This window comes from Macrotis lagotis, chromosome 1, assembly GCF_037893015.1.
Source record: "Macrotis lagotis isolate mMagLag1 chromosome 1, bilby.v1.9.chrom.fasta, whole genome shotgun sequence".
Taxonomy (NCBI): Eukaryota; Metazoa; Chordata; class Mammalia; order Peramelemorphia; family Peramelidae; genus Macrotis; species Macrotis lagotis.
Genome location: NC_133658.1, coordinates 223,137,862 through 223,282,040, shown reverse-complemented (window position 1 = coordinate 223,282,040; position 144,179 = coordinate 223,137,862). Strand labels below are relative to the sequence as shown.

The 144,179-nt window shown below is 35.1% G+C and overlaps 2 long non-coding RNA genes and 1 pseudogene across 3 annotated transcripts; 1 reads left to right on the top strand and 2 right to left on the bottom strand.

The window, feature by feature from the left end:
• Positions 1-27,418: 27,418 nt before the first annotated feature.
• Positions 27,419-56,543, bottom strand: LOC141515269 (uncharacterized). Of its 2 annotated transcripts, none has more exons than XR_012476291.1 (4): positions 56,477-56,543; positions 29,393-29,429; positions 28,031-28,141; positions 27,419-27,577 (listed from the first exon to the last, which is right to left on the bottom strand). It is a non-coding gene; the product is annotated as an uncharacterized LOC141515269 (long non-coding RNA). The 2 variants fall into 2 exon arrangements; XR_012476290.1 differs by having other exon boundaries at positions 29,393-29,432; positions 56,477-56,530.
• Positions 56,544-86,427: 29,884 nt separating this feature from the next.
• LOC141515263 (uncharacterized) lies at positions 86,428-110,526 on the bottom strand. Its single transcript, XR_012476288.1, has 3 exons — positions 110,468-110,526; positions 95,482-95,589; positions 86,428-86,481 (listed from the first exon to the last, which is right to left on the bottom strand). It is a non-coding gene; the product is annotated as an uncharacterized LOC141515263 (long non-coding RNA).
• On the top strand, positions 98,710-101,933 carry LOC141504450 (biogenesis of lysosome-related organelles complex 1 subunit 4-like; annotated as a pseudogene).
• Positions 110,527-144,179: the final 33,653 nt, after the last annotated feature.

The following is a 144,179-nucleotide window of genomic DNA, read 5'->3' as shown; positions in this document are numbered from 1 at the left end:
TCATTTCCACTTAAATTTTTTGGGAAAGACTCTGAAAGTCACCTGGTAAGATAAATTCCATACACTGAGGTCCTTTCTTGAGCTGCACTGCCAAGAGTTCAAACCCTATTATATATAGTGCAATTCCAATAAGCTGACAACATTGCTCAAATGCCAAACATGCTTGTTCTATTTTACTAAGAACTCACATAAGGCAAATGTTCACACAGATTACAAATAAAGCATTACAAAGACACTATCATGGTCTCTAAAGAACTTTAGAATTCATGTAAGAAAAGGGAGAAACTGGCAATTACTGCCCAGCATGATGTGCTCACATCAAAGAAGATGGTATGCTCAGTTAACAAAGCAGAACTGCAATAGAGCAAAAGAAATGTGAGATATATAAGTTTAGAGAGACATCTCTATCCCAAGCATTCATATGGACTATTTGCATCCAAACTGTGGTAGAGCCTTTTGAATTCATATTGGTCTGATCAGGCAGAATCAGAAACACTACATTTTGACCTCAACATTGTAATGTAATTTTGGTGCATTCAAGTACAAAGGACAACAGTTAATTTATTGAGGGTAATCAAAATAAATATGTAAGTTTATAAGAATGAATATAGACAAATGCAAATAAATACAGCATTTAACATTGTAAAATACAAACCAGTTCAAAAGGGTAGGCACCAGCAATTGAGGAATAATAAAAGATTTCAAATAGAATCTGGAGCTTAAGCTTCTTTAAGGAAGATGTACATTCTCTGAAGGGGAGATAATAAATATCAAATTAAAAATTTGATCACAATGGGTTTTTTAGAATTTTATGAATTTAATATTTTATTTGTACCCGTTTGCATGTAAAAACAATTTTCAACATTTATTTTTAAAATTGAGTTCCAAATTCTCTCTCTCCCTTCAATAAGAAGGCAATCATTTTGATATAGGTTATATATATGGGTAATAATGCAAAACTTATTTCCATAATAGTCATGTTGTAAAAGAAAACATAGGCCAAAATAAAACTCAAGAAAAATAAAGAAAATTTTAAAACAAAGTATGTTTCAATTTGTACTGATTCTATCTGTTCTTTCTCTGTGAAAGATTAGAATTTTTCATAATAAGTCCTTTAAATCTGTCTTACAAGTGAATTCTACCAAACATTTAAGGAACAATTAATTCCTATTCTACAATAACTATTTTTAAAAATAGGAGGAGTTCTACTAAATTCCTTTTTTGACATCAATAGAGTGCTAATACCTAAACCAGGAAGAATCAAAATAGACAAAATTATAAACCAATCTCCCCTATGAACATTGAGGCAAAAATTTTAAATAAAATTTTAGCAAAGAGATTACAGCAAGTTATTATCAGGATAACATACCATGATCAGGTAGTATTTATATGAGGTAGGCAGAGATGGTTCAATAATAGGAAAACACTCAACATAAGTGAACATAGCAATAGGATCATTTGATTATCTCAATAGATGCTGAAAAATCCTTTGATAAAATACAACATCCATTCTTATTAAAAATATTAGAAAGTATAGGGATAAATATAGTTTTCCTTAAAATAATAAGTAATATCTATCTAAAATCATCAAGAAATATATGTAAAGGGGATAAACTAGGACCATTTCCAATAACATCAGGGGTGAAGCAAGGATTCCCATTATCATCAATACTTTTCAATATCGTATTAGAAATGTTAACTTTAGCAATAAGAAAAGAAAAAGAAATTTAAGGTATCATAATTGGCAATGAGGAAGAAAAGTTTTCACTCTTTGCACATGATATGATGGTATTCTTAGAGAACCCAAGAAAATCATCTAAAAAACTCCTTGAAACAATTAATAAATTTAGCAAAATAGCAAATATAAAATAAACCCACAAAAATCATCAACATTTCTCTATATGAACAAGAAAATCCAAGAGTAAGAGATAGAAAAAGAAATTCCATTTAAAGTAATTGCAGACAATATTAAATACTTGGGAATCTAACTCCCAAGCCAAACCCAGAAACTGTTCAACACAATTATGAAGTATTTCTCACACAAATAAAGTCAGATCTAAACATTTGAGAGAATGTCAATTGTTCATGGCTAGGTCAAGCTAATATAATAAAAATGACAATTCTTCTCAGATTGAATTAATTATTCAATGTCATACCAATCAAAGTACCAAATAACTATTCTAACAAGCCAGAAAAAAATAAGTAAAAAAATTCATCTGGAGCAACAAAAGTTCAAGAATATCAAGGAAACTGATGAAAAAAAAATGTTAAGGAAGGTTGTCCAGCTCTATCAGATGAAAAACTCTGCTCTAAAGTGGCAGTCAGGGCAGCTAGGTGGTGCAGTGGATAGAGCACTGGCCTTGGAGTCAGGAGTACCTGAGTTCAAATCCGGCCTCAGACACTTAATAATTACCTAGTCATGTGGCCTTGGGCAAGCCACTTAACCCTATTGCCTTGCAAAAACTAAAAAAAAAAGTGTCAGTTATCAAAACTGCCTGTTACTGGTTAAGAAATAGAGTAATGGATCAGTGGATTAAGATAGGTTCAAAAGAAACAGTCATAACTCACTACAGTAATCTACCATTTGACAATATCAAAGACATTAGCTTCTGGGATAAGAACTCACAATTTGACAAAAGTTTTTGGGAAAATGGAAAATTGTATGGCAAAAATTAGGCATAGATCTACCCACATCTCAAAACCTATACCAAACTAAGGTAAAAATGGGTATAGGATTTAGACATAAAGAGCAACACCACAGATAAATTAATAGACCAAGAAATACTCTAATCTATCAGATCTAAGGAAAGGGGACAAATTTATGACCAAACAAGAAACAGAGTAATTATAAATCATAAAATGGATGATTCTGATAATATTAAATTTAAAAAGGTTTTGCACTAATAAAACTAATGCTGCAAAAATTAGAAGGAAAATAGAAATCTGGGAAAAAAATTTCACTGCAAGGGGCTCTGATAAAGGGTTCATTTCTAAAATATATAGAGAATTGCATTAAATTTATAAGGTTACAAGTCATTCCCCAATTGATAAATGTCAAAGGATATTACCAGAAAGTTTTCAATTAAGACATTAAAGCTATATATAATCATATGAAAAAAAATGCTCCAAATCATTACTGATTAGAGAAATTTAAATTAAAACAACTGAGATTCTACCTCATACTTATCAGATTGGCTAAGATGGTAAAAAGAGAGATCAATTTTGGAGAGGTTGTGGGGGGATTGGGACATTAAAGCATTGTTGGTGGAACTGGGAACTGATCTAACCATTCTGTAGAGCAATATGTAATAGGCCCAAAGGGCAATAAAACTGATCATACCTTTTGACCCAGAAATTCCAACACCAGCCCTCTATCCAGAAGAAATCATAAAAAAAATGGTAAAAGTTTCACAGGCTCCAAAACATTCATAGTAGCTTTTTTGTAGAGGCAAAGAATTGGAAATTGAGGGGATACCCATCAATTGGGGAATAGCTGAACAAGTTATGGTATATGAGTGTTATAGAATACTATTGTTTTATAAAATTCCTGAGTGATCAGACTCTAAAGAAGCCTGAAATGAATTACAGGAAGTAATGCTTAATGAAGGAAGCAGAACCAAGAGAATACTGTACACACTAACAACAAACAGCATTGTGAGTTCATCAACCTTGAGGGATTCCTATATGGTAAAGAGTTTAATCTTAAATTCCTTATTATTTGTCTTTTCTATTTCCCTTTGTGTCCTTTTCTTGGGTCTTGTATTTGGAAGTCAAATTTTCTTTTTTAGTCTGGTCTTTTCATCAGGAATGTTTAAAAGTTCTCAATTTCATTTATTTCCCCTGAAGGATTATACTATTTTTCTAGGTAGGTGATCCTTGGTTGAAATCCTACCCTCTTTGCCATTTGTAATATCATATTCCAAGCTCTTTGATTCATTACTATAAAACCTGCTGAAAGCGGCTTGATGATATTTGAAATGTTTCTTTCTAGTAACTTTACAATAATTCTCCTTAATATGGGAACTCTAGAATTTGACAGTAATATCCCTGGGAATTTTCATTTTGGGATCTCTTTAAGGAGGTGATGGGTAATTTTTTCAATTTCTATTTTACCCTTAATCTCTAGAATATCAAGACAATTTTCCGTGTTAAGTTCTTGAATGATACTATTTAGGGTCTTTTTTTTAATCATGGTTTTCAAAAACTCCAATAATTTAAAAATATCTTACCTGGATCGGTTTTCCAGATCAATTGTTTTTCCAGGTCATCTTCTTTTGGTTTTGTTTCACTCTTTCTTGATGTGTCATAGATTCTTTAGCTTCCACTTGTTTAATTCTAATTCTTGAAGAATCAGTTTCTTCAATAAGCTTTTGTAACTCCTTTTCCATTTGAGCAATTCTACTATTTCAAGATATTCTTATCCTCACTAAATTTTGGTACCTCTTTTACAATTTGACCCATTCTGCTTTTAAGGTATTATTGTCTTCAGTAATTTTTGTGCCTCCTTTACCAAGCTACTGACACTTTTTTATGATGTTCTTGAATCACTCTCATTTCTCTTCCCAATTCTTTCTCTAACTTACTAGATTTTTTTTAGGTTTTTTTTTTTCTGCAAGGCAAATGGGGTTAAGTGGTTTGCCCAAAGCCACACAGCTAGGTAATTATTAAGTGTCTGAGACCGGATTTGAACCCAGGTACTTCTGACTCCAAGGCCAGTGCTTTATCCACTATGCCACCTAACCGCCCGACTTACTAGATTTTAAAAAATCCTTTGTGATCTCTTCCATGGCCTGAAACAATTTATATTTTTTTCTTGGATGCTTTGATAGTAGGAATTTTGACTTTGTGGTCTTCTCAGTGTGTGTCTGGATTTTCCTAGTCACCAGGATAACTTTTTATGGTCAGAATTTTTTCTGTTCTTTGCTCATTTCTTGACTTTTGACTCTTTGCTAAAGTAGGACCCTTCTTCCAGGATAGAAGTCCTACTGACCTAACATTTAGGGGTTTTGTGAAGTTCTTTTCAGAAATACTTCTTATTGTCTCTAAGTTTTTACTTTTTCCAAGGTGGTATGATCTAAGGAGAGATGTGTTTGCTGCTCTATGGGCCCATCCTCTGCTCTTGGAGTGATCGCAAAGATTTTTTCTGCCCTGAAACTCTGATAAGGACCCTTACTCCACTGCAGCTTAAAGCCTCTAATGCTCCTCCATGTCCTGGGAATGTTTCCTAGGAGAGAAACTTGGGTCTTAATATGGACAAAGCAATAGAGTCTGCCTCAATAATAGCCAAAAGACCTCTGTTATCTCCTTCTGGCCAGTTGTTTGACTTTTTTATCATCTGTGGGCTCAGAACTCCAGAAGCAGCCATTGCAGCTGATTCATTCACTCCCAAGGTATCTTCCTAGTTTTCTGGAGGCTTGGTCCGTGCTGTCATGGTCTACACTGGACAGTGTTCCACTATCCACAGACCTTTCCTGTCAAACTTTTAAGGTATCTTGGACTAGAAAATTGTTTTACCCCTTCCATTTGTGGTTCTGTCACCCCAAGATCTGTTTTAGGGCATTATTGAAAGGTCTTTCAGGTTTGAGAGTGAATCCAGGTGAGTCCCTGCCTCCTCTCTGCCATCTTGGCTTCAAATTGAGCAACATACCTTTGTACTCCCCTTGTTATGTTTTCCCTGAACTCAGGTATTTCCTATTTTATTTTCATACTATGTGCATTATAATCTGAAGGTAACATAACTTTTAGATTTATCTTCATTGACTTTCAGCCAATCTTCTCCATTCATCTGGAGTACAAGTACTAAAAAAAAAATCTTAATGATCTATCCAGCCAACTACAACTCTGTATAGCAACCATCTTTCATCCATTTGCTTTTCACTGTTTTAGATGGCTAAATGGATCTCTTTCGAATTGCCATGAAGAATTTGCAGTGGTCTATAGTCTGATGCAATCAGCAATATGGCTTTTGTAAAAAGGAACATCTGAAAGACCTCATCATCTATAAAGAATCCCTTACCATATGTAACTTGTATAGGAAGTCCTGTAACAAATTTTGTAAATGTGATTCCCTGTTTAGTGTCTCAATATTATTGACCTGAGATGAAACAAAGCTTGATGTTAATAGAGAATTACTATAATATATACTAATATATTATACTATAAATATATAATATATAAAATAACTATATACTATAATATATATTAAATATATATTTAGTAGTCAGTATAGCAAATATGAGTTTAAATATCATAAAAAATTCATTTGAATACAAAGCAATGCTATAACATGCTTAAATAGTTCATTCTCAAAGACACCTTAGAATCTTGTCTTACCTTCCAGTTATCATTAGAAATGTAATTTCTCTTTGAACATTTGTTGCAAAGAAAGTGAGTACTCCATATAAAATCACAGAATATTAAAGCCAAGATTGCTAAGGGTTTCCATTCATAGTAAAAACACTCAAAACAAGATTTAATTTACTAAAAAAGATACCCTGTTGTCATAGCCCAGGATATAAATGTGGTCCATATAAGGAGATAAAAACAACATAAAGAAAATTAAAATAAGAAAAAAAGTTGATCTGGAACATAAGGGATGTCCACTGATGTCAAGGCAAGATTTAACCAATTTTAAACCATAGTAGGTCAGAAGATGATGACTTTGAGATTTCTATACCCCTGTTGATTTTTGTTCATGCCTATTCAGGCCTTTAGTGCTTCATTGGTAACTTTTACATTTTCATTTTACATTTTCATTCACAGCAACATTTCAAGAAACCAGGCTTTTATAACCTCAAAACACAATTAAGGATTTATTCCATTCACCTAAAGTATGGGCAGCAAAAGTGATCTGTCAGTGGCTAGTAAGGAACACATTGAAAGGAAAATTTGCTCGATCTTTCCCCTGGAAGGAGTCTTATTTTCCATGTAAGACTCACTCCATACTATTAGAGTAAAATTTCACTTGGGACAGGAACCATGCCATCTTCTCCCTTTGCAATATCTCACAGTACAGAACAGTATGTATCAGACAAAAGATAAAAATACATGTCAAACTAAGTTAAGGGACAAATAGTCAAATTTCCTTTCTTGTCTTGTAGAAGATCTTCCTCAGATTTTTCCCATCCTTTTCAAGAGATTTTAATTCCCAATTGCTTCTCTTTCTTCAACCATTGATCCACTTTTGCTATTCCAAAGAGAATCAACTCTAAGCTTTATATGAATTTCAAGCAGTATAGAATTTAAAATTATATAACAAAATATTATCACATTTTTAGAAATATCCTGTCAGCAAATTTAAAGGATTAAATATAAGAGCAGTGTTGAGACTAAAATAAATGAGGATGATTTTCTTGAGTCACTGATTCGCATCAGCAAGGTACAAGGAAAAAAATACGAGAGAAGGAAAAAGGCCTGTACAATAAAAATTATGCAGGATTTGGAATTAGAGTTGTTGAATTTTGAATCACAACTCTGCACCTTTATATATATAATTTTGCCCAATTCAAATCATTCATTCAGGTCTCAGTTTTTCTCTTCAGTAAAATAATAGGTTTGGACTAGATAGCTAGTAAGGTCTCTTCTATCATTAAATCTTTCATTCTCTGGTGTTTTCATAAAGCAGAGTGCTCCAAGTTTTAATGTCTAAATGCAGTGATGTGATAAATTCAGGGCTGATTTGGAAATAGCACAAAATGGCTCCTAAAAGTCAGTTGTTAAATTCATAGTGTAAGCATTTAGACTTCTGAAAGCAACAAATGCTACAAATAAGATCTTGAATTATTTTTTATTTAAATTAATTTTTGATTGTTCTAATCTCAATAAAGTGATGAAGAAAATGTGAATAATATAGATTAAATTTAAAAATATTTTCAGAGAATAGGTAGGTAAACATTTATAAGCAACTGTTAGAGAAAACCCTTCACAAAGGGTGATGGGTTGAGAATGTGGAAAATGAGTGCTAAAGATATATTTTTGCAGCAATTGTGAAATGGGTAATCTAGATATTGTAAAAAGATACAGGGAGAATAGGAAAGGTTGGTCAAAAATGTTTTCTGGGAAAGCTTAAAGAACAAGTTTTTCATACAAGAGTATAGAACTTGAGGGATTTTTAAGTTATGGTTTTATGATGCATTTGAATTAAATGGATGGTATTCACATCATCTTGGAGGATTTTCAGCCAAAAGAATGCCTTAGTATTTGCTTCCAGAAACCATTTCAATGCTCTTAATTACATATTGTCAGATAAACTTTAAGAGGATTGTCAGATTAGTTCCATAAATTAAAATAAGCTGACTTGCTCAGTTACATTTCCGATGTGTTTTGGTGATAATGTAGGTGGTTTTGTTTGGGCTTTCATCATTTTTTTCTAAAGTTGAATATAATTGATATTTCTGCCTGCAAACAGGTTCTTTTCTGTGTTACTTTCTCAAGACTGTAGTTAATTCTTATAACATAGGTTTTTTAAAAAAAAAATTATTTCTAACAAAAGATCACAAAATCATAGAATGCTGGAATTGAAAGTCTGACCCTCCCAACAATTTATTTTTCTTCTTCTTTATTGAAAATGATCATTCCTGGCTCTTTTGTCTTACCTCTCTTACCTAACTTTAATGGGTGAATGGGTATTGCCTCAGTCAATCTATGACATTGCAAAGACCTATCTTTAAAAAGCCAAGGTCTCCCGCTGAATCCAGAGTCATCTCCATTTGTCCTGATTCATATCTGATCACTGGACCCAGATGACTGTGGAGGAGAAAGTGAGATTGGTAACTTGACACAGCACCCACTCACTTTAAATACAACTCAGTTACATACCATGGAATCACTTCACTGATATCACAGTCTTCTTAGGGAACAAAGGTCATCAACAACAGGTCTTAGAAATCATCCTGGTCAAATTCTTATTTTACCAGTAATATAAGCCTAAAGAAGGAAAAAAAAATCTTTCCTCATCATATTATGCCTAACATAGTTCATGATAAAACCAAGATTAGATCTAGTCTCCTTTATTCTTCCTACTGTATAACCTATTGTCTCCTTTTCAATATTGGTTAATAAATTCTGTTGACCTAGTTTTTCCTCCCCCACACATGATGCTATGTCATCTTTTCAAGTTCATAATAAAAGATTGTTCAGAAGCAGTAAAGAGAGAGAAAGAAAAACAAAGGAATTAAATAATCTCAAAACTGAAGCATAAATTGCCTATATTTTAGTTGGAATTTTTTTCTCACCACAAATACAGTCCCAGCAGGTCCTCCCTTTGTCTTCTCACTATTAATCTGTCATGTAATACATTATATGGAAACTTTATCTAAAATTGATATGTCATAGAGGAAAGTTCATTTTCTAGGACATTTTTAAAAACCATGATAGATTGATATGTAGGACAGGAATTAAGCAGTAGCTGGAGAAGTCAGGGACTGTTTGACCCTACATTTAAGCTGCTTAAGAGTAAAGATTTTTTTGTATTTGTTTTACCAATATCTGGTACACAATGGGTGATAAATAATGCTTGTTGGTTGATTGATGGATGTAATGCTGCAACAGGAGCAGACTTGTCTTCACTTAAGACAACACAGCAGAGAGAACTACTACATCAATGCAAGGGAAGGACTCTGGTGGGAAATCATGTGTTCATAAACCAGTGGTAGTTCAGACAGCTAGCTGGAATGAGCTGCTTCCAATATCCTTTCTACAAAGAGGAGAGTAAATAGTCCTGTGTGAGACAATGTCAGAATATCTTATGATGTGAATAATATTAAGATCATGCATCTAGGTTCTGGAGAAGCTAGAACCAGCAGATAATTCCTCTGGGGCTGAAAATTTACTAGAGGATTTAGACAAGGTCACAAAGTATAGGTCCTGTACTCTTGGTTTGGGATTTCTCTTCCTATACATCCCTCTGTCTGAATTCATGAATTTTCTTGAGTTTTTTTCATCATATCAAACTTCATAAATAGAAAAAGGGATGGGGTCCTGTCTATTTGTATTTAAAGAAATCAAAACCTCTTCATTTTCTTGTTTATGAACCATGAGAACAGATTAAAAATAAGATCTGTACTTTCCATGTCACAATTAAAATCAACACAACTGAGTGGAATTATAGGCTCCCTACTTGCCTCTAATGCTCTTGAGAGGTATTATTTTAGGGCCTTTCATCTCAATTTAATAGAGAGAAGTAGCAAATAGAGAATATATATAGTACCTTAAAAATTAATTTTCCAAGAAGAGAAATGTAATTTAGTGGAAACAACCTTGGATTTGGCCATTAAATAATAATGTTGTAGACCTACCATCATTTCCTAGCTATGAACTTGATAAAATTATTCAAATTCTTTAAACTTCAGTTCCTTCCTCAGTAAGACTGTGATAATATTTAGTGGGCTATGTTGCAGGGATAGTGTGAAGATAAAATGGAATATTGGATTAAAGCACTTAGTACTTGATGAGTAAGTACTTAAATATACCAGTTGCTGATGTGTTAACAGACCATTTGGAACAGTAAAAACTGAGTCTAGAAGATCTATGTTCAACTTCTATTTTTGATACCTACTAGCTGTGTGAGTGTGGCAAATCACTTAACTTCTGTGAACTTTGGGCAAATCTTTTAGACTATAAAATCATTTGATACTAGAGCATATTCTCACACTAATGAAATCATGAGTCCTTCAGCATTGACATGTCTATATTGATGCTATTGATGTTTGTCCTTCATTCTCGAAGACCATGACATCAGGGAGGTGATGTTATGACAAGCTCATGAATTGGATTTGAATGAGGGAGTGCTGGGCTGAGTCACTTTCTCTTCCAAAATATTCTAGATCTAGTGATTAGATATGAATCAGGATGACTGGAGATGGTCCTGATTGCAAGGCAATAAGGGTTTAAATGACTTGTCAAGGTCACATACCTAGTAAATGTCATGTGTCTGAGGCTGGATTTGAACTCCCATCCTACTGACCCCAAGGTCAGTGCTCTCTATTGTTGTACCCAAAGAGATGAGACCAGAATTTGATAAGGTTGGAGATCTTTATTCCTGGGGACTGTCTGGGATTGAGTACCCAAATCAGACAGTACCTGAGTGTTCAGGGGATAAAGTTTTTATAGTGTTGGGGGGGGGGGGACTGAGAGTAAGCAAGATACAGAGAAGCAAAGACAGCAGTTAAATATATTACCTTGACATAAAAATACATAAACATAGGGTTCCATATAGATAGGGATGAGAAGGGGTCAGGGTCTTTGTGTAATGTTTGAACATATTTTCTGAGATGGGGGGAGTCCAGAATTTACTATCTTATATTTCCAGCCGCATCTGGGGAAGAGGAGGCAGTCCTGGAATTTAACAGATACAGCAAGATAACTAGGCCAACAAGGATGCTTTGTAAATCTTTAGACAACTTTATAGTATATCCATGATCCCTTGGGTCCTATCAGACTATTTCCAGACCCAAAGGTGCCTAGCCAAAATTATATTTCCAAGGAATTTCTCTGGGCCCAAAAGGATGTCAGGGACCCCTTGCTATACAGGAATTTCACAAACATTGATATTGTACTTCATTATCCACTCTGTCACCAAGCTTCCCAATAATGATGCTATTATCATTTATAATAATAATATGCTGTTAGTTCATCTAATAAAGTAACTGGCCACTTCTTGGATACTGAGGCATACAAGTACTTATCTTTAAGATTTACCTTGAACAATGACATTGTAGGAGCCTAGTTCAGACAAGTGAATATTTACTCAAACATTCAATGTTTTCACAGCTGACAATTTAGTTGACTTTGAATCCCCTGAGTCAATTACATACTGGAATTAATCCCTCAAAGGAGATGCTTATTGACCTATCAGTATTCTAGAACAAAAGCATATAGAAAGAAGTAGTCTAAATTCAGGAATGCATCTAGTTTTGTATCAGCCACCAACACTCTCCTTTTGATCCTTAGCCCAACAGCACAGCTTTTCTGTTACTGGTCAATCTCTATGTCTCACCTACTGATTTTTCAATAAGAACATTGTTACCACCCAACTATTGACTGCCTTGTAGTTGGAAATATTCTGCCATTTGCTGTGAAACATGGTGAGTAAGTGGTATGGAAAGTTTTACAAGCTGGTAATAGGTCAAGTTCTCACATTCATGGAGAAGATTGGACATCACTTCTGCTTGGGAGTCTCATTTGAGTCTGAGGCTGGATTTATCATTAACTGACAGATTACCAGAAGATAAATTGGCTTTTTGAATATGGTTTTTCTCCTGTCTTAATACTGCATCATCTTGTGAACTTCTGAATTGGAAAAATTTAGTCACAATAATTATTCTCCAAGTTTGGAGATCCAAATTGGAATTGAATATTTGAAACAGGTTGGTTGAAAACCTCTGTCTTTTTCTGGCTTATTTATAACTAGCACTGTCACTTTTTAAAAGTTTCCAACTGGATTGACACTTCTAAAACAACATCATGAGTGTAAATGGGTCCACAGTGATATTATCCAAGGCTTGTATGTGTGGAAGTAGAAGTAAAACAGATTTAAGTTTAAGTAAGGAGAAATCTTCCTAACAATTAGAGTTATGCAAAAGTAGAATGAGCTCTCTCTTTTAAAAAAAATTACTTTTTTCCAATTATATGCAAAAGTAGTTTTTAACATTCCTTTATTTGCAAGTTTATGATTTCCATATTTTTCTAGCAAACTCCCTTCCCCCCACCATGGCAGTGACCAATCTATACATATTGAATAGTTCCATATTAGTCATGTTGTTAAAGAGGAATAAGTACTAAGAGGGGGAAAAAACATGAGAAAAAAGAAAAACCATAAGAGAAATTTCTTTTGTTTTTTTAGGCTTTTGCCAGGCAAATGGGGTTAATTGGCTTGCCCAAGGCCACAAAGCTAGGTAATTATTAAGTGTCTGAGACCGGATTTGAACCCAGGTACTCCTGACTCTAGGGCTGGTGCTCTATCCACTGCACTACCTAACTGCCCCAAGAGAAATTTCTAAAAGTGAATATAGTATGCTTTGCTTTTGCAGAATGAGCTCTCTTAAGAAGTAAATGGATTACCCCTCAATTAAATTTTTAAGAAAAGGATAGGTGATTATTTTGTTATATGTTATAGAGTGATTATGGTCAGGTATAACATCTGAGAGTTCTTCCAATACAGAGAATCTGTGATCTATTGTGCATGTAGTTGTAATTTCCCCCAAAGAATGTAACCTATTTGAAAGTGGAAGTTATTTGTTTACATCTTTATTCTTATTCTTATTCTTCTTATTATTATTATTATTATTATTTACTAGGATCTACAACAATATATGAATTACACCAGAATGGCAAAAACATTGACATGGTTTCATTTTGTAGTAACAATGATCTTTTCATATATATGTATACATATGCATGTGTTTATGTATATGTGTATACATGTGTTGCACAAATATGAACTGGAATCTAAATTTGACATACACAATTTATATACATGTATACATATATATGTACACACATACTTATATGTGTGCATGCTTTTGCATGTGTATATGTATGTGTATATGCATACGTGTATATATATATATATATATATATATATATATGTATGTATATGAAAAAGTTGGACTCTAGTCTTTCTAATGTTTGATCCAAATCTTAACCACTATGCCACCAAGCTGCCTGCTCATGCAGAAAGGGTTAAGAGGGAAAGATAACAAGTTTGGTTTTAGATGCATTAAGCTTGTGGTGACAATTCAGGTAAAGATATCACAGAAGCAGCTGAAAAAATCCACATATGGATCAAAGGAGAAAAGCCAGAATGGCAAAATTAGATCTGAGAGTCAACTGGATTATGATGTCTAGTGAAGCTATAGAAGTGAATAAGTTGGCAAAAGAGTACTTAGTGAGGGGTAGCTAGGTGGCACAGAGGATAAGGCACCGGCCCTGGAGTCAGGAGTACCTGGGTTCAAATCCGGTCTCAGACACTTAATAATTACCTAGCTGTGTGGCCTTGGGCAAGCCACTTAACCCCATTTGCCTTGCAAAAAAACCCTAAAAAAAAAAGAGTACTTAGTGAGAAAAAAAGGGCTCCACCCAGATCCCTTCTGTCAACCACATTAAAGGATTAGGAAAAGAATTAAGACTTAGTGGATGAAATAAAATAGGAATATACCCACAAATGGGAGAAAATCAGACTTCACTCTGAAGTCATGAAAAAAAATTGGAAACAAAGAGTAAGTGGGGAAATAGCAGCATCATTAGTACAAAAAAATTACAGAGGACTATTTTTTTTAAGTTTTTGCAAGGAAATGGGGTTAAGTGGCTTGCCCAAGGCCACACAGCTAGGTAATTATTAAATGCCTGAGGTCAGATTTGAACTCAGGGACTCCTGACTCCAGGGCCAGTGCTCTATCCACTGCCCCACCTAGCTGCCCCGATTAATGACTATTGAGAAAACGAATTTCAATATAGTGATGGGTGATTGAAGAGGTTGAAGAGAAAATTGATAATGAGATTGTAGATACAACAGATGTAATAAGTTTTTTTCCATAAATTTATCACTGAAGAAGACAGCAGTCCCACAGTAGGTTGGTGGAGTAAAAAGTCCATCATATCTTTTATATTATTTCACCATTGTAAATCTCTCTCATATTCTGCATCTTATTTATGCCTATTGTGCATCTCTCTATAGTTCTTTTGGTGGCCTATAATGCTTTGAGTCAAAAAATAAATATTTCAATTCCTGAAGATGATACCACTAATAGAGTAGAATGAATGAATGACTATGAACCAGTTACTTAATACATTGGGGGAAAAAAAGTTGGAAGAATGACAAAAAGCGCTTTAGATCATTACAAGAATGAAAGGAGTCTAGAATACATGGATTGATCATATCCTGAAAAAAGAAAGAAAAGGTGGGAAAGGATTGATCTGGGAGAGACAATGGGGAAAAAGGAACATGAAAACCCCCTCTGAGTACTGTTAGCCAAGGGGATCGGGAAGAGCATTGCCCATTAAGGGAGATATTTACAAGGAATTGGGTTTTCTCAGGAAAGATCCTAGTTTCTTTTTTAAATTAAGAGATATTATACATTTCTCCTTGAACCCTGTCCCCACCTGTAACATCTCTATTTCTGTGGAAAGCAATACCATCCTCCCAGTGCCTCAGGTCACAATCTAAGTATCATCTGTACTACTCATTATCTCTCCCATCCCATATCTAATCTATTTTCATTTCAATGCAAATCTAGGATTGGAACTCAGAAAGAATTTATTTTTAGTCTCTTGATGACAGAGATGTAGCCATTGGAGGACAAAATGTTTGTGATTGTCTTAGGTCAAATAGCTATGTCAATAGAAATATAACCTGTCTATTCTATCTATAATGTCAATACATAATACCATACTGCTACTGCAGGTTGGCATATGCCTACCATATATGGAATGGACTACACAAACATTAAATAGACAGGAGATTCTTCAGAAACTGAATCACATGCAGATATTATAATTTTTGTTGCAACTTTGGAGGACTGTTCTGGAGAGGTTTTCTTTGAAGAACCATTAACAGTTTTAGTTCTTCACTAAGAGCACAATGTTCTTATCATGGCCCAACCTGCATAGTAACTTGCCCCAGGTGTATGGGGGAACAAATAAATTTAAGTTTTCTCCTCCACCATGGAATCACAAAGTCACAGTGACCATCTGGTCCAGTAAATAGCTGTTGTCCATTATGCTTAAAGAGGACCAAAATGACATCATTATATCAGGGTCAAAACACAGTGTGTCTGATTATGGCTAATCAGATAACCATGAGCTCAGAGGACTCTTCCACCAACCAGGCATATAGTCCACATGAATATTTTGAATGTAGAAGTCTCTAGATTTCTGTATCTTACATTTCTTTTTGAGCTATTTCAGTTTTTCTTTACTCATAGAGCACATACCTTTTTTGATGCAAGCATGGAATGCTGGTTGCTTCTGTGCCAGTATCTCCCATATCTCACAATTAATTGTGAAGTTCTATAGAAAAACTATGAGAGTGGCCTAGTATCATAGTATCACTTATTCTGACCTTTATATGAGAGCTTATCTTGTGTGAGTTCTCCATCTTTTATGCAAATATATATTTGGTCAGCCATCACAGTTGCATTCTCTTCACTAGAGTTTGAAAGTTTGACAGTTCATCTTAGGAAAGGACTTCAGAATCTGGTTCTTTATCTTGCCAGGTAATCTTCAGAATCTAACCACACTTTTCTTCTGAATCTCCCAAATAATAAACTAACTTAGACAACATATGAATCAATCTTATCGTCTATGTGGATATGCCTAGAAGGTAAGTGAACTTATCCATAGGATTCAAAACCTCTCCATTTGCTATAACTGATAGCTTCATGTATGGATGCTGTAATACTATTTGGTGAGAACCTCTGATGTTCTTGATGTTAATTATCAGATCAAAATTAACACAAGTAAGAGAGAATCAGTTTATAATCTGTTGCATCTCAGCCTCTCAGCCTCAGTGACTACATTGAGTGTACAATCATCTGCAAACAAAAAAAAGTCATACACCATTCTCCTTTCATTTTAGTCTTGGCTTGTAGCCTTTTCAAATTAAATAATATACCATCACTGCAGTTGCTGATCTTGATACCCTTTTCATCCTTGATGAAGGCATCAAACAATTGTGAAAGAACATGCTAAAATGCATGAGAACAAGCATACAGTCATGTTTCACTCCACTGGTGACTGAGAAAGTCTGAGAGCATTGTCCATTATCCAAAACCCATGCAAACATGCTAATATGAAACAGCTGAACAATACGGATGAACTCTATGTCCTCTGATTTTCCATGATCTTCCACAAGCCCTTACGAGTGACAGTATCAAATGACTGAGTTAAATCAACAAATGCTGTGTATAGACTCCTATTCTACTCCTGCATTTCTCTTGGAGTTATCAGGCAGCAAATAAATTATCAACTGTTCTTTGGTCCTTTCTGATGTCACATTGGTTCTCGGGTATATATAATCATGTTCCAAGAGAAGAATCAGTCTATTAAGGAGGATTGCAAGAATGTTGCCAGATATGACTGAGAGAAAGAACTCCCTTTGACTGTCACAAGACAACCTGTTTCCTTTTAGAGATGGAAAATAGAGGCATCTCTAAGCTCCTAGGGGTTAAATTCCTTTTACCATACAACCTGAAAGATTTCAGTAAATTTTTGCATGAGCAGTGGACCCCTCTGTATTGTACCATATGAGGAGAGCCTAATAGTATTTGAAACCTCTTCAGTTGGAAGTTTGGCTGGAGAGAAATTGATTGCAACCTAAAATATTTGGTCGATGACTTCAGCATTGGTTGATGAAGATCCATTGAGAATCTATAGAATTATTCAATCCTCTTTGGATCAGCACTGAGTGACTGAACTATCCCACAGATCTTTGGTCCATAAATGGCCTTCAGGACATCATAAAACCAAATTGGATTATTGCTATCAGTGCAAAGCTGAACTTCATCTGCCTGCTTACTGATCCAGGGATCCTGAATCTCTCTAAACAGTGTTTGAACTTTACTTTTGATAGAGTCAAAAGCTGCCCACTTAGAGACAGATGAACTATTGTGCTGGTAAATCCTATAGAGCTCTCATTTTTCATTTACCAGATTCTTAATTTCCCCATCATTTTTGCCAAACCAATCTTGATAGTTATGAATATTCTGGCCCAGATAAGTAAGCATTATGAAATACACAAATCTTTGAAAGTTGCCTTCTCCTTTCCTTCTCTACTCTTGCCAATCATGTGTTGGCTCAGTTTCCCCCTAAGTTAGTAATAAACTGTTCATACATAAAGATGTACTCTAATATGTTAACATTAAGTCTTCTGCCTTGGAGTAGCTGCTTTTGCTGAATATGAATGTTTAGTTTGGACAAGATAAGTGTATGATTGGTCCAGCACTCTGTAATAAATGTCAGTGTTTTCTGTGAAGGTACATTCATGAAATTTGATTGCATTTAGATAAATGAATGACAGTATTGGTAAAGAGAAAGTGACATGATATGCAAATTTTCAGTTGTAAATGATTATTGCTTTCATTATTTCTGATACCATTCCTCCCAAGAACTTTCTGCCATAATCTTATAATCAGTTCCCACTCTGGCATTAAAGTCAACCAGAATTACAAGATTATCATCTTGGTACATTGCTAATGAGGATCTCCAGATCCTCATTAAATTTTTTCTTTGACTTATCATGGTGGGAGTACACACACTAATGATGGTGGCTTGATAGGCTTTCATGTAAGTGGCAATTGCTTTGTTATGACCCTGCCAGTCACTTTTTTTAGGAGGTATACAAACTTATTGATTAGATTAGTTTTGATTATAAAACATTCATCAACTTCATGGTATTCCCCATCACTTCATCCACTCCAGAAAAATGTGTTTCCAAATCAAACTTCATCAAGCTGACCTCCATTGACCAACCTTACTTCACTCAGGGCTATTATTTGTTCTTAATACCTATTGAGTTCTCTCACAAAAAAAGCTATTTATCTTTCAATTCTACTGGTTTTCATGTAGTCCATAAGCATGTGCATATCCCACATACCAGTGGTAAGTGGACTAATCTTCCCACAGGTTTTTATACTTTTTTATGTGTTTTGATTGCAGTGTAGAAACCCTGTCTGCCATGGTAAATAGGACTAGGTTAGATTGAAGCAGATGATTTTTAGAATACCTTTCCTAGCTGCTTTCTCATCCCAGGAGGTAAGCTGATCAGACATGCAGGGGGCTGCTGGATCTGAGATGACCCTGTGGCTGGGATTGCCTGTGTGCAGGGATGTGACTATAGCCCCCAGTGTTGACACGTTATTTCCCTGTGCCACAGAACTTTGAGGTAGATAAAAAAATGTAAAAAAATGACATGAGTGACTTTGACTCAGATAAATTAAAGAGAGGTAATTTTGCAAATTTGTAGTCCACACTCTCCCTTTCAGACTTATGAAACTTGAATCATAACACAAAAGTCAAGAAGACTGGAAAAGGCTTGGAATGAAGTGGATAACCTTGGCATCTTTGATGTCTATCCAAGTTCCAAGTGTTCCACAGCACCTAGTTCAACTGCTGTCATGGCCAATGAAAGAAATTGTACCCATCTGCCCAATATGCTTGGGGTCAACAGCCCTATAACTCACCCACAGACGTGAGGTCCCTTTTCTATTACAACAGTTTATTGGGGAGTAGGTATTATGCAAGCTATAGCTTTGTGGAGCCACAGGTGAGAGTTTGGTGATTGAATGAAAACCAAAGGTTGAAAGAAGCCCTAAAAAAGACTTGGCAATTTTCAAACCAGAGGTAATTGTCTTCTCTCAACACTAATACACCCCCCTTCCCTAATCAATAATTGAATAAGAGCTTGCTATATACTTGGCAAATGACTTTACAAGCTTTTCTTTTTAAGAACCCCAGTGAATAAGAATCCACTACTTATCAAGGCAGTTCATTTTAGTTCTAGATAGTTTTGAATGCCAGCAAAGATATTATAACTTCAAATTCTTACCTTTGGTCTACACTACCTCACTTCAAGTCCTTTCCCCATGACCCTATTTCCTTTTTTAAGGCAAGGCAAATAAATCTAACCACATAAATCCTTTCAAATTTATGAAAATAGCTACCATATCCACCCTAAGGATTAAGTACCTTCTCTGGGTTAAGAACCTCCAGTTCCTTAGCTGATCCTTGAACCATATAATCTTTCCTTTCACCATTCAAGACACTCCCCTCACTAAGTCTGTCAATATTTTTCCCCAAATGTTTTCCCAGAACTAAATGCAACATTATAGAAGTGGGCTCCTGAGACAGATTTCAATGGATCAACTACTGCTATCATTCTAGATGATGCACCTTTCCTAATGAAGCCTAACAAAGATTGTAACATTGATTTTGCTGGTCATCACACTGTTGTCATATTTTCACAAACAGAAAAAGTAACTAAACCCTCAAAATTATTTCATATCTAAGTTGGATAATTGACCCTTTCAACCTCTCATTTCAACCTTTAATATAAAAGATGTAAAAAAAAAACCTTCCTTAACCCAATATGTCTTCCCAACTCTCTTTGAAAACAAAGGACAAACTTTGACTCCACTCTTTTTCACCTCCTTGGATTAATAGATAGGTGTCTCCAGTTAAAAGATAACATTAGGGAAAGGTAAAAATAAGAGAATGAAGTTACTAGCACTTTAGATGATATCAGTTTATTGGATGCACAATTGAAATTATTGAAGAAATGAGCACTGGATTTACAATTAGAAGACCTGTATTGAGGTAATTCTGAGCAATTCTATTCATTTCTATGGATTTTAGTTTTGAGCAAGTCAATTCTGATCTTTAGTTTTTTCATCTGTAAAATGAGAAGGTGAGACTAGAAAGTTCTGATATCTCTTTTAACTCTAATATTGAAATTTTCCAAATTTCTAAGTCAGGGACTATATAGTTTTCCCTTCCACATCATGACTTCCCTCATTATGATTTCTATATATCATGAGTCAGTATAAGAAATTAAATGGGAATGGGGGGGGGGGGTTGTAGAAGTCACAGATTGATGTGTGAAGACCAGCAGAATTTAAAAAACAGTTTAGAAACTCAGAAATGCATAAAATATGTACATGTTATAATATAAATTCAACATATTTAATCTTTTTATACCATAACATTTCAAATTTCTTCTCTGATATAAAGAGATAGCCAAAACATGTTACATGGATTTTCCAGATTGCTGTACATGCCCATAATTCCAGCAATGTGGAAAAAATAATTCTAATTCATTTCTGCTAAGGAAATATTTATGTAACAAATTTCAGAAACATTGCACTAACCTATAAGACTTAGATTCCATGGGGATGAAGTAGGATTCTAATTTAAAATATGAAAGCAAGTTAGTAAATGCAAAGTGTATGCAAAGTAACACAAAAGGTAAAAGGAAAGTAAATGAATACAAAAAAAGTCCCATACAGACAGGGCACTTGCTATTGCTCTTATACATTTAAAGTTAGCATCTTCAGTCTTCTAGAAGAAGTGGGGCAGGGCGGGGGGGAATCCTTTAAATGTGCCCATTATAGAATTGCAAGTGAGGCATAAGATCATTAAAGAAAAAAATCAAAACCTCTTTTTTAGTTTCAGCTGACTAGAATCCTGCCAAGGTGTCATTACAGCTTGTCTAAAATGACAAGAACTATTAATTTTGTTTCTTTTCTTTCAATACATTTTGAAAGAAGATACATCTGACTGCCAATTGTTTGATATAATCATATTTCCCTTTGCTGGAAATGTCAGTCATGCTTATAAATCCAAAATGTTAGGAAATGTCTGGGTAAAGAATAGTTAGATATCAATATATCAAAAGGAAGGCAAATAGAAGCAAAACAGACAACAAAGAAATTCCCAAAGTTAAAGGCTTCCTTGTCCTTGGTGAGTACCCCCCAGATAACCACTAAAAACAATGTATTGCCACTTGTCCAGATTTATGACCAAATTTTATTTTATTTGCTATCAACATGCTTTCTCTTTCTTCTGTGGGGTTTCTTTAGGTTCAATTTCATTATTTTCCTACTACATCATGAATGAAAGGCATTTCCCTGTTATTTAGTAGCACTTTCAAAGGAGTGATGAATCTGACAGTGAATACAGCTGGCAGAAGTATGAGAAAGAAAAGAAATTCCTAAGTTTTGAAGTCAAGCCATTATGGTTCTAAGTCTTACTTATATGTCCTAAGGATAGATGTTTAAATGGTATATATATGAGAGAAGAGGACAAAAATAAATGGGCCAATATATTTTTTAAGATTTAGAGTTGCAGAGGACTTTTAACAATAACATAATTCAGTGCTATTAATATACAAAGGGGGTCACTGAGGCCTGTAGAAGTACAGTGACCTGTCTGTAGAAGGGCAGTGACCTGTCCAAAATACAGAAATACAAATGGGTTGATAAAGCATATATTCAAATCCTTCCTACTATTCCTCACATGTGACATGCTATTGTTGGCATATGTGCCTTTGCACATCCTGTCTCCAAAGTCTGTAAGTACTCCCTGCTCTTAGAATATCTAGAATCCTTCAGATTTCAATCCAAAAGATGAGTACCACCTTCAAGTACTGCTCCATCAGCATTTCTTGATTCCAAGTGATAGCACCTCATCCTAAAATAGCCTCTCCTTACTTTGTCTTTATCTATTTATTCCTGTATTTATTTTTAAATTTTATTTATATGTAAATATGTTGTTGAAGGGAAAGACTGCTTTTATTTTGCCTATGAAATTTTCCCCATAAAGAAAAACAGTATCTAGTGTACAAACCAAGTACTTAATAAAAGTCTGGTTATAGATTATTTCCTGACTCCATATAGCACACTCTCTTGTTTTAAAATAAAATTTTATTGAAATCTTTGTTTAATATGGGCTAGATTTTCCTTAGTATTCTTCCCAGAGAGTCATTCCACTTTTCTAGCTTATTGGTGCCTTCATACTTTCAACCTTAGGGTTAGGTAATCAATTAGATCTACCAGAAAAAGATCTTCCCCTCTCTCTATATCAACTGAGCTGCTCTGATTACTGAACTGCCATGCTGAGTCATTGACCCTGAAATGTGGGACCAAGATTCCAACAAGACCTTGCTCTAGTTGCCTAGCCATGGAGCTTTGTCTTGCATTAGATCAAGGATTCTTAATCTTTTTGGTGTCATGGATCTCATTGGTAATCTTGGGAAACCCATGAAGCCCTTACTTAGAATACTGTTATCAAAGATATAAACTACATAGGATCAAAAAAATTAATTTTTAAGGGGCGGCTAGGTGGTATAGTGGACAAAGCACAGGCCTTGGAGTCAGGAGTACCTGGGTTCAAATCTGGTCTCAGACACTTAAAAATTACCTAGCTGTGTGGCCTTGGGCAAGCCACTTAACCCTATTTGCCTTGCAAAAACCTAAAAAGAAAATTTAATTTTAGTGTAGTAAAAAACTTTATATATAAAAAATATATATCACATATACATATATATGTACATACATATATGCACATACATATGTATATAAATATAGATATATTGCATACATAAAACTGTTTTATGTAGTATATTATGTTGTATAAATTACATATAATACCTTTATTATCTGATCTATTATATATCAAATATATGTTAAAACATATATTAATCTGAATATTGAAATATATTAAACAATGAAATATATAAACACAATAAAAATATAATATAAATTTTATATTTTATCATATATGATTATATTACAGCATATCTGCATGTGTGTATATATATATGTGTGTGTTGTGTGTGTGTGTGTGTGTGCGCACATACAGATATATGCACAAGCATTTGTGCACACATTTCTTCTGATCTAAGTTCTTGGACCTTGTGAAACCTATCCACAGTCCCCACACTCCAAGTTAAGAACTCCTATACAAGACTGTCCTTATCTACTACTTCATGTCTTAAAGTGAATGTCATTTCTCAGTCTTGGAAGTATAGGAAGTATTGTCAGACCTAATAGAAAAAGAAGGGTCTACTGACTAACCTATTATGCTTCTCTTACTCATACAGCTCACTCCTCTGGGTTATTTGTTGTTCTTGTTCTTGTTTGTGACCCCATTTGGAATTTTCTTAGCAAAGATACTGAGTGGTTTATCATTTCCTTCTCTATCTCCTTTTATAAGATGAGAAAACTGAGACAAACAGAATTATTAAGTGACTTGTTTAAGATCACATAGTATCTGAAGCCAGAATTGATCTAGACTTCTTGATTCTAGATCCCCTGCTCAACCCAGTGTGCTGTCTAGCCACTTAGCAAGGATGGCTTCTTTTGATTCTGGAAAGAAGACTAAAAGTAAGCTGTAAAATTTTAAATAGGTTCAACACTTCAATTTAAATAACACAGGTGTACAGTAGTATCACTTAAGAATCAGCATCTGGATTAATGGATAGATAAGCAGGAGGGCTTTCAGGATAGAGTAATAAATGCCCTGCTTTTCAACAAAAGGATTTGGTGTCAGGTCCAATGGAATGATCCCTATAAATCTTCACTTTTGAGAATGTTGGGGAAAAGTTTGTGAAACCTTATGTTTGAAAGAGAGCAAGATTAAGAATTGTTGAAGAATTAATAGACTGATGAACAGACATATTAGATATAATTGAAACAACCACAAACACCTGACCAGGAATAAGAGAGGGAACATAAAAAGCAGAACCACATTGAAAAAAATAACCAATTCCTTCCAAGGACAAGGAAAAGGGCATAAAAAGTTTAATTATCTTACAGGGAAGTAGGGTTGGTAATGCTATACATATTCCTTGGAAAATAAAATTTACCCACATGGAGATGCAGGGAACATCATGGGAGATATTTGGCAAGCCATGTTATCAGAAATTTATATCAAGTGGTCAGAGAAGGCACTGATGGTACCAGTAATGGAAGGTCCATCAAAGGAGCAATTATAACTTGAATTTAAATTAACAGTCAGACAAGCTATTGAGGACAAGGGAGTTTCTACTGATAGCTATGCAGGATATCAGATGCATAACAAGGGCATATGGAAAGCTAATAGAGGAATAATAAGGGACTACATAGGGGTCTTTTTTTTGGCAATAAAAAGAGACTCTATCCCCCTTTGGATGGCAAGGAGGTAAAGTAAGCCTATAAGCTGTATTATAGGTGCTGAAGCTTGCAAATTCAAAATACGATTTTCTTTTTTGGTTTTATCCTCTATTTTTTAATTCATTCTTTGGATACTATGATCTGACATCATCTGGCTGGGACTAACAAAATCAGAGGTTGGATAGCTGCCAATCCAAATTTCCTTTTTACTAAATCAATTAGTCTCTGGAGTCTAGCTTCATACAGAGAGATAAAGGTGATCAGAGTTTTGTGGTCTTTGGAATCTAAACCAGAGTTAGTTGAAAAAATCTATTATAAATTTCAGAAACTGATTCTTCAGTATTTTGTTAGTAGGCACAAATCTGACTCCTAACTACTGCTTTAGGAGAGTCATTAGGAATGACCTCCAGGCAGGTTTTCTTCAATTTCTGTGCCTGTTTTAGATGTTTGTTTTGTTTTTGATTGTTTCTGCATTCTACTATGATGGAGAGGTATTCTAGCAAGTCAACCCTCCAAGTTGTCTTAAACTATTGATAGGCCTCCATGTGATTGACAAGGACCTGTACCAATTGATATAAATCAGGAAAGATGGGAAAACATGTGGAAAGAACCAATTGAAATTCATGAGAAAAACCTCATGGGTGTTCCTACCTTTTGGGAATTCCTTAGTTAGAGATCATAATTCTGTTTTTGTGCAAAGTGTAAAAATCTGTCTGTGGGGTTCTCTTACCCATTATCCTATTTGATATTAAAAATGGAATTGAAAGATGAGCATTAGTAGGGAGAGAAAGGGAAAGATAAGATTATTTCTCAAGGATTGGAAAATATTTGCTAAAACCTTGTGAAGGGCCCCTTTAAAATCCTGTTATTTAACAACATCCAAGTTGAAAAATCTTAATTTCACATTCTACCCTTTCTGGCTAGAGTTGCATAAGCCCTTCTTGGAAGACAAAGTTTTGAGACAGTCTTCTCTGTTTCTATGCTTACCTTTTGAACTTTTTCCTGGAGAAATAAAAGCTGAGACACCATTTCTTTCTTAGTGGTTTCAAGTAATCTTTAAGAGAAAGCATCCTACACAAACTTTTGGTGTTTTGTTCCAGTTTTATTTAGTTTATTTCTAAGATAATTAATTTTGTAATAATTAAAGGAATCCATTGTGGTCCACAATGTTGGTGGCAGCTTCAATCAAAAATTGTCCATTTTCCAAAAACTTACAAGTTTCAGAATCATATTGAGGGACCCAGACTGGCCCCTTTTGGGCCAAGAGTGGTAAGACAAATCAGCTCTGAAGTTCACATGCCCTCAGTACTCCTTACCCTTTAGAGCCCACCCTCTCTTTGATTGGAAAAGGTATCCATTAGAGAGCTTCTCTAGAGCCCACATTGCCCATGTATCCTGAACCAAGCATCAATTAAGCAGCAACTCAACAGAAATAGGAGTCCTGGGATTGCACCAGAATTAGGAAACTCATTACTCTATACTAGACTCAATGAACTGGAAGGTTAACAAAGCAAGGAAACATTGGTCTAGGAAAATATAATGTCTTTAATGGAATTGAACAGTTTTGAACTGGAACATAGCACAGCACCAATATACCAGAGTGCCCACTCTTTATAAAAAGGGGAAGAGTGTTTATAGTAGAAAGAAGGAAAGAGTGTTACCCCCTGGTGGTAAATTAAGCCTTGAAGATATTTTTAATTTTTCAAAACCTCTTGAAACTCATGCAGGAAAATGAGATTGTGAAGGGATCTGGTTCAAATCAGCTGAGATTAATTCAGGCTTTTCTTATGGAGAGAGTTCACAATAGCTAATGAATCAAAAGCTTCTGGAAGAGAGCAAAACTTTCATCCAGTTATTCTATTTCAGCATTGAAAAAGGTAAAGACTGACATTAAGTCTGGGTCATCTTGACAGATATCAATGACCTAAATTATTTTTAAATTTCATATTCTAGTTCACTGAACCACAAATTCATCACCTTTCCTTATTTATTTGCATCTTTTCTTTTTCTTGCAAACCCCACAATTCTTGCAAATCCCAACCAACCCCCTCACAATTCCAGCTGCTGGTCACTATTTTTTAAATGTAGTCGGCTTTTTGTTCTAGTCCTCCATCTTGATCCTTCCAAAATCTTTCTTGGCCTTTCATTTTCATCTTCCTTCCCTCTGAATTCTTCTCTTTATTATAAGAGGAAAGGGGGCAAGTGGGGACAAAACTAACAAAGTACAATTTAACAGGTATGAAGAAAATAGCTTAGATTCAAAGGAATCACTTTTCATAAGCAAAAACTGAAAAGACCATTTTTAATAGAAGACAAGATTTTTAAAAGTTCAGTACAAGCTAACAGTGGGCAATAGTAATTTTATAAAAGTATCATGACGAAAATGGAAAAATCCTTAACCCATGCTATTCTACAAATTACAATAATTCTAGTATTGTGCATCTTATTCTAGCTTAAACTTCAAAAGAAATATATTCTCATCATTCTCATCATCATTCAATAGTAAAAGTTTATTAATAACTTACTATATTCCAGTCACTGTGTTAAACATTGTATATAATTTTTTTTAAAAAGCATTATCTCTGCCCTCAGAATTTAGCGACTTTTTAGTGACAGGTAAAGAAAAAAATAATATGTATATTTATAAGTTTATATACACTTCTAAAAAAGGAGATGAAAAACAACTTTAGATAGGAAAGCTATAGCAGTTGCGGTAGCATCTAAAAAGAAAGTGGCATTTGAATTCATTCTTTTTTAAAATTTTATTTAAGGCAATGGAGTTAACAGTGATTTAACCAAGGTCATACAGCTAGGCAATGATTAAATGAATGATTCTGAATTTGAATCCAGGTCTTCCTGACTCCAGGGCCATTGCCCAATTCATGGTGCCACCTAGCTGCCCCATTGGAACTCATTCTTGACAGAAGGTAGGGTTTCTAAGAAGGAAAGGACAGTAGAGAAAAATGTTCTAGATATGTAAGTCAGTTTCCAAAGTGATTTTTCTAAAAGATACGTCTGATCATATCATCCTTCTACCCAATAATCCCCAATTGTTACCTAATATCTACACAATCAAATATAAAGTTCATTATTTTTCATTAGAAACCCTTCACAACTGTCAACTTACTACTTTTGCTTATTTTTTCCAATTTGGTATAAAGTTTTTCACCTAGTTCCTCCATTAGACATCTTTTTCTCCAGATACTCACCTTCCTGAAAGATCAAATCAATTCTGAAGTTCAAACCTCGTCAGTATTTCTACCCCTGGGAACTCCCCCCCCCAAACTTCTCTTTAATTAGAAAGGGTGGCCATCAGAGAACTTCTCCCAAATCAGCTATTCAAGGAAGTAAATATCTCATAATTTCCCATAGGATTCCATTATACTCACATGCCAAGTATCCTCTATCCCTCCTCTAGATTGTGAGAAATTTCTCCATAGTTTTGTTTGTAGAAATCAAGAAATGTTAAGTCTACTTCCTCTTCAACATCCTCTCTATTGCTTCATCATTCCACAAAAGTTTGGGAAAAGAAAAGAAGTCATCTAATATAGTTTGTGACTGAATAGAAGTCCCCTCTGCAATATTTCCAGTAAGAAGCCATCTAATTCTCTGTTGGAAGACCTTCTGATTTCACATGATGACTCATTCCATTTGCTGACAGATCTATGTGATAAACACTTTATTCTTATATCAATCCAAAATATAGCTCTCTCCAGTTTCTACTGAATATTATTAGTTTTATCCTCTGTCATGGTTTTCCCAAGCATTCCTTTTTTTAAGCTATGTATGATCAGTTCTTAGCCATTTATCCTATTTGGAATGACCTCCTCTTCTGCTCACCTCACCCTTTTACTCCAGGCTTATCAAAATCCCTCCTAAAATATGACACCCAGAACTAAACACATTTCAGATGAATACTTATCAAGATAGTATGTAGGGACTACTGTACCATTTCCATAAGTTACTTTTTGTTGAAGCTGGAGATTTAATTTACTTTTTGTGGTTGGCACATTGATGAGGTATCTTGCAGTCCAAGATGCTTATTTGGTTCCTTATTATTCAACTATTCCCATACCTTTGTTATGTAGCTAAAACTAACCTCAAATTTTTTTAAATCTAGAAATCCAATTAACTAACCCCAATTGAGGTGACTAGAAAGAGGATGGCAGTGAAAACATTCTAGTCTTTTTGGTGAAAACATAGAGCATTGAGCAAATGACTGGCTCTAATTATAAGAGAGATCCAGGGCCTCTCCTGAAATCTCCTTAAATCCCCCCTCAGGGTCCATTGGAAGAGGTGGTGAATTAGGAGTTTCCCAGGTCCCCCTTGGGAGTTTGTCTTTTGGGGAGGGATCCGGGGTCTCTGATGGTCTTTCCAGTGTTGTTTCAGCATGCATGTGTAACCTAGCTTTCCTTACCAATGAGAACATGGCCAAGGTCAGAATGGAAGTCAAGATGGAGTGTTTTAACAGAGTGAAGGTTTTTAATAGTGGGAACAAAAGATTTAAAAAAATGTGTTTCCATATTTCAATATTCCATGTTTCAATATTCCCCATGACTATGGTTTTCTACATCAGTATGAGGGGCAATGGTATCTGTAAAGTAGACAATGGAATGTAAATATGGGCAGGTTTCAAGTAGTTTTCCTAGTTTAGACTATGGGGTGGGAATATGAGTGTCAAGTAATTTGGATAACTCAAGAACAATGGGATGGGAGTAGGGGTATATAGATGTAGTAGTAGTTTCAATTACCTTGACCTGTGGGATGGAAGTCATTAAGATGTAAGATCTGCTGAGAAAGAAAAAAGATTAGATAGTTGATTATTTGACTTGCTTAGCAATGAAGGAACAGATTATAGAGCATATTTCTTTCTACAATATTTCCTCTACTATGATGCTATGCAAGTTTTCTGAGTAATATATATTACTTTGGAGTAGCTTATTGATAGAGTATATCTTAGAAAATTATGTTGGGACAGATAGGCGGCTCAGTGGATAGAGTACAGGTCCTGGAGTCAGAAGGACCTGAGTTCAAATACAGCCTCAGATGCTTAATATTTACTTAACTGTGTGAACTTGAGCAAGTCACTTAATCCCCTTACCTAGCAAGCAGGCAAATTTTGAGGTGTCTGTGACAGAGAATGCTATCTGTATCCTGAGGAAGAATTGTGGAGTTTGAACAAAGACCAAGGACTATTACTTTTAATTTAAAAAAATGTCTTATTATATAATTCTGCTATATCGTATATTATGTTTCTCTTCCTTAAGGATATTCTCTCTCATCACATTCAAAGCAGATCAATCCATACTATGGGAATGATGTAAAGACTAGCAAACTGCCTTCTGTGGAGGGGAGAGAGAATAAAACCTTTCTAAAATTTAAAAAACAAAAACAAAAAGAAAAAAAATTATGTACACAAAAATAGATTAAAAAATCATTATAGGGGAGGCTAGGTGGTGCAGTGGATAAAGCACCAGCCCTGGAGTCAGGAGTACCTGGGTTCAAATCCTGTCTCAGACATTTAATAATTACCTAGCTGTGTGGCCTCGGGCAAGCCACTTAACTCCATTTGCCCTGCAAAAAAACCTAAAAAAAATCATTATAATGAAAATATTTGTGGTTTGAATGTGAATGTTACTTGTTTTTTTTAATAAATCTTATTAAGCTATTAATGAATTTTTAAGTCTATGAAACCCACATTTCCCAAAATACTTTTGTTCCACTCCCTCCCAGAGACATCACTTAATGAAGTGGGGGAAATATTTGATAAAGAAGTATGTTTTATAGTTAATAGTCTTTATATAGACCATATTTACCCCTTCCCCTTCATCCCCATCCCATTATTCAAGCTTTGAGAGAAGTACTTTTAGTAAAGTACCTTGCCTCTCCAGGGCAAAAGATGACACCCTATCAATAAAACAAAGGATCTCTGCCTTAGCCTGAAGGGATTAAGTCTTTGAGTAACCACTCTCAACTGCATACCTCTCAATATCTCATCTTTCCTTTTTAAGCAAAATCTCTCCCAGCCCCACTTAAATCCTCCTTAAAAACTCAGTTTACCCCTCCCCTCTGGTGATCTGCTTATCTTCATTTTGAGGTCAGCCCACTCTGGGGGAACCTCATTCTCCAACTCTCTTACTCCTTTGCTGTTCTCTTCTACTTATCTTGCTACTTGTCTTGTGTAGCCAGCCTGCTCTGGAAATGGTTGATTCTCCTAAATCTCCCACCCTCTTCATACTTCTACTGAAACTCACTATCTTGCTGTTTCTTTAAAGAATCTAACCTGAGCTTTTTGTAGTGACTTATAAACTGTGCAACTTGTAAATTAAGATTTAAGACTTTTCTTGAATCTGATGGTGATTTCTTCACCAAAGGAATCCTTGTAGATCCTTAAGCCCCACTCCCCAAAGCCCATTTTCTCCCATCTTCATTAAATAAAGAAAAAGGAAAGAAATAGATTAGCAAAACCAACTAAAACATTGAAAATATTTGACATTTCATGAAGTGTTCTGCCCACATACTCTACATTTGTGCAAGGAAAGGAGGAGAACGGTATGGTTTGCATCTTTTCTTTGAGGCCAAAATGAGTCATTATAATTTCAGTCTTCAGCTTGAGTTCTTTTGGCTTTCTTTGTTCATATTAATCATTACCATGCTTCCTGGTATTCATTGAACTCATTTCTTTTCTTAGAATAGATATGTTCTTGTTAAGTTTTCTCCAGTAACTAGACATCTTTTTTGTTATGAGTATTTTACTACTACAAAAAAAAGTTGCCATTTTAATTTTTGGTGTATATGGGGCTTGTTTTACAAATGACCTCTTAGGAATAGGTGCCTATATGAATCTTCAAATAATATTATCATTTTAGTTAATAACAGCATAATGTCAAATCACTTTTCAGAATGGTGGGAACAATTTGAAGCTCTACTCAGTTTGCTAATTTGCCAGTCTTTCCACAATCCCACCAACACTGATTCTTCTCATCTTTTGTCTTCCTAGTGGAAAGCTCAGAATTATCTTGATTTGCATTTCTATTATCATTAGTGATTCAAAATATTGTTTCATATGGTTAATAGTTTGCAATTCTTCCTTTGAGGACTGTTTCCTCAGATCCTTTGAACACTAGGTTTAATTCTAAAATCTACTGATGGTTCCTTTATTTATGCTAATTTGAATAGTGTTTCCTTTTCATTGCTGGCAGTAAAAATTCTGTTTTGGGAGTTCTAGATAACAAAGTGATTTTTATGCCCTGGAGGTTACAACAAATTCTCTAAAGCAAGTCTTTTTAAACAACATATGCTTTCTTTGATCATTTTCAATGTCATAGTCCCTCTTCTTTAGAAAAATGTCAGAGATTATGCTATTTCCATTTTTAAAAAGTTTTGGATAGACTGAAGAGTGTTAAGTAGGAAAAGGAAAACTGAACTGAACAGTTAAGTTCTCAGTTTTGTTTCAAGTAGCAATTACTTTTTGGTTTACTTCCTCCTTTGCTACTGAAGTAAGACTATAAACTCTCAAACCTATTAAAGATCTATTAAAAATGCACAAGTGGACACACGCACACACACACACACACACACCATGAATTTTGGGAACATTAGAGAAAAAGATGAAAATAATTGATAGAGAAAATGTAGTATCTAATATCTAGAATATCTAATTCTTAATCAACATATTTAGTTATATTCATAATTGTATGAGAATAGATATGAAGAAAAAGGAAAGGAGAAAAAATGATTTCTTTTCCAAGAAAATTGAAGCATATACATTAGACATATTAACTAGTCTAAGCACCAACAAGATAATAACCTATTCAATCTATTAAATATTCTATTCTGCAAAAATTTAAGTGTCTACCAAGTGCAAAGGATTGTACTAGGTAGATAAAGCAGAGGACTCTCCAACCATTATTCTCTCACCTTATGGATGAAGGATAAAACTCACTTCTCCACCTACCCATTTTAACAGTTCTATAAAACAATTTTACTTCCCTCATTTTCTTCTGGTGGTAGGTAGGTGGTATAGTACATAGAATAATAGGCATTGAGTTTTGAAGACAAAAGTTCAAATTGGATTTCAGATGCTTACAAGCTGTGTGACTCTGGACAATACACTTAACCCTGTTTGCCTCAGTCTACTTATTTATAAAATGAACTAGAGACAGAAATGACAAACCACTCCAGTACCTATGCCATGAAAATTTCAAATGGGATAACAGAGACTCAGACAGGACTGAAATGACTATATAACAACAAACATTTCTTCTCCACTTACTTATTGTTGCCTATGTTCAAGAGACTGTGCTTGAAGGACAGAATAAAAACTATAGCTTGAGACAGACCTTGGATTAAAGCCAGATTAAATTTTTCTTCATGTAAAATAATAGTATTGCCTACATTTCCAAATCTTCTAGCTTGGTTCATTTGCTAAAGTTCTTGAGATATATTGGATCATGAATATTTTGCCCTCAATTATCCTCCGAGTTGTTGATTATTTAAAAATGAAATTCATTTTGTCTTTCTCATTTTCATCCAGAAACCAGAAACTGACTGCATTAGACCACAATATGAGGAGGCTAGAGAAATGATGTTTAAATCTATAGGAAATCATGCCATAGATTATATTAAAGAGAGCTAGCTTGTTGTGATGAGCTTTAGGGACTCACCAATTATTAAAAACAGAAATTGAGGGTTACTGAAAAACAAAGGAATTTGCATGATCCCTGGGATTTTAATACTGCTCAGAATTTATTGTAAAATATGCAAAGTAAACAGGTTAAAACTTTTCTCCTCTGAGAGTGAGTCAACAAGCACTTTAACACAATGTGAATAACAAAAGGCTAGGGGAGATTGCTAGGGATACAGAGGCAGCCAGACAGACAGAGATAAAAAAGTGTAGTAGAGCTGATGGGGCCAGAAGGCAAACCAGGCCCAAGTAAAGGTCCAACTCAGGTTTTTATAGCCTTGCCCATTATCTGGGAACTAAGGGCAAAAATGGAAATCCCTCTCTGCTTTTGGGACCAAAACCAGGTAAAAGACTGAAATCTGGGGTTTGGGATTGAGGAGACAGTATACAGTTTCTACATTTAACAATGAAATAATAGCAGTCAATTTGCATCTCAGGAGTAAAGAGCCTTCCACAATTTAGCAAGATTTAACAGCTTTAAGTATAACAGAATTTTTAACAGCATTAAAGATAACAGAATTTGTTTCTGATTATAAATTTTCCACATTCATAATTCTCTCATCAAATTGAGACCTCAAATTTGAAGCCTCTATTCCCATTTCTTAATTTTCCACATAAATTGTTTTACTAAATTTAACAAAATTCTTCCTATTTTTTGTTCCATCACCAAATAACAATCAACTTGATATTGGAAGGAAGATGCAATGTAGAATAGTAATGGAGACAGTAATGGATTTGCAGTAAGAAGATCCAGAGAAAGCTCTGACATTTTGCCAGGGGCCAAGAAGCCCCATAAGATAAAAAGAGCAAACAAAATTCCAGACATACCAGGAGCCAAAAAGCCCCATGGCAGATAAGATAAAATGAGCAAACAAAATTCAAGGCATACCAAGGGCCAAGATAAAGGAAAGAGGCCTCACCCTCCTTATCAAGAACAAACTGACCACAGACTATCCCTTCTCTCAGGCCAAGGCATATCAACTCCACCCCTAAGCTAACTCCCTTGTTCCTTCTCTACAATATATAAGCATGTACTTTTTTCAAATAAACTCAGACCTTATCCACCATCCTTGGGTCTCACTCTCCTTATTCTCACCCATTCCTTTTCAGGCTGGGTCCTCCTCGACACCCCACTTTTCTGTCCCGCGGGTCGGGGCACATAGCGCCCAACGTGCGGCTCAAGGCCCGGACTCTCGCCAGGCAGACCCCGTAAAGAAGAATCGTTGCGACCCCCTCTGATCGCTCCAGAGAGCCCCACGAACAGGTAAGTGACGTCTGCCTCATTCTTTTCTCATGGGTTCCAAGCTGTCTAAAGAACAGGTCTTTATACGGGACCTCAAACTGGCACTTAAAGACAGGGGAGTTAAAGTAAAGAAAAAGGATCTTGTTAGATTCTTCCTTTTTATAGATGAAGTATGCCCGTGGTTTCTGGTAACAGGACCTGAGATCCACCCAGGCAAATGGCAGAAAGTAGGAAGAGATCTTAATCAGAAATTGAAAATAGAAGGACCCGATGCCGTCCCTGTTTCAGCCCTTTCTTACTGGGGTCTTATAAGAGACATAGTGGAAAGCGCCACCAGGGACCCCACAAAACAACAGCTTCTTTCAGTTGCGGAGTCCTGCCTTCGCCCTCTTTCGCGTACAGCCTCTATAAAGTCTTTGAAAGAAGAGGAAGCGAAACCCCCTAAAACTCCAGCTAGATCTCCCTCAGCAGCTATTGAAATCCCCCCAAGCAAATCCCTCTATCCTCTCCCTTCTGAGATAACACCAGCAGAGGAGCCCATAACCTGCCCAGTGTTTACAAGAAATAAGAATCTCCGGTCCAGTCCAGAAACGGACCCAGATTCAGAGCCTCCAGACCCAGGCGATGAGGCAGAACTTGAGGAAGAGGCCGCTAGATATAATAACCCAGACTGGCCCCTAGCCTCCGCTCCCCCTCCATACCTAACCGCCCCTGCCTTCCTGCCCCTGGGGCCTAACATGACCACACTCAATAAGGCAGGAGCTGCCATGAATTATAAAAAACAGATGGCATTCCCTGTCATGACAAGATCCCGCCAAGATGATAGTGACCCCGATGCAGGAGAGGCTGAGCCCCCCAATTCTTCCCATAGCGAAGGAGAAGAGGAAGAGGAGAATAGGAACAGGGAAGATGAAAGGGAAGTGGCAGATAGTCTAGGGGAACAAAAATCACTAAATTATAGAAAAATCCACTTCAAAAGTTTGAAAGACTTACATACAGCTGTTAAGACCTATGGGCCTAATGCCCCCTTTACTCTCTCCGCACTAAAAGCCATCTCCCGTAGGGGATATCTTCTCCCCTCCGAGTGGCTCAGGGTTGTCCAGGCAGTACTTACACGAGGACAGTTCCTCACCTGGAAGGCTGATTTTTTTGATTGTTGACAAACCATTGCTTCAACTACCTATAAAACTTCTAAGGGAGCTTATGAAAAACCCTCAAGGACAGGGCATTGTAGAAAGAGCCCACCAAACGCTCAAAAACATGATTACTAAATTACAGAAAGGGTCAGAGACACTCTACCCCAAGATTAACAATGCTAAAACTATTCTTAACCATGCCCTCGTTGTCCTCAATTTCTTCTCCCTTGATGCTAATGCCAAATCTGCAGCAGATCGCCTTTGGCATCCCACTACTGAACACAATTATGCACAGGCTATGTGGAGAGATCCCATCTCCAACAAATGGCAAGGACCTGACCCAGTCCTTATCTGGGGTAAAGGACATGCCTGTATTTATGATTCATCAGCTCAAAATGCTAGATGGCTACCTGAGCGTCTAGTAAAATTACATAATCCACCCAGGGAACCCCCTGAGGAATCTCCCTCTGTGCTCTCTTGTAGATAAAAGATCCAGCATGAAGGCACTCATCCTGTGCCTGCTCCTTCCGCTGTCCTGCTCATACCAACTACTTAACTACACTTGGTCAGTAGAAGACGCTCAAGGATTCCGCATCTGGAGTACCTCGAAAGTTGACTCCATGACACCCTGGCTTCCCCTGTACCCAGATCTTTGTCGATTATCCAAATGGAACAGTGGATGGGATGCAGTATGGGGGTCCGATGATCGCATGACAGGCTGTGGCTCTCAAGATAGAAAAGAGAGGCTTGGGACCCTCTCCTTTTATGTTTGCCCGGGATACCATCGCTCATCAGCCCCACAATGCGGTAGAACGGGGGACTTCTATTGTAAAAACGGGATTGTGAGATGACAGGAACTGGGTACTGGATCACCTCATTAATGCCTCTGTACAAGCTTTGACCCAGATACAGAATTCTTCATTGGAAGAATGCTGGATCTGCTATTCCTCTTCCCCTCCCTTCTATGAAGGTGTTGCTCAATTCAGGAACATCACACACTCCAACAGAACAGATGATCTCAGATGGGGCACTGGGGAATCCCAAGGCCTCACTCTTACAAAAATCTCTGGTCAGGGACATTGTCTTCTTGGCCCACAAATGCTCCCCCCTCTTCAGCTAGACACAGTATATAACCAAAGTACCCTTATTAATACTTCCTATAGATATGCTGTAGCCCCTCCTCATACCTATCTTGCCTGCTCGTCAGGACTAACCACCTTTGTGGACACCAAACAATTCCTTGAGAAAAAGGACTATTGTGTCCTTGTCTCCCTTTTTCCTCACCTAACTGTCCACTACCCGGAGGAATTCCTCCAATTTTGGGAACATGGAAGGGGTACCCTTATCAGAGACAAAAGAGAACCCCTGACAGCAGTTACACTCGTGGTCCTGATTGGACTTGGGTTTGTTGGCTCTGGTACAGGTATTGCCTCCTTAGTCTCCTCCAATGCACAGTACACCCAGCTTAGCGCCGCTATTGATAAGGATCTCTCAGAACTTCAAGCAGGGTTAGAACACCTAAAAGATTCTGTTGCCTCTTTAGCTGAAGTAGCATTACAAAATAGATGTGGTCTTGATTTGTTATTTTTACAACAGGGGGGACTCTGCATGGCACTAAAGGAAGAATGCTGTTTTTTTAAGGATAAACTTGGCCTGGTAGAAGACAGTCTGCAAAGGGTTAAGGATAGCCTGGAAAAAAGAAAAAGGGAGAGAGAGAAAGGTGAGGCATGGTATAAAAATTGATTTTCCACATCCCCCTGGCTCTCTACTCTGCTCCCAAGCCTTCTAGGCCCGTTAATTGGCTTCCTAATTCTAATTTCTTTTGGACCATGGGCCTTCAGGAGACTGACCAACTTTATCAAATCCCAAATTGACTCAGCCCTTGGAAAACCAGTTTCGGTCTTATACCACCAATTGAAAAGCCAAGGGTCCTGTGAGGACCTCCAAATGGAACCCTTGAGGTTCGCTGCTCTTACACCTCGCCCACCTTGGTATGCGCGCATCTGCTCAAGGAAAGGCACCCCCTAAGGGCTGCAGTGATACCCAATGACGGGATTTAGTGCGACTCCATGACTTGGGAACATTAGATCCTACAGGAGATAACAAGGACCTCGCTAAGGTCCCCTCCTGGTCACGGATACCAAGCATGAAAAACAAGTTGCACAGCCTAAGACAGGGATCCTGCCCATAAATTTAATACAAAAAAGGGGGACATGCCAGGGGCCAAGAAGCCCCATAAGATAAAAAGAGCAAACAAAATTCCAGACATACCAGGAGCCAAGAAGCCCCATGGCAGATAAGATAAAATGAGCAAACAAAATTCCAGGCATACCAAGGGCCAAGATAAAGGAAAGAGGTCTCACCCTCCGTTATCAAGAACAAACTGACCACAGACTATCCCTTCTCTCAGGCCAAGGCATACCAACTCCACCCCTAAGCTAACTCCCTTGTTCCTTCTCTACAATATATAAGCATGTACTTTTTTCAAATAAACTCAGACCTTATCCACCATCCTTGGGTCTCACTCTCCTTATTCTCACCCATTCCTTTTCAGGCTGGGTCCTCCTCGACACCCCACTTTTCTGTCCCGTGGGTCGGGGCAACATTTATTACCTCTGGGATGTAGGAAAAATTGATCAACTTTTCTGGAACTCAGTTTCAAAGAAAAAGAAAGAGGAAAAAGAAGAAGTAAAAGAAAGAGAGGAGGTGAAAGAGCAAGAGATAGAAAGAGAAGGGAGGAGAAAATGAGAAGGAAAAGAAAGAGGAGAAAATACTCATTCAAATATATGAGATATTGTTTATAATAGGACCCAAATTCATTGTGTGATTCTATACTTAGGATCCAGAGCAAATTCTCTCTTCTCTCTCCCTCAGATTTCACTTAGATGTTTTCTGCCACTGTCTCCTTTTTTACTCATTTTACATGATGAAAAAAATCTTTTTTTTGCAAGGTAATGGGGTTAAGTGACTTGCCCAAGGCCACACAACTAGGTAATTATTAAGTGGATTTGAACTCAGGTACTCCTGACTCCAGGGCTGGTGCTCTATCCACTTTGCCATCTAGCTGTCCTATGATGGAAAAAAATCTTACTCTTTACTGAAGTTTACCTCTCTGCTTCTTCAAATGATCCCACTCCATATCATCCCTTTTAATAGACAGCCTCTTCAGTTCAAAGTAGAATTCTAAACATCACCTCTTAGCCTCCTCCCTTCCTAATTATTATAAAAAACAATAATATCCTTCTAACTCTTCAGACCACAATCTAGGAGTCATCCTGAATTCATTATTTCTTACTCCTCATATCCAATATTTTGCCAAGGTCTATTGTTTTCATCTTTGTAATACCTGTTACATATATCCTCATCTCTTTATTGTCATCACTTTAGAGTAGCCTCCTCACCTCATGCATGGATTATTGCAATAGACTGCTATTGTGTCTTCCTGCTTCAAGTTTCTTCCCATTTCAATCTATCCTCCATTCAGCCATTAAAATAATTTCCCCAAAATTCAGGTCTGATCACATCACCCTTTCTCACTAAATTCCCGTGACTTACTATTGCATGAAGGCTCAAGTAGAAAATGATGTTTGATATTCAAAACCTTTCTTAATCTAGCTTTCTTCTATCTTTTCAATTTTCTGAATGAAATTTGTCTAGCCTTTCCTGTAATATTAAGAAACTATTACATATGCTTGTCTGACATTTTCTGTGGATCTCTTGACTTCCTCCCCATTGTTCAATCTAACCCTCTTCTCAAATGTAAATTTGAGATAAATGTAAATATATATATTATATTTATATATACTATGTTAATTTTATAATAAAACTATGGATATATATTTATGAATGTAAATTTAAGATAAACTAAACTAAAAAAAACAACTTTAGCTCTTTCTCCACTGGTCTGGCTCTTAGCCTTCTAAGGTATATATCTGACTCCCTGGCACATCTAGGTGGATCACTCCTTGATCCCCTCCCCTTGACTCCTCCCTGTACAGGAGGTAGGATCCCTATAAAGGTTCAGCACCCCTCTTCTCCATGTTGTTGGATCTATGTGATTCCAGTCCATATGCCTGTCTTATGGCTATTTACATTCCCTATCCTTTTTTCCTTTCTTTATTGTTTTTGCTGTTCTTACCAGATGTGCTAGTAACTATTTCTTTTGTTTAAACTTACTATCTTCTTAAAAACTCACTTTCTTCAACTTGCTAAAGAACTCTCTGAATTAAACTGAACTTTTTTGCAGAAACAATTAAAATTTAAGCCTTTTCTTACCCTCCTGAGTCAGAGTCTTAAATGATTTCTTCACCCAAAATGAATTCACATCAATCCTCAAGCTCCCTCCCCCAAACCCATTCTGCCAGCTTCATTCTTACACCTTGCAACCTAACACATATCCTTCATTTGCATGATACTGGCCTCCTGTTTGTTCCTTTCATGAGATACTCCATCTTTCTGCTCTTGATATTTTCACTGGCTGTCCCCTAGGCCCAGAACAATCTCCTTTCTCCCCCTATGATTATTGACGTCCTGGATTAAAAAGTTCCTCCTAAAATCTAATCTGCAAGAAACTTTCTCACTCCCCTCTTCATTATAGTACCTTTCTTCTGGTAATTAATACTTACTTTTCCTGTACATAATTTAGTATATATATATATATATATATTAGTTTCCATATTATTTCTCTATTAGATTTATAAACTCCTTGAGGGTAGTGACTGTCTTTTGCCTTTTTCTTAAACTCTCTACAGTTTAGCACAATGTACAGAAAACAGTTGCTTAATAAATGCATATTGATTGGTTGATTATGACCCTAGTAAGACAGAAAATTTTTTGCCAGTAATTTGAAGTAAAGCGACCATATCTGTTTTAGGAAAGATTATTCTTTCCTGTGTGACTCCTACTGTACCCTTATGCTATAAAGAAGCAACCAAAAACATCAGGATAATTCCAAGGATGTTGTATTAGAAATGATATTAAATCTAGCAAATGTATTTTTAATCAGAATAAATTTAACAAACACAATCAAAAAGAAGGATGGGACAGAATAGAGCCCCATAGGCTTTTTTTCCTCTACATGTTACTGCTTCCGGCTAAGCAAATTCCTGTGATTAAACGCTCATGGTCACATGTACCAACAAACTTGTGTATTCAGACACAAATCATCTCTTACAGAATTATAAGAGGGAATGGAAAATGGAACAGGCACCAGCCACTGACTTAGGAAAAATATCACCTTCTTCAAAAGAGGAAGAAAAGGAGAGAGAATGGAAGGAAGGAATGAGTTTCATTAAATGATTTCTGGGATTACTTCAAGCTCTGAATGATCTAATTGCCACTGGGATCTTTTGGGGTCACCAATTAAAGATAGAATTTTGGGACAACCAAGAAATGAGGTTCACTGAAAGATGAATGAATTCATACTCTCTGATATTTTAAAGCTGCTATATTATAAAATATAGCAAAGTAAATTGATTAAAAAACCTTTTCCTCCCAAAGGGTCAACAAGCACTTTAGGGCAGGATGAATAACAAAAGGCTAGGTATGGTTGCTTGGTAGACAGCAATTGAGATGGGGGGGAGAAAAGGAGAGGTAGGGATAAAGACAGTCAGAGAGAGTTGACTGGGCCAGAGAGAGAGGACCATCACTGAGCGGAGATCCAGTCCAGGTTTTATAGCCTTGTCCCTTATCTGGGTACTGAGGGCCAAAGGGGAAATTCCTCCCCCTTACCACTGAAACCAAGTAGAGGGTTGAAGTCTGGGGGTTGGAAATGAAGAGGCAGAATACAAATATTACATTAAACAATGAAGCGATAGGAGTCAATTTACATCTCAAGAGCAAAGATCCTTCCTCACCCTTAACAAGATTCTCAGATATAACAGTATTAAAAGATTATAGAATTAGTTTCTGATAATAATTTTTCTACATTCATAATTCTCTGCATCAATCTCGTTTTTATAATCAAAAGACTAGTGAACAAATCTATTTCTCTATTTATATCAATAGCCCACATTTGCATAAAATTGTAAAGATCATTGGGAAAAACTGTACAAAAACTGTGGGCTATGTGTTTAAGGGAAACAACTCCCCAGGAGTAGCCACATTAAAGGTCAAATAAATATAGCCTACTGAGTTGTATATTATTAAATAAAAATAGACTGTTCAGCTGAGTCTTTCTAAAAGGAACCCCCCCCCCCCATTTTAAACCTCCAGTCCTTTCTAGATATTCAGAGACCTTAGGTTTCACTGAAATGATCTGATAAGATTAACTACAGGAAAACCTCCGTACAGGAATATATCTAATTGTGGGTGACACCAAGTTTACTCTAAAGTTAAATGATTTTTCCCTCCAAAATCATTTGATATCCTGTCATTATTATTCAATTTCTCAACCTCCCAAATAAGGGAAGCTATAGAGCAGATTCACTTACAGGCTCTTTTAGTAGTGTAAAACCTTATTAAGATGCATGTGTATTTCCTAGTTGACTGGGAATTCCATGAGATAATATTAATTAAACTTTTTGTTATAAATGACTCATAATTATAAATATTTAGTCCAGAGTGATTAAAATATCTTTTTTTATTAATTAAATAACTTTTTCTGCAGAAAAGGACCATTTTCCCTAGTGGAAAAGGTCCCAAATTGCAACAATGTCTAGCCTTATATGCATTATGAAAGTTTTTTCTTCTCTACTGAGTCAGTCACTAGTCATCAGGGTTATAATCTAATCCATATGCTCACCTCATAAACATTTTCTAATATGTTTTTCCTACTTTGGTCATTATAGCAATGAGCACAGAAAGTGTATTATAATAATATGTATGAATTTCATTAAGCAGGTACACTTGTAGAGGACAGGGAGTTGGAGCTAGTTTTTGACCTCTCCCCTCTCTCCACCCAAAAATGCTTAATGTCTGGTGAGGGGACTTCACTCAGCTCAGTGATTGGTCAGGGTCATTTTTTGGGGGTCTTACATTGATATACCTGCATGGAGGTATAATAGTCATAGGCAGACTCCAGTCTTTATAATGCATGCATATACATATATATATATATATATATATATATATATATATATATATATATATATATCTATACATACATATTTACTATAAATATATAGATATTTGCATATATAGTATATACATACACACACACACAAACATATATATATATATATATATATATATATATATATATATATATATATATTAAATGAACAATTTATTACATTCCATGGAAACCAAATGCCCTTACATTCCTCACATTTTTAAAAATTTTTCTGACTTTGCCTTTTGATTTATTGATTATTGGTCAATTGAATCTAAGTGGGAGGAATTACTTTCCAGGAAACTCCTAGGATCTTTAGGTTGAAATGTCCCCTAATAGTCACAAAACACTTTTCATATCATTATGTCACTTGATCTTCACCACAACTATAAACTGACTGCTATCCCAATTTTTACAGATGTGAAAACTGAGGATTAGAGTAGTTAGTGATAACCATGAGGTCTTACAACTAATGAATACCTGAGGCATGATTCAAATCCAACTCTACCAATTCAAATGCTTTGTAAAAAAAATAGACAACAATCAATACAGGATTGTCCTCTGTATCTCTCAAATAATCATGTGTCTAAGAAGGCTTTGTTACAATTAGCAAATTTTTTTTGCAAAAGTCTTCCTAATTCCTTCTCCAGTTCTTATACTCTCAATGTATGTATAGATAGTTTTCTTACATTTTAAATAAAGATGAGAAATACAGTTTAAATAGAGAGACCTGTGAGTTAGTAGCTCACTTCAAAAAACATTTTCTTAGTCAAGACACTGCTAGTTGCTGAAATATTCTACAACTTTATTTTAGCAATAAAACTGTCTAAAAATTCTACCTTTCTTTTTACACATTCTCTTTGAAATAGTTTGAAAATTGTTCTCTTTGTGGCCTTAAATTATATTGCCTTCAGTAAAGAATTTTGAGACAATTAAAAGCACAGAATGATAAGATCCTGATTCTTTTAGACAACCAAAAAAAAGTAATGTTTTCATAACTTTAAAGCATATCTTTATAAAAATAAGTGAGGTGATAATTTGGGGGCATGACAGTTCGGGGGATGACCAGGAAACTTCTAGACAGGGCATCAAACATGCTTCTACTATCTCTATTTACATAATAATATTCAAAATATAGTCAGAAAAGAGTTAATAGTCAATTTAACACCTTTTTGGAATGCTAATGAAAACTATGCTTAGGCTCATTTAATTCTGTAACCAGGTATGGTTGATTTTCTCCCTAAGGGTAGGAAAGAGTGTGTGTGGGGGGGGGGGAACTGACATACAATAAGATAACTTTAACTCTATAGTCATTATCACAATTTCATCTTTAATATAAAACAGATATTTTCTAGGTGATACTCAAACACTTAGATTATTTGCAAATGCAAACAATTCAGAAGGACCAGAACTCTAATGAGTGCTATAACTGATGATTCCAAAGGACTGAAGATGAAACATAGTATCCACATCTTAACAGAGAGATGAAGACTAAGTGATATTTCTTGGACATAGTCAATGTGAAAATTTGTTTCACTTGAATATACATATTTATTATAAGGCTTTCTTTTTCTTTTTCTTTTCCAATGGGTAGAAATAGAACAGAAACAAAAAGACAGACAATGCAAAGAAGAAAACAAAAAGAAATCCAGAAACACAGAAACATAGCTTTGAGAAGTACAGATGGAGTTTAAAAAGAAAAACAAGTTACACATCAATCAATCATCATCCATTAAGTACCCAACTATGTGTAAGGCACTATGTTAAGAACTAGGGTTAGTTAATAAAAGAGGAAAAACACAGTCCATAATCTAAAATGACTCTCAACTAATGGAGAAGATGTCAGGGAAATCATTTAAGAAGAAAAAGTATTTCAGATAAAGAGGAAAGCCAGAGAAAAGAACCTGGAGCAATGTTCATTGAACATCTAGGATATCACTTAGGATTGAGGAGTACATTTGGGAGATGGTGGGTATACAATATAGAAGACTGAAAAGAAAGGGTGGTACTAGGATATGAAGGACTTTATGTGCCAAACAGAAAATTTACTCCTGGATTCTAAAGGGAGGCACTGAAAATTTTTGAATACCGGGGTAACATGATTAGACTAATCACTTTGTTGGTAGAATTGAGAATGAATTGGAGTGGGGAAAGAATGTTAGCAGTCAGATCTACCTGCAGGCAAATTCTATGCTCCAGGTATAAGGTACCTGTTGAGAGCTTTAAAGAGGGTGATGGCAAAATCAGAGGAGAGATGAGGGCATAATGAGAGATGCTACAAAATTGAAATCAAGAGATCTTAGCAAGAGATTGGATATAAAGAGTGAGAGATTATGAGAAGTTGAAGATGACAGTTAAATTGTAGGGGCTTAGAAAATGGTAGTTCCTTGACATTTAATAGGGAAAGATAATGTATACAGTTTTGGAAATGTTGAGTTTGTATTGTTGTTCAGTCATTCAATTGTGTCTGACTCTCCATGAACATAGTCTAGAAGATACAGACCTTTGTTGGCAAAATGCTATCTTTGCTTCTTAGTATGCTGTTCAAATTTCCCATAACTTTACTACCAATGAACAAGTGTCTTAATTTAATTGACATAGAAACCATCTGCAATGATCTTTGAACCTAAGAATATAAAATTTTATACTGCTTCCATTCCTTCTCCTTCTTTTTGTCAGAAAGGGTAGCTAGGTAGTATAGTGAAAAGAACCTTGAATCTGGAGTCAGGAAAACCTAAGATATTTACTAGTTGTGTGACCCTAGGCAAGTCAATTAACCCTGTTTCCCTCAATTTCTCATCTGTAAAATGAGCTGGATAAGTAAATGGCAAACCACAACAGTATCTTCGCCAGGAAATACCCAATGGGGTCACAAAGAGTTGGACACAATTGAAATGACTGAACAACAACAATTTGCTAAGAACTAATGGGACCAACTGCATGTCAGTTAGACTCCAATCTTTTATACTGTTTTCTTTTAGTCTCCTCATGAGGCTTCTTAATTTTAAATGAGATTATTGATGTTTTTCCTGGAAACCTTAATGCTTGGCTTTTGATTTGTTCTGCCTAGAAGTTTGCATGGTATACTCTCAAGATAAGTCAAATGAATAAGGTGACAATATACAGTCTTGTCAAAGTCCTATTCTAACCTTGAACTAATCATTTGAATCATTTTCAGTTTTATTATTTCCTGACACAAATGCAGATGATTTCTTAAGAGACAAGTAAGATAATTTGGAGTTTACATCTCTTTGAGGACTTGCCACAAGTTTTAGTGTCAATGAAAAGATTTCATTTTTTCAGGAACTCTCTAGCTTTCTCCATAATCCAGCTTATGTTAGCAATTTGGTCTCTAATTTTCTGCCTCTTCAAAAGTCAGCTTGCTCTTTTGGTAATTCTTGATTTACACATTGTTAGTTTGTAGAATCTTAAGTATAACAATATTGGTGTGTGAAATAGTACAATTGTTTAGTAATTTGAACATTCCTTGGTACTGTCTTTTTTTAGCTTGTGTTTAAAATGTTTACTAAATAGTTTGAAAGGTTTGAAAGGCAACTGGAGATGTGCAACTAGCTATCAGCAAACAGGACAGTGTGGACAAGTAGATTCAAGAATCATCAATATAAGAGTTGATCATTAAATCCATGGAATCTAGTGAGGTTACCAAATGAAGTAGCATAAAGGGAAAAGAGGAGAGACTCTAGGAGAGAATTCTGTGATTAGAAGATGTAATCTGGATGAGTATCCAGCAAAGGAGATTGAGAAGGAGTTTTCAGGTAAATAGGAGAACCAGGAGAGAGCACTGTCCCGAAAACCTAGAAAAAGAGAACTTCAAAAATAGAATGATCAAGAGTGTCAAAAGCTATAGGAAGTCAAGAAGAATAAGGACTGAGAAAAGTCAGTTGGATTTGTCAATTAAGAGAACTTTGAGGGAAAAATAAAAAATGATCACTGGTAACTTTGAAGACAGCAGTTTCTGTTGATTGATGAAGTTGGAAGGTAGAGTGTTGAGCTTTAAGAAGAGAGAGAGAGAGAGAGAGAGAGAGAGAGAGAGAGAGAGAGAGAGAGAGAGAGAGAGAGAGAGAAGGGAAGGGAAGAGAAGAGAAGAGAAGAGGAGGGGAGGGGAGGGGAGGGGAGGGGAGGGGAGGGAAGGGAAGGGAAGGGAAGGGAAGGGAAGGGAAGGGAAGGGAAGGGAAGGGAAGGGAAGGGAAGGGAAGGGAAGGGAAGAGAAGAGAGAAAAAGCAACTATGGTTAAACTTTTCTAGGAATTTAACTACAAAGGGCAGAAAAAACAAACAACAATAGTAAATAAGGATGGCAGAATCAAGTATTTTTTTTCTGAGGATAGCAAGGCTGGATTTGAACTCAGGTACTCCTGACTCCAAGACCAGTGCTCTATCCACTGTGCCACCTAGTCACCCCCTAAATTATGAGAAGCAATGAAACAGTTAGGAAGAGCTTTTGTGAAAAGGAGGACAGTAAGTTGATAAGGAAAGTATGGAAGTATTTCCTAGCATCAGTAAGGACACAGGTGAGGCTGTTTTATACAAATTTGTAGTCATAAGAAAGTCATAAGATTTTATCTTTATTCTTCTACAAGTCTGTAAGAAGAAAGAAAGCAGATATTGGGAGTGACTCAAGTCTGTGGCTTGGCAATATGATAATAGGACTAAAAACTCAAGAGAAGTTGACAAGTGTAGAGTTGAACTGGTTCACCAAAGGGTCAAGATGGAAAATGAGGAAGAAAGGGACTAGTGCAAGATTGATGACTTGAAAGAGAAATGAGGCGTCAAGGCATTAGAGGTCATTTTATAGACAAAGTAAGTTTTGATGTGGGAAGGCAGAAGGAAAAATATAATAGATTGTGATCTGACAAATGAATTTCACAGCTCTTGAACATGGATAGATTGTAGTGGGTAAGGATAAGATCAAGCAAATGACCATTTTTATGACTCAGATGGGTTGGAGGAAAAAGTCATGGTGTTTGAAAGGGTGTCAATATTTATAATGATGTCTACTAATATGAGAGCAGAAACTGGGGAAAAGAGAAAGATTGAGAGTGAGGTACTGAACTCAGAGAAATGGAAATTTCTGAAGGTTGTAGACAATAGAGACAAGGAATTTGATTGGATAATTCATGAATAATGTAAGCCTAAAAGAAAGATTGTTGAGTAATGGAGGAAGAGGGAAAACTTGGAAGTGGCAATGGAGAGAAAGTAATATTTCACCTTCCCTCCCTGAGCTGAGGGAAATTAGTAAATATAATAGTATTTAATACATAGGGTAGTCATGGAGACTGCCATCAAGGTACGGTTGTCAGAATATAGAATGAGTGAGAGAGTAAAAGATTTGAGATAAAGGCAAGTTTGTTGCCTATGAAGCAGGCTTTGCAGAGAAAGGGAATGTTTCAATCAATCAATACACATTATTTATCACCTACTATGTTAAACCCTGGAAATGAAAACAAACAAACAAAAAAGGGCAAAAGACAATTCCTTCCCCCAAGGAGTTTACAATCTGATAGGGGTGGCAAGGTACAACCAACAAAGACAAAGCAAGCTATATACTGTAAACTCCATATCATGGCATTTGATATTTTCCCACATTTTGACTCTGATACTTACCTTCTCCCAATCTTATTTCACATCACTTCTACCATGAATTCTATATTCCAAACAAACAGAATTAATAGCCATCCTTCTATTTGATACTACATCTTCTGTATCCATGCATTCATACAGATTTTACCTCACAGCTAGAATGACCTTCCTATGCTTTTCTACCTTTCAGAACACTTTTCCCTCAAATAAATTTACTGAAAGAATCTGTTTAATAAAAGAGCACTGGGGTGGCTAGGTGGCGCAGTGGATAAAGCACCAGCTCTGGAGTCAGGAGTACCTGGGTTCAAATCCGGTCTCAAACACTTAATAATGACCTAGCTGTGTGGCCTTGGGCAAGCCATTTAACCCCATTTGCCTTGCAAAAACTAAAACTAAAACTAAAAATAAAATAAAAGAGCACTGTACTTTAAAGATGGCTGCTTCACATTGTAGTCCATGATGAGCTCATTGATACATAAATTCTTAGTGTTGAAGGATGTGTGAAATTATATATCAAATAACTGCTAAAGTACTGGTAGACAATTATAGAAGAACTATTGTGGTCATAATTGACTTCATGCTAAGAACATCAAATCAATGTCTTCAATATGCCTATAACTTTTCTACCCCTGAACTTCTGATCATCCTACTTCTTATTGTGGAATTTGGGCCCACTTTTCTGCCTTATAGTCTTAGCCTTTCTTTTAGAGGTTATCCTTAAATATTGTTGCTTTCATGAAGCTCTCTCTTATCTTTCCATCTTGATGAGATCTTTAAAATTGCCATTCTTTGACCCTCTCTTCTGATACTTAGCATTTGCTTCACAGTATTGTAGTTATTTGTGTTCCTATTATTTTCCTCATCTAAATTATAAATTCTAGAAGGGAAATCATCAAATTTTAATAATTTCTGTATCCTTCCTTGAGCTTTGTATATGGTAGGTGCTCAACAAATGTGTGAAGTGATTGAATGAAACTGGCATCATGTATAGGAAGAAATAGATCTTTTGTCTATTTTAGTTCAAACATGCAAATATACTATCTGTGGAGTATTTTGGTTTGCTTGTTTAAACTTCATGTTTTTAAATTAGTCACTTCTGTCCCCTGCATCACTTTGTAAGGTGATAACTAAGTTCCTAATTCTGAGATCCTATCACATGTAAATTCTATTTTTTCAGTGGGATAGGTTTAATTTATTTTAATAATTTCTTTTGAACAAGCTAATCTGGAAAGGAAAATTATAAAGCCTATTTGGCTCTCAGATATTAGATGATGCTATCTGCTAAGGTTTAAGGATCTATTTCTTCCTCACCAATTTCACAGGATAACTTTCCATTAGTACCTATCAGTTTAGGGTAGAAAGGACACATTGCCGTTTTAATCTTGAGTATAACTGATTCAGACTTTTTACAAAAGCAATGTCTCAGTGTTTTGATAATGCAGAAATTGGTGGTTTTGTTTGGGTGGTTGATACAGAGCTTAACCCCTTTGTATTATTAGTCTGTAAGGTTTTGTGGCATGGAAAATTCACCACCTTACAGAAAACCCAGAGATGAATTTCTCTAAACACCCATCTGACACATAGCCTATAGTTGACTTATACTATTTTCTACAGATAAGTAATATGAAATAAATGAATTGGGCAGCTAGTTGGCACAGTGTCAAGTCAGGAGGACAGGAGTCTGAATCCAGCCTCACACACTTGACTCTTACTACTAGCTGTGTAACCTTGGGCAATTCACTTAATCCTGATTGCCTGATATCCAGGACCATTTCCAGTTGTCCAGAATTCATATCTGGTCACTGGATCCAGATGCCTCTGGAAGAGAAAGTGAGGCTGTTGATGTACCATAGCACCCCCTCATTCAAATCCAATTCATGTACTTGTCATAGTATCACCTCCCTGATGTCTGTGTTCTTCAAGAATGAAGGGCAAAACATCAAACAGAAAAAGTAGTGTGAAATAAAAAAAATAAGTGGTTTTATAATTCAAAACAAATATGGTCACTAAAGGCATACCAATATTTCAGTATCTTTCATCTTATTTTTCCCCATATCTTGGAAAGAGGGACTATTAAATGAGATTACCCTGGAAGTTCTTCTATACTTCACATTCACCACATTTCTCTACCCTTATCTGGTTTTCTTTTCTCAGTCACTATGCTTTAGTCAGATCCAAATACAGAATATATATTAATGTCAAGACCTGGACCCAGATCAAATGTAAATATTTGTTCCTTCTTTAAAATCTGTCCATAATCATTCTCCAGTTTGGAGATTGATTTTAGAAAAACAAGAACAAGTTCTTTAAGGAAACTAATCTCCTGATCCTCCTTGATGCTTCATTTCTGATTCATACCTATACCCTGATTGTTGAATCCCACCTAAAAAGTCTGCTACAGTGAGATGTATTGAGGGATCCCTAGTAGCCACAGGATTCTAAAAACAAGTAACATGAACTTCACAGGACTTTCCACTCTTCTCCTGAATTTTGTACCATATTATGAAGACTAGAGGAGATATAGATCCAGACTTCCTGAATTCTTTGTCTAAAGATTGGTCTTACAGATATGTGAATTGAAAATAACTTGGAAAATTCACTTTGTTCCTTATAATTATCTGTTCCTAGAAAAAGATGACTAAGCTGTCCTAGAATTCTTATTTTTGGAGTGACCCAAGTACTATTTAGGACTAATTTAGGATTATAAAATATGAACATACAACCATATGGCACATGTTCTACCATGCATTATTTATTTATTTACATTGACCAAATACAAATAATAAAATGCTAATTATGGTCTCAAAGCATTCTTCTTGATTTTCAAGGGGATATAATTTCATTATGCCAAAGTCATATGAATAGAATTTATTGAAATATGACATGTTCAAAGAGGAAAACAATTTTCCACAAAAGAAAATTTGGATTGGGTAAATCTTTCCTAGCCACATATGCCTAGACTAAAAAATGATAAGGCCACTCAGAGATAAATAAAGCCGAGCAACCTTGAACTGTCCCCTCAATTCTCTGAAACCAATAGAGAATAGGCATGAGGACAAGGAAAGTGACTCTCAATATCATTAAACAGTTAAATTATTTCATTTGATCCTCAAACAACTCTTTCAAATATACAAAAAAATTATTAGGTAAATTTCTTTGTTTTTCTTTTTTCTTCCCTTCCACCTGCCCTAGATAAATATGTGTTTATGTTTGCATGTATGCACCCATGTATATACATACATGTATGTGTACATATAGTTTACATATATAAACATGTATATGTATTTATGCATATATAATTATATATATTTATCAATCCTTCTCTGGATGCAGATAGTATAATTCTTTATATGTTCTTTACAGTTCATTTGGGTATTTATATTAGGAAAATAATTTTTCAACTAAAGTCATTCTTAAAATGATATTGTTGGAAACTCACATGAGCTCTTCTCTAAACCCCTCAAAATACCTTAAATAATGACTAAACAAATTGCATAGTGGTAGAACTAAGAAAAAGACAGAGCAAAACATATTCCAGTCCAAGAGAATTTTGAAGATCTGTGGGAAAAGTCTGTTTCCCTGGGGTGAGAAAGGAGCCTAGTGCAACACAGATTGTGACAACATGGGACTAGACTGAACAATCTAGAAACAGATAATGGGGCAATTGGGTGAGTGGCAACTGTGGTGGTTTTCTGGTCTCTCAGTCTAGAGACCACCAAGGACAATGTGGAAGGTCAACAGGAAAAGTCTGTCTCACCACAGGGTGAGAGTCAAGTACAGTCCAGTGCAGGTCACAACTGCAAAGACTCAGTCCCAGTGAACTAGGAGCAATACTGGAGCTGCTGAATCAACCACAGCAAGCTGCTGCTCCCGAAACTCTTGGCCCACAGATGGTAAGGGGGCCAGAAGGAGATTACAAGGTAGGACTCTGTTGTTTTGCCCAAATTCAGTTCTGGGACACAGTCCTGGATCCCAGACCTCAGGAAAAGAGGAAGCAGTACTACAACAGAACTTACTGCCACAATGCAGTGGGAACCCTCCTCAAAATTCTAAGGAAAAAAGGAGGGCGGGTGGTCACCCACAGACAGGAACAAAGACCAGAATAGTAAAAAAAATCTCTCTTTAAAACATACCACCTTGGAAAGACTGAAAACTTTCCAGTCCCTAGAAGTATCTTTGCAAACAACTACAAAAACCCCCAGGAACTTGGAACCATATACTCTCCATCCAGAAAGCATAACCTAAACAAAGAATTAAAATCAAATGGGAGGGGGAGTGACCAAACAACAGAAGGAAAAAACATCTGAGCATGAAAAGTAACTATGTTGATAAGGAAAATCAAAACACATCAGAAGAAGATAACAAATTCAAATCTCCTACATCCAAAGCCTTCAGGAAAAATATAAATTGATCTCAGGACATGAAAGAGTGCAAAAAGAATTTTGAAAATCAAGTGGTAGAGGAAAAACTGGGAAGAGAAATGAGATTGAGGTGGGAAAATCAAGAAAAATGAGTCAGCAGCTTGGTGTTAGAGCTAAAAAAAATACTGAAGGAAGTATCTTAACAGTCTGACCCAATGGAAAAAAGAGACTCAAAAAGCCAATGAGGAGGAGAATGCCTTAAAAAAGTAGTATTGGTCAAATGAGAAAGGAGGCACAAGAACTCACTGAAGAAAATTATTCCTTAAAATTTAGAATTGAGCAAAGGGAAGCTGATGACTTTGTGAAAAATCCAAAAAAAAGAGAACCAAGAGAATGAAAAACTGGAAAAAAAAATGAAAATCTCAAACAAAAAATAAGTGACCAGAAAACTAAATTGAGGAGAGATAACTCAGACTATCTGAAAACCATGATCTTTCAAGAAATTATCAGGGGGGTGGAGCCAAGATGGCGACAAGAGTGGAGGGTGTCCTAGGAGCTCTCTCATAAATCTTTGAAACTAAGGACTTTAACTAAATTTTTGAGAGACAGAACCCACAGAGGGACCCAATGAGGCAGTTCTCCTACTCAAGGTAACCTGGAACAGAGCAGAAAGGGTCTGCTCTCCAGGGTTGGAGGGGCAGCCTGCCAGAGGGGTGGCCTGCCAGAACAAAAGAAATTCAGCCTCCTGGAGGCAGCCCCAGGGCACTGGGAGCAGCACGGGACTTTCCTGACCTGCACCCTGGGGAGCACCGGGCGCGGGGACCAGCGGGGGACCTCTGCCAGAGTGAGCACTTGAAGCCCAGCCCTCAGGGCACACAGCAAGCTTCTTGGCCACTGCATTCCAGATACAGGAAACAGAAGCAGGCGGAGCTGGTAAGCAGGAGCCCCCAGGGCATGAGCCCATTGAACCTAGGGAGGGGAATGAAGAGAGAAAAACTGCTGAGCTCTGTCCTCTGTTCCTGGAACAGGACTCTGGGGTTCTGACCACATTCATATCCTGATCACAGTCCAGGCCCCCCCACAGAGCAGCAGGGCCACCCCACACCTGAGCCCCATGGCAGAAGAGGGGATCTTGTGGTCATTTACAGGCCAGGAGGGAGGAAAGAGCCTCACACACTGAGACTCTTGTGGGAGTGTCCCAAAAGTTCAGGAAGCACCCCCAAAACAAGCTTAGACTGGGAAAATAAGCAAGCAGAGAAACAAGAGAAACACCATTGAGAAATACATTATCTATGAACCCAAGAAAGATCAATCTACACAGTCTGAAGATGAGGAAGCACAAGCTCCTGCATCTAAAGACTCCAAGAAAAATAGAAATTGGACTCAGGCTATAACAGAGCTCAAAAAAGACTTTGAAAATCAAATGAGGGAGTTAGAAGAAAACCTGGGAAAAGAAAGGAGAGAGATGCAGGAAAAACATGAAAATGAAGTCAGCAGCCTAGTCAAGGAAATCCAGAAAAATGCTGAAGAAAATAGCATGCTAAAAACCAGCTTAGGTAAAATGGATAAAACAGTTCAAAAAAAGTTATTGAGGAGAAGAATGCTTTAAAAAAGCAAAACTGGCCAGATGGAAAAAGATAAGAAAACTCTCTGAGGAGAACAAATCCTTCAGACAAAGAAAGAATTCAGGGAGATGAATTTACCAGAAATCAGGAATCAATACTTCAAAACCAAAAAAATGAAAATTAGAAGAAAATGTGAAATATCTCATTGAAAAAACAACTGATGTGGAAAACAGACTTAGGAAAGATAATTTAAAAATTATTGGAATACCTGAAAGTCATGATCAGGAAAAGAGCCTTGACATCATTTTCAAAGAATTACTACACGAAAATTGCCCTGATATTCTAGAAGCAGAGGGCAAAATAGAAATGGAGAGAATCCACTGATCCCCCAGAGAAAGAGATCCCAAAAAACCAACCCCTAGGACTATTATAGCCAAGTTCCAGAACTCCCAAGTCAAAGAGAAAATATTACAAGCAGCCAGAAGGACACAGTTCAAATATCGTGGAGCTGCAGTCAGGATCACACAGGATTTAGCAGCAGCTACATTGGAAGCTCATAGGGCTTGGAATATAATATACCAGAAGGCAAAAGAGCTTAGAATGCAACCGAGAATCAACTACCCAGCAAAAATGAATGTTCTCTTCCAGGGGAAAAGATGGACTTTCAATGAACCAGGGGAATTTCAAATGTTCCTGTTGGAACGGCCAGAATTGAACAGAAGGTTTGATCTTCAGATACAGGACTCAGGTGAAGCATGGAGATTGGAGGAGAGGGGGAAAATATGAGGGACTTAATGATGATGAACTGCATATATTCCTGCATAGAAAAATGACACTGATAATACTCATATGAACCTTCTCAGTTAATAGAGCAGGTAGAAATAGCTTTTATAGTTGAAGCACAGGAGAAAGCTGAATTTGAAGATAAAATATGGAGTAAAAATGGAGTCAATAGAAAAAAGGGAAATGTAATGGGAGAAAGAAAAAGGAGAGGGGATATAGGTCAAGATATTTCACATAATAAAATTTTTCTTTATTACAATGAGCTACTGCAATGATACAGAAGGGGGTAAGGCAAGGGGGAATGAGGGAATCTTCGCTCTCATCAGAGGTGGCTAGGAGAGGAAACAGCATATATACTCAATGGGGTATAGGCATCTGGAGTAAGAAGGAGGGGGACAGGGGGAAGGGGGAGTGATGTGAGTGATGGAGGAGAGGATGGACCACACGAGGAGAGTGGTCAGATATAACACATTTTCTTTTTTACTTCTTGTAAGGGGCTGGGATTGGATGGCCTGTTGGGGACCATAGAGTCAGGTGGATGCTGGACCTAAGGGGTGGTATGGGGGCTCAGGGCCTCTTGGCCCCAGGGCCAGGGATCTGTCTGCTGCACCACTCAGATATGCTACAGCAGAGTCAGAATGAAAGGAGAGAGAAAAATGTAGTACATGGTAGTGGAGAAAATGAAAGGCAACAGTGGAAAATTATGGAAGTAACTTTTGCCATGGACTTATAAAGAATGTGACCCACTCGCGATAGAGTTGTTGGTGTTGGAACAAAGACTCAAGCACATTTTTTATTATTATTATTTTTGGGGGGAGAGCAGGGCAAATGGGGCTGGGTGGCCCACCTGGGGTCGCATAGCAGGGTGATCGTTGGGTGTCTGAGGCCGGATTTGGACCTAGGTGCTCCTGGCTCAAGGGCCAATGCTCTGTCTGCCACCTAGCCACCCCTACTATTATTACTATTTTATTTTATTTTGTTTTTTGTTTTTTGCAGGGCAGTGGGGTTCAGGTGGCTTGCCTGTCACACAGCTAGGTGATTGTTAGGTGTACGGGGCAGGATGTGGGCTTGGGTGCGCATGACTCCAGGGCTGGTGTTCCATCCACTGCGCCACCTGGCCATACCTACAATTATTACTATTTTTTTATTTTAATTTTTTTTCTCTCCCCTTTATCGCTCAAGTGAATCTATATTTTTTGGGGGGAGGGGGCATTTTGTTTACTCTTAAACAAGAATATTTTATTAATGTATAAAAAATTTGTACAAAATGATAATAAATAAATATTAAAAATTGAAAATAAAAAACACACACACAAAAATAAATAAATCTTTCTTCTGTTAAAAAAAAGAAATTATCAAGGAAAATTGATTTTGATAGCAGAAGGTAAAATAGAATTCAAAAGAATTTACCAATCACTTCCTGGAGATGCCAAAATGAAGACTTTCAGGGATATTATAATCAAATTTCAGTACTCCTAGGTGAAGAAAAAATATTTCAAGCAGTCAGAAAAAACAATTCAATTTTCATGGAGTTACAGAATAACAAAAGATCTATTAACTACTATATTAAAGGATTGTAAAACTTGGAATATGATACACCAGAAGGCAAAAAGAGCTTGGATTACAACCAAGAATCAACTATCCAGTAAAATTTAACACATTCTTTCATGCAAAATGATGCACATTCAATGAAATAGGAGACTTTCAAACTTTCCTGATGAAAACTCCAGAGCTAAACAAAAAATTTCTTCAAATAAGATATTCAAGGGAAGCATAAAAAGGGAAACAGGAAAGGGAAATCATAAGGAATTTTATGATGTTGAACTGTTTATACTCCTTCATGGGAAGATAATACTGATAACTCATATGAATTTTCTTATTTATTGTGCAGTTAGAAGGGTCATAGACAAGACCCAGGTGGAACTGAATGTGAACAGATACTCTATTAAAAAGATGGAGTTAAGGAGAGAAAGAGAGAGGAATGTATTGGGAGAATGAGAGAGGGGGAGGTAGAATGGAATAAATTATTCCACATAAAAGAGGCTAGTAGAAGCTTTTGCAAAGAATGCAAAGAAGTAGGAGAGGAGATAAGCGGGGGTGGGGGGGGAGCAAATGAGACAATTCTCATCACAATTAGCTCAGAGAGGGAATAACATACTGTTAAATCTGATATTCTTTAAATTTGAATTAATACTTGTGATCTATATAATTCTGATCATAGTCTCATAACTAATAGTTTTAAAATGTCAATCTGCTATGTAAGGCCTGTCTCCTACAATGTTGACTTGGTCTGTGTCACTGTTATCTGTTCATCTCAATGACAATAAATTCCTTACCTGCTCAACAGACCTCAAGGTAAAAAAAAATCTTGGATAAGGAGAGAAAATCCTATTGTTATTTGTAAAATATTTACTCTTCAGCATAAATGGAATTCTTGTCAATAGGAATTTTAAGCAAAATTTGAGAGAATCATATTGTAAAACCATGTCATATATTTGAAATCTCATTGATTACTTAACTCAGTTTTTATGATTCTTTGCTCTTTCTGTATAAAATGCCCCCCAAATTTTTAAATCAGAGTTGTCATTCATAAGAATGCCATCCACTCATGGGTTTTGGTAAGATCCTAGAGGATGAAAGTTCATTTATAAAACTAACTTTGTTATTTTATTTTAGCCTAAGAAAATTATGGTCTACAGTAAGCACTCTGGTGTAGTGGATAAAGCACCAGCCGGGGAGTCAGGAGTGCCTGGGTTCAAATCCCATCTCAGACACTTAATAATTACCTAGCTATGTGGCCTTGGGCAAGCCACTTAACTCCATTTGCCTTGCAAAACCTAAAACAAACAAACAAAAAAACAGTAAGCACTCAATTGAGTATAGAAATCTATTTTACCCAACAGCATAGTAACAGGGGGAAGCAGATGGGAGTAAGGGGAGTAAGAGAAGTAAAGGGAGTAAGGGTAATAGAAGAAAGGGACAATTGTAGGAGGAGTTAGGAAGATGCAAAACATTTCTGAGGAGGGACAGGGTTAAAGGAGAGAAAGAGAATAGACTAAATGGGGCTTGGGTTATAGAATGGAGGGAAATACAGTTAATAATAGTAACTGTATATAAGTGGGATAACATTGAAAAAAGTTTCTCTAATAAAAACCTCATTTCTCAAACATAGAGAACTGAGTCATTTATTAAAAATAAGAGCCATTGATAAATGATTAAAAATGATCGTTTTTCGAGATAAGGTTATCAATGCTATCTATGATCATATTTTAAAAAGGGTTAACTTACTATCCATTGGAGAAATGCAAATTAGAACAATTCTGAGGTATAGCATTATACCTATCGAATTGACTAATAGGTCAGAAAGAAAAGATGACAGATATTGAATGGAATGTATGGAAAATTAAACTTTAATGAACTGTGGAGAAATTGTGAAAAGATTCAACCATTCTGTAGAGTAACATGGAACCTTGGTGGAATGCTATTCTGCTATAAGAAATGATGATCAGTGTTCTCCCAGTAAAACCTGGAAAGTCTTACAAAAGTAGATACATTGTGAAGTGCATTATATACAAAGTAATAGCAATATTGTAGGATGATCAGCTGGGAATGACAGCCTTTTTCAGCAGTGCTGTGACCCAAGATAACTCTGAAGGACCTATGATTCAATGCATTGAGAGAGAGAGAGAGAGAGAGAGAGAGAGAGAGAGAGAGAGCGAGAGCTGATGGTTTCTGAATACAGATTGAAGTATACTTTTTTTTAACTTTTTTTTGAGGGGGTGGGGGACTGTTTTCTTTCACAACATGACTGCTATGGAAATTTTTTGCATGACTACACATTTTTAACCTATGTTAAATAACTTGCTATCTCAATAAGGGGCATGGGATGGGAAAAAGGGAGAGAATTCGGAAATCAAAATTTTACAAATGAAAGTAAAACTTTATTTTTACATATACCCAAGGAAAAAGAAAAGAAAAGAAAAAGAAAAAAAGCCACCATAATATTGCTGTAACTGTAAACAGTGTTTTCTTGGTTCTGGTTCTTGGTTCTCTCTTCAGTCTTTTCATAGTTTTTTTTTCCCCTAAAATTAATGATTTCATCATTTCTTATAGCACAGTAGTATTCCATCACAATCATATACCACAACTTGTTCAGTCATTGCCTAATTAGTAGGTATCCTTGAAATTTCCAGTTCTTTGCCTCCACAGAGATACGCTTTAAGCATTCTAGATTATATAGTTTCTTTTCTTTTTTCCCCCACTAATGATCACTGGAAATATATGATGGAGTGGTATTACTGGTTCAGATGGTGTAGATAGTTTAATAACTATGGGCATAATTCCAGATTATTCTCCAAAATGACTGGACCATTTTCCAATTCTACCAATAATGAATGTGTCCCAATTTCTCCACATTTTTTTCAAACTTTTGTCACTTTATCCTTTTATCATTTTAGCCCATCTGGTAGTTGTAAAATGATATCTCAAGGTTGTTTTTTTTCTTTTTTCTTTTTTTAGCAACTTTTTAATTTATTTTTTTATTTTCATTTTGTACAAATTTTTTTTACATTAATAAAATATTCTTCTTTACAAGTAAACAAAATACCCCTCCTCCTACCCCATGAATATAGATAGACTTGTTTGGGCGAAAAAAGTAAAGGGGAGAGGAAAAAAATTAAAATAAAAAAATAATAATAGTAATAATTGTAGGTATGGCCAGGTGGCGCAATGGACGAAGCAACAGCCCTGGAGCCACAAGCACCCAAGTCCACATCCAGCCTCGTAAACCCAACAATCACCCAGCCGTGTGACATGCAAGCCACCCGATCCCCACTGCCCTGCAAAAACCAAAAAAAAAAAAAAAAAAGAAAGAAAGACCCAAAATAAAATAAAATAATAATAATAGTAGGGGTGGCTGGGTGACAGACAGAGCATTGGCCCTTGAGCCAGGAGCACCTGGGTCCAAATCTGGCCCCAGACACCCAAAGATCACCCTGCTATGTGGCCCCAGGCAGGCCACCTAGCCCCACTTGCCCTGCACCCTCCCCCCAAACAATAATAACAAAAAATGTGCTTCAGTCTTTGTTCCAACACCATCAGCTCTGTCATGGGTGGATCACATTCTTTATGATAAGTCCATCACAAAAGTTACTTCCATATTTTTCCAACGTTGCCATTGCTGATCGCAACTCCCTCCTTTCTTATTTCTCCACTACCATGTACTATATTTTCTCTCTCCTTTCACTCTGACTCTGCTGTAGGGTCGCTGAGTGGCACAGCAGACAGATCCCTGGTCCCTAGGGCCAAGAAGCCCTGAGCTTAGGACCAGAATCCACCTGGCCCTGTGGTCCTGGGCAGGCCTTCCATTCCCAGCCCCTTGCAAGAAGTAAGAAAGAAAATGTGTTATATCTGACCACTCTCCCCCCATGGTCCATCCTCTCCTCCTTTATTCACATCCCCACCCCTTCCCCCTGCTCCCCCCTCCTTCTTACTCCAGATGTCTATACCCCATTGAGTATATTTGCTGTTTCCTCTCCTAGCCATCTCTGATTAGAGCAAAGTTTTCCTCATTCCTCCTTGCCTCCCCCCTTCCATATCATTGCAATAGCTCATTGTAATAAAAAAAAATCTTATGTGAAATATCTTAGACTATTCCCCCTCTCCTTTTTCTTTCTCCCATTCCATTTCCCTTTTTTCTATTGACTCCATTTTTACACCATATTTTATCTTCGAATTCAGCTTTCTCCTGTGCTTCAACTATAAAACTCCCTCTACCTGCTCTATTAACTGAGAAGGTTCATATGAGTATTATCAGTGTCATTTTTCTATGCAGGAATACATACAGTTCATCCTCATTAAGTCCCTCATATTTCCCCCCTCTCCTCCAATCTCCATGCTTCACTTGAGTCCTGTATCTGAAGATCAAACCTTCTGCTCAGCTCTGGCCATTCCAAAAGGAACCTTTGAAATTCCCCTGCTTCATTGAAAGTCCATCTTTTTCCCTGGAAAAGGACATTCAGCCTTTCTGGGTAGTTCATTCTTGGCTGCATTCTAAGCTCTCTTGGCTTCCGGTATATTGTATTCCAAGCCCTACGAGCTTCCAATGTAGCTGCTGCCAAGTCCTGTGTGATCCTGACTGCAGCTCCACGATATTTGAACTGTGTCCTTCTGGCTGCTTGTAATATTTTCTCTTTGACTTGGGAGTTCTGGAACTTGGCTATAATATTCCTAGGGGTTGGATTTTTGGGATCTCTTTCTCTGGGGGATTGGTGGATTCTCTCCATTTCTATTTTACCCTCTGCTTCTAGAATATCAGGGCAATTTTCCTGTAGTAATTCTTTGAAAATGATGTCAAGGCTCTTTTCCTGATCATGACTTTCAGATATTCCAATCATTTTTAAATTATCTTTCCTAAGTCTGTTTTCCATATCAGTTGTTTTTTCAATGAGATATTTCACATTTTCTTCTAATTTTCATTTTTTTGGTTTTGAAGTATTGATTCCTGATTTCTGGTAAATTCATCAATCTCCCTGAATCCTATTCTTTGTCTGAAGGATTTGTTCTCAGAGAGTTTTCTTATCTCTTTTTCCATCTGGCCAATTTTGCTTTTTAAAGCATTCTTCTCCCCAACAACTTTTTGAACTGTTCTATCCATTTGACCTAAGCTGGTTTTTAGCATGCTATTTTCTTCAGCATTTTTTTGGATTTCCTTTACTAAGCTGCTGACTTCATTTTCATGTTTTTCCTGCATCTCTCTCCTTGCTTTTCCCAGTTTTTCTTCCAACTCCCTCATTTGATTTTCAAAGTCTTTTTTGAGCTCTATCATAGCCTGAGCCCAATTTCTGTTTTTCTTGGAGTCTTTAGATGCAGGAGCTTGTGCTTCCTCATCTTCAGACTGAGTATTTTGGTCCTTCTTGGGCTCATTTGCAAAATATTTCTCAATAGTCTTCTTTTTGTTTCTCTGCTTGCTCATTTTCCCAGCCTGGGCCTGGTTTGGGGTGTTTCTTGAGCTTTTGGGACACTCCCACAAGGGTCTCGGTGTGTGAGGTTCTGTCCTCCCTCCTGGTCTGTGAATGACCATAAGCGCCCCCCTCTGCCAAGGGGCTGATGTGGGGGGGGGGGGGCTGCTGTTCTATGGGGGGGCCTAGACTGTGGTCAGGATCTGAATGTGGTCAGAGCCCCAGAGTCCTGTTTAAGGGGCAGAGGACAGAGCTAGGCAGTCTCTCTTCACTACCCTCCCTCAGCTCAATGGGCTCATGCCCTGGGGGCTCCTGCTTACGGGCTCCGCCTGCTTCTATTTCCTGGATCTGGGCTGGGGAAAGAAGATGCTGCTTGCTGTGTGCCCTGAGGGCTGGGCTCCATGTGCTCACTCTGGCAGAGGTCCCCCGCTGTTCCCCCACTTTGTGCCTGGTGTTCCTCAGGGTGCAGCTGAGTAAGCTGAGACCCCCAGCACCCTGGGGCTGCCTCCGGGAAGCTGAGGTTCTTTGGCTCTGGTGGGCCGCCTCTCCAACCCCGGGAAGCAGAGCCTTTCTGCTCTTTTCCAGGTTACCTTGAGTAGAACTGCCTCACTGGGTCCCTTTGTGGGTTCTGTCTCTCGAAAGTTTAGTTAGAGTCCTTAGCTGATGAATTTTATCAGAGAGCTCCTAAGACTCCATCCCTTCTTGTTGCCATCTTGACTCCGCCCCTCCTCAAGGTTGTTTTAATCTGCATTTCTCAAATCAATAATGATTTAGAGCATTTTATATGATAATAAATTATTTATATTGACTATAAATTGTTTTTATTTCTTCATTGGAAAACCACCTATTTACATCTTTTAACCATTTATCAACTGAGGAATGACACATATTCTTATATATTTGAAATATTTTGCATATTGCTTCAAATATATAATATGTATTATTAATGCAGATATGTATTAATTTCATTTTTCTGTGGTACCTTTTATCAAAATTTAGTTGCCTATTTATATCTTTAATTATATACCTTTTTAACTATAACTGCCTAAGATAATAACTGCTACCCTTGCTTTATTTTCGTCAGCTGAATCATAATAAATTCTACTCTCAATCTTCAATTTTAACTGTATTTATCTCTTATTGTTAAATGTCTTTCTTATAACCAATATAATGTTGGATTCTGAGTTTTCATCCATTCTGTTATCCATTTCCATTATATGAATGACTTATAATTGGTATTTTTGAATTTCCCCTCCATCCTTATTTTCACTCATGATTTTTCTTCTCAGCCTCTTTTCACCATTTCTCTGTTACCATATCTTTTCCCCTTAACCTCTTATTCTTTGCTTTATCTTTCCCTCTAAGAGCTCTTCCCCAATATATTTACCCCAACCTCCTAATCTTAATCAATGCCACCCTCTCCCAACCTCCCCCCTCAAAATTTTCTCATCTCTTTAGAAGTTCGGAAGACTTCTAAACCTCTTCAGATATATATACATTGTTTCCTTTTCAACCTAGATGAAAGTAAGGTTACAATATTATCAGCCTTCCATCCCAACTGCTTCCTCTGGATTAATACTTCTTTTCACATCACATTTTCATGGGAAAACTTTTCCTTTAGCCTTTAACTACTCAATTTCATTTTTTAAGAATCACTCTATCATACACAACACAACCCCAATCTTTCTTTCAACCAACTTTAATAATGATAATAAAGAATACTCTTAATAATAATTAATAGCATTTTCATTTATCACAAGTAAATAGTTTAACCTTAATCAGTGTCTTATAATTAGTCTTTAATGACCTCCTTATATTTCTTCTTGATCTTTTATGTCAAATTTTATTTGACATAACAATTTCCATTGTTAATGATTTTTTTTTTGTTAAAACCTAAATGTCTTTCTGTTCATCAAATGCCCATCTTTTTTCATTCAGGATTATACTCAACTTTCTAAATAAGTTGTTTTTGTCTACAACCTCAGCTCCTTAACTCTGCAAAATATATTACAAGACCTATTGCATTTTAACGGAAAACTGCTAGGTCTTGTAAAATTCTGATTGTTTTCTGCTATGTTTACATTTTTTCTTCTTGTTATTTGCAATATCTTCTCTTTAACCTGGAAATTTTGAAAGTTAGCTATGACATCCTATAAGTCTTCTCTTTAGGATTTCTTTCATGACTGATGTATTCTTTCTATTTCTACTTTATCTTCTTATTCTAGTAGAACTTCAAGGCAATTTTCCTTAATAATTTCTTCTCCTTTTGATCATAACTTTCAGGTTCAAGAATTCTCTTATTATCTCTTCTGGATCTGTTTTCTAGAGTAGTTGTTTTTTCTAATGAAATTTTTTTCCTGCTTATTATATCTTGGTGTCTTATAACATCATTTGATTCCACTTGCACTAATTTTCAAAAGATTATTTTCTTCCTTAAAAATTTTTTCTTTGATTTCTAATTAACAATCTTTTCATAATTTTCTTGAATTGTTTTTTCCGTAATTTTTCCTTGTTCTCTCTTTTATTTTTAAGCTTTGATTTCCTTTTTAAGTTCTTCCAAGGTTTCTTTTGGGGGCTTGTAGTGGCTTTTTTTTAACCCCTCCCCCATCTTCTTCTGGATGTGAATCCATATCTTCTTTTACACCAAAGTAGTTTTCAAGGTTAGGGTCTTTTTTTCTTTCTTACTTATTTTTATTTTTAATTTATCTTATTTTATTGTTTGCAGCATTATATTATTTTTTATCAAGTTTTAATCCCAAATTATGATTAATGTTGTCCTAGCCCTTAATTCCTTCTGGGTATTGTTTTCTAAATTCTGCCCAAAGGCTTTTATGTTTGTTCTTCCTAGCACCCATTGCCACAGTCTGTTCAGCACTGCTAGGTTTGACTTCTTGATACAGGAAGGGCTCTTTTCATCTTTCCCGACTCAGCTGTCGGTTATTCCTTAAAGTCTGTGAGATAAAAGTACAAGAGGAGAAAGTTCCTGAGGTGAAATTTCTTGAAGCTTACTCTATATCCCTCAGGACCCACTGTTTGTTGACTTAGTGGAGTCGTCCTGAAAGTGTTTACACTTCTCTCAGACCAAACCTCAGCCTCTGGAGTCTTTTCTGAGATCATTTCAAGATGTGTTAGGAAGACAATTGCTTTACCCCTTTATTTTTGCTTCTTTATTTTCATTTTGTGGTGATTTTCAGTCTGTGGAGGAAATTTGGAGAACCTGGAAATTTCTGATTTTCTCTTCCATCTTAGGTAAAGAGAATCAGGTTTATCCAATTGAACACAACTAGGAAGTGAAAGATGTAAGTGCATATGCAGAATATTCTGATTATAAGTGTAGTGCTCTTTCAACATAAAACATTATCACAACCCAGACAAAATACTATTTCATGATTAGAGGTATTCCCTAAATCATTGACTAATGAATTATTTTAGATTACAAAGGGGGACCTTTGAATTATCTGATTTGTTACTTGTCTAAGTATAATGCATAAAACCTTATTCTTTTTTTTTAAGCTGACCATGTCTGCTGATTTCTCTCTTTATCTCTGTACTCTAAGAGAATCGATAGGGAAGAAATAGACATTAATGCACAAAAGTAACCATTAAATAGCAAAAGTGATTACAGAATATGACTCCTGGAAGTGAAAAAGAGAGTCTATATCTGAAGGCAGCTACATAAGAACTTTATGAAGAAAGATAAAAAAAAAATCTGGTTTCTATAATTTCAGAGCTATGAGTTGCTATGGCCCTTTACATATACCTTACTATCATTGACTAAAAATAAAATCTAAAATAATTACATGGATATTATGTATATCTATGGGAGATTTTCCCACATATTTTAGAGAAACAAAGGAGATTTTTAGACTGAATTTTAGAGAAAATGAATTTGCTAAGGGTTAATCAAGTTAATTGTGCAGCTAGGCAGTACAATGAATAGATTACCAAATCTGGAGTCAGAAAAGACTCATGTTTCTGAGTTCAAATCTGACCTCAGACACTTACTAGCTATGTGACCCTAAGCAAGTCACTTAACCCTGTTTGCCTGTTTCCTGATCTATAAAATGAACTAGAGAAGGAAACTGCCAACCATTACAATATCTTTGTCAAGAAAATTCCAAATAGGGTTACAAAGAATCAGCTATGACTGAAGACAAATGGACAACAACAACAATCATGTTTAATGGGAAGCACATAGGTAGGAACATATGAGAAGCATTAGAGTATATATCCCATATTTCTCTCTAGAATCGCTGGTAACAACTGCTCTCTAAGGAATAGAATTTCATCTTCTATGAACAGAATAATGAGAATAACACTTGAGAAAGTGGAAATCAGTATCTTCACAGAAGTAATTTTTGGTAACAAAAATTTCACTGAATCTTCACAAATGCCATGGATGATTCTGTTAAAATCAAGAAATAAAGCTTTCTTTAAGTCCTACTTTGATTTATGGCATGTAAGTAATTCTGGCTTCTTGAAATGTATCTAGGCTATACATAACTTGTAGTTTCCATTTTTCTGGAAAATCTTTCAATAAAGTTTCAGCAACAAATTATTTGTTGTCTAAGGACAGCCTACCTAAGCATGGCTATGTTTATCACCAACAGGTTACTGACTGGGTAATGATTTCTTTTTTGTTTATATCGAGTCATGAAACAGAAAATAAAACCTATAGTATCCTCAAGATCCGTTCATTTTTTAGTAATGACAGAAGAATATCAGAAAAGGAGAGCAAATGATAGTAAGAATTTTATGAGTTATAGATCACATAAAATATTAATCCAATTCTTATAACTTTAAACCTGACCTCTCCATCCAATGACTGGTGCTTTGAAGAATTTAACTATACCCATAAATATATCCTTTCCTTTTCTTTATTATATTTCATTTTATTAGAATTTCAGTTTTATAATTTAGCAGTTTTATTATATATATATATGCCTTAATTAAATTTTTTATTTGTCATTGCTTTAAAACTGTTCCACCATGTATATTCTCCACCATCTCCTTCCCCTCTTCTAATGCCCAGAGTCATCACTTTAAAAAAAAAGTACAAAAGAGAAAAAATATCAGCAAAACTATATCAGTTTGCCAAAAAAATTCTGATGATATATGTAGTATTTTATATATCTGGACCTACACTTCTGTAAGTAAACAATAACTTCTCTGTATCAAATACCTACATATCTATATACTGTATTTCCCCATGAGTAAGACACACCTTTTTCAAAAAATGTGGGGTCTGAAAACTGTGAGCATCTTATACAGTGGTTGTAGATTTTTTACTTGCATTTCCAGCTCTTTTGCACTTGTCTTTGCACTCACTGTTAAGCATTTGTTACTAGTATATTAGATTATGTTTTGCCATGTTCTGCTCAAAAATGATTCAGAAAAGTTTTTCATACAATGCTGAATTCAAAGTGATCCAATTTGCCAAAGTGAATGGAAATCATACTGCTGAATGCCATTTTGCTCCTCCTTCAACTGAGAAAACAATTTGATACTGGCTACAGGAAGAAGAAATTCTCCTGAAAATGCCAAGGCAGAAGAAAGCCATGAGAAGCAAGTCAGCAAAATGGTCTGATTTAGAGAAGGAATGGAAGAGATGAATTGAAGAACAAAGGACAAGTAGAATTTCTGTGTCCTCAAAGATGGTTCAGCAGGAGTCAAGAAGAACTGTGATGAAAAAGAAGTTACTGATTTCAAAGAAGGACACAATTGGTGTCCTTTCAGGTTCATGAAATAGAAAGGACTTAGCATGCATCCATGTACCAGACTTGCCCAAAAGATGCCTGAAAGCTATGAACAGATGGTCCTCGAATACATTTTTTTTCAAATTTCAAGTCCCAAAATTAAGATGCATCTTATACATGGAGAAATATGATACATATATGTGTACCTGCATATATATTCATAAATAAGTTCTTAGAGGAGAAGCAGAAAAGAAACAAGATTATTACTTTTTTTTGCAAGGCACTGGGGTTAAGTGGCTTGTCTAAGGTCACACAGCTAGGTAATTATTAAGGGCCTGAGGCCAGATTTGAACTCAGGTACTCCTGACTCTAGGGCCGGTGCTCTATCCACTGCGCCACCTAGCCACCCCAAGATTATTTTTTATATAAGGATATCTCTTAAATTTTATACAAGACATATGAGGAATAAAGTGTTTGATAAATGAATTCTATTTGAACTTCTCACCCTCTTCACTACAACAAAAAGAGGCTAGTCTTGTTTGTACTCGGGATTTGTTTGGAAGATTTTGACTTTTAAAGGCAATTCATCAAGCCAGCATCATCTTGAGAGAAAAGGAAAATAACGAAAAGTTTGTCTATTTTTTAACTAAGCAACTAAGCTTTCAGATTTTATAAAAATGTATGCCCAAAGAAGCAGTTCATCAGGAGAGTTTGACTTGACTTGAGAGTTAGTTACAAAAGTAAGAAAATATACAAACTTCTTGGGGCAGAGTCATGATAGCAGCTAGCTCTCAGAGCTCATCCCCCCAAAATTTAAATGGAGCCTCTAAAAGACACTAAAGCTATAGAACCCATAAAAAATGAAGTGAAATAAGATATTGAGAAGGAATCTCAGTAAAGGTCTGTCTCACATAGATAAAAAGTGAGTATAATCCAGCATAGCCATGGGATCTGGAAAGTCAATGGGAGGTTTTAAGCCACAGTGCAGTTCAGGTCCCAGCTCAACAAGCCATAAATGTAGCAGGCCAGCAGTGAGTGTCCCAAACCCAGTTCAGAAGACAAAGTTTAAGCCCCAGGATACTGGTGCAATAGGTGAGACTACTCTAACCAAGGGAACAAACTGGAGGCATCTGAAACATCATAGATAAGCAGTAAGCCAGGGACTAGACCCCTCCTCCAACACCAGCACAAAAACTTGGTCTTGCCCCAGGACCAGAATTCAACTATCAAAATGAGTAAAACAAAGCAAATAAACAAAAAAGCACTAACCATAAAAATCTACTATTCTGACAGGGATGATAATAATGCTATCTTAGAAATGTGAAGCCTCAAAGGGGTTTGTGAATTGGTCTCAAATCCAAAAAGTCCTATTAAAAGAACACAAAAAGCAAAGAAGAGAGGAAGAAGAAAAATGGAGGAAAGAAATGAGTCATATAGAATTATGAAAAATTGACTGAAGAAAACAATAAGTTTAAAAGCAAAATTGGTCAAATGAAAAAAGAAATCAACTTCTCAAAAAGTAAAATTAATCAACTAGAAAAGGAAATGAAAAAAATCAACTGAAGAAAACAAAACCCTAAAAATTAGAATTGAACAAATGGAAGCTAATGACTTTTTGGGATTCTAAGATTTTATCAAACAAAACCAAAAGGGTGAACAAATAGAAGAAAATATTCAATATCTCTTAGGAAATATAATCTAGCTGGAAAATATATCCAGAAGAGAAAATTTACAAATTGTTGTTCTATCAGAAAGCCACAATCAGAAAAAGACCCTGACAAATATCATGCAAGAAATTAGTTTCTATGGAAAACTGGCCTAATATACCAGAAAAAGAAAATAAAAGTCTTTGAAAGAATCCATCTATCATTACCACCACCCCCAGAAAGAGATCCCCAAATAAAAACTTAAAGGAATATTGCAGTCAAATTTCAAAATTCTTTGCTAAAGGAGAAAATACTGTAAGTTGCCAAAAAGAAGAAATTTAAATACCAGGGACCCACAGTCAGGATTACACAGGATCTATCAGCTTCATATGATATGACAGAGGGCAAAGGAGCTTGGATTACAATAAAGAATCAACTACCCTGCAGTTTAGCATCTTTATTCAGGGGGAAAGTTGGATTTTCAACAAAATAAGAGAGCTTTCAAATTTATTTGATAAAAAGATCAGAATTTAACAGAAAATTCAGTCTTCTAATATAAGACTCAAGAGATGTGTATAATGGTAAATGGAAAGGAAAAAAAAAAGTTAGTCAATAAGACTAAGAAAAAAGTCAATAATACTGAACAGGAAGACAATATCTATAACTCTTGAAAATTGTATTTCTCTTAGGTCAGTTGAAAGGAATGTAATTAGATAGGCATTGTAAATATAAACTGATCATGATGTGAAATTTACTTTAGCTCGTGAGGGTTATATTTCTATTGGGTTAGAAGGGATGATATTGAGATAGAAGATGTAAGTATATATTGATTATGATTATGATGTTTGGCTCATGAGGGTTAAATTTCTTTTTTTTTTAGGTTTTTTTGCAAGGCAATGGGGTTAAGTGGCTTGCCTAAGGTCACACAGCTAGGTAATTATTAAGGGTCTGAGGTCACATTTGAACTCAGGTACTCCTGACTCCATGGCTGGTGCTCTATCCACTGCACCACCTAGTCACCCCGAGGGTTAAATTTCTACTGAAAAGTGTACTTGAACAGAGGGCATGACTACAAATTGTTCATAATTGTGATAATGTGATAGCTCTTGCAAACTATACTTCTATGAGCAGAATTGACAGATGATGGATTTTATTTTCTTTGGGAATTTTTTTGCCTGTATTTTCTTTCACAGTATGATTTATTTGTAAATATAGTTTTCACAATTACACATGTATGTAGTATTTTTAAAACTACACTATATCAAATTGTTCACTTTTTCAATGGGGAAGGGAAGAAAGAATTTGCAATTCAAAATTTGAAAAGAATATTAAAATTCTTTTTTACATGTATTTTAGAAAAAATAAGAACTGGGAAAATATACAGGAAGACACAATGACACAATAAAGGCAGGGACTCGTGAACTCTTCCAAATTCCACTTTTGAAAATTTTTAAATGATATTTCAATGACCATGGGGTGGTTTTGATCAAGGAGGTAACTTTAGAAGTTATCAGTCTATAGATAGGGATGGACAGGGTCAGACAATTCATCAGAGGGAAATTACAAGGGACCCTTTGCTAATAGTGGATGTTGGACTCTAATGCATTTCCCATAAACAATTCTGGGTCACAAACCCAGGATAAGGAGGAACACCAACATATCAGTGATTGTGGTTGTAAAGGAACAAAGACCCTGGTCACTTAACCCCATTTGTCTGGCAAAAACCTAAAAAAATAAAAAAGGAAAATGACCTTTATGTACAAAAATATTTATAGCACCTTCTTTTGTGTTGGCAAAGAATTGAAGAATGACTGAACAACTTGTGGTATGTGATTTTGATAAAGAAATGATGTGGGGGAATGATTCTGAAAAACCTGAGAAGAATTATATGAATTGATACAAAATGAAGTGAGCAGAAGCAGAACATTATACACTACATTGTAATGGCAATTTATATTCATCAACATTGACTTAGCTATTCTCAGCAATACAATGATACAAAACAATTCCACAGATCTTATGATACAAACTAATTCATTTCTAGAGAAATAACTAATGGAGTCTAAATGCAGATGGAAGCATGCATTTTTAAAATTCCTTTATTTTTCTTGGGATTTTGGGGGGCAGAAGAAAGGATCTGTTTCCTTTCACCCATGGCTAATATGAAAATTTTTTCATGATTTAACATGTATATATTCTATAGCAAATTACTCAAGGAGGAGAAAAGAGAGAAAGAGAAGGAATTTGGAACTCAAAATTTTGAAAATTGAATATTAAATATTTATTATGTATAATTTTAAAATGAATATAAAAATTTTCACTTGGCAAAAAAAAATTAGCAAATTATTTACAAAAAGTATAGATCCTAATGGGGATTATGCATAGCATCTTTGTGTTTCTTTGTAGGCAGGTTCATTTGCACATTGGCTGAATCCTGGATTTGGAAGCAAAGAGACTTGTATTCAAATACTTTCTCAGCTATGTGATTCCTCTGGGCAAATCACTTAACCCTTGACTGCTGCAGTTTTTTTCAATCAGAATCTCAGAATAATCATAGTTCTTATCTTGCTAGATTGTGAGGATCAAATGAGATAAGATAGATACAGTATTTTGCAAACTTTAAAACATTATATAAATATTAGCTATTTACATGGTACTAATGTTAGTCCTGAGAAAATATATACATATATGTGTATATATAATATTTATATATATATATATATATATATATATATATATATATATATATATATATTCTTTAAGTGATAATTGGTGTTCTTTCTAGAGAATAATTTGCATCTTTAGATTACTAAAGAGAATGAAATGTCCCTTGCCTGGAATAATGAAAAAAATATCTCAAGGATAACAATGAAAGGAAGAAAGAATTTTTTAAAGGCTCTGAATGTATGCTATGTGGCAGGTTTGAGGAATGGAAGGCTATGATACAGAGGAAAGAGAAAAAAGGAATGACCATTTAAATTCAACCAAGCAATAAATATGATGTTTTTTCCTATAGAAAGAAGAGCTTGACCCTCAGAAGGAAGCAGCTTCTTGCTACTTGCAGAATACTGAGTATATGTTGTGGTTAGAAACTTCAATGCAAAAAAAAAAGGTGTATATTTGTCAGTCTGACATAAATAATAGAAATGTCCTCTGTCTTTACAGGGAAAAGTTATAGAGGAACATATGACCTAGAGTCTGACACAAATGTTCTATCACAAAAGAACAAGTCTGATGACCACTACTGACTTTTAGTGATTTGCAGAATCTAATTCATTCCCTCTAGAAGTGACTAAGGAAGCATTTTTAGGGATTAGTAAATCCTAGTGATACAGGGAGTTATAGACATATGAGGTGTTTTAATTAGAAACAAATTTTGTAATCTTTTACACTGTAAAATTCTGAGTGGGAAATATGTAGAATGAGAAATACAGAAGAAATATTTGTCTATTAAGAAAATGTTACCTACACCAGAGATGTAAATTGACTTTTCTTGTTCCATTGTTTTTTTCTTTTATTTAATATTTATTTATTCTCATTTTATACAAATAAAATACTCTTGTTTAAGAGAAAACAAAATACCCCTCCCCCCAAAAAATAGACTCACTTGAGCAATAAAGGGGAGAGAAAAAATTAAAATTAAATTAAAAAATAATAGTAATAATTGTAGGTATGGCCAGGTGGCACAGTGGACAGAGCATTGTTAAATGTAAATTCACAACCTCACCTCATCCCCACCAGTTTACAGCCTTCTTACCTGATTTCAGTCACATAGAGCGGCAGAGATTTTCTCCTTTGCCCATATTCTCCTGACACTTCTATGCCTAGGGCATGAGCAAGACTATAAAGTTTAGCCTGGACTCCCCTCCTGGGGCAGACTCTCTTGAGTTTCAGTCAACTCTCCTGGCTGCCTGTCTCTGTCTCTCTCTTTCTCTATCTCTGTTTATCTCTGTCTCTGTGTCTGTCTGTCTGTCTGTCTGTCTGTCTGTCTGTCTGTCTCTCTCTCTCTCTCTCTCTCTCTCTCTCTCTCTCCTCCACCCACCCCAAGTCTTTGTTATCTCAAAGCATTTACAAGCAAATTTGCTGCTTCTCCAAGGAGGAGTAAGTAAAAGTTTTTAATCTGTAAACTGCAGGGTTGTATATTAAATCCTGACCAGTTTTAAAACTCCATGACAAATAAATATGATGTTTTTTGTTTTCTGTAGATAGGAAGATCTCTCAATCTTAAATTAGTGACTCCAATCCTCCAGCAACACTACTAGTAAAGAAACTAGGTATAAACCTATACACATATAAAAACATTATATTTGTGTCTGTATGTGCATATATTTTATATACATGTATATGCATACATATATAAATTTTACATCATGTATATTAAAACTATTTTCATTTGATGCCAGAGACTTCAAAAGTGAAAGATCGATTTAAGAAATGAAGTTTGTTCAGGATATAATTTGTATTTCTGTACCATGGTTTCAAGTAGGATAGGTTCTTCAAAAGAAATGGAGTACATTTTATGTCATTATGCCTCAAAAACTATATTAGCCTGGAGTCTTGAAAATGTGAGCCAGAATTATTTAAATTGAAAATTCAGGAGGAAGGAGAAAATTGCCTACATATATCTGTCGAGACAGATGTCACAGTTAGTAAGACTAACCACACTGAAAGACTAACCACACTAGAAAATAATAATAATAATAATAATAATAAATAATAGTTAAAACTTACATAGTACTTTAAGATTTACAGAGTACCTTACACATGTTAAATCACTTGAAATTCAAAACACTACTAGGGGATCAGTATTATGATTTTCCCCAATTCACAAATAAGGAAATTGAGATACAGAGAGATTAAGTCACACAATTAGCAATGATTCTGGTATGATTTGAACTTTAATCTTCCTAATTTCAACTCCCATAATCTATAGCCTATACTACTTTTCTACTTCATAGCATTAGAAAAATTTGTTAATCTATGGGAGACAATCTCCAGATAAAAATAGAAATATTACTTCATGTGTTTATATAATTGTACAAATCATGCTTTCACCAACAGAATATACTAGAGATCGACACATCCTCTACAAACTGTAAAACTATCTACAGAAAATTCCTCTTCCTTTCAACACTGTTGAATTTCATTTAATTTACACGTGTATGTATGTACAATCTTATGCGAAAAGTAACAGACTACATAAGAAACAACCTCAAAGTTTAAAAGACCTGGGGTCAAGTCTTACCTCTATTAGATTCTAGATTATATTATTCTTACATATGTTTGAATCATTCCTTTTTTGATTGTCTTTAAAATCAGTATTTTTATTTCATCAAATTTTTTTTTAAAAATACAGTTAATCAGATCAATCTTGCACCTTCCAAACTAATCTAAATCCAAATGCATTTATTGTTTCAATTTTATGCCAGTGCTGTATCATTTTCTGGACATAGAAAAGAACACATAAAATTAGTCCAATCTCAAGGAAGTTATATTTTATACTATTCAGTCGATAGTATAACTATTAAGATGTGGCTAATTAGGGGGTGGCTAGTTGGCTCAGTGGATAGAGCTCTGGTCCTGGAGTCAAGAGTACCTGAGTTCAAATCTGGCCTCAGATACTTAATAATTACTTAGCTGTGTGGCCTTGGGCAAGTCACTTAACCCGACTTGCCAAAAAAAAACTAAAAAAATGTGGCTAATTATAGAATATTAACCATATCCTGGACAAATATTGTAAGCAATTAATGAGATGGTTCAGAATTGAGTGGGACAAGAGCATAGTGCTTTCAGTGGCCTGAAGTGTTACCCTGAAATAAAGGTCAATATTTATTAACAATGTTCTTCCATTAACACTGTGTGAAGAAAAAGCAAAGAAAATCATAATGTTTAAAAAATTAAAGTTTTAATATATGTGGCATCTAATCTGATATTTTTAAAGGTGGAATTCTAATAATTTCTGATCATAAGTTAGTCTCTTAACTTTTAACTAGTAGTTATATAATGTCAGTCTGCTATGTAAGGCCTGTCTCCTACAATGTTGACTTTACCTGTGTCAATACTATCTCGTCTTCTCAATGTTAGCCTTACCTGATCAACAAACTTCAAGATAAAAGGCATCCTGGAGGAACAGAGAGAAAATCCTATTATTTGTAAACATTTACTCTTCAGCATAAGTGGAATTCTTGTCAATAGGAATTTTAAATAAATATTATAAGATTTGAGAGAATCATATTGTAAAATCATGTCATCTATGTGAAATCTCATTGGTTAGCCACTAAAAGTTTTATGATTCTTTGTTCATTTTGTATAAAATGCCCCCTGCCCAATTTTGTATCAATGTTGGCATTTGCAAGGATGCCATCTATCCATGGGTTTGGTAAGATCCTAAAGAATTAAACTTCATTTTTAAACTAACTTTGTCATTTCATTTTTAGCCTAATAAAATTATGGTTAACAGTGGTTCCTGATATTGTTAAAAGGAAAATTCTCTATTTATGTCTTTACCCTGGTAAAAGAATCAAAATTCAAGAAGAGAAAATTTAAAGTACTTTATTAAAAATACCATGGTGGAAATGTTTTCGTGGGTTGGCCATGAGAGACCAACATGGGATTCAAACTATCAGCCTCTTTTTAAAGACAACATTTTGTAATAAGAGCAAAGAAATCCTCATATGTCTACAAAAGGAGATGGGTCATTGCATCTCAGCTCCACTCCCATTGCCTAAGTTCCTCATCTATAAAATTTGTTGGAGAAGGAGATGGCAAAACTTTGCCTAACAAAAAGGGGGGAGGGGAGGTATGTGAAGAGTCAGACACCACTGAAAGGACCAACTAGCAAAAACAAAAGACTAGGAAATGGGATCAAAGTATACTTCTCCCAACAAACTGATTGTAAGTTCTGATCAATAAGTACTGACTAGCTGGTATGTACTGGAAAGACAATGTTATTGCTTGTCCAGGAGGACTAATAGCATTTCAAGACTTGTACTTGAATTGAATTTAAATGAGGTGATGATGTTTGTTCTTCCTTATTGAAGACCATTGCATCAGGGTGATGTCAACAAGCAAATGAATTGGATTTGAGTGAGGGGGTGCTATGCCAAGTTACCAGCCACACTTTCTTCTCTAGAGTTATCTGGGTCCAGTGACCAGATATGAACCAGAACAATTGGAGATGGCCCTGGATATGAGGCAACAATCAGGGTTAAGTGATTTGTCCAAGGTCACACAACTAGTAACTATCCAATGTCGAAGGTCATATTGGAGTTCCCATCCTCCTAACTCTAAGACTAGAGTTGAGCAAAGTCATCAGCCTCACTCTCTCCTCCAGGCATCAAAGTCTAGTGTCAGAGCAAGGGTCAAGACAACTGGTGATGTCCCAGGATGCAATAAGTAATCTTGATCTTTTTAAACTAAAGTCTTTCCCAGGTCTCTTTTTCTCTGAGGCAATGTCCATTCAAAGATTAAGGGCTAGGTAACAACTAAGACAAAGGGTGGCCTGGTTAGCCACCATGAAAAAGTCAATTCTAGGGGCGGCTAGGTGGTGCAGTGGATAGAGCACCGGCCTTGGAGTCAGGAGTACCTGGGTTCAAATCCAACCTCAGACACTTACTAATTACCTAGCCATGTGGCCTTGGGCAAGCCACTTAACCCCAATGCCTTGCAAAAACTAAAAAAAAAAAAAAAAAGTCAATTCTAGGAGGGGAAGACACTGAGAGTTTTGGACCTGAACTGAAAACAGTTGTTTTTTCTCTTTACTCTGAGTCATTAAAATCCAAACATAGTATGAGAGAGGTTTGGGTCAGGAACCATTCAGTGAAACTCGGAGTGATTTTTGGCTTTAAAAACTTGGTCAAGTAGCTCTTTTTAAATCACAATGAACTTCTTAAAGATTGGTTTGTATTTTTTTCTGAATTGTACTTAAAGAAATAAAAAATGAGGGGTGGCTAGGTGGCTCAGTGGATAGAACAACAGCCCTGGAGTCAGGAGTGCCTGAGTTGGGGTCTGGCCTCAGACATTTAGTGATTGCCTAGCTGTGTGGCCTTGGGCAAGCCACTTGGCCCCATTGCCTTGCAAAGGAAAAAAACCTTAAAAAAAAGAAAGAAAAAAATGAAAATTACACAAGACAAAGATTTAATAGTCCCAGATTTTTCAAAAAACTGATAAAATAAATAGGAAATTTTAAGAGATCTATCTCCTGAGTGCCAATATAAATAACCAAAAATTATATTCCATGGGACAGAGAATCCACATGAAAGGATATGACTCCCCAACTGAGATACAATGGAAACACACCCATTTATTGTGAACGGTTTACAATACATTAAAAATAAGCAATTTCCCAGAGACAACAAAGAGAGTGTCATGAGAAAGATGCCTCACTAGAAAAGTAGGTGAACTTGTCATAAGATGAAATAAAATCCAGTAACCAATGATCAATTAACAGATTTCATTGATATCCATACATTGTGAAAAGATCTAAAGAAAGGCCTCTAGCCTCTCCAAATAGTATGTCAAGTAGAAAGAATCTCTGAAGGAGAAGCAGAAGGATTTCAGGAAGAGTCCAGAGAATGAGAGGGAATAAATGGGTCACAATATTAGGAGCAGTGTACACATTGATGAGACCTAAGTACTTAAAAACTATAAATCTTAAATCAAGAGATGGATATGCTATCTAAGATATTGCTGAGAATTTAATGAAGGGCATAACTTATTCAGACAGGACAGAAACAACACAATAGAGGCCAGTAGACCCTATTACTGGAGAGGCTGGAACTGGTGGAGTTCTGTATTGAAATAGTACAGAAATTATGTGTAAGAAGAACTAGCAATGAAAGTGTCAAAGTATAATAATCATTTTAAGTTTTTATAACTAATCCTGGCCCAAGGATGATGTTTCTTGGTTATGTGAGAAATGGAACTTGTCCTCCTTAGACTTTGAAAAAAAGACTTGTCTTGTCCTCTTTAATCCAGATAAGAGCTGCATCCTTTATAACTTGAAAGGAAGATCTTGCCCAGCCCTCCTTAATCCAAGAATGACTTTTCCCCTCCTTTAGACTTTAAAAACAAGTACTCACCCTGTCCTTCTGGTATTTAAACCCCCCAAAATATTGCCTCCTTTAGAGAAAATAGCATTGTAGAAGTGTGGTTCTCTGATAGCAAATAATTGAATGATCTAGGTTTTGTCTACTCTTGTTATGCATATTCTGTTCCTCTCCCCTTGTTGTATAAATATTGTGATCTCCTTCATCTTGGAAAGATCATTCTCAAATAGTGTACATTACCTACTAGTGATGGGTAAATCCCAGAAAATAAAACTTCATATCTAATCTATTCTTATTATTGTTGTTGTAATGTTATTTTATTAGTCTATGTTTTATGTTATTTTACTAGTCTATGTTTTAAAGTTCTTAAATTTTTGGTTAACAAAAGAAAAGGGGAAGCAGAAAAAGGAAATTTTAGTAATCCCTTAGAGATGTGTAGAACAGGAAATATTAGAGAAATATGGTCTATAAATCTGTGCCAAACATGTTAAATAATTAACCTTTTTCTAAGCTGGTTTTATATTAACACTGATGCCCATCTCATTATTCAAAGTTATGTCACAGAAACCAGACAAAGCCTGCCCATATTTGCGGTCTGTTTTTCAAAATTATCTTATAAAGGGAGCTGGGGATGGAGCAGGACATAAGAGACAATGCTGTAACCTTTTCCCTTTTTCGGTATTGTGAAGGGTGTTCTCCATTCTCTCCGTTTTTTTTTTTTTTAGGTTTTTGCAAGGCAAACGGGGTTAAGTAGCTTGCCCAAGGCCACACAGCTAGGTAATTATTAAGTGTCTGAGACCGGATTTGAACCCAGGTACTCCTGACTCCAGGGCCGGTGCTTTATCCACTGTGCCACCTAGCCGCCCCAATTCTCTACATTTTCTAAACCTCCTTGGACACAAAGGTTACCTTTTGGGACAGGAAAGACATACTATGCAGAAGGCCACCAAAGTATAATGAAAATACTGTCTTAGTCACTCCTTGGGGACCACCCCTACAGCCTATACATTACCTGGAGTCAGGTGATAAACTGCTCCTCAAGTACTACCCTTGTCCTGCCTACCAGAAAGGTGTTTAATCAGACTTCCATCAAAGGCTCCTCCCTTCTTTGTTTAGCTTCCCCTTTCCCCCCTCTAGAAAATGACTGTAGCAGTCTCTCCCTATAAACCAGATCCATGTGGTCTGATCATATAGCTGGAAAAATATGGCCCTATATCCATGTGACCAGATCTATGTGGATCTAAGTTTTTCTTTTCTTCTCTTTTCATCTCCTGGGCTCCCTGTCAGTTTCTTCTCCCTTCTTTCCTCTTAGTTTCTTCTTGTTTCCCTTTTTTCCTATTTAACTTGATTATTCTTTTTCCAGCTTGTCCTGCTTGTTTTCCTTGATGAACACAAACTCTCTCAGGTTCTCTCTCCCTCCCTCCTTCCCACCCACCCTCTCTCTCCATCTCTCTCCCTCCCTCTCCCTCCCTCTCCCTCTCCCCCCCCTCTGATTTTTTCTTCTTTTTTCTTTAATTTGACTTTTTGTTTCCCAGCTTATAACTACCAATATGGACCCAACTCCATGCAGGATTCTCTCTGTTTAAATCCAGTCATTTTCTAGTGGCTGTTTTCCATTTCTTTCCCCTCAAGCATTTTTAGACTTGGTCTTTGTTATTCAGGTTGTTCTGACTCTCCAGATGAGTTCAATTTGTGAACAGTTTGTGGTCTGTAATACTTGTGGACTTGGCAGATTTGTAAATGAAAGCCTAAATCTTTCCTACCTCTGGAGTTAGTCTGTGAGTTTTTCCACTTAGAATTAAACACCCTTTCCTATGATCAGAGAACTCCCATCCTGTGCATATTACTGACATTCTCTGAAACTGCCCTATCTCCCAAGGAGGGGATTCTGAACCTATTCCTTAGTCCCTCCCTAGTATCATCCAAACTCCTCCCTCACCCCTTTTCCAGCATGTACACCTGCCCTGTTCCGCTATAGAAGTCTGGCTATTTCTCTTGTTGGCTGTTGATTCAGCCTGGTTTATTCTTGCTGGTGACTGATTCAGCCTGGTTACAATCACTTTGCAACTGTCCCTAATTTCTTTAAGCTGCTCTCTCTCTGCTGATTATCCAGATGGTAGCTGCTTGCTGCTATTGCTGTTTATCTCTTGAAGACTGTTGCTGATCAGACAACTATACTAACCTTCTCTGTTTACTTAGCTAAATCTTCATTTCTGCTTAATATCTTTATTACCTTAAGAGAATAAACCTTTTTTGTCTAACTATTTCTGGGTCAAGAACCAGTCTGTGAATTTGTTCAAACACCCCACGTCATCCCGCCAGGACCCAAATTTCTCCATCATCAGATACACTGAATAAGAATGATGGGAATGAAAGTGATTAGCTATCTTCACACAAAATGACAAAAAAACAGTGGAAAGGAAAACAAATCCTTCTGACAGATTGGGGTAAACCCCAATTAGCCAGTTATCTTAAGAATGGTGATGTTTGTCCTTCACTCTGGAAGAAGACCATGGCATCAGGGAGGTAATGCCATGGCAAGCACATGAATTTGATGTGAGTCAGGAGGTGTAGTGCTAAGTCACCAGCCTCACTTTCTCCTCTAGAACCACCTGTATCCTGTGGCCAGATATGAATCAGGAGGACTGGAGATGCTTCTAAATTCGAGACAATCAGGATTAAATGATTTGCCCAAAGTCACACAGCTAGTAAATGTCAAGTGTCTGAGGTTGGATTCAAACTCCCATCCTCCTAACTCCAAGCCCTGTGTTCTATTCACTGCCCCACCTAGTTGCCCCTAAGATCAAACAGATAGGAGGAAGTATAAGATCTGCCAGTTTCAAAAAGTTGTCCTCCACAACAGAACCATCACATTTGGACTATTAAACTTCCCTATTTAATGTGGTATAAGAAGATTAAAATGGAATTCAGAAAATAAAGCTGAGAAAAAAATTGAACCAAACCAAAGATCTAAAAGGTTATATTATGAATTTGGCTGTGGACTTAGAAAATATTAAATGAATAAAAGTAAAAACTTCGACTCTAATAATCACTACTTTTCAGATATATTTAATCAGTATAAAGTAATCAATATAACAAAAAGAGAAATATGTCCTCCCTCCTGAAATGCAGTTGAATTAAAGCAAAATGATCAAGCAATTATTATGGACTAAGCACATTTCTGGACTCTTTTAACCTCTTTGCTGCATTGATTTTTTTTGAAGTAAAATTACTTCAAGAAATGATGATATTCAAAAAAATTTTGCTGAACATAATGTAAAAGAAAATGCACTTAGGAACTGACTTTAAAAAAAGGGAAGATCTTAAAAGGGTAGAACAAAACTATATAATAACAGGAAAAATAAAAGTAAAAACAAAATTAAGAACATATAAGCAACTTCCATGTTATGCGAGCCACAAGATGGAGGAACAGATATTTTTTTCTTATCTGCACAAACTCTTAAATCCCTACAAAATAGAAAATATGCACCAAGATAAAACAAATTCAGTTGTCCCCATAATCTTAGACATTGAGAATCCATAAAAAGGAAAACCCAAGAAATGAAACTCACTGACCCTAAGTTCACTCAGTGCTCTTCTCCCTGTTACAAAACATGTTTTTACACACACACACACACACACACACACACACACACACAAACACATGTCACCCTCTCTCTCTTTCCACTAGTGTGGGAAAACTGGCTCCAAACTGTTGAACTTTCTCCTGAATGTGAAAACCAAAGATCATAGCACCTCAAAAAAGAAAAGCCTGCTGGGGGTAGGTTCAGACATTTTGATAACTAGCCTTCAAAAAAGCCATAATCAAACAGGAGTGAGTCTGAAACAATATAGAAAATAAGAAGGAGAAAGGGAATTACAAAAAATGCCAGGAATGTTAACAAACAAATAACAAAAAAGTTAGTAACAACAGAATGTAATATGGCCTGCAGATCTAATAAATAAGTACAGGAATGTATGAATAATTGATGCAAAACAAAGGAAAATGATGCAGCATTCAATGAGGAAGAGTACTTTATGGAATTTGAGGAGAATGTGGAAATAATGAACAAAAACCTAAAGGGGAAAATGTAACAAACATGAAAACAAGATTAAGGATGAGAGGGGAAAAAAGAGTGAGTCAGAGGGAACCCACCTTAAGAAAAAGTTAATGTAACTGAAGGAACATAATACTGTATTTATAGCCGAAATGAAAGGAGTGAGAGAAAACTTTTTTTTTTGAAAGTGAGCAAAAAACTGAAGTAAAAACTAATTAACAGGATTAGTTGAAGGAGAGAATAGGAAGGGAGAATCCATTTGATTAATGAAGAGGAGAAAAAATGATAGTGGAAAACTATATAGTCAGATAAAATCAGGAGAATAAAAGGAAATTTTTAAAAATTCAAAAGGAAAAGTATAATGAACAAGAAGGGGGATCAGAGATGAGATGAGGAAAGTCAGTGAGAACATGGTCACCTTTAAAAATGAAATTCACTACACCCAAAGGGCAACAAAAATGTGCATACCCTTAGATCCAATAATAACACTACTGAGTCTACACCCTGAAGAGACTATGAAAAAGGGTAAAAATATCACTTGTACAAAAATATTCATAGCAGTCCTGTTTGTGGTGGCAAAAAAATTGAAAATTAAGTGAACGTCCTTCAATTGGGGAATGGCTTAACAAACTGTGGTATATGTATGTCATAGAACACTATTGTTCTATTAGAAACCAGGAGGGATGGGAATTCAGGGAAGCCTGGAAGAACTTGCATGAACTGATGCTGAGAGAGATGAGCAGATCCAGAAAAACACTGTAAACCCTAACAGCAATATGGGGGTGATGATCAGCCTTGGATGGACTGGCTCATTCCATCAGTGCAACAATCAGGCACAATTCTGGGATATTTATGATGGAGAATACCATCTGTATCCAGAGAAAGAACTAGAGTTTGAACAAAGACCAAAGACTACTCCTTTAATGTAAAAAAATTATCTTATTATGTAATTTTGCTATCTCTTATACTTTACTTTTTTTCTTAAGTATATGATTTCTCTCTCATCACATTCAACTTAGATCAATGTATACCATGGAAACAATGTAAAGACTAACAGATTGTCTTCTGTGGGGGGGTGGGGGGAGGGAAGCAAGATTAGGGGAAAAATTGTAAAACTCAAAGTAAATAAAATCTTTCAAAAAATTAAATTAAATTTAAAAAAAATGAAATTCACAGGGGAAGCTAGGTGGCTAGAGCACCAGCCCTGGAGTCAGGAGAACCTGAATTCAGATTTGACCTCAGACACTTAATAATTACCTAGCGATGTGACCTTGGGCAAGTGACTTAACCCCACTGCCTTGCAAAAAAACCCAAAAATTAAAAAAAAAATGAAATTTACCATAGATATCTCTTTCTAGATAAAATTGTGTTGACTGTATCAAACCTTGCAACACTTCAGTGACTTCTCTGTGAGTTTTATGGCCATTAAAAATAGATTGGCCTAGTAATCTATAGGAAAGAGTAATGGAGAATACTTAAAATATGGCATGTAATCAGATTGTTAGTTAATTGATGGCATGCAATTAAGTGTTAATAGTACATCAGTGTGTGTGTGCCCATACTCATATCTATCTTGATTTCTATATCTACATATCTATCAGACACCACTGATGGATAATTAACCTGGGCCTAAGTGAATAGAAGAAGCAAGAGTAAAATGAATTTAGGGAACCACTCAATGCTTTCAATTATTTCAAATTGTTCTCTGTCCCTCTTCCCACACACACAAACAACTTTTTAAAGATAAAAAGATTAAAGCAACCAAAGGAGCATAAATACTGTATTTGTAACAGAAGAGGGTAATAGTGCTAGGGCACTATATCCTGCTAAAAGGATCTTTTCAAAGAACGAGTTTTTGGTTTTATTTATCAATTCTCTATTTTTCCCAATTTATCTATTAACTCTTTATTTTTAAAAATCTCCCTTCATGCTTATTATAGGTTTATTGATTTATTGATTTTCTAATTTTTTAAAATATATTTTCAGTTCATCAATCTTCTGTTTCATTAAAGTTTGTTTCTATTTTGTTAATGTATAATAATGCAAACAATTTTAAAAAAGCAGAAATAGCTAATAAATACTGCATTAACCATAAGACAATAAAAAAAGACATTGACTCAGGGAATACAAAAACATATAGGACCAAATGCAGAATAAAAAATGAAATGGATCAAAAATCAAATAATAAAATAATAACCATGTCAGAGAAAATTATAAGGATTAAATAATATACCAAAATTTATTGTTTGCAGTTAAAAAAATACTCAGGAAGGCAATCCTACCCTTACAAAAATACATTAACAAAATAAAAGAAGAGAGGTTTGATGAACTTAATACCATACAAATGAATAATAAGAAAAATGTAAATCCAAACTGCCCTGCAATTTAACCTCATTCCATCAAATTGGGGAAAATGACAAAAATTAGTAATAGTTAGTATGGAGGAATAATAGAATAATACACATACTAATAATACATTGTTGGTATAGTTATGAAATGGTTTCAGCATTTTGGAAAAGCAGTTCAGAATTATACAAATAAAGTGACTAAAATGTCCATACCAGAGACTCCATTAATAGGATTATACTACAAAGAATCAATCAATAAAAATCTTCATGTACTCTAAAATTTATATAGGAGTTCTTTTTGTGATAACTAAAAATTAGAAACAAAGTAGATATTGACCAATTAGAGAATAGCTAAATAAAAAGTGGTATATGAACTTATTACTATGCTGCAAAATATGTGTATGAGGAATATAGAGAAGCATAGAAAGATCCATACAAATTGATGCAGAGTACAGAGACAAGAAAACAAAATACACAGCAACTGCCAAAATGTAAAAGGAAAATATTACACAGCAAAAACTCAAAAGTAAATGTAACAAGATTACAAAGGTCAAGCAGGACTCCAATGAAGAGAACAGTTATCCTAACTTTTTCTTTCTCTTAAAAATGTTATTTCTTAGGGGCAATTAGGTGGCACAGTGGATAGAGCACTGGTTCTGGAGTCAGGAGGACCTGAATTCAAATCTGACCTTAGACACTTAATAATTGCTTAGCTAAGCAAGTCTTGAGCAAGTCATTTAACCCCATTGTCATAAATAAAATTTTTTAAAAATGCTATTTGTCATAAAGAATGACTCAAGGTGGGGGCGGCTTGGTGGAGCAGTGGATAAAGCACAGGCCCTGGAGTCAAGAGTACCTGGGTTCAAATCCAGTCTCAGACACTTAATAATTACCTAGCTGTGTGGCCTTGGGCAAGCCACTTAACCCCATTTGCCTTGCAAAAAAGAAAAAACCTAAAAAAAAAAGAATGACTCAAGGTGAGGAGGAATATTTGAGAGAATTATGATGATGTAAGAAATAGAAAATATCAAAAAAATTTTAAAAAGAAGAAATCAGTAATTACTGTATATGCATATATTTTATCTTTATATTTATTTAGATACTCTAAATAACAATATGAGAAAGGAACACATCTTTCAAGGTAATTATATATAGTAGAACAAATAGTAAGAATTTCATAATGTTAGTTATTTATTAAGTACTTGCCATGTCCCAGAGCCTGTGCTAAGCACTGGGAATATTAAAAATGTAAAAGACAGCCTCTGCTCTCAGAAGTTTACAGTCTAATTGAGGAGACAACAGGCAATTAATGTAAGGAACTAAAAATTGTAGAGAACATAAAATTCCTCAATTAAATGTTCCTCAATTAAAGTAAAAAAGATATTACAATAAATGCAGACCAAAATGTTCTTCTATAGCAAGGTATATATCATGAATCTGTTAGGTTGAGATAATATTGCTTGCTAGATGCAACCACAGAGAGATTTATCCAACAAATTTCAAAAAATATCAGTCAATGTAAATTATAGCAATGACATACGGTCACTGAATGTAGAATGGAATTCACTATAGATGTTTCTTGATAATATTGTGTTGATTGTATCATACCTTGCAACACTTCAGTGACTTCTCTGTGAGTCAAAATAGATTGACTTAGTAATCTAGAAAAGAGTAATGGATAGTGCTTAAAATATGGCATGTAATTAGATTGTTAGTTAATTGATTGCATGCAATTAATTGTTAATTAATAGTACATCAGTGTGTGTGTCCACACCCAGATCTTTCTTGATATCTATATCTATATATCTGACAGACACTACAGATAGATAATAAATAACCTGGTCCTAAGTGAATAGAAGAAGCAGGAGTAAAATGAATTTAGGGAACTGCTCAATGCTTTCAATTATACTATATTACTCTCTGTCCCTTTCCCCACACACAAACCACCATTTAAAGATAATATTTTCCTTTAGTGCTGTATGATTGTGACTCATGGAATATACAAAATCTTTTTTTCCTTTTTTTTAAAGGCTTTTGCAAGGCAAATGGGGTTAAGTGGCTTGCCCAATACAGCTAGGTAATTATTAAGTGTCTGAGGCTGGATTTGAACTTAGGTATTCCTGACTCCAGGGCTGGTGCTCTATCCACTGTACCACCTAGCCGCCCCGACATACAAAATCTTAAGAATAAAAACTATGGATGATCCAATGAACAATGGAAAATTTTGTGTTGGAAATAAGCACACCTCAGTAAATTACCCACTAATGATTTACCAAGCAAATATGTACAAAATAGATAATCTATAGCATGAAAAAATGCCAAGGATATAAATTACTCATATAATAAAAACAAGGGTAAACAAATGAAAAGAAACCAATTATAAGAACCCCCAAACAGTCTTTAGCTCCTCTAGGTAATATTGATAGATGAACATGAGTTAAAATTAGACAAATAAGAAGACATTAAAGATTGTATCTTTATTGATATAGGTTTTATATATATATACATATATATATATATGTATATATATATATATATCTCATATATATGGCTATATATATAGGTGTATATATAGGGTGAATACATATATATGTATTCTGTGATTCAAGGTACATTACTTAAATAAATGATAATTTCATAGATATAGAGTTTATGTTTATTTCAGAGATCCATTTCTATCATATTACAAGTAAGAAAATGAAGGTCCATAAATTCAAGTTGCCTAAGATGAAATAAATGCTAAATAGCGGAGGCTGAAAGGTGTAGATAAGTATCTTCTAATTTTTGTTTTACTCACCAGGTCCTCTGATTATAAATTTAATAGTCTTTCTAATATTCCATACTGATGAATTATGTGATTAAATTTTCCATACTGTTTGAGCTTATTGGATTTAACAAATTGATTTATGCATACAAGTTGATTTTATTTTTTACCTTTTGGATGATCAATCAAGAGAGAAACAGAGACCTAAAGATTGTTTTGGGTTTGGGATTCTTTTTTCCCCTAAAGTTACTTGTCCAAGTTGATGGAGATAGTAAGTGGAATTTCCATGATTCTAAACCCAGTCTTGTTACTCCAAGATGTTCTCCATGCAAAAAGAACATCAAGAAACTCAAAAAGTAAAGACTGAAGAAGGCAGACTGGCACAACCACATCTAAAATGTAAATTAATGCCATAATTATAAAAAAGTGGTGCTTGAATAATAACGCAGAAATTGATCAGTGAAGGAAACAAAACAGAGAACTCAGAAACCAATATAAGCATATGTCAAAACAGTGATTTAAAAACCCACGTAAGAAACACTGGATAGCAGAATCTTTAAGTTAAAACAAAAACAAAAAAAAAATTTTTTTCTTTTTTTATTGTTTTTTTATTAAAGATATTATTTGAGTTTTACAATTCCCCCCCTAATCTTACTTCCCTTCCCCCACCCCTCCACGGAAAGCAATCTGTCAGTCTTTACTTTGTTTCCATGTTGTACAATGATCTAAATTCCTGTGAGGAGAGAGAAATATCCTTAAGGAAGAGACAAGAAGTCTAAAAGGTAAAAAGATCAGACAACAAGATATATGAAAAACAAAAAAAAATTAAACACAATTTTAAAAACTTGATATGTGAATAAAATAGGTTTGAGTGGCTACCTCATAGTGTCTAGCACAATAACCTGATTAGATCAGCAAGCTAAACATAAAAAAGAAGGAAAAAAAAGGATCGTTTTTCTCATTATCCTGATTCTGAAAGTGGGAACTGATTTGAAATCATGAAAATAACAATAGCTAGTAGTTATATAGTGCTTTAAATTGTTGAAAATGTTTTAATATAAGTTATTCCATTTGATTCTCACAAAAACACTGTGAAGTCTGTGCCATTATTATACCTTTTTTTTAATAGATGAGGAAACTGAGACTGACAAGTGACAACAGGATTCCACAACTAGGATATAAGACTAGTTCTAAATTCTAGTCTCGAACACCTGGACCATCTAATAATCACAAAAAAGAAAGCAAACTACTTTGGGGAAGAACTATCCTATCCCAATATATTAGCCCAGATGTAAAGTCCGAGTCATTTTGTCTTACTAATGAATCTGAGAATCAGTGTCAACCAGGGATTTGTGGTTGGAATCTACATTCCAAAAGTTTTTACTGGTCTCACTAGTGAAGAAGGGGGTGGGCTTTTTACCACCACATTGTTTAAGCTTGATTTTTTCCATTCCCCTCTCCCCCCAAAAACAGAAAGAAAGAAATGCTGAGTCATTATATTGTGATCTATGCCATTAGGCTGCATTTTCCTCAAGAAGAGAATGGCAGTTAAATGAGTTGGTAAATATGTTGTTTTCTTGACACATTTAATTGTGCAATTCTACTTTGGTCTCATGCAGCTTCTGCTGACCTAGACACATTCTAAATTATCGAACATATGGAGCTAAATCAGTGAAGAAAAGGTTCTCTCCCCTGATTTGAGTTTATGTTTCAGCACAAAATTTTATCTGTCAGTAGAAATGGAATTATTTTGTAAACAACTGGCTACATCTAGACAGAAGCCAGCACAAAGGGTATGACAGCATGACTTTGGAGCTCATTATAAATGTCAAAAATGATCAAGGACTCTGTCTTTCTCTCTAACATATCTATTATTTTTCAACTTAAGATTTTTTTTCCTGTTCGGAAGGGATCTAAGAATCAGTCATCATCATCATATATACAAATATATGTATGTAGTTGCTTCATTGTTGTTCCAGAGAAACCCCAAATTATCATGGGCATGTAATGCTCCCTTCCTCAACTCAACCAAACTATAACAATCATGAATGTGACGAGAATCCAAATTTTCTTGTCAGTGAGGGGATAGAACCTTCTGGTTAAGTCTCAGTGGTATGAGCAATAAGACCACAAGGTTGTCTATCCATATGCTTAATTCTGCCTACTATTTTGCTTTGCGCTTTGTTAGTAGAAAAAAAATTAGAGAAAAATTGTCCAATAAACCATGTTTAAGCTCCTTGAAACTAGCCCCTGCTTTTCTTTTTTAAGCCAAGAAATCATCTTTCCTCTTAGTTTACCATATTTTAAACTGTATTCATGCTAAATCTTCATTCCTTCTTCCAGATGTCCAATTAATTTATATGAAAAAATAGCCTGCTGATTCAATCAGCAAAATATCTTTCAAACCATTGCCCTTTACTAATTATCTCCTTTCAGCTTAGATTTCTATAATTATCTTTTATCTGATTTCCTTCATATCCAAGTTGATCCTTCACATTCTCATCAGTGTCTCTACCCTCTGGCCTAGTATGCAAAGGATCATTGCATTTGACATAGTATCAAAGGAATTAAAGCTGAAGAGATCTGTGAGATATTTATCTAGTTTCTCCACCATTTTCTTTCTTTTTTTTTTGCAAGGCAATGGGGCTGTGACTTGCCCAAGATCACACAGCTAGGTAATTATGTCTGAGGTCAGATTTGAACTCAGGTTCTCCTGACTCCAGGTCCAGTGCTCTATTCACTGAGCCACCTAGATGCCCTGCTCCACCACTTTCTTAAGCCTGATCAATCAACAAAATAATAAGTCAAACTCTAATTTTAACTGTTTTTAAAAAAAATATTTTGTATTTTTTAATTTAATTGCTACTTCTGAATTTTATCCCTCCCTCCTATTAACAAAGCAAGAAATTCAATGCCTTTCATCAGATATGAAGTCATGAAAAAAAATTTCTAAATTAGTGATGTTGTAAAAAAAAAGAAGCAAGAAAAATAAATAAAAATGCATTTCAATTTGCACTCAAAGTTCATCAATTGTTTCTCTCAAGATGGATGGCATTTTAAATCATAAATCCTTTGGAACTGTTATGGATCATTTTCTTGATCAACAAACCTAAATCACACACATTTGATTTTTGCTACAGCATTATTATTATTATTATTATTATTATTATTATTATTGTGTTCAATGTTATCCTAGTTCTGATCATTTCAATTTTTATTAGATCATAAAAGTCTTTATAAGTTTTTTGACCATCCCCCTCAACATATCTTAAAACACAATAGTTCTCTATCATAATCATATACCACAACTTGAATGGCCATTCTTTAATGAATGAGCTACTGTAAGTATTTTTGAATATCTATCCTTTTCTTTCTTTCTTTTTTTTATATTTGAGGAACAAACCTAGTAATGATATTGCTGAATCAAAAGTATGAAGAATTTTACAGTGATTTAGGCATAGTTCCAAATTTTTCTCCAGAATGATTGAACCCAATTCATAGCTCTACCACCAATTCTTTCACATCCCCTACTGAACTTATCATTTTCCTTTTCAATCATCTCAGCTAATCTAATTAATGTGAGGTGGCATTTCAGAGATTTTTTATTAAATTTTCATTTCTCAAGTGATTTAGAGCTTTTTATATGGCTGTTAATAGCTTTAATTTCTTCTGAAATTGCCTATTTTATCTGACATTTATCAATAAGGGAATGGTTCATATTTTTATTAAATTAGCTCAATTCTTAGATATTTAAGAAATCAGAGAAATTTATATAAAGAAGTTTCTCAATTTTCTGCATTCTTTCTAATTTTGTCTGCCTTGGTTTTGTTTGTGCAAAAAATTTTAGCTTCATGTAATCAAAATTATCCCATTTTACCTCCCATGATCTTCTCTTTCTCTTATTTGGTCACAAACTTTTGCTTTAGTCATAGATCTCACAGGCAATTTTTTTTCTTTGCTTCCCCAATTTGTTTAAGTCTAAATCCATTTTTACTACATCACTTTGAGCTTCTCTTGGTATATGATATGAGATGCTCTATTCATAGTTTCTTCCAGACGGCTTTTCAGGTTTTCCAGAAATTTTTGTCAAATAGCAAGTTCTTGGTCCAATAACTTGGACATTGGGTTTATTAAACATTATATTGACATGATAATTTACTTCTGTTTATTAAACATTATATTAACATGACAATTTACTTCTGTTTATTAAACATTAGATTAACATGATAATTTACTATTCCAGTGATCAATCACTCTATTTCTTATTCAGTAGCAGATTTGTTTTTATGATTACAATTATCTTATACTTTGAGGTCTGTTAAAAACTTTCCTTTGATTTTTGTTTTTCATTAATTCCCTTGATGTTTTTTAGCTTTTATGAGTTTGGTTATGATTTTTCTGTCTCTAAAATATCTCTAAAAAGTAATTCTTTGGTAGTTTGATTAATATAACATTTAATTAACTGAGGTGTGTTTGCCATTTTTGAATGTTCATTCAGGAAGTTTAACAAGTTGGAGCTAACTCCAACATGTCCTTTGACAAAGCAAATTCTAAGAACAGCTTGTATTACAACTGTCATGTACTATAGAGTAAAATAGAGAGGACTTCTATGATAGAGGAGAGGAAATAGTGATCTGGAGCCAGCTAAGGTAAAGATTAGAGTATGACTGGATATATTTAGTGGTTTTGACTAATGTAGTTCATCAGGAAGATACACAGTTGTGAAAGAAACGTGGAGAAATTAGATTTGTTGTTAATCTAGACTCTTAGTTTCTGTCTCTAAAGTCTGGATTAATCCAATGACCTCTCCATACTGAAATTTCTTCATTTACAAAATAAAATTATAATTTCCATCCAAAAATAGATTATTAAAACCAAGGTGTTGATGGGAGGGGGAGGTTCCTAGGCAGTAACATTTGGAAGGGGCAGAGTATCTTTCTTGCTTAAGCTCAGAAACTGTGTAGCTACCTTGGTGGGAAATGCAAGACCTAGGAGGAGGGTGAGAGTTGGAGAATTATTAATTATGACTGTTTATATAATACATTTGGTTCATACTATTTGTCCCTCTAGTCAAATCCCTTCAAATTCCTGAAATGAGTTAGTTACAGAAAAGAACAAGCAAGGGTCTATAAAGAGATCAACTTATACTTATCCACACGGCTGAGGTGGTGGGGAAACAACTCAAATGTACTGATGGCCAGACTAGAGTGCCAATTTCTTATCTAAAGAATAGAACACTATCATCCAAAGCCACATTTTTCTCATGAAGTATTTTAAAGCCTTTCAGTTTTGGAAAAGGTCTCTAAATACTTTCATCCCTGCAACTTAATTATACCTTCTAAGGCAGAGTAAATCAGTTAAAGTTTCCCTTTTCCTCCATTTTAAGATAACTTTATTAAAAGTTACTTCTTCAATAAAGATCCCCAATGCTGTAGTAAGCATCTTTATGATTCAAGAAGTTCAGCAGAGCACTCTAAGCCCAATCAGCCAAAGTACTTTAGGAATAAGTGTCAAGCTGATAAAATTGTTTTAAGCTTTAGATGAATTAAGGATAGATAAACATAATTTCAGATTACAGTCCTACCACAAATTCCCAACACTGTCTCAGTGTACAAGAACAGCGGGAAGTGACAAGTGGCTGCTTTAAATACAAGACTTTCCATTCTCATTAAAGGTTCCCTTAACAGGCTACAGCAATGGGATGAATTAGGATGATTCCTAGAAGATAGTGGTCTCCCCTACAAGTGTTTATTCAAAGTATAATTCTTTTCATTTATCACTTTCCTAAACCCAAAATGCTGTGCTTCTTATTAAGGTCCCTAGAGGGAAATTTAGTCATCAACTATATGAACCTTTTTTAAAAAGTCTAGAGAAATGTGTAATTATCATACTATTAAAAGCAGACCTATATGAATATGCCATAGGAAAAGCTACTTTGCCTGGTTTCACAGGATAGCACCACTTTACATCTATGGTTTATTCATTACAAAGATAATTTTTAAAAAATGATAATGGGGTATTATTTTTATTGGGAAAATGTGAGACTTCAGAATGAAGTTGAATATCAACATTAATTAAATTAATTAATTGGAAATAAATAAATAAAAATAATAAATTAAATTAATAATGAAATTAAATAAAAGCAGGTTCCCAAAAGTGCCCCTGCTTCCAATCTGCCTGTTTTAATTACCTTCACTAAACTTCTGACCACCCAACCTCAAAGCAGACAAATGAGGGCAATGAAAATTATTAATTTCCTCAGATATATTCTTAGAAAATGAATTATCTATCCATTTAGGTCTTAAGGAATTTTATGTCCCAATAAGCTCATTTTCTGGATGAGGAATCAGAGACTGTAGATGGGTAGAACCAGTACCTGAACTCAGGTTCTCTAACTCCAAACTCAATGATCTTTTTGCTGTACCATTAACTACCTTGGACAAAGTATTTAATACTTTTGGGCCTAAAATTCCTCAACTATAAAATAAAAGACTTGGGATAATATCTTGTATAGTTCTAAAAGATTGATTATGTTGGTATAATTTTTCTGCAATGTGACATTGCTCTGCAATCATAGGTAGCCATTAAAAACAACCAAAATTGTCCATCTGGCTTATCTTCCTATTCAAACAGATTCTTGTTATTTTTCTATCAAAGCTATACCTCCTTGGCTAAGGTTTTCTTGTTCTGTAGATTCACTTTATAAATCACACAGTCTCTATTTTTCTAGAATCCCTTGATTAGATACATTTTGACAGTGTTGTATCTCTCCTAAACTTCTCTAGAATTCCTCCTTTGTCTTGGAATAAAGAGGAAAGATTTAACACATTGTTCTTGCCATCTGACACTGCATAATAATGACAAAATGCTTACTGAAGAATTGGAGTGGGGTTTTATTTTTTCCTCCACCCCCATAATACATGCAAGGGTATGCATAAAAGAGAATAGGAAGTAAATTCAAACACACTATAAAGTCTTTCCAAAAGAAGAATGTTGTATCTTAATTTAATCACATAATAGAATCAGTTTTAAAGTATTGATTTTTCAAATCATGCAATAAGAGTCAAATTATGTAAATATAAATGTCAAGGATATATATATATATGTATATATATATATATACATACGTACATACACACACACATACATACACATACACACATAAACATAAAATAGTAATAGGATAAAAAATTTTCTTGCGGCTTTATATCACTTCCAATTTTTTTTTTTAGGTTTTTGCAAGACAATGGGGTTAAGTTACTTGCCCAAGGCCACCCAACTAAGTAAGTGTCTGAGGTCAGATTTGAACTCAGGTACTCCTTACTCCAGGGCGGTGCTCTATGCACTGCTCCACCTAGCCACCCCCAATTCTAATCTCAAAAAATGAATTAGCTCCTTGTTGAGATTTTTAAAAAGAAACAAATAAATGAATGAATTTGACTCTAATGCAAATAATAGATACCTCATTTAGAATGTATGTGATACTGGATAATAACAAAGAAAAACAGATTGTCTTAATTCTGGTCAGATATTATTTAATGTCATTAAACATTCCATTTGCTGACCCACTATATGATATTCTTAAGGTAGATCAGTAAAAATCATACTATTCTAGAGATCTTTATGTTGAGATTGAATGAATTCTCTAGAAGTAAAATAGAGAATAAGCAAAGAAATTGGTATAGCCAATTGTATGAAAAGTATAGAAGATTGCAACATAACACCTTTCAAATATGTATCATTTTGTCTTTACCACTGGTTCTTCTCCCATAATGATTCAGCAAACAAAGGATATACTGGTCTACTGTTCACTAACAAGGAATTCAGAAATAGGCATAGAGCTAGCCAATCTTTTTTAAAAAACAACAAAATCTTGTTTTAGTAAAGGGAAACTCACTGATTTATTGTTGAATGAAGGCAAGCAGGCTTATATCCATCTAAACATGGTGAAGAGAAAATGGGACTGTAACCAAAGTGTATTGTAGGAATTGGTTCACATTGCTCTCTGTTTGGGGAGAGATAAGGGTCTATTAGATGGTTAAAATCAAAAAAGGTTAATTTCTAAATCTTGACAATATGATCCAAAACTATGATGCTGGAACTGAACAATGTGCAATAATTTCATCAAAACAATACTTAAGAAAATAATCTGATCTAAAGCGAATTATCTGTGGCCTTGAAAAAGATTGCTAACATAAAATTGCATCTTTCCATATATAAAAATGGTCCTAATACTTATCACTTCTTAATGTAGACACCACTGCAATAAAATATTTTGACTGTGAAAAATTTTCCAGTTAAGTATTCTGTCCTATCAGAAACTATTAAAAATTGATAGTCTAATTTTTTTATCAGTTAAATGATAACCTTGGCATTCTCAGATTTACAGGTCACTAAATATACCTATCAGTTTTGATGGTCCATCTACTATATCTGGATATGCTGGAGGAATTAAGTAAAATGGAAAGAAAAATATAGCAAAATATTCTTATATATGTTTCTATGAAAATTATTATTTAAATTTTGTCCTAATGGATGCATACTTACATTTAATTTAGCTTGGATTTATATTTCAATAGACTTTTATGCCTTCCTAGAAGGGAAATAGGAATGGAGATTTCACAATAGAATCTCTAATGCCTTCATAGAATGGAAATAGACAGAAATGGAGATCTCATTAAAGAATCACAGTAGAAAACTGACAGATCTATCACATATAGAAGAGGCATTGAGAATGACAAGGAAATTGGGCATAAAATATAAGAGAGGGTTATAGAGGGAAATATACAATAAACATAATTGTGATGAAAACTCATCTATAAGAGAGCAAGAGATTGAAGACAAGAGTATAAAGTTGAAATGATTCACAAACAGGTCAAGATGGGGAAGGAAGGAGTGCAGCTAGGGTAAGGGTGATGGTGTAAGAAAGAACTGAGGGGTTGAGGAAATGGAGATCAAGAACAGGATAAAGAACAGTTTTTAGCTTCAAAAGACAGAGGGAGAGGTAGAATGAAAATAGATAATTAAGAGATAAGGAAATTTCAGAGTTCATGAACATGGAGTTGCTGCTTTTGTGGGTGATGTCAATATCAACAATGACATGACCATCTTTGTGTTTGGCAGTGTGAGATGGAGATATAGATTAAATACAATGAGTAAGTTAAAGTTACAACAATCACAATTAATGATTTGATAGAAAATTTGCCAAATTTGAGAGAATAGTACAATGGGAAAACATCTGAACTTATATAATAGTAATAGTGATATGAAAATCATAGCCAACAAACCTGAAGCATCAATTGATAAGTTGTACTATGAAGTTAGATTCTTTCAGTAATGGAATGGTTCTAGTCATAATGGAAGCACTATAAATATCACCAGACAATAGTTGATTGGCTCCATGAATCAGATCAAATCTCCCCATTTTCTATATGTTGTAAAATTGTACTCAGTGCTTTCAAGTCACTAAAGGTAATTTAGGGAGCTGCATGTCAGAAAGAATATTTGTGAAACTTGTACATACAAAATAAAACACTAAAAGTATGATGCTTAATTAACTTCTAGGAGAAGGTGGCCATGTAGAGGAAGCATTGTAGGTAGGTTCTTTGAAGTACCCTTCCAAACAACTTTAATGCACCCAAATAACTTTGATGTTCCCCTCCAAAGAACTCAAGTGAAATAATCAACAAAACATCAAATTGACATTTTTCCCAGCACCAGGCAACTTGGGAGGTCAAAAAGAGAGGTCTGTGATACTGGGCTGGGTAAGAGCTCATATGGCTGCAACAGTGAGAGTAACAAGATCAAATGAAAGAACTCTCAACTCATAGATAGTAAAGGCATCTGGCAAATTATGAGGAAAGATAACAGGTACCCCTATGTTACCAAAGGGAATAACATTTGTCATCACCATTGCCTATATACACTTCTGAGTCATACTTTCAGTGTGCAGAAAAAAACTTAAAGTTGCAAGGGGGCAGGGTTCCTGACTGGTTAAAGACCAGAGCCCCAACCAGACAAGCAGTAGCCACTTCTCCCCCTAGATCATACCATTTTGAAAGCACTGAAAACTCCCAAATCCCCAGGGCTAATTCTGAAATGATCAGGACTACAAAATCTGATGCTCAAAGAATACTTCCATCCAATCCCCATCATGAGAACAAAGCATATCCTTAGTATAGAGTTCAAAGTCAAGCAATAGACTGAAAAAATTGAGCAAACAACAAGAAAAATAACTTGGCCCTAAAAACTGCTATGGTGATAGGGAAGAACAAGAAACAAACTCAGAAGACTGATGTAAAAACAAATACAAGCAAAGATTCAAAACTGTGAATTAAACAAAGTAAAACAAGAATTTCTAGAAAAGTTGAAACTGATTTTCAAAATCAAATAAGAATGGAAGGGATGGTGCAGTAGATAGAGCACTGACCCTGCAGTCAGGAGGACCTGAGTTTAAATCTGGTCTCAGACACTTAATATTTACTTAGCTGTGTGACTTGGGCAAGTAACTTACCATTTGCCTTGCCAAAAAGAAAAAAAGAAAAGAGAAAAAATTTGGAAAAGAAATGAGAAGAATGCAAGAAATTTATGAAAATGCAAATAACAGGTTACTAAAAGTGGACAAAAAACACTGAAGAAAACAACACCTGAGGAGGTAGAACCAAGATAGTGGAAAGGGAAGCTAGGTGCAGAGTGGATAGAACACTGACCCTGCAGTCAGTAGTAGAGGAGTTTGAATTTGACCTCAGACACTTTATACTTACTAACTGTGTAACATTTATTGCCTCACATCCAGAGTCATCTCCAGTCTTCCTGATTCATATTTGGCCACTTGATCCAAATGGCTTTGGGAGAAAAACTAAGGCTGGTTACTTAACAAGCCCCCTCTCATTCAAATCCAATTCATGTGCTTGTCATGGCATCACTAACCTGATCACCTTCCAGAATGAAGGATAACATCATCATCATCACAAAGATGGCAGAGTAAGACTTGCCTACGCTCTTGCAAAATCCTCTCCAAATACCTTTAAATAATAATTGCAAACAAATTCTAGTGGCAGAACCCACAAAAAATGAATTGAAACAATTTTCTAGCTCAAGACAATGTATTATGGTAGTAGTAAAGATGGTTGCCCCAGGGAGTGAGAGGTCTAGCACAGCCTCTGCCAATGAAGAGCTGATCCCAGCAAACCAAAAGCAGACCTTGGAGTAACTGAAGAAGACTTCTTAGCCTCCTGACTTAGAAGGTCAGAAAGAAAAGTTTGTCACACATGGGTGAGAGGAGCATAGTCCATTGCGAGCCACACCAGCATAGACCTGAATACAGCAAACCAGGGGCAAGCTTTGAGAGCCATTGAAGTAGAAGCAGCAGCACCTGATGCTTCAGTGCCTCCCAATTCACAGATGGTAAGGAGGCCAAAACACTAGTTAGAAGATTTCCTTTGTTAGCTTTGCCCATATTCAGATGCAGGTCATGATCCTAAGTGTGGAGGAGTACAAGAACACCAGAACATGGGGTTACAAGGGAGTAGGAACCTTTCTCACAGTACTAGAGCATTGGTCAAAAAACTTATAAAAACTTCTTAAATCACACTACCTTGGAAAAACTGAAAACTTACAGGTCCTTACAAACATTTCTGAAAACAGCTGCACAGGGGCACCTAGGTGGCACAGTGGATAGAGCACCAACTCTGGAGTCAGGAGTACCTGAGTTCAAATCCATTCTCAGATACTTGATAATTACCTAGCTGTGTGGCTTTGGGAAAGCCACTTAACCCCATTTGCCTTGCAAAAACCTAAAAAAAAACCCCAGCTGTACAAAATTCTAGAAGCTTGGGACAGAGCCCTACTTTAACAAAGAGTATAAAGTCAAGTAATGGGTTATTAAAATGAGCAAATAGAAAAACATTCTGACTACATAAAGTTACTATGGTGTCAAGGAAAATAAATATACTCAGAAGAAGAAACAAACACAAAGCTCCTACATCCAAAACCTCCAAGAAAATTTGAATTTGTCTCAGGTCATGTAGAGCTCATTAAGAATTTTGAAAATCTTACCTAGCTGTGTGGCCTTGGGCAAGCCACTTAACCCCATTTGACTTTCAAAAAAAAAAAACCTAAAAAAAAAAGAATTTTGAAAATCAAGTAAGAGAGGTATAGAAAAAAATTGGGAAAAAATGAGAGTGGTGAAAGAACATCATGAAAAATTAGTCAATAGTTTACGGAAACCCCCCAAAATACTAAAGAAAATAGCACTTTAAAATACAGATTAGGCCAAATGGTAAAAGAGTTACCAAAAGCCACAAAGAATAATACTTTTAAATAGCAGAATTGACCAACTGGAAAAAGAAGCATAAAAAATTCACCATAGGAAAAAAAAAACTTAAGAAATACAATTGGCTAAATGAAAAAGGAGGTACAAAATGACACTGAAAAAAAATTAATTCTTTAAAAATTGTAATTGAGTCCATGGAAGTCAGTAATTTTAAAAGAAATGAAAAAACAACAAAACAAAACCAAAGGAATGAAAAAATAAAAAGACAATGTGAAATATCTCATTGGAAAAGCAATTGACCTAGAAAATAGATGCAGGGGAAATAACATAAAAAAGTATTAGACAATCTGAAAGCCACGATCAAAAATTAGTCTAGACATTATCTTTCAAGAAATCATCAAAGAAAATTGACCTGTTATTCTAAAATCAGAAAGTAAAATAGAAATTGAAAGAATCTATCAATCACCTCTTGAAAGAGATCTCAAAATGAAAACTCCTAGAAATATTATAGTCAAATTCCAGAGTCAAGGGAAAAACATCACAAGCAGTCAGGAAGAAACAAGTCAAATATCATGAAACCACAGTTAGGATAATACAAGATTTAGTTGTTTCTGCATCAAAGGATCAGGGGGCCTTAGAATATAATATTCTGGAGGGCAAAGGAGTTAGGATTACAAACAAGAATAATTTACCCAACAAAGCTGAGGAAAAATGGAAGAAGAAACAGAAGAAAATATGCCCATTCAACAAAATAGAGAACTTTCATGAATTTTTATATGCAAAGATGAGAACTGAATAGAAAATTTGATTTTCAAATACAAGACTAGAAAAGTACAGGAAAGAAAATCATAAGGGGCTTAATAAGGTTAAACTAGTTATATTCCTACAAGGGAATATGATACAGGTAACCATAAAAACATTTTCATTATTAGGGCAATTAGAAGGTGTATAACTAGACAGAGGGCAACAGGAGTTAGTTGATTATAATGATTTGCTAAGCAAAATAAATAAATAAATAAAATTAAGAGGTTGGAGAGGCATGTCTGGGGAAAAAGGGAAAGAATGAGGTAAATAATCTCATATAAAGAGGCAAGAAAAAGCTATGATAGTTGAGGGGAAGATGAGGGCAGGTGGCAAGGAGCATTTGAACCTTACATCAGAATTGAGCCAAAGAGGGAAAAACAGATACATTCATTTGGTTACAGAAATCTCTTTTACCCTACAGAAAAATAAGAGGGAATGGAGCCGCGTGGAGTGGAGACAGCGGGAACATGGCCCAGAGCCGCAGCAGCGCCTCGGGCCTCGGGCCTCTGGGAGGAGGAGGAGGAGGAGCAGGAGGAGGAGGGGGAGGAGGAGGAGGAGGAGGAGGAGGAGGAGGAGGGCTAGTGGGCCGGGGCGGCAGCCGTGCGTGATGCCACCGGCTCGGACCCACCTCTGGGTGTCACGCGGCAGTGGCTACACCGCCTACCTGCAGGAGGGAGGCGGCCCTGAGATAGAAGCTTTAGATAGGAGTCTTGAAGCTCTACTAACTAGAGTTGATGAATTTGTTGGGATGCTGGATATGATTCGAAGCGACTCCTCACAAGTTGTCAATGAAAGTGTACCTCATATGCACTCCAAAGATACCGAAATGAGTGAGATATCTAGAAAGACTGACAAATTGGAGGCCTTTGTTCAAATGATTGGAAATTGTGTGACTAGAATGGAAGACCCCAGGTGACAAAAGCAGAAGCAGAACTTGGGACATTTCCCAACTCATTAAAGAAACTTTTGCATACCATTAATATGCCATCCTTTCTTAATAAGTCATATTCCACAAAGCAACAACAAACGGTTTATGAACCCCCTATTCTTTTCAGGACAGAAGGCTATTTTCCTTGTTGCAAAGAAGGACCTCAGGCATGATATTGCACAGGACAACTAATTAGGAAAATACTTGTATCGAAGCAGAAGTTCCTATCTTGAAGAGATTAGTATTATTATTATATATCTACAATTTAGTGTATTTAAGGTTCTATGTATATTAAGCAGGCAGTATTTTAAAACAATATTTTTCATTGTGTGCAGAATACATAGCTTCCCACGTCTTCCAAATTTAAAGTCTGTTTAAATGGGGAAGTAAATTAAGTAAACATTTACTTATACTTATCAAAATTGCAAATTTTCTATTTATATCAACTCTACATGTCAACAGTATTACCTTTAAGACTTACTTCCAGTCTTAAAGAAAATACTACTGAAGCATTAAAAATCATTATTTGTTAATATTCTTAATGGTTGACAAGCCTTCCTAGTTTGTCTTTTTAATGAACCATAAAGTAACATGAGTTAAACTTGATATGTTTTGAACTGTAAAACTCTGTAAGACTTGACTTGTAATTAATCTTGAAAAATATATTCAACCTGGGGTGGCTAGGTGGCGTAGTGGATAACGCACCGGCCTTGGAGTCATGAGTACCCGGGTTCAAATCCTGTCTCAGACACTTAATAATTACCTAGCTTTGTGGCCTTGGGCAAGCCACTTAACCCCATTTGCCTTGCAAAAAAAAAAAAAACCCTTACAAAAAAGAAAAATATATTCAAAAGCTAGAGCTGAAATCTTTAGTTTGTAAATGTGTACAGTTTGACTTATAATTTAAAATCAATTGAAATTGAAGACTTAAAAAAAGTACATTTGAGAAGGGACAGTATAAAAAGAGGGAAGGAGAACAGAATAAAAGGGGTAAAAATAGGAAGGAGGGAAATACAGTTATCAATATATGTAATTGAGAAAACTTTGGAATAAACTTCTCTACTAAAGACCTCGTTTCTCAAGCATATGAATGAGTCAAATTAATAAAAATAAGAAACATTTGTTAAATGATGAAAATGTGTGAATAATTATCAGATGAAGTAATTAAAGTTACCTATAATAATATAAAATATTATAACTCACTATTGATATGAGAAATGACAATTAAAACAAATCTGAGGTAACATCTCATACATATTAGATTGGTTAAAGGGACAAATAAAGAAAATGACAAATGTTAGTGGGAATATGGAGAAAATGAGAAAATAATGCACTGCTGGTAGAGTTGGATACTAATTCAAACATTCTGGAGGAACAATTTGGAAATATTTCCAAAGGGCAAGAAAACTTGGCATACCTTTTAACCTAGCAATCCCACTTCTCAGTTTATATCCCAAAAGAGATTAAAAAACAAAAAGAAAAAGTCCTATGTGAGCAAAAAAAAATTATCATAGCTCTTTTCTGTGACAAATATTTGGGAATCAAAATGATACTTATCAATTGGAGAAAGACTGACCAAACTGTGGTATGTGTTTATGATGGAATACTATTCTTCTATGAGAAATGATGAGGAAGATCCTCTTAGAAAAACCTGGAAAGACTTAAATGAGCTGGAAAAAAGTGAAATGTATTGTGTGTACAAAGTAATAGCAATATTGTAAAATGATAAGTGACTTAGCTATTCTCATCAAAACAATGAACCAAGACAGCTCTGAAAGATTTATGTTGAAATGTATTATTCCCTTCCAGAAAAAGATTTGATGGTGACCAAATACAGATTGAAACATGCTTTTTAAATATATTTTTTATTAAAGTTTTTTGATGGGGGAGATATGTTTTCTTTTTCAACATCCCTACTATGGAAATGTTTTGTATGCCTACACATGCATATAACCTATATTTAGGTTATATATATACATATATATATATATATATATATATATATATATATATATATATATATATATACCTATATCCTTGCCTGCTTTCTCAATGGAGGAGAGCAGGAAGGGTTGGGAAGGAGGAAGGAAGAAAATTTGCAATTCATAGTTTCAAAAATGAATGCTAAAAATTTTTCCCACAATTGAAAAAATAAAATATTAAATACATTAAAAGAAGGGGGGAGGTTAAGCAATATTGGAAAAAAAAGGAAAGAACACCTTAAAAATAATTAATTAAATAGTAAAAGAACACCTATAGAATTGGCCAAATGGAAGCTAATGATTCCAAGAGATATCAAGAAACAGTAAAGCAAAGTCAAAAGAATGATGAAAATGTGAACTACCTCATTATAAAAATGAGTAAACTGAAAAATAGTCTGAGAAGAGTTAATTTAATAATTATTAGGCTACCTAAAATATAGGATCAAAGAAAGAACCTACACATTATATTAAGGAAGTTATTAAAGAAAACTACCACAATATCCTAGAACCAGAGAGTAAAATAAATATTAAAAGAATCCATGAATACGTCCTAAAAGAAAGGAAAACTCTCAGGAATATTATAGTCAGATTCTAGAGTTCTTAGATCAGCAAGAAAATACTTCAAGAACCCAGAAAGAACAAGTCAAATATGATTGCATCATATTATCATCTATCAAGTCAAAATCATAGCAGCTACCAAGTTAAGGAGCAGAGGACTTGGGATATCATATTGTGAAAGGCAAAGGAACTAAGATTACAGTCAAAAATAATCCGCCCAGCAAAATTGAATATAATCCTAATGATTAAGTGAAATGGAGGACTTTAAAGCATTTCTGATGAAAAGACTAGAGATGAATAAAAAAAAATCTGACTTTTAAATGCAAGACTTGAGAAATATAAAAAAGTAAACAAGAAAGAATCTGCAAAGGAATCAATGAGTTTAAATTAATTAATTCTTATGTGGATATATAATATATGAAACTTCTAAGAACACCTTTATTAGGGCATTTAGAAGCAGTCTACATAGACAGGAGGTGCAGGTTGATTGTTATAGGATGATCTCAAAACATGTATGAGTAAGAAGGGGAAGGGAGAGGACAGTGGGAAAAATTATTTCACATGAAACAGGTTCTCAGGGAAGAGTTTAAAAAGTAGAGAGGAAAAATGGCAGGGCTCAAATGTTTAAGGAGGAATTAGTCCCTAGGCTATATAAAATACTGAAAAATTAGGTAAAGAAGGAACCCTACCAATTTCCCTTCATGACATAAATAAGGATTTTGATACCTAAACCAGACAGAGCAAAAACAGAGGAAAACTTCTTTAGACAAAGTTCTTCAATTAATATTGAGGCTGAAATTTCAAATAAATTAGTATCGGGGGGGGGGGCTAGGTGGCATAGTGGATAAAGCACTGGCCCTGGAGTCAATAGTACCTGGGTTCAAATCAGTCTCAGACACTTAATAATTACCTAGCTGTGTGGCCTTGGGTAAGCCACTTAACCCCATTTGCCTTGTAAAAAAACCTAAAAAAAAATTAGTATCAGAAAGATTACATCACAAAGATCATACGCTATGACTAATTAGGATTTGTACCAGAAGTTCAGGACTGGTTCAATATTTGGAAAACTATGAGCATATAAATAACAAAACAACAAAAATCTTAATACATTAAGAGATGAAGAAAAACTTGAAAAATATAAGACTCATTTCTATTAAAAATTAGAAAGTATTGTAATAAATGGAATCGTTCTTAAAATTATATCTTGAATATAACTAAAACCAAAAGCAAGCATTATTTATAATGAAGATAAGCTAGATACCTTTCAAAAAGATCACTGGTGAAGTAAGGATGACCATGAATAGTACTAAAATACTACTATAACAATAAAACAGGAACAAAAAGGAAATTGAAGAAATAAAAATATCACTCTTTTCATATAATATAATACTTAAAGAATCCTAGAGAATCAGCTAATTAGCTGGTTGAAACAGTTAACAACTTTATCAGAACTGCAGAATATAAAATCATCAGCATTTCTAAATATTAGCAAACCCCAGGAAAAATAGGAGAAATTCTATTTAAGTTAGCTGCAAATACTATAAATACTTGTGAGTCTATGTGACAAGGGAGATAGAAAACCAGGGACTACATGAACTCAATTACAAAAGTTTTTCATACAAATAAAAACAGATCTTAGCATTTGGAATAATAATAATAGCTCATGTTTAGGTTGAGCTAATATACTAAAAATGACAATTATACCTAAACTAATTTGCTTTTTCAAGCCATACTAATAAACCTTCTAATATCATTTTTATATAGCTAGAAAAAAACAACAAATTCATCTGGAACAACAGGTCAAGAATATCAAGAGATTCAGTTTGGAAAAAATGTAAAGAAAAGTGAACTAACAGTATTTTAAACTATGTTACAGATTTTAAACTATGTTAGAAACCAGTAATCATAAAAATAATCTGATATTGCCTAAGAAATAAAGTTGCATATCAGTGAAATAGATTGTATATAATACATGGCAGGAAATGGCCATAGTGATTCAGTTTTAGAGCCAAGCTTTGGTGCCAAGATGTATTAAAAAATTGCAAGGAAACTTGAAAAACAGTCTGGGAAAAACTAATCATAGACCAATGTCTCAAATGCAAAAATAAGATCAAAAAGGGTAAATGATCTTGACATAATAGGTGATATAAATAAATTAGGGAAGCATGGAAAATTTTATCTCAGTTCTTTCAATAAGGGAAGAATTTATGACTAAGCAAGATATATATATAGAGAGAATAACAAAAAGTAAAGTGAAATAGTTGATCACAAGAAATAAAAAAGGTTTTGCACAAAACTAATGCAGTCAAAATTTGAAAAAAAGCAGGAAACTGAAAATTTTACATAAAGTGTCCATTATAAAAGCCTCATTTCTCAAATATTGAGGGAAATGATTCAAATTTATAAAAAAAAATAATTTCCATTCCCCAAATGCTTAATGGTCAAAGGATATAAACAAGCAATTTTCAGAATAAATCATAGCTCTCTATAGTCATATAAAAATGAGATTGGATAAGACATAAAAGGAAAATGGCATATGCTGGAGGAAATATGACAAAACAGAAACATTAATGCACTAGTTGTAGTGTAGTTGTGAATTGGTTCAACCATTTTGTAGGACAATTTGGAATTGTGCTCACAGATCTCTAAAACCCTGTATCCTTTTTGACCCCACAAGACCACTACCAAATTTATATCTCAAAGATGTCAAAGAAAAAGGAAAAAAGACAAATATGTATAAAAATATTTATAGTAACTCTTTGTGGTGGCAAATAATTGGAAACTGAAGGAATGTCCATCAATTGGAAAATGGTTGAACAAGCTATAGAATGTGATTGTCTTAGAATATTATTATGTTATAAAAAATGATAAGCAGGATTCCAGAAAAACCTGGAGAGTCTTATATGAAGTAACACAAAGTGAAGTGAGAAGAGCCTGAAAAAATTGTACAATGTAACAGCAATATTTTAAGGATGATCAGCTTTGAAAAACTTAGCTCCTCTAACCACTACACTGATACAAGACAATTCCTGAGGATCCTTGATAAAAAGTCCTTCTCTATAGAGATTTCTTTAGAGAACTCTAGAAAACAATTTATCACCTTGGTACAAATAGAAGAATTTTTTTTAACTTTATTTTTCTTGCTTTTGACTGTCTTTTATTTTTAAACATGGTTAATATAGAAATATGCTTTCTATGATTTCACATATATAATTGTTATCATATCGCTTGTCTCCTCAATGGGTAAATGATGGGTAGAAGAGAAATTTAAAAAATTGTAATTTAATTAAAAGAAATTGATATTAAAAACAGAAAAAGAAATGAAAAGAAATATATTGTTCTATTAGTGTCTCAAATTATTCATGATCTTGTGCATTGAACAAGAATTGTCTTTATAGCATAAATTTCATCATCATCTTCAACATCATTTAACACTTACTAAGTGTCAGTCATTGTACTAAGAGTTTTACAGTTTTTATTTCTTTTGATCCTCACATTACCCTTTGCAAAATAAATGCTATTATTGCTCCCATTTTACATTTTAGAGCTAGAAGGAATTCTAGAGTGCTTCATCAATTAATTGCAATGTAGTTGTCCTTCATTCTTGGAGAGTACCCAAATCACATCACTATGTTAGAGACATATAGTGTCTCCAACTGTGGCTAATTAGACCAATATAAGCTCAAAATGTTCTACCACAGGTCAGGGAAAGAGTCCATGTGAACATCTGCGGTAGATTCCCTAAAGCTGTGTGCTTCTCACATTTCCTTTGAACTACTATAATTCTACTTTGCTCATAAAGCACAGGACTCTTTCTGAAGAGGGTCAGTGTCTCCTATGTTGTACAAACAATTCCAAAATTCTTAATAGAGAACTTGAGAGAGTCCTTGCATTAGTCTTTTTCTGATTCTCCTACACCCACCCCTCCCCCCACCCCATGAACATTTACCTTGTGCGAGTCCTCAATAAAATAGTCTTTTTGGGAAACTTATGTTTGGAATTCCAACAATGTGGCCCAGCCATTGGAGTTACACTCTCCCAAGTAGAGTTTGAATGCCTAGCATCTTAACTCAAGAAAGGACCTCAGTGATTGGTGTCTTATCTTATTTCTTCAGAATCTTCCTAAGAAAATTTATTTATTTTTTTAAGAGTTTTTTTGTAAGGTAAATGGGGTTAAGTGGCTTGCCAAAGACCACACAGCTAGGTAATTATTAAGTGTCTGAGGCTGGATTTGAACTCAGGTACTCCTGACTCCAGGGCTGGTGCTCTATCCACTGTACCATCTAGCTGCCCCCTAAGAAAATTTATTTAGAAATGATTCAGTTTCCTGACTTTATGTTAGTAAACTGTCCAAGTTTCATAAGCACAGAACAATGAAGTCAGTACAACAGTTCTGTAGACCTTCAATTTGGTAACTAATCATATACCCCTTCTCTCCCTCGCTTTCCCTCAGAGCCTCCCAAACATTGAGATAGTTCTGATGATTCATGGGTCAATCTTACTATCAATGTATACATTGCCTAGAAAGTATGCTACCAAGGTAACTGAATTTATCCACAATATTCAAAATTTCACCTTTGACGGTTCCACATATGGATGATATGGTGCTGGTTCAGCCCAATTCTTTAGGATCATATCTCTAACACTAATCAGTGTGGCTACATCAGTACTGATTAGTTGAGATATTTCTTAGAGTTTTGGTCCATAAATAGCCTTCAAGGCTTCATAAAAACCCTTTAGATTACTATTCACATAAAACTGAATTTCATCTGCTTTCTTACTGAGTCAAGAATCCTACATCTCTCTCTAAGCTTTGTTTGTACTTCACTTTTGATAGAATTAAATGTTGCCTTTTAAGAATTATCATGCTGCATTTCATTATCAGTTTCTGTATTTCTCCATCATTTTCACCAAATCAGCCTTCATATTTGCTTGTGTTCTGACTCAATGAGTAAATGCAATGCTATATGCCAAACCTCTGAAAGCCTCCCACTCTTTTTTAGCTACACTATTGTCAATTATATTTTGGTTCAACTTTCCCTCCCAGTTAGGAAGAAACTATTCCTGCTCAGAGAACAGCTCTAATCTCTAGACATTAATTCTTCTAGTAGTCATTTTGTCTTGTGACTGCCACTTTGGTTGAATGTGAATATTTAACTTAGATATTTCCACAGCTGGATGGGATTCTTGTCTACTGTGGGAATTAATCTACAGTCAGATAAGCAGACAATTTTTAGGGCACCTTTTATTGCCCAAGCTGCTCAGACACCAGGGCTGGTGAATCCTACTGTTGCTTCCAGTGAGAAGATGACCCAGCACCCTAAGCTACCTGTGAGCAGGGTTGTGACTACAATTCCCAATGTATCTGCACCTGCTGCTTTGTCACTATGTTAGCACATAGAACTGAGGAAAAATGGTAAAATGGTATGAGTGATAACATCCATAAATTGATTTAAATGATACAAAGTTGCACAAAGTTGTCAACTTCACACTCTCTTCCAGAATTACCACAATCCAGTAGCAGGAAAGAGTTAAGACAACTGCTGAAGGTCAGTGTTACAATAGATGCCTTTGGAATCTTTAATGTCTCACCAAGTTCCAAGATTCCCCAGTGCCTGCTTCAGCTGCCTTCATAGTTGTTGGAACAAATTGTTTACATCCTTCCATTCTACCAGGGAAAGTCTTCACATGCTTGAGATAGACACACCCCTATCTCATTGATGGGACTGAGTCCTCTAAGTTACTCTCAACCTTATTTAGCCTTCTGTGGAAACAATTTACAAGGGGCTGACCACTATGCATACTACAGCTTTTTAGAGTCACAGGTGAGAGTTTGATAGATCAGGTGGACACCAAAGGTGGAAAGGAGACCTGAAAAGGGGTTTGTAGCCTTCATGCCAGAGGTACTAATCTACCCTGAACCCACCCTACATTCTAATTACAATGCTTTGACATACCACGAGTAAAATTTTATGATTTGGGACAAGGAAATAAAGAAAACTTATCAGTTTGGATTAGTTCATCTGGTAGAAGACAAAAGTTATGAAAACTGATTGTATATTTCTTGTCATCATTACAGGTACTGGTTTTTTGTTCAATTTTACATTTTGTTTTAAGGAAAATTTAGTTGGGAATTATTTTAAAAGAAATGTAGGAAAGTTTTAGTTTCTTTCATTCGATGAATAAAAATATACCCTTTATGTTTGAGTATTCAATAATGTTATTCTGTAAGAAGAAAAAAATAAAATTCCCTGGGCAAAAACCATAATGAAATCCACTGTGCACACAAATGATATAGAGTAGCACAATAGGAAAGTTTTGAAAATCCAAATTTTACCTTTCAAAGCACAAGTCCTGAGAAACAAGTGGGTCAAGGATACTTGTTTTCAATCCTAGTTGGCATCATTATGACCTAGACTTCTAGAATCAAAGAATCTTGGAGTCTGAGGGTACTTCAAATGTTCAACACATTTATGAATCATATTTTAAAAATGTTTACCAGGTGTTAGGTTTTGATGGACATACGAAGATAAAATAATATAGTCCCTATTCTCGAAGTGCTTTTAAATTAGTAGGTATGATATATATATATATATATATATATATATATATATATATAATATGTGTGTGTGTGTGTGTATATATATATATATATATATATATATATATATATATATATATACAAGCAAGTATACAAATAAATGTGATGCAAATTTAGACTATATTAAATGACCACATGTAATATAAAAGATCGTTCAGTGTTTGGTCTCCAAGGACAGAATGAAACAAAGAACAGGGGCCAATTATTCAGGTATTCAGGCAATGCTTCTTATTTTTTTTTTCAGCTGAATTTCCTGGAAAATGAATTGCCTCAAAACATTGACTTCTGTAATTTTTTTAAACAAAACAGCAATAAGTCAAGTAGGCAATGACTGCCCTCCAGGCAATAAACCCAGTAATTCATAGAGATGGCTCTCTCAGAAATGCTCAAGTACATGAATCCTCCCAAAATATTATGTACTTTTTCATAAGTAGTTTTTGCCTCTGATTGACTGATTGATTGAATCAAGTATCCTTGTTACATAGAACCCAAGATCATGAGATTATAAATTTAGAAATAGAAGTCATCAATCCAATCCCCTCATTTGGCATATAAGGAAACTGAGGCACTGTTGAGTCTAATTGACTTGTCTGGGATACCATACCTAATAACTGTCTGAAGAAGGATTAGCTGCAACTCAGGCTTAGAATCAGATATTTTTATCTGAGTTCAATTCCAGTCTCATGTACTTAGTAGCTCTGTGGCCCTAAGCAAGTCACTTGACTTCTTTCTGCCATTTATTAAGCAGGAACTTAGATTTATGCCTCAGTTTCCTCAACTGTAAAATGGGAATAATAATTGCATCTATTTCTCATGGTTGAAAGGATTAAATATGATAATATTTGGAAAGTGCTTAGCACAGTGCCTGCCACATAGTAGGTGCTTTATAAATGTTTGATTTGCTCCTTCATTCCAAGTTCAGACTGTATAACAACTAGCTTCACTATTTTCTTCCCCAACAAAAAATAAGCTCCTTTAGGGTAAGAACTGATTCCTTTTATCTTTACCACTTCTATGCATAGCACATATTCTTGGCATATACTGGGCAATTAATGAATTCATTATTAAGAATAAGGATGATAATAATAGCTACTGATATTTATATAAAATTTTTAAAGTTTGCCAAGCAATTCACATATATTAACTCAATAGAGATAAGGAAAGTACTCTATCAGATAAATAATTTACATGAGGAACTTAACTTTTAGCAATGTCTAATATTAAATCACTTTTGCACTATGCAATATATTCACAGAAGAAAATTGGGAAAGATCCCCAATTCATTGGATGGAGGACCCATATAGATAGGTACACGTAAGACAGAAATAGAGGGTTCACCTTGAAGTCAAAGTACTTCTGAAAAGGTAGAACAGAGCAATGACTTTTTAGTCATTCCAAATGATTTCATTGATTATTATTTTGTGAGTGCTTTGGAGCTATTGTTCTGGCAAAAAAAAAAAAAAAAAAAGGAAAGAGACTGAGTTGCTCAGACCAGAAGGGAGAAAGAGGTAAAAGAAAGAAATAAAATAAGAGAAGACAAGATCCTTCATGCTTTGTTCCAAGCCCCTGAGAGACAGACAGACCTAGAGGGGTGATAGGGAGGGAGAGAGACAAAGAGAGATAAAAACAGAATCCAAAACAGAGATAGAGATATCAGAGAAACAAAAAGAAAACCCATAGTCACTCTGCCAAAACTACAATAAGCAACAAGAAGAAAGAAAGGAATCCATTCCAATTCCCTTTCTACCCTCACAAGGAGTGGTATGCAGGGACAGAAAACAATGTAAATATTTGGATCCAAATTTTTCAATATTTTGAACCCCAGTATAAAATTATATAACAGCCTGTTGTAAATTATATAAAGAAATTCAACACAAAGAAAAAAATAACAAAACTCACTATACCTCTTTGCCACTGATAAACTTCAATTGATGAAGAAAAATAGTTCCAATTAGTTTTATATTAATGAGCAATTTCTTAGTATCATCATATATTTAGAGCCAAGAGATGTCAGTTTTTCATTTTACAATTGGAAACATTGAAGTCCAAAGATCTGAAGTAATGTCCCCATGGTTACACAAATAGTAACAGATGAGATTTGAAACCAGTTCTTTTACTTCAAATCCAGAGTTCTTTCCCATTTTAATTTATGGACTCTCTTCTCCATATAATTTATGTTAAAACTACAATTAACAAAATTGTTTGTAATGATGCTTGCCAAGCTGCCTTTTTACATGAATGGATCCAGATTCTTCATTCTTTCTCATTCATATGCTAATGTACAAAATCAAAACCTACTAACCTTAAACAATTCATTTTAAGATAAAATTTTCCACACACACACACACACAATATTGGCCAAACTCAAAGTTTACTGAATCAAAATGGCTTCTTGGTCCATAGTTCCTTTTATTTGGACTTAACTGAAATTTTTCTTCCATTGAAGTTGCTAAACCCTTTTCTGCCTGCTCATATACACTCAAGAGTCAGAAGTCCAATAAATTTCAAGGCCTTTTGCATTTGGCAGTTTTTCAAAGGTAGGAGTCATCAGTATTTAATCAAACTCTTAAAAACATTGTGCATGAAGATATAGATATATAAATATGAGCCTATATTTTGTTAGGGGGAAATAATGAAGCTTATGATGATATGATTATATACTGAGATTTGGACTTGGGCTAAAGAAAAAATAAAATAAGTACTTTCCATATAATATTTTACTTAATCCTGATGTTAGAAAAGCTATAAAGACCCTATGTGCTATGGACCATGTTGGTTCATGAAGTGTCAGACACAACTGAACAATAACAACAGTGGATTTAATTACCATTTTATGTTCTTGATTCTCAGATCTACCTTTTCTGACTTCTTCTGATTTCCAATCTCTGCTTTTCCAACTGCCTTTTTGTTTCCAACTGCCTGTTTGGTTTTAGTTTTGCAAGGCAGTGGTATTAAGTCACTTGCCCAAAGTCACACAGCTAATAAGTATTAAGTGTCTGAGGTCAAATTTGAATTCAGACACTAGGATTGGTGCTCTATCCACTGTGCCACCTAGCTGCCCCTCCAGCTGTCTTTTAGACATCTCAAACTGGATGTCCAATATAGACATCTTAAATGAAACATGTCCAAAGCAAAACTTAGTGCCTTTCCTTTTTGTTGTAGAGGGTGACATCATTGTCCCAAGTCCTGCAGACTATTCAACTCAATGTTTGAGTCCTCACTATCTCTCATCCGCCATAACCAAATTGTCACCAAGACCTACCAGATTCACCTTTGCAACATCTCTCAAACATGCTTTCTTTGCTCCAACAGAGGTAATGCTCTATGCATTACTAGACAATTCTTGCTATAGCTTGCTGGTGCCTCTAAGCTGCCTGAAGTCTCTCCCAATTCTAATTCATTTTCCATTCAGTCACTAAAATGATTTTCCTTAAGTTCAAATCTGATCATATCACTTTCCTACTCCTTTAGCTTTCTTTTGCTTCCAGAAGCAAATACAAAAAACTCTATTTGGCATCAAAACCCTTCATTACCTAACCACATCCTCCCTTTCTAGTGTTTTTACCCCTTACTCTCCAATATGTAATCTTCATATTTTGTGAAACTGGTAATATGGCTATTCCACAAACAAGATATTTCATATCTCAGCTCTGGAAATTTTCTCTAGGTCTCCATTCAGGAACACTTTCCTTCTCCCATTCCAACAACTGACCTCCCTGCTGTTTTTTTGTTTTGTTTTGTTTTTAAATCCGAAGTAAAATCCAACTTTTTTGGATACCTTCCTTAACTTTTCTTAATTCCAATGTTTACCCTCTTTTAATTATTTCTTTTTTATCCTGGATATTGCTTGCTTTGCATGTGTTTGTTTAATATTGTCTTCCCATTTCAAGCTCCTTGAAAACCAAGATTATCTTTTGCCTCATTCTGTATCTTTAGAGCTTAGTACAAGTGTCTATCACAGAGTAGGCAATAAATGTTGATTTATTTGTTGATATACTTTTGATGAATGCTGGTAATTAGTAAATGTGACATGGATGAAGACAAAACAAATAACACAGAGAAGGAACAACTGGATAGAAAGAAAACGAATAGAGAAAAATTTTATGCAAGTCCAAAGTGAAAAGACTTATTCAAGAAAAGAAAGTAGTCAACAATGTCAAATGATGAAGACTTCAAAAACATAAAGATTAAAAAGGTCATCAGTAATGAAGGGATCACTGGCAAATTCGGAGGCAGTAGTTTCAGTTGAATGATGAGGTAACAAAAATTGAAGGTTTCAAAATGTATAACATAAAAATAAGTGGGGACAATGAATATATACGTATGTCTTTTTTTAGAAGTTTAGCTAAGACTTATAAGGTGGTAGCTAGTGAGTTGATAAAGTGTAGTGAATATTTTTAAGGGAAGGTGATATAGGAAGCAGGAAAGGAATGAGTCAATAGGGAAAGATTTAAGAGGGAGGGATCATAATAGGGGTAATATGCCAGAGAAGATGAGATGGAATCAGAAGCAGTTCAATCATTTGTTCATTCTCACATTGTCCATGAGGTTTTCTTGGCAAAGATCTATAATACTTTTCCATTATTCTTCTTTTACAGATTAAAAACAAACAGAAGTTAAGCTCCCAATTCAAGTCTTTCTGATTTCAGGCCCAGAACTTTTTAAAAACATTTTATTTATTGGGGTTAAGTGACTTGCCCTAGGTCACACAGCTGGGCAATTATTAAGTGTCTGAGGCCAGAATTGAACTCAGGTCCTCCTTACTTCAGGGCTGGTACTCTTTCTATTGCACCTAGCTGCACCTCAGGCCAGAACTTTAATCACTCTGTCACTTGTCTTCCTGGTAGGAGTCAGATGTGAACTCAAACCTCTCTTCTTTATTTCACTGAAGGGGTTCATTGAAAAGATAAACTTTGAATTCTTCTCAATTTTGTTGAGTCAAGTTCTAAGAGTCAGGAATAGGAAGAAAAGTAAATACACACTAAAATCAGAAACTTCAATAAGCAATCACAGTTGACACAAACAATATGAACTGAAGTGCCTCCTAGATAATTAAATCTACCATCCAGCTCATCTCATTAATGTAATCACAGACAAAACAAAAACCAAAAACTTTCTTATAAATCATTTATTTTAACTCCTGACTTTAGTGACATTAGCCAGCTAATAATTAAACTGAGCTGAAAATAGTCAATCTAATTCAAGACTTCAAAATTTCCTCCCTTTGATGGCCTAGTTACATAACTAGTGACTTCAGACATAGCCAAGTATTCCAAATGACCTGCTCCCATTTTGTGTTTTCACCACCTGGATCCTTGGAAACACTGAACAGAGCATCCATTAGAGTTGACATCATATAATTAGAGGAGAGTATTTTCCTGCATCATTTGGTACTGTGACATAGCAGTTCAATCATTATGAGAGCCAGATTCCTAACATCCATATGGTTTTGATTCATTACAATTAGCAAATCAAAAGAATTAATCCTTTGCAAAACCCCAGTAGCATTAAAGAAGATTTAGAAACAGGGATAAAATGGTAAATATACATAGTATGCAATTTTAAATCTAGTGAAAGTTTGAACATTAGTTAACTTCTTTGCTGTTCTTCACATAACAATTCCAAATTGACTCTAGGTATTTTTACTCACTGTTCCCATGTCCAGAATACTTTCCATCACTCCTATTCCTGCTTTCTCTATTTTCCTTCATGATCTAGCAAAAGTCCCATTTTCACTGAGATTTCTTTCTTATGATTCATAATCCTTTACTCTTTTTACACCATTTCATGTTACATAACAAACATGTCCATAATTCTTATGAATTAGCTTCAATGTTCTATAGATCATTCCTCTCAAAAAGAAGAATCCTCTCAGAAACCAGACCAAATCATCCTTCTGCCACTATTTCCTATGTAATTTCACTTCTTTGGACCTAAATTTCCTCCTCTGTAAAATTAGGAGATTAAACCAGAGAATCTTTGAGAATTTTCCCAGCATTAATTCTATGATACTATGACCAATGATCTCATGACTTGTAGTTCAATGCTCTTTATACTATGCCACCTATTATTTTGTAAGAGCAGCAGGCTGACCTCAAAGTCTCTTCATCATCATCTGAAATTCAATCATTATGTATGTATAATATGCATGTATGAATATGTAAATATTAAATTGTATACTGAAATGTAACTTTCCCAATAGGAAACAGGAGGGAAAGGGAATAAGAGAAAGGGGTTGGTAAAGGAAAAACAGATAAAGGGAGACAATGAAAAGAAGAAAAGTAGAATTTTGAGGATAGACAAGACAAAAAGAGGAAGAAAAACATTATAATGGAAGGTGAGGAAATAAACATTAATTAAACCTTTGAATTGGTTCAGCTCACCCATAAAGTAGAAGCAGATAGTTGAATGGATTAGAAACCAGAATGTAATAATATGTTGCTTACAAGAGACAAACTTGAAACAAATGACATGTATAAAGTAAAAAAAGCAAAATCAATTATACTGTAGCTAAAGTTTTTAAAAAAAGACGGCTAGCAATCATGATCTTAGTCAAGACAAAACAGTAAAAAGAAACAATCATTGAAACTAGATTTTGATAAAAGAACCACAGACAATGAAGCAATAATGAAAAATTTTATAGATTTCTGTAATAAAGATCTAATTTCTTAAATCTTTGTGGGTACAGAACTTAGTTTTATTTAAAATAAGAGCCATTTCTCAATTTCTAGTCAAAAGATTTGAAAAGGGGGCAGCTAGGTGGCGTAGTGGATAAAGCACCGGCCCTGGAGTCAGGAGTACCTGGGTTCAAATCCGGTCTCAGACACTTAATAATTACCTAGCTGTGTGGCCTTGGGCAAGCCACTTAACCCTGTTTGCCTTGCAAAAACCTAAAAAAAAAAAGACTTGAAAAGGCTGCTTTCAGAAGAAGAAATCAAGGCTAACTATATATGATATAAATTTAAATAACTGAGCTACCACCCCATACCTATCAGAAATGACAAATGCTGGAGGGGCTGAGGAAAAAGTACATACACCAATGAACTACTAATGAAGTAATAAACTGATTCAGTAATTCTGGAAAAAAGTTGGAACTATACCCAAAGGGTTATAAAATGGTGCATGTATCCCAAAGAAATCAAAGAAAACCAGAAAAAGGAGCTATTTGTATAAAAATATATATAGTACTCTTCATGTAGTGGCAAAGAATTGAAAAATTAAGGTGATACTTATCAAATAAATTATGGCATTTAACTTATATGAGGTACTATTGTACTGTAAGAAATGACTAAGGGCAATGGTTTCAAAAAAACATGGCCATGCATTTTTTTCCCTAAACTAGTCTAGATCAGGGGTGACAGATGAAGCCTGCCATCTTCATTTATTGTTACAAAACTGATTCAAAGTCCAGCATTGAAGCTAATACATAAGAGCTATGGACATGTTTGTTATATAACATGAAATGATGTAAAAAGAGCAAAGGCTTATTAATCATAAGACCTGGGTTCAACACTTATTCCTAGGTGGATCCTTGACTACATCAAATACAAGGTCATATACAGCAGATGACTCTCCTTTTGTTTTTTGGTATTTTTTTGCATATTTTTATTTTGCTTATTTGTTATTTTTTCATAGGTTGCTAGATTCCTAGGTCAATTATATTCAGTTGATACTAGCTGATACTAAACTAGATTCAGTTTATTGTTGAGTGTTGATTCAGTCATACTTTCATTGTAGTAAACTATTTGATGAAATGTCTTATGAGTCCAAGCAGAGATAATACTGAAAAGCAGCATTCCATTTCTTTTCTGACTAATTAGATTACAGGAGGTGATCACCATCTTTGTTCTGATGATTCCACTATTATTAAAGCACCCTAAGTTAACATTACTATTTTTTGGCTGCCATGTCACAAAAAATATTATATAGTTCATGAAAACAGATCTATTTTCCATGAATTTTTATATGTTCACTTCATATTTGTGTAGCTAGGTGGCACAGTGAGTAGAACACTGATCCTAAAGTCAGGAAGACCTGACTTCAAATTTGATGTCAGATACTTATTAGCCATATGACCCTAAACAAGTCACATGATCTTTCTGTGCTTCGGTTTCCTCATATTTAAAACAGTTGTTGTAAAAATCAAGTAACATGCTTAGTACAATAAATGTTTGTTTCCTTTGTTCCTAGCTGAACAGAAGGACAAGAGTTGGAATGCTATATTTCAATTCTAGGAGCTGAATTTTAGGTATGACAACAGAGTGAAGCCACAAAATAATTTCTATCTTGCCACTCTTACATTCCATCCTTTGAATTGACCTTTAGAAATGGAACCCAGGAAAAACTAAGGCAATCAGCTCTGAACTCCCTGGTCCCATACATATTCATCTTCATTATCACTATTTTTATACAGTCACATCTCTTGATCTAAGAGGTATAATGAAATAAACATTACCATTGTCTCTGGAAAGGATATTCAATTGAATTTCCTATGGATCTGGGAGGGAGATTATGCAATTACTTTGGAGTCACATTCAGATTGCAAAGGTAGATCTCCAAAGTGGAACTAGATATATCTTTCCCTTAGGATTCTAGGGGAAATTTAAAGGGCAGAGTAAATCTTTTCTAAAATTATTGGCTTAAGCCCTCATTCATGTGTGTGTTCTCCTCAATATCACTCACCAATGTTTACTGTTATAGAATAATTTAACCTATTAGTTATCTCCTGGATATCAATGGTAATTAATTATTATCTATTAGCTTTTAAAATAGATTATTTTCCATCCTTCTGAACTAGGACCCATTGTCTCCTCTACTTTCTCTGGAGAGAGTGGAATTTATCTTTAAATGGCTGCTATAAGGTATTTTTTCCTACCATATTCACTTCCAAAAGTGTCATAACTGATGAATTTTATAAGTGATTCCTAAGGTCATACTCTTCATACAGCTTAGCTACTAGAAAACTTTGGAATAGACTCCAGTTTCTAACCCTTTTAGACCATTTAAAAGTCATGAAGATGTAGCAAAATCTGCTTCATGTCCAACCCTCACTCACCTAAGAGCAGAGAAAAGAAACACAAAGAGGCAAAGAAGCAGCAGGATCATATGTTCAGAGGTTACATGGTGGCTCATTTAGGAAAATAAGGTCCTGAGGTCTCTCTCCCCCCACTCAGAGACTTATACCCTGTCTTTTCTCAATCACTATTAGGAATGAGGGAACTCAATTTGGTGGGTTAGTGAGCCTTATATGTACATTCATTTCTGATTTAACTGTCAATAATAAGAATTTTCATTACCACTCATTACATGGGTAGGATATAGTGACAATATATTTGCATATGTTCAATCAGGGATCAGGGCTCCTACATTAAATAACATCAAGCATTTCTAGAAGTAATTTCACCAAACCATTCAAGTGAGTGAACAGCAGGCAGAATGTATTGGACATGATCTCAGAACTGGTTCCTCATTGACTAGTCTTCTGTTATAGTCTATTTACCACTTATACAACTCAAGACAAAAATATCATTCCCTAGCCTATATGTAGTGTTTCCTTTGTTAAAATTTAAACAGGTATTGTCTTTTGTTTTCATATCTATATTTCCAGCACTGAGCAAAATGCTTGTCACATAATAAGCTCTTAATTATTTTTTAAAAAATTCATTTGTTAATTTGTCCTTTCATTTCCCTCCAGAAAAAAGGTTGTTGAATGGATTTTAAACTATTTTATAGAAGCATTTATTGAATGACCTAGAAATGTTTAACCTGGAGAAGAGAAGATTCAGAACGAGCCTGATAGATTTCTTTCATTACTACATAGTCTGTCATATGGAAGAGGGATTAGACTTCATCCTACTTAGTTCCAGAGCCATAAATGAAGAAATGGATGGAAATTGCAGGGAAACAAATTATAAATGAATGTAAAGAAAATCCCCCTTTATATTAAGACTGACTAAAAGTAGAACAGGTTGAATAGATGCTCCATCACTATAGAGGCTGGCATATGCACATCTGATCTTGGATAAGACTCTTGAACTTTCCTGACCCCTACTTTCTTTATTTTTAAGATTTTTTTTTTTGCAAGGCAATGGGGTTAAGTGGCTTGCCCAAGGCCACACAGCTAGGTAATTATTAAGTGTCTGAGGTTGGATCTGAACTCAGGTATGCCTGACTCCAGGGTCAGTGCTGGCCCCTACTTTCTCTTCTAAAATATGAAAGGATTGGATTCCATTTACTTTTAGATTTCTTTCCAGTATAAATAAATGCTATGGTTCTCTAGGTTGTTTTTTTTTTTTTTTTGGTGGTTATCAATCCATTTCAAGTTTTATATACCCTACTGGGTAGTAAAGGGATCCATTCATGCAATGGTCTCCATGCAACTGAAAGCACCAAAACCTTGCTCTTTATTGTTAGTGTTCTCTGAGGCAACTTGATTTTGATGTTGATTTTTTTCTTTGTGAATTATGGCTCTGAGTTTTCAATTCAGTTCAACATTCATCTCTTTCCTTATCTATTGCTACTTATCTCCTGCCCCCATCCTGTCTGTAATCTGAGCCTTTTCTTCCTCATTGGTCCTAGCCTCTCTTGCACTTTTAAGGTTGACAAACTAACAGCTTCAGCCAGAGAAAATGAGAAACCAGAGCTAAAAAGAGGCCCTGAATCACTGAGTAATTGGTCACCCCAACTATTTTCATAGTGATAGCTGCCCTTAACCGACTGAACCTGGGGAAAATACATCACTCTAACTCAGGAAATTGTCTGTTCTGTGCAATTCATTTCAATGACCAAATAAGAGATTAGTTGCATATCTGAGTATAGAAAGGCTGTTTTAATGCTTCAGCTACTGACTGTAAGCAAGAAATTGCGGTTTTCAAGCACTCCCTTCCTGCTGGGCTGTCTTTTGTTCCCTCCATGCAGCTTCCCTGATCTATTATTGCTACTACATGCCCCACATTTTCCTGAGCACACAGACATTTGTAAGAATGGCCTCATGCTTTCTGCAGCCAGCTTTTAAAATCATTTTGGAAGGAAAAGTGAGCATTTAGCTGCATAATGCATTCTTGAGAGCCTCCAATAATTGGAATGATGGCTTAATTGGAATCATTCCTTGCCCAGCAGTACAAGGGGAAAAAGCCATGCCTTATATTTACTCCCTGATCTTTGTCAAGTAGAGTTCATGGTAAATGAGTCATTTTAAGAAGATTTTAGCTTAGACCTAAAACCTGTGTTGAAGTTTCTTTATACAATTGCTGCCTTTGCCATGTTGTCCTTTGTCTGCTAGAAGTCGGTAGAAAACAAGTCATTACTTCCTTTCTAGGATTTAATATGGAGGCAGGGGTATTTTGAGACTTGCTATAATTATGCAAATTTTTCCTCAACAGATCCTTAGCTGATGTTAGTATCATAAAGAGCCTAAAACAGACTTTCTTATGTATACACAGCATCCTCCTACTGAAGAAGGGCAAAGGGAAGATATTGTCCATTCTTGACATTTCCTGAGCCACATTGGACTCAAAGGTCCTGCCTTTTGGGCCAGGAAATGCTCAGCATGTAACACATGGTGCATAGTATATAGACTGCCACTCATGTTCAATGTCCTGTCCTAACTTTTCCTTGGTATGGTTCCTATGACATACACATTGAAGAATACCTAGAGCCAGGTGCAAAACCACTCCTCAACCACCACCCTTGTCCTGCCCAACAGAAAGGTATTTGAGTGAACTTCTGCCAGTAACTTTTAACTCTTCTTTCTTTGCTTTTCCCCCTGCTAGATGCAAACTGCCTCACCCCCTCTCTCTAAGCTCCCCATGATCTAGCTTTATGTGACTAGATCTATGTTGATTTAAGTTTTCCTTTCCTTTCCTTTCCTTTCCTTTCCTTTCCTTTCCTTCCCTTCCCTTCCCTTCCCTTCCCTTCCCTTCCCTTCCCTTCCCTTCCCTTCCCTTCCCTTCCCTTCCCTTCCCTTCCCTTCCCTTCCCTTCCCTTCCCTTCCCTTCCCTTTCCTTTTCTTTTCCTTTCCTGGGCTCCCTGCTGTTTCCTTCTCCCAGACTTTTCTTCTTTTGTTTCCCTTTTTTCCTTTTTAACTTGATTATTCTTTTCCAAGCTTGTCCTGCTTGCTGTTTCCCCTGCTAGATGCAATCCCTTTCTTTTTCTTTTCTCTCTTCTAAGTTTCTTCTCTATAACAATACAGCCTCATCTTGGTCTATAAAGATCTAAGTTCATTTCTCTTTCTTTCTTCTCTCTTCTAAGCTTCTAACAATATAGTCCCAGATTCATTTAGCTAGATCTATGCTTATCTAAGTTTCTCTCTTTCCTTCTTTCCTCTAATCTTCTTCTCTTTAACAATATGGCTCCAGCTCCATGTGGCTGGATCTATTGATCTAAGTTTCTCTCTATTTCTTTTTCCTCTCCTCTCTTCTAAGCTGTTTGAGAAGAAAAGAGAATTCCCCCCTTTTTAATTTGACTACTTTTCCCCCCAGCTTGTAAAGACCAATATGGCCCTAGATTCATGCTGGATCCACTTGAGTCTAAGCCCAGTCACATTTGTGGCTGCTTCTCTTCCTTTTCTCTTTTTCCCTTAAGCACTTTAGCCTTAACTTTGAGTCTGTCCTTTATCTCTAAGCCTAATCTCTTTGCAGTCACCTATGAACTTTATACAGTAATGTGACCTTTCTATAATAACATGTGAACTTTTCAGTACCCTATGAATTAAATCTAGACTTTCTTATTACATTCAATTGATGAGTTTTCCACTTTCTCTGAGGTCACATCATTTTCCTGTCTATATTATCACCAAATATATTATCAAAATTAGAAATAATATCCTTAATTTTTATAACACTTTACCTTTGGTCAACTATCTCACCACCATCTCAGTGATGCTTACAAACACCTGGTGAGGTAGGTGTTATCATTCTCACTTTTCAGATGAGGAAATTGAGATTCAGATAAGTTAAATGACTTGGCAGGGTCAATGAGTGTCTTAAGAATCTATGGTGACATTTGAACCCAAATCTTTCTGAGTCTCAGTGAGGAACTTTATTAACTATGCTTCTCACACATGCAGATTTTAAATAGTTTTCATTTAAAACTCCCAGATAAAACTCAGATTTTTCACTTTCAATCTCACTTTCCTAGAACAATTTTCTTTGAATAAACCAAAGCAGAATAACCTCTCTGGCTCTATTTATTTTCAGCATTGAAAGACAACATTTGTGAGCTATTTGTTCTTGCTCCATAGAGGCAGTTACCTAATGCCAGTCATCAATTAAAGCCAAAGGAAGAGTGTCTGACATGCAAGTTTAATGGGCTTGGTAACAGATGGAAGGAAGATTTGGGCTACTGAACTGACATGGGGCAATTGAAAGCATAACTAACTTGTCTAATTGAGGTCTATTTACTCTAACCTGAAGGGAATTACTAAGAGATAATTTCTCTGTTCCTTGTTCCAGAAAGAAAAATTTCCAACATAAATGAAATAAAAAAAAAAACTGTCTTATAACTAGATGCTTTTACATTTATAGATGGCTTCATGGAATTTATATAAAAAAAGTATCCTATCCACCATGAGAAGGAAATGACAAAGCACTTTGGTATCTTAACTAAGTAAAATCCCCTGGACAGTATGGTCCATGAGGTTCAGAGACAACTGAATAATTGAACAACAACAACAATTCTATCCAACTAGAACTAATTCAAACAAAAGATCATTTATCTTTTAGGTGAGTCTCTTTGAAAAGTCATTCATTTATTCTACACATAAATATGTGAACTTCATTTAGTCTCTTTTCTCATTTTTAGTCGGTTTTGAAAAATCCAAATAATACAAAAATAATCAGTGGAGGAGAACATTCTCCCATATCTATGTCTATAGGATTTCCATTTTTATTTTTTTCCTAAACCAAATAAGGATGAAAGTAATGGAAAGATAATTACAGACATAAGGAATTCAAAAATTGATATTCATCTACTTTTATAGTACATACAATATAACTTCATTGATGTTAATTCTAAATTTGTGATTAAATACCTGAATTTCCTGAATTTCACATTTGTATTTCATTGAGAAATTATCAACTCAACACAGCATGTGGTTGAACTATGGTTATGTTTTTTCTCAGGTCAAAGATAATATTTTTGGAAATAACACAGCAGCAGCAACATCACCATCACATAGTCATTTAGTTTTATAGGTTACCAAGTGCTTTCCTTCCATTTCTGAAAGTTAAGTAACACTCATAAGAGTAATTTGTATTTACATAGCATTGAAAGGATTATATGAAGTTTTTCTTCACAATCTAAAGAGGCAGGCAATATAAGTAATAATATCTCTGTTTTTCCAGATGAGAACATTAATAAGAATAGTTATAGACTGGTTATTACAGAAGGTAGAATAGTAGAAAGACAAGTGATTTGGGAGTCTAGAGACTTGAATTCTAATTCCAACTTTGATATTAATGAGATGTGTGATTTCAAATAAGTTCATTCTTAATTTCTGAAGAAATTCTCCTTCTGAATATCCCTTAGGCATATCAAGCTCAACACGCCAAAAACATACTCTTCCAAACTAGCACCCTTCCTATTTTTCTTAAATATGTCACTATTTTCCAAACTTCTCCAGGTTTGTAGTCCCCAAGTCATATTCTTTGCCAGTCATGATGGGAGCATTCACACCCTTGTCACCTCTCACCTATATCTCCAAATGAATGAATACATGATTGTATAGTGATGGGGGGAAGAGGATTATTAGATGCTTAATATCTACTGGTCATTGGGGATAAGAATAGAAGAGAAAGGCAGAACATTCCCTCAAGGATCTTATATTTTAATAGGAATAGATAAAGAAGAATGATGGTTAGGAAAATGTGTTTTGGTCTGGCAAGTCATAGATATTTCTGGTTTCTCTCTTCTGCATTTCATGCTACACACAACTGCCTAAAACAGTATTATAACTCCGGTGTGACCATGCTATTACTCTTTTCAAAAATCTCTAGTGGCACTCTACTGTCTTTAGGACAAAATACAAAATGCTTCAAATCTTCCACAATCTAGCTCCCAAATACTACTAATCTTTTTTTTCACACTACTTTCAAGTTTCTTTCATTCTATGTCCCTTCATGGACTAAATTATTAGTAGCTATTCCCTGAACAAAGAACACTCTCTCCCACCTCCATTCATACACAAAAGTTATTACCATAACAAAGAATGAACTGCTACTCCACTATTTTCCTTTTTGTCCTTATACTTAAGAATCAATTTAGGTAATAATTCTAACTAGAAGCCTTTCGTGAACCTCTTCCTTAGTCTTTGCTCTGATTTCAAATTATTTTGCTTCAACATATCTTGGTAAATATTATATTTTTCCAGTACCTCCTTAGGAGAAGATTTTTCCTTTTGCCTTTCTATCTTCACATAAAAGAATCTCAAAATTTTGAATTAAATTGAATTCAATGTGGCACAATTTAGATCCAGAATTCCCTCTTCATATCTATATCTGTTTACTCACAGGAGAGAACAAGGATTTCTAAATCTAAATATTAGCTATGCTAAACATGATCTTATTTTCTCATACCAATTCTCTAAAGAAATTTGGAAAGTTTTTAAAAAATATGTTCTAATAAAGTATAAATCAATTTAATAACATCCAGGAAGAAACTAAACTTGGAGTCATAGACAAGAGTTGCAATCCCTAGAGCAGCTAGATAGTGCAATAGATAGAGCATTGGATGCTGAAGTTGAGACCTTAGTTCAAATCCGACTTCAGACACTTAATAATTATAGTTGTGTGACTTTGCAAGTCACTTAATCCCACTGCCCTGCAAAAACAAAACAAAAAAAGAATTGCAATCCCAGTTCTGAAACTTCTACCTATGTGAACTTGAGCAAGTCATCTAACTTCTCCTGGTATTAGTTTCATCATCTATGAAATAAAAGGCATTGATTAAACAATCTCCAAGTTTCTTCAAACTCTAGATCTAGGAAACTGAAGCTAAACATCAAGTATCTTGAAATTATTGTGATCATAATCTTTCTCTCTATGGCAAGCACTTAATGCATTACCTTCTAAGAATAACCCTTGTTAAATTTGGTTGAGTAAATAAATGAGTCTTTGCTTAATATAATTTGCAATGTTTTATTTTGTAGAGAATAGACCAAAGAATATGGAAAGGAAGAACAGACCTTCTCTATTTCTGGGGGATTTATAGGGCACAGGAATTTTTAAATGAGAATTATAACTTTTGCCTGAAAGAGAGAAAAAATGACAGACATTCAGAGAGATATAGACAGAAATATGAGAGAAAGAGACATCAGAAAAAAGTAACATTGAGTATCCCTCTATTACAGCTCATGAAAAACAAAAGTGACTTTACACACACACACACTCTCCACTTTGATTTTTGATCATGTATTCTTAATGACTAGCTAGCACCTGGCATATCAGAAATGATTAATAAATATTTGTTGAATTGGATCCAATTGAAATGTATTGCTTACTAGTGGCATTGCTTTAATCTAAAGACAAGTAACTATACTTAGAGATTTTGAAGAAATTGAAGAGGGAAGAGAATGAGAAGAAGAGAAGAAAAGAGAGGAGAAAAATTGAGCCACTCATTACTTTTAGAAACACTGTAAAATGGGAGAAAGAACACTGTCAACATAAGATTTAACATTCCTTTCAAGAGTGAGTCACTACTCATATGACACAGAATTAATTTCAGTACAATTGTTATGGATGCTTCTAATTGATTTATATGATATTGTGGAAAGCCTTAAGCCCAGCAGACCTAGTTTTCAGCCTTGCTTTGGGCACTTCCCAACTGCTTAACCTTTGAAAAAGCATAACCATCTCTGTGGCTAAGCTTCTTCACATTTAAAATGAGAGGAATCCCTTGTGCATCTTTTATTAGAAATTTTATTTTGAAATTGCCTTTTTAAATTCTTAGACAAGAACCATATATGTTAGTTAAAAGCAGTGATTCAACCAAACATTTATTGAACCTTTTGATGCATAAGGAATTTTGCTAGATACCGAAGGATTAAATTTTAGTATAATGATATTATTCTGAAGTAAAAATTGTATTTAGGGAAGCTAGGTGGTACACTGGAGAGAGTACCTGTAATAGAGTCAAGAGAACTTGAGTTCAAAATGAGCCTCAGAAACTAACTAAAGGGTGACAAATTATTTGCCCCTGTTTCATTTGTAAAATGATTTGAAGAAGGATATGGCATCAAGAAAACCCTAAATGGAGTCACAGAAAGTCAAACATGACTGAAAATGACTGAACAACAACAAAATTGCATTATAATACAATTTTATTTTTATGTACAGTAGATACTTTTCATTGTACAATGGGAAGGATTGTATAATCAATGCTTATGGCACAGATATGCCCAGTTTATGAGAGTAGATCATAATAAAACTATTTTAAATGACTATAGAAGTCTATTGTTATTGCATCTTTCCTTTTATGACCAAAGTTCTATCTATAATAGATATACTACACAGCAGGTAAGACTACAACCAGAATTATAACAATGGTAGTGTGTGTCTGTGTGTGTGTGTGTGTGTGTGTGTGTGTGTGTGTGTGTGTGTGTGTGTGTGTGGAGGGAGGGAGAACTAGAGAATTTACAATATATTTTCTGAGAATGCATTGAAGTGAAAAGTAGAAAAAACTTAATCAATTTTTCTTTATTACATTTCTTTAATCTGAAATTAATGAACACTAAAAAAAAAGATCATTCTCATGTTCAAAGAACAAAGGAAAGAAATTTTAAAACCATAAATCTGTAATGTATACCATGTTTAAGAGGAAAATGGAAAGGTTACTTGCAGAAGGTGTGATTTTTAGCTTAGTCTTCTAGAAAACCAGTTTTGTCAAGACATGAAAACAAGGAGGGAGAGAATTTCAAACTTGGGGAACACTGAAAATAGATCTGAAGATAGAATATCTTGTTCAAGAAACAACAAGGGAGCAGCTAGGAGACATAGTGGGTAGAGCACTGGCCCTATAGTCAGGAGGACTTAAGTTGAAATCTGGCCTCAGATACCTAATAATTATCTAGTTATGTGACCTTGGGCAAGTCACTTAACCCCATTTCTTTGCCAAAAAACAAAAACCCAAGCAAACAAATAAACAGGGCGGCTAGGTGGCCACAGTGGATACAGTACTGGCCCTGGAGTCAGGAGTACCTGAGTTCAAATCCAGCCTCAGACACTTAATAATTACCTACTTGTGTGGTCTTGGGCAAGCCATTTAACCCCATTTGCCTTGCAAAAACCTTAAAAAAAAAAGAGGCACTCAGTGCACTTTGGGTTATGCCAAAGGAGACCTGCCCCAGCAATCCAGGAAAAGGCAGTGGGGCAGCTGGGTCAGTGGAACTCTCAACCCAAAAACAACTTCGAAGGATAGGAAAAGTCTGTCTCACCAAAGTGAGAGTGGAGCACACTTAAGTGCAAGCTGCAGCAGTCAGACCTGGTCCCAGTGGACCACGATCTTGGGAATCATGAATCAACAACCACAACAGCTGCTTTTGGAACTCTCAGCATAGAGAAGTTTTTTGGGGTTTTTTAGGGTTTTGGAAGGCAAATGGGGTTAAGTGACTTCCCCAAGGCCATACAGCTAGGTAATTATTAAGTGTCTGAAGCCGGATTTGAACTCAGGTACTCCTGACTCCAGGGCCGGTGCTCTATCCACTGTGGCACCTAGCTGTCCCCTAACTCTCAGCATAGAAGGAGATCACAGGGTCTTTTTGCTATCACTGAGGCAGGACTCTGTTGCTTTGTGTATACTTAGATCTGGGTTACAGTCCCAGGAAGAGGAGGAGCAGTAGTACAACAGAGCTTGCTACCATATATAAAGGTAAAGGGGTAAGGCAAATCATAAGGGACTTAATGAGATTGAACTGCTTATAATCCTGAATGGCAAAATAATAAAGTTAACTCAAATGAACTTTCTTATTTATTAGGACAGTTAGGGAGTTGAATATGAAGAGATAATACATTAAAAAGATGGAGTTAAGGGGTAAGAGAGAAGTGTCCTGGAAGAAAGGCAATGGAGGTAGAATGGGGTGAGTTTTTTCATATAAGAGAGACAAGAAAAAGTTTTGCAGTGGAGTAGAAGTGGGGGAAGTGAGGGGGGAGTGAATGAGCCTTACTCTTATCAGAATTGATTCAGAGAGGGAATAACATTCACATTCAATTAAATGTAGAAAGCTATCTTACTCTACAGAAAAGCAGAAGGAGAAGAGAAATGGGAGAAGGGAGGTGGGGTGCAAAGGTGATAGAAAGGAGGGCAGATTGTGGGAGGAGGTAGTCAGGAAAAACATTTTTGAAGAGGGACAAGGTAAGAGGAAAGAGAGAAAGAATAAAATAAATGGGGGTTGAGGGAGAATAAGATGGAAGAAAATGTAGCTAGCAATAGCAGTTGTGGGGGGAAATATTGGAAAAAGTTCACTTCTCAAACATAGAGAATGCAGTCAAATTTATAAAAAAAAAGAATAAGAGCCATTTTTCAATTATAAATGATCAAAAGATATGAACAGTTTTTGGATGAAGTAATCAAAGCCATCTATAGTCCTGTTTTAAAAGTGTGTGATCTCACTATTGGTTCAGTTAAGAGAAATTGACTGGAGAAATGAAAATTGGAACAATTCTGAGATAATAGTAGCTTTTACCTATTGGATTGTCTAATAGGACAGAAAGGAAGGGTATGTGGGGAAAATGATATTAATACATTTTTGGAGGAGTCATGAAATGATTCAACCATTCTATAGAGCAATTTGGAACCATACACAAAGGATTATAGAACCATGCACATACCCTTTGACCTAGCAATGTCAATGGGTCTGTATTCCAGAAGAGATGAAAAATGAGAAGGAAAAGCATATATACATGTGGATATGGATATTTATTTATTTATGGTGTCAAGGAATTAGAAATTAAGGGGTATCCATCAGTTGGGGACTGGTTGAACAAACTGTAGTATGTGATTATGATGTTTAGCTATTCTTCTGTGAGAAGCGATGAGTAGGATGCTCTCAATAGAACCTGGAAAGTCCTACCTGAAGTATTGTGAAATGTAGTGTATACAAAGTAACAGAAATATTGTAGGATGATCAGCAGTGAATGACATGTTTACTCAGCAGTGCTGTGACTCAGGACAACTCTGAAGGACTTATGATAAAGTATGTTATCCATCCTCAAAAAGAGCAAGCTGATGATTCCTAAAGAATGAGTGAAGCATTCTAATTTTTTATACTTTATTTTTCTTGGGTTTTTTTTTCAGGCAGAGGGTTTGCTTTCTTTCACAACATGACTATTAGGGAAATGTTTTGTTTAACTACCCATCCTTAACCTATATCAAATTACTTGGTTTTTTTTCCAGTGGGGGCTGGGATGGGAAGAAGGGAGAGAATTCAGAACTCAAACTTTTAAAAATGATTAATAAAAACTTGTTCTCACATGTAACATGTTTACATTTAATGGGAAAAATAAAATAAATAATAAATTAAAATGAAACAAGGAGACCAGAGTAATTGAATTATGGACTATATGGATCAAAATAAGGTATAAAATGGCTATAAAGGTAGGAAAGGACCAAGTAATTGATTGAATGGTAGAAAGTGATATTTTGAGATCTGTGCTATAGGAAGATCACTTAAATAGTTGAGTAGAGAATAGACTAGACTGGAGACATGTTTCCCTGCCAATCACAGATAAGTTAAATTATTACAACTATTTTGTTAGTGTGCACAAAAATTTAATTATCCCTTAGAACAGATAATGTGATGCTACTATTGAGGTCACTACCTTCCAATTTTATTTTATGTTTGGCTAGTCTTCTTTTATGTTTGAATTATCTTAAATAATCTGTTCTACTAAATTATTTTCTTCCCTCTCTTTTAATTCATTTTAAAAATTCCCATTTCTTTTTAAACTTTTCTTCTTTTATAATTCTTGAAGATGTTAAAGTTTGGAAGATACCCATGTTTTCTCTCTACCATTAGGACATAAGACATTTTGCAATCATATAGTTCCTTCCAACTGTTCAAGTGCATTTACTTTTCTCTGATTTTCTTAACTCCTATACTTTCAATGTATTTATTTAATCAGTTCTGGTCTTGACTTCAAAAATAGATGGAAGTCCTCTACTTCATTAAAAATCAATTTTTCCCTTGTAATAAAATATTCAACTTTGCCAGATAAATTCATCTTGAGGATAAGATTTTATCTTCTACCATTTGAAAAATAATATTCCAAGTTTTTCTGTTTTTTATAGTAGTAGCTAAAAAGTCTTATGTGCTCCTAATTCAGGTTCCATGATGCTTAAATTTTTTTTGTATATTTGTATTAGATTTTCTTTGATCTGGAGGTTCTAGGTTTTGACTATAATATTTCTGAGAGCTTTCATTTTGCCAATGACCAGCATATATTTTTCTTTTTTTACCTTACTCTCTTATTTTGATGGGATTTTTTAAAGTAGAAGCTCAATAGTCATTTTTTTGGTTTATTTATTTTATGTGATTATAATAATCTTGTTGTGAGAGTAAATATAAAACCCTCTTCCCTCCTCAAAAAGGATGAAAAACCTCAAGAACAGTGAAAGAGAAAAAATGTACTTCAGTCTATGTTCAGATTCCAATGGGAATGGGATGAATTGCCTTCATTATCATGAGTCCACCAAAGAAGTTGCTTCAATATTTTTCCCACAGTTGCAATCACTAGCTGTATTTCCCTCCACTCTGTTCCTTCCCACTCTCATTTATTCTAATCTCTCTCCTTTTACCTATCCTTGCTCAGAAATGTGTGGTATCTGAGTACCCTCTCTCACAATATTCCTCTCTTCTATTAACTATTCTCCCCTTCCCTCCCCCCATTCCCCCTTATCCCATCCCTTCCCTCTCATTTTTCTCTAGGGTAAGATAGATTCCTATACCCTATTAAGTGTATATGTTATTTTTCTCTGAGCCATTTCTGATGAGAATGAAGACTCACTCATCCCCCCCCATCTTCCTCCATTCCACTCCATTGAAAGATTCAGAAAAATCTTCCACTCTTGACTCTTACATGAAATATCTTAGCCCCTTCTTCCTCTTCTTTGTCTTCCTCCCAGTACTTTCCTTTATCACCCATTGTCTCCATTTTTTTTACTATATTATACCATTATATTCAGCTCCTTACTGTGCCTTGTCTATATAGGCTCCTTCTAACTCCACTTCTAAATGAAAAAGTTCATTTGAGCTATCAGTATCTTCTTCCCATGCAGAAATACAAACAGTTCAACATCATTAAGTTCCTCATAGTTAGTCCTTCTTGCCCTACCTCTCTATGTTTCTGTAGTTGGAGATCAAACTTTCTGTTCAGCTCTGGTTGTTTCGATAGGAAAGTTTGAATGTCTCCTGTTTCATTGAAAGTCCATCTTTTCCCCTAAAAGAGGATGTTCAGTTTTGCTGGTACTTGATTCTCAGTTGTAAAGTAAGATGTTTTGCCTTCCAGAATATCATATTCCAAGCCCTATGAACCCTTAATGTACATGCTTCCAGATCCTGTGTAATCCTGACTATAAAGCCACAGTAGTTGAATTGCTTATTTCTAGTAGCTTTTAAAATTTTCTCTTTTACTTGAGAGTTTTAGAATTTGACTGTAATATTCCTGAAAGTTTTTCTTTTGGGATCTCTTTTGGGAGGGATTGATGAATTCCCTCAATTTCTATTTTACCCTCTGATTCTGGATCTCAGGGCAATTTTACAATATTATTACTTTTTTATAATTTTAGAAAAGTTTTACTTATTTTGAGTTTTACAGTTTCCCCCCAATCTTGCTTCCCTCCACCTCCCTACCCCCCACAAAAGGCAGTTTGTTAGTCTTTACACCATTACCATAGTATGCATTGATTTAAATTGAATATGATGAGAAAGAAATCATATCCTTAAGGAAGAAACCTGTAGTATGTGATACAGCAGAATTATATAATAAGATAGTATTTTGTAAAAATTAAAGGTAATAGTCTTTGGCCTTTGTTCAAACTCCACAATTCTTTCTCAGGATACAGATGGCATTGTCTAGGCTCTTTTCCCAGTTGTGACTTTCAGGTAGCCCAATAATTTTTAAATTATCTCTTCTGTATCTCTTTCAAGGTTGTTTTTTTCCAATGAGATATTTCACATTTTCTTCAAATTTGGGGGGTTTTTTGGAAGAGTTTTCTTTCTTCCTGACTTCTTGCAAAATCATCAGCTTCCTTTAGTTCCATTCTGCATTTGAAGGAGTTTTTTCTTCAGAGAGCTTTTTTATGTCCTTTTCCAGTTGACCAATTCTGCTTCTTAAGGTATTTTTCTCCTCATTTGCTTTTTATGTTGCTTTTTTCCGTTTGACCTAAACTTGTTTTTAAAGCATTATTTTCTTCAGTATTTTTTGTATTTCTTTCACCAAGCTGCTGATTTGGTTTTCATGATTTATCTGCATTGCTCTCATTTCTCCTCCTAATTTTTTTCTACCTCCTTTAATTGTTTTTCAAAGTTTTTTTTTAGCTCATCCATAAGCTGAGCCCATTTTCTATTTCTCTTGGAGGTTTTGGACACTGAAGCTTCGATTCTGTCATTTTCTGAATCTTCCATGGGACTAAAGTAATTTTCTATGATCAAATTCTTCTTTTTCTTTTGTTTCCTTATTTCCTCAGCCTATGACTGATTTACCACACTTTCAAGGTTTTGGGGGGTTTTGGGGACAACCCATAGGGACCTTAATTCTTCCAAGGTCTTATGAGAGGCTTTGGCTGTTCTCTTGCCTGTGCTCTGGTCTTTGGATGTCTATAGGTCCTCCCCTCTGCCCTGGAGCTGTGAGGAGAGTCCCTGCTAGCCTTTGGTATAGTATGGGAGCCCAAACTACAACCTGGATTTGGGTATGGGCAAACAGGTCAGTCTTGTCCCAGAGAGAGCAGAGAGACCTCCCCCAACCCCCTCACCATCTATGGGTTGTGCTTTAGAGATGCAGGCTGGCTTTCCTGATTTCTGCTGAAAGTTCTCACCACAGGGCTGCTCTCTCTCTGCACTCACTCTGGTGTGGCAGAGTTCTCTCACTAACCCTTCAAACTGTTCTGGTTGATCCCTGGGCCAGAAGATCTAGAAATACCCCTCTGCCATGGACCCAAGTGCTCCCAGGCATTTAGGCACTAGGTTGGCTGTATTGCTCTGTGGATATAGCTGTGTTGTAGTGGCTTTTTCCAACCCCTGGTCCCAGGGAAACAGACCTTTCCTGTGAAACTTATAAGTTGTTAGACTAGGAAATTGTATCACTCAGTCTTTAGTCCTGATTCTTATATTATCTCTCCTGTGCTTTACTGTTCAGTTGTTTTTGATAGGGGATATGTAACAATTGCATTTTTTCCACTTTTAAAGTTGCATTTATTGTATCTCTTAACTTATGGAGTCATTGATCTCAATCTGGCCAAATCTAAATTTAAAGGTGTCTTGTATTTGAATAAGGTTTTGTACCTGCTGAATATTTTCCTGAAACAGCTCCCATTTAATTTATATTGTTATTTTTTAAGTTTTTCTTCATTTCTTTCAGAAATTCACTCACCCCACTCTGCATCTGCCACTTTACCTGGTTTTAAGTCTGTGGAATGAAATATTCCCTGTTCTTCCCAAACCTTGTTTTCTGGAATTTTTTTATGTCGTTCCTCTCCCACATATCAAATTGTATACTCCTTGAAGGCAGAGACTGTTTTTCTTTCTCTTAATAGTGCCCCTACTCTTTAGAACAATGCCTGGGCCATAATATGTACTTAATAAATGTTTATTAAATTGGAAATTCTAAAATACTTGCAGCAAATCTGTGATTTTCTTTGAGGTTTTGCTTATGAATGATATAAAGTTATTTCTTCTGGAATGGTATCATTCTCATTCTTGGTACCATGATATTTCTCTATTATAGGTGTTTTCTTGTGTTCAGTATTATTTTTTTTTAGTCTTACTTTTGAAATTGGGACTTAGTGCCAGAGCCAGGTTCTTCCCCATTTCCACAGTCTCAGAAAGTGTTCAGTTTCTTTTTGATCCTGAACTCACTTTCATGTGTTCATTCTGCTGACTACCACTTAGAGTGGTAGAGTCTTAATAGGTTTAAATGTCTCCAGAGATCTGTGACTGGTTGTCCCTAATCAGTTTACTAAGTGATCATCTTCCTCCACCACCACTCCCAATCCTAGCAAGGTATGCTTCATCAGATCAAAAGGTAGTCAGTCTTCTTTTCCTTCTGGGTAGTCTAAAACATTGGTAATTTTTTTGATCACGGTTCTGGGTAAACTCTATCCCCTTTAGATCTTAATTTATTAAGGTTCTTTTTGATCTCCTACTCTTGGTGTTTTTCCTTATATTAGATGGTCTTCTGCATTTCTGAGCCTTCCCTAGTCAAAATGCTGAATAGATTTTATTTCTCTCTGGGAATTCCTGCAAAGGGATCTGCTTCCCCTTTCTTCATTCAGTTTTTCTTTAGAACAAAGAATTTGTGGACACTTCTACTTTCAAAGGGTCATATTCCTAAAAGTTTATTTAAAAGTTGAAATGACTTTTTTGAGTAATTTTTATGTGCCTATAGAAAACTTAGGAATAGTTAAACTGTTTTAAAAACTATATAATTATTGATATATTATTGATATTAAAAGAAAATGGGAGAATTGTTGTAGGATACCAGATAAGTAAATATTAGTCTGACTTAAAAAAAATAAAACAAAAGAACTTTTCAGATAATATAAGTGAAAAAATCAACAAGTATTTATTAAGAGTTTCCTAATGTCAGTCACTACACTTTGTGAGGTATACAAAGACAAGAGAGAAAACTATCCTTGCTTTCAATGAGCCTTTATTCTAATCAGGGAGACAACATGAACATATCTAAATATATGAAGATTATGTATAATAATTTTGAGAAAATGTTATACCAAAATAACTTCATTCCCTTTTTTTAGAAAAGGTTACTAAACTTACTATAGATAGTGGAAATACCATTAACGTGGTCTACTTAGATTTCAGCAACATATTTGAAAATTCTCATAATATCCTTATTTTTTTAAAAAGTATAGAGATATAGGCCAAGAAATAAAGGATTATATGGTCAACTAAATAACCCTTAGAACAGTGGTTAATGGATCTATGCCCATATGGATGTAGATATCAAGTTAAGTATCTATTTGGTCTTATGTTAATCAATATTTTTATTATCGATTTGAATAATGGAATAAAAGATGATGTGCTTATCATATTTTCAGATGACAAAAACCTAGGATACATGACTTAATATTTTGAACAATAGAGATTAGATCCAAAAATATATTAGTAGGATAAATTAAATGGTATGAAATATAATATAAATATGATTAAATATATGATTAAAAAATCAACATCACACACATAAAATATAAGAGGCATGTCTAGAAGCTTATACACCCCAGTGTGATTTCAAGTCAATGATGTAATGTGGAAGAGAAAAAAAAAAGATTTACTATAGTCATACTACCCAGAGTATTTGTCTGGATCTGACCACATTTGAGTATTAGGCTCAGGACACTGTATTCTGGGAATGATGTTGACAAACAATTGAATGTCTAGAGGCAGTCTATGAAGGTGATCTTAGAAGAAGAAATCATGTCTAGGATGAGTTTTTGAAAAAAGGGACACTATGTGCTAAGGAAGAGAATACTCAGAACATAAAATTTACCTTCATAATTTGAAAAGTTGTTCTGTTGAACAGGAATCAAACTTGTTTTGCTTAGTTGCAGAAGGCAGAGAAAGAAGTAATGGGAGAAAGTAGCTAAAGGAAATAAATGTGATGTGACTCAATGGAAAGTACAACTTACTAATACTTATATGGATTCAAGGTGGAATGGGTTGCTCTAGGGGATAAGTAGGGTCTCCATCACTAGAGGCATCCAAAGAGAAAGTGGCTAGTTAATTGCTGGGAGGTTCTTGAGAGAATGTATATTCAGTTGTGGTTTGGTTGAACTAATTTCTAACACTGGCTGAGATTATGTGAGTGATTGATTAAACGTAAATTTTTAGCTCCTTTATAAAGAAAGCAGCTTTCTTGATAAGAAAATAAGATTTTGATTTTGTTTCATGTTTTAGAGTCTTGCGTTAAGACTCAGAAGACTTGCTATTCTGCAATCTTGAATAAGCCAGTCAAGATTTGTGGGACTCAGTTTCTATTCCTGTAAAACTGGGATAAGAATACTTTCCTTGCTCCATTGCCAGATTGTTGGAATCAAGTGAAGTAGTACACATTCAATACTTTTAAACTTTAAAGGATGCCAAAGATGTAAAATGTTTCTATGATATAGTTCAGGACTACCTACATCCTATGTGTTAGATCTGTAATTATCTAAATGATAAGAGGCATGTAGAATATGTCTTCACAACCACATAAAAGATTCAGATGGAGCCAGAAAAACAACTTGAATGGATATCCTCAGACTTTTAAAGCCTTTCTGATAAATGTTGCTTTCGCTTTGGGCCTAGCCTGAGGAACTAGGTAAAACTTCACTTAAACCTATTCTGCTATTTTGAGTATCCTATTCTTTATACATGCAATTGATTTTAAAAATTGATTTTTTTCTTATACTGCTTCTATTTCTAAATATGTCTCTCTCCTTTACCCTTATTCAAAAGGCACTTCTTTTGAATAACAAATAAGCAAATCACAAAAAATATACCATTAGGCAGAATTAACCAATTTATATTAATAGAGTCTGACTATATGCCAGGCTCCAGACCAATAGTTCTCTGGCTCTGAAAATTAAAAAGGGAGAAGGTACATTTTCTGAAGTCCTTGGGGACAATCTGGATTATTATAATTATATAACATGCACTTGATGTCTCCCATTTATGCTGTTACAGAATCATTCTGATTCTGCCTACTTCATTTTGCTTCAGTTTATATGACTCATATTTCTCTCATTTCTTTGCATGTGCTGTATCTTATTATGTAATAATGAACCATAACTAACATTCATCCCAATTTCTTTTGTCATTCCTCAATCAATGGGTATCTACTTTATTTCTATTCTGTTCTTATGAGACTGATTTTTAAAAGTTTCTGATCTACCTCTCTTGAATGATATTCAAATGAAAACTTTCTTCAGTAGCCTACAAGAGACCTACTGCAAGCCAATTGTTAAACTGACACTAAGTACTGTATTGTTATTTCCTATTTTAGAGTACCACTTCTCCTGGAGATGACTCTGTAACAGGATAAAGTTTCATATAATGCCTCAACACTCATCAATTCCCTAAAGATAACTCTACTTAGAGCTAATTTATTTAGTTCAAGAGAAATCAAGGCACTACATTTCTAGTCTCTTTCAGTACACATTTTAAGCAGGAACATTTTCAAGATAATGATCAAGAGAATTTATGAGTTTGTAGAAGATTCTTGGACTGTCTCTTGATAATAGCTATTACCTTGTACTTTTCTTGAGCAACTGAGACTTGATAATTCTCCCTTGTTTGGGCTGTTCATTCTAGTAGCAATCTAAAATCATCATTCAGAATATAGTTCTCATTTTCTATATGTTGTGGAAGGACTTTAGAGAGTTGAAATTTGAGTATAATATATGGTGTTTTGTGTTACTGTAGCTTCAGATACATAGCTCATTTTAAAGTTTCATGTTATTATTTCAGCACTTGGTCATCCCCAAATATCAAGAGTTGATAGTATTTTCAAAATAAATTTCCTCAGCTATTTCTATTTAATCTATTTGTCAGCCAGGTAAATCAAGGTGAAGAATCTTGGCCCCATACATCTATTTTGGAATTCAAGTCAAGGAAATAGGAAAATAGAACAATGTGACTAGAATGGGGGTTTATCTGTATAGGGAATTATTAGACTATAATCACAAAACCATAGATATAATCTGCAGCCCAGAATTTAAATTCTGGTTTCACATGAACCAGGTTCAGATATAGAAAAGACAACTACTATCAGCTAGGTTTTATCCTTTCCATTGAGTCACATCATATTTATTTCCTTTAGCTACTTTCTCCCATTACTTCTTTCTCTGCCTTCTACAACTAACTATCTGTGGCTCAACAGAATTGATAAGTCCTCTTCAAACATGAAAGAACTTGTTAATATAATATAGAAAAGGATAAGTTGTATTTAAATCACCATTGCTTCAAACAGAAAGAAAAACAAAAAATATGCAGTATTAATTCAATGTTTTATGGTTTGCAAAGATTACATATTTAATCTCATTTGATCCTCACAACAATCCTATGAAGAAATTATTATTTTTATTGTCGCCATTTTACAGATGAAGAAAGTGAATCTGAGAGAGATTAAGTGACAGCTAGAGACAGAAAGCACAGTGGCTACAGTTTTTCAAATCTTGCTCCTGGCATTCCTGGGAAAGTCACTTTACCTCTTGCAGTCTCAGTTTCCTCATTTGTATAAGAAGAAGAATAATAGCACCTACCTTACAGAGTTGTGTGAGGACCAAATGAGATAACATATTCAAAACCCTTTGCAAACTTTAAATACTATGTGAAAGTTTATTGTTATTAATTATATTAAAACAATAAAATAACATAAAGATAAAAAATAATAAACACAACAACTACAAAGTAACACAAAGCAAACAGAATAATAATCCCTTTCTTTGTCTGGAGTACATTAACCCCTCCAAGGACTTATGTATTCTTTCAGACTTAAAGAACTTTCCTGAGGTAAATCTTCCCTGCTAGAGGAAAGGACCTCTATAGACTTATACCCCTTATTTTATCTGGTACTTACACATTCTAAAGGTCTCATAGTAACAGTGAAGTTCAAAAAAGTTTTATTCTCCCACATCTTGGTTCTTTCTATCCTCACTGCTTTTTAGATCTGTTTTCTGTTTGGGCTTGATTCATCTGTTAAGTAGTTAAGTGTTCAAGAATTGTTTCTGTGTTTCTAATGGTCTGGGTGTCCAGAAATCCTTGCATTTATATAGGAACTGCTTCATTTCTTCAATACTGATATTACATGAATGCCAACTTGAATTTCCAGAGCTTTTAGTATGACCCAGATATATTTCTCCTCTCCAGTGCTACCTCTGTCCAGTTGTCACCTCTATACCATTGTGAATATCTACTCTCCTGAAATTTTGTGATTCTCATAGAGGACCTGTGATATATATGACATATACTTCCCTCTAGAGAATTGTCATCTTTCTATGTGACCATCTTCTCTCTGAGCAATTCAATATATTTATTTCTCTTCTCTATATCCGCAACATCAGTCCTAGTTTAAGGGCATAATGACTAGCTATGAGACAATCCATCACTCTTAGTGTGTATTAATATGATTAAAATACAAGGAGAGAATCTAAGACTAATAGAGTATTCTACATTATTAAAAACCTATGCTTACCAATAGACGTTTACCATTTGGCAAGGGAGAGAGGAGTTATTCCTGGACACAACTTCCTTATAGAGTTAATTAGCTTAGAACTAAAGAGGACAAAGCATGGAAAATATCTTTCAAGATTAGCAAGGCAGTAAAATTACTATCTAAATATTATTACAATGGAGAATTAGACAATGAAGGTCCAACCTATAGAGCATGTTTAGATTTTCCCCTCTTGGTGAGTTATATAAAACATATACAGATACCTATCTGTTTACAATCCAATGTCTAGAGGCCTGTAGTCCTGTTTCTGGTCATGACTGACCAATGAGTTAGTACCAAAGAGTAACAAAGAGTCTTTTAATTTACTTTAAAACTAGAAGAATTAATGACCCAGGAGAGAGTGAATTAGAGTTAAGTACATATGAAAGGTTTGAGAAGGCAATTTGTCTATTATCTGGAAACTTTCACCTGAGTAAGACTACTACTACTACTACTACTGGTTAGAAGAGGAAAGTTCACTAATTTTCTCCCTACCCAAACATCATATTCTTTCTGGGTAAATGATATACCTGTCTTTTGTCTTTAGTATTTTATGATCATTGTGATCACAGATGAAAGATATACTGATATGAGAGTACCTTGTACTTAGTGAGTTCAGAATTGGTGACAGAATTCACTGGATCAATGAAGGGTGTGATAGAGAAAAAACCTTTAAGGGCTTTCACTCCTTGTGATGGAGACAGTGAATTTCAGAAGAGCCACTCCTCACAATTCAACACAAACCTGCATCTAAATGATTAAATATCATCAACAGTCCATGAAATAATCAAAGGACTTTAGGAACCAAGAAGTGGGAAGTATCTCTTGGCTAATCAAATTTTGCTTCAAACATGGGCATCTCCCATTGTACTTGACTTTTGAGCCAATTTTCCCAAGGAAGCTGGTATATGTAAGGAAAAAAATTGCCTCGGATAAGGGGAATGTTTTATAACCGTGATTCTTGTTATTCTAGGCACATTTTTCTAAAAGCTAATATAATTCTACTGTTTGGTTGATGATGGGGAGCACAAGGATGTGACTAGCTGTGTGACTCTGGGAAAATTTTAAATAATAAATGCTAACTTCTTTCCTTCCTAAAGAAAGTTGATGAGCATTCGTCTGTTCCCAGACAATATTCCAAACTCTCTAGAGCAGAGATTCTTATTCCCTGGACTTCTTTGAGAGTCAGTCTGGAGAAGTCTGTGTATCCCTTCTGTGAAGAATATTTTAAATGCATAAAATAAAACATAAAGGATTACAAAGAAAAACTATCATGTTGAAATAGAGTCACCAAAATACTAAAACACACAAAACAAGTTTATGAGCATTAAGATTTAAGATATCCTTCTTTCCAAACTGGTCCAAAAGACTGTCTCAGCAGCACTTTAGGAGAAAATGGGCAATTCAAATACAAAATTCTCTATTTCTACTCTCATTCCTAATAGTTCATAGGCTCATAATGGAGTGGTTTCCATTAACATTTTCAAATGTAATACTTCCCCTAAAGATTACTTAGTATTTCCTTTGAATTATATTGATATGTGTGCAACAAGTCAAAAATGAAGTTAACATTCATTGGTTGCTGGAACAGAGTGAGTCAGGTCAGCCCAACCTCATGATAGAAATCATCATAAAATGATACAATTATGGTACAGATGCCCAAAACTAGGTTATTGAAAGACAAAATAAACCAAATCATAACTGTAGAAAATTGCTCTGTCTCTTCATGAGCTGGGAAATTGCTGATGATCATTTTTATGAGAAAAGAGAATAGAGGAAGAATATCCTTGAAGATAAATATCCATATTGGCCTGCCCCTTTGATCTGTCACAAGGAGCAATGACTTAGAAGACTTGAATGAGGGGATCCACCTGCTGAGCCCATCATCTGATGAGATCCTGGGGTCTTCCCTGACCTTTTACTGAAACAGCTTTTGTGCGATTTTCTTCTATCCAATGTTGGCAGACTACCTGGGGAAAATCACAAAATCTCTGAAATAATCTAGTCTAATACCTGTCAGAATAAGACTCCTCTCTTTGATATATCTGACAAAAGTCCAGGTTTTAACTACAGACATTCAGTGATGAAGAACACACTTTCACCTGAACCAGTCCAATCTATGTTGGGATAATACTTGCTAAGAAGTTTGTATTAAAAATTTTTTATCTGGTATTTGTGTTTCTATGACTTCTACTCATGACTTCTAAATATGTCATACAGTATCAAGTAAATTAAGTCTAATCTTTTTTCTCATTCAAAATGAATAAAGGTAATTACCAAATCATATGATTATGCCATATAATATATTATGTCAAATTTATTGCCAGAAGAGAATTTCATGATTAATCAAGTCCCCTCATTTTTCAGATGAGGCAACTGAAGATTTTTTTTCAGTCATTTTCAGTAATATCTGGCTCTTCATAATCCCATGAGGTTTTCTTGGTAGAGTTACTGGAGGGTTTTATCATTTCCTTCTCCCGCTCATTTCCCAGATGCGAAAACTGAAGCCAACAAGGTCAAGTGACTTATATAGAGTCCCACAGTTAGTATGTATCTGGGGCCAGATTTGAACTCAGCAAGAGAAATTGTCTGATTTTTGACCCAACCACTCTATCTACTATACAACCTAGATGTCCTACTGAAAACTATGTAGACACTAAGTAATTCCAGTTCCTTTAATCTGTTAACATACTTCATGTTCTCTAGTCCTCCTCTAATTACTCTTCATTCTGATTGCCCTCTACTAGGAACACATCTTTCTAATATGTGGTCCCAATGCTTAACACATTACATGCCAAATATTGGTTAGACTAAGAGCAGATAGCTAGAACTCAATGTTTAAATAAGAATTTTTGGTAATAGTTACATCTGTGATACAGATAGATATATGCACACATTCACACACATTTATATATATATATACATATATATGTATATATATATATATATATATATATAAACATACACACATATTTTATGCATATTGGGACAGAGTGATGGAACAGTAGATAGAGCACTGGCTTGGAAGTCAGGAG